This window comes from Nyctereutes procyonoides, unplaced genomic scaffold, assembly GCF_905146905.1.
Source record: "Nyctereutes procyonoides isolate TBG_1078 unplaced genomic scaffold, NYPRO_anot_genome, whole genome shotgun sequence".
NCBI classification, from domain to species: Eukaryota; Metazoa; Chordata; class Mammalia; order Carnivora; family Canidae; genus Nyctereutes; species Nyctereutes procyonoides.
The window spans coordinates 69,744,074-69,852,361 of record NW_026575146.1 but is presented as its reverse complement, the minus strand read 5'-3'; the positions used below and the strand labels follow the sequence as shown (position 1 = coordinate 69,852,361).

The 108,288-nt window shown below is 46.8% G+C and overlaps 5 protein-coding genes across 8 annotated transcripts; 3 read left to right on the top strand and 2 right to left on the bottom strand.

Moving 5' to 3' along the window:
* Positions 1-10,772: 10,772 nt before the first annotated feature.
* On the top strand, positions 10,773-23,488 carry CACNG8 (calcium voltage-gated channel auxiliary subunit gamma 8). Its single transcript, XM_055311478.1, is given in 5 exon segments — positions 10,773-10,965; positions 19,292-19,375; positions 20,430-20,570; positions 22,711-23,252; positions 23,255-23,488. Coding segments are annotated over 5 exon segments (1,179 nt in total). The 5' UTR covers positions 10,773-10,787.
* A 5,718-nt stretch (positions 23,489-29,206) lies between these two features.
* Positions 29,207-45,740, top strand: CACNG6 (calcium voltage-gated channel auxiliary subunit gamma 6). Its single transcript, XM_055311013.1, has 4 exons — positions 29,207-30,700; positions 35,222-35,296; positions 37,902-38,039; positions 45,261-45,740. Exons 1-4 carry the CDS (start codon positions 30,373-30,375, stop codon positions 45,497-45,499), a joined length of 780 nt encoding a protein of 259 aa, XP_055166988.1. The 5' UTR covers positions 29,207-30,372; the 3' UTR covers positions 45,500-45,740.
* An 8,084-nt stretch (positions 45,741-53,824) lies between these two features.
* LOC129500718 (V-set and transmembrane domain-containing protein 1-like) lies at positions 53,825-75,840 on the bottom strand. 3 transcript variants are annotated; one of them, XR_008662592.1, is made up of 8 exons: positions 75,716-75,840; positions 70,030-70,065; positions 69,618-69,902; positions 65,847-65,885; positions 62,166-62,258; positions 61,776-61,803; positions 59,091-59,287; positions 53,825-53,932 (listed from the first exon to the last, which is right to left on the bottom strand). XR_008662592.1 is itself a non-coding variant. In XM_055311418.1 (8 exons), the coding sequence occupies exons 1-8, from the start codon at positions 75,747-75,749 to the stop codon at positions 61,454-61,456; spliced, it is 588 nt and encodes a 195-aa protein (XP_055167393.1). In that variant the 5' UTR covers positions 75,750-75,840; the 3' UTR covers positions 61,373-61,453. The 3 variants fall into 3 exon arrangements, 2 of the variants coding, with proteins under 2 accessions (XP_055167394.1, XP_055167393.1); XM_055311418.1 differs by lacking the exons at positions 53,825-53,932; positions 59,091-59,287 and adding exons at positions 61,373-61,488; positions 61,593-61,630; XM_055311419.1 differs by lacking the exon at positions 53,825-53,932 and having other exon boundaries at positions 58,926-59,287.
* A 7,264-nt stretch (positions 75,841-83,104) lies between these two features.
* LOC129500533 (60S ribosomal protein L29) lies at positions 83,105-83,761 on the bottom strand. Its single transcript, XM_055311074.1, has one exon. The coding sequence runs from the start codon at positions 83,722-83,724 to the stop codon at positions 83,212-83,214; it is 513 nt and encodes a 170-aa protein (XP_055167049.1). The 5' UTR covers positions 83,725-83,761; the 3' UTR covers positions 83,105-83,211.
* A 2,131-nt stretch (positions 83,762-85,892) lies between these two features.
* On the top strand, positions 85,893-91,055 carry LOC129500772 (T-cell-interacting, activating receptor on myeloid cells protein 1-like). Of its 2 annotated transcripts, none has more exons than XM_055311547.1 (5): positions 85,893-85,964; positions 88,322-88,357; positions 88,485-88,775; positions 89,049-89,345; positions 90,800-91,055. In XM_055311547.1, exons 1-5 carry the CDS (start codon positions 85,931-85,933, stop codon positions 90,997-90,999), a joined length of 858 nt encoding a protein of 285 aa, XP_055167522.1. In that variant the 5' UTR covers positions 85,893-85,930; the 3' UTR covers positions 91,000-91,055. The 2 variants fall into 2 exon arrangements, with proteins under 2 accessions (XP_055167522.1, XP_055167524.1); XM_055311549.1 differs by having other exon boundaries at positions 89,049-89,338; positions 90,800-90,980.
* Positions 91,056-108,288: the final 17,233 nt, after the last annotated feature.

Genomic DNA, 108,288 nt, shown 5'->3' with positions numbered 1-108,288 from the left:
TTGAATTTTGAGTATGTTACATATCAAGAGATGTAACACAAATAAACAAACACCATTGGGATCCCTTGCAAATTTTTAAGCATATAGAGGGGTCCTGAGACCAGACATGTCCTTTTGTTTTTGTTTTTCTTTTTTGCGACCAGACATGTTAAGCATTGCTGCTGTTTGTCACGGAGGCAGCAGCACATCAGATAAAGAGACTCAACTCATTTTTTCCTTAGCTGTGTGTATGCCTTGAATGGAGCAACAAACCCATTTTTATTACAAATTTAATACCTGGGGATTCCTGGGTGGCTCAGCGGTTTGGTGCCTGCCTTTGGCCTGGGGCGCGATACTGGAGTTCCGGGATCGAGTCCTGCATCGGGCTCCCGGCATGGAGCCTGCTTCTTTCTCTGCCTGTGTCTCTGCCTCTCTCTGTGTGTCTATCATGAATAAATAAATAAAATCTTAAAAAAAAATTTAATACCTAACCTTAAATTTCAAAATAAGCAGCAGAGAAGGATGGAAAGAAAAAAAATGCCTTTCATCTTCTCAAGGATCCCAACCCCAGCCTCATTTTCCAGACAGAGTGATTGTTCTCAGTTTCTTCTAGATCAGTGGTTCTTCATGGGGGTGATTACGTCCCCAGGGGGATGGGGGAGGAACATCGGGCAATGTCTCTCTGTTGGGGACACTTTTGGGCATCACAGTTGGGGAGGGGGTGCTGTTGGCCTCTGGTGGGTAGAGGACAGGGATGCTGCTCTGTCCTCCAAGATGTATAACTGGTGCTCAGGTTGAGGAAATCTGCCTTAGACAATATCTATGCAATCACACACTCTCTCTGGCATTTTGTTTGTTTGTTTTTTAAAATTTTTTAAAAATTTATTTATGATAATCACAGAGAGAGAGAGAGAGAGAGAGGCAGAGACACAGGCAGAGGGAGAAGCAGGCTCCATGCAGGGTGCCCGATGTGGGACTCGATCTCGGGTCTCCAGGATCACGCCCCGGGCTGAAGGCAGCCCTAAGCCGCTGAGCCACCTGGGCTGCCCAGGATGTATGATTCTGAATCATAATCCCAGGACATCCCATCTGGAGTGAGATCACTACCCATACCCCATCCCCATCCCCATCCCCATCCCCTTTACAGACAACAGGACAAAGTGCCCAGAGCACAGGGGTTTTTTGGTTCTGGATCCCTTAGGGAGGCAAGGAAAAACAAGGATTGGAACTCAGACCACCTGATTTCTCAGCACTGGAATATTTCCACTTCACCCTGAATGAGGACATTTTAGAAACGCTGATCTTCTCTTCCTGGTACAGCGGGAAAACACGCCGCCACCACTCTGTTCCTCTTGAGAAAACACAAAGGCCCCAGCTGTTGTTGATGAGATACACTCAAGCACCTGGGAGAACGCACACTCAGGATATGAGGCGGGAGAGGATGGACAGGGATGGGAGGTTGTCATTGGCTGCCAAAGGACTCTAGAATATGTATCCACTTGCTCCCTGAATCTTTCAATGTTTTCTCCATCCATCTCCATCCATCCATTCAGCACCTGCAGACTGAGGCTTCTTATCTACCAAAACTGGGCACTAGAGGATATGGAAGCGAACCAGCCCTGTGCCTGTCTCAAACAGCCCCCACTCTGCTGGAGGAGACAGACTGACATGCAATCACTATGCAGGCTATTTACCCTGCTCTGACAGGGGCATGACAATTACAGCTCTAGCCCCTGATGCAGCCTTGGGAGGTCAGGGAAGCCTTCCCAGAGGAAGGAGCATTCTAGTTGAGTCTTTATGTGAAAGATAGAAGAAGATCCCAAGAGACAGAAGAGGTGGAAGGTGATTCCAGGTGAGGGAGCCACACCCAGGAGCCTCAGAAGTGCAAAGGAGCTGAGCAGAGTGGGGAAAACCACTCCAGTCTGCAGGAGGCAGCAGTGGGGATGGCATAGGACAAGACTGGTACTCTTGGCAAAGAACAGGGGTGAAGAGCTTATATTTTCTCCTGAAGGCAATAGGGAGCCATAGGAGAATTTTGAGGACAGGGAAAGGTCAGTTCTGAATGTTAGAGTGTCTTTAGAGGCTGAGGGAAATCAGGCTGGAGGGAGACCAGTGACATTGTCTGGTGGCATAGTCCCGGCAAGAGGAGGACAGAAGGAAGGAGATGGATATGAAAGGGATCCAAGAGGGAGAAGAGAGGAACCCGCACATAAGAACGCTAGTGGTGGGAGTGAGAGAGGGGGAGACACAGAGAGGGGGCATTAATGCAACACTGGCTGAGCAGCACCTGTGTGACCTTCACAGTGCAATGTGATGTACAGAGTCTATCAGTTATCTGCTGCTGTGTAACAAAGTACCACAGATGCCATGGCTTAAAGCAGCATGTACTTATTATCTCACATTTTCCATGACTCAGGAACCCAATAAAGTGCCCTGGGATCCAGGGTTTCCCAAGGATGCAGTCAAGATGCTGGCAGGCCGCATTCTCATCTGGAAGTTTGATTAGGGAGAGATCCACTGTCAGGAGACAGAGATTATTTCCCTGTGATTGCACAACTGACATTCCCATGTTCTTGCTAGCAGATGCCATCCTCCGGTCTTCACCACATGGCCTTCTCTGTAACAGGGCAGTTTGCTTCTGTAGGACAGCAGGAGAATCACTTGCTCTGAATCTCTGCCACTTCTTGACGCTTTTCAAAGATATTGTCTGATTAGGTTAGGCTCATCCAGGATAACCTTCCTTTTGATTAACTACAAGTCAGTTGATTAGGGATCTTAGTTACTTATGCAAAATCTCTTCATCTTGCCATATAATATAATCTACTCAGGGGGATTACACCTTACCCTATTCACAAGTTTGCCCATACTCAAGAGGAGGGGATTCAATGGGTGTGTACAAGGTGGGGGGAAGATTTGGGGAGTCATTTTAGAGTTCTTTTTTTTTTTTTTTAATTTTTTATTTATTTATGATAGTCACAGAGAGAGAGAGAGAGAGAGAGAGAGAGAGAGAGAGAGGCAGAGACACAGGCAGAGGGAGAAGCAGGCTCCATGCACCGGGAGCCCGACGTGGGATTCGATCCCGGGTCTCCAGGATCGCGCCCTGGGCCAAAGGCAGGCGCCAAACCGCTGCGCCACCCAGGGATCCCTCATTTTAGAGTTCTGCTAACCACATGGGACCAGGAGAAGTAAGGGTGGAGGGCCTCCTCAAGCATAGGAGCTTAGCAGACTTATCTGAGTCTGCAGCCTCTAGGTCAAATCCATGGGAGACTTTGGATAATGTGACATGAATTCATGAGCAAATCTAGGAATGAGATCTGAAAGGGGTCATCACCTATATCTTCTGTGACATCCCTTCTGAAGGTACTTCTATGAACTGAAGGGTTGATCAGTGGGTCTAACATTTCTGTCTTACAACACAAAGTCCAGAGGTGCTATCTCATTTCGCAAAAGGATAAATATAGGATCCAGAAATTCCACTCCTAGGTGGAAAGAGATGTGAAAACATATGTCCGAGGTGCCTGGCTGACTCAGTTGGTAGAACGAACATGTGACATCTTGATCCCAAGGTTGTGAGTTTGAGCCCCAAGCTGGGTATAGAGATTGCTTAACAATGTATAACCTTTAGGGGCACCTGGGTGGCTCAGTCAGTTAAGCACCTGCCTTCAGTTCAGGTCATGATCTTGGGGTCTTGGGATCAAGCTCCATGTCAGTCTTCCTGCTCAGTGGGGAATCTGCTTCTCCCTGTCCCTCTGCATGCCCCCACCCAGTTCATGTTCTTTCTCTCTCTCAAATAAATAAATAGGATCTTTTTTAAAAATACAAATAAATCCTTTAAAAAATAAAATATTAAAAAATATTAAGAAAACCCAAACATATGCCCACGTAAAAACTTAAACACAGGGATCCCTGGGTCGCGCAGCGGTTTGGCGCCTGCCTTTGGCCCAGGGCGCGATCCTGGAGACCCGGGATCGAATCCCACGTCAGGCTCCCGGTGCATGGAGCCTGCTTCTCCCTTTGCCTATGTCTCTGCCTCTCTCTCTCTCTCTCTCTCTGTGTGTGACGATCATAAATTAAAAAAAAAATCCATTGAAAAAACTTAAACACAGATGTTCATGGCAGCATTATGTACAATAGCCCAAATGGGGAAATGATCCAAATATACAACAGATAAGTAAAACGTAATATTTTCATACAATGGGATGATATTCGTCAATAAAAGGAAATGAAGTACTGATACATATTACATGGATGAACCTTGAAGATTTTATGCTTAGTAAAAGAAGCTAGATACAAATAAACTATGATTCCACTTGTATGAAATGGAATAGTCAAATCTATAGATTTGTGACTGGCCTAGGGCTTAGTTCAGTGGTGGGGGATGATGGCCAGCTAAGGGGTGTGTGGTATCCCCTTCAGGCTAACAAGAATGCTCTGAAATGGATCTAAACTCGATGGGTCCCCCATTCTGTGATTATAGCTAAAAGCCACTGAGTGATACACTTTACATGGGTGAATTGTATGGTATGTGGATCCTATTGCAATAAAGCTACTAAAAAGAAACCAGATATATGCCCTCTGAAACAAGCAATCATGATGTAAAGTCTATCACTTACTGCCACAAAATTAACTGATAGAAGAACTAAAAATATTTATATGGGGAGACAGGGAGGGAAAAGTGAGGTCTACATGAGCTAAATCCTTATCTCGCTGAGAAAAAGAATCTATAATGTGTAATGCTGACACATCCAGAAAATAATTATTATTTAGGGACGGAAAGGCAAGTAAGAGAATAAACAGCTAAACACAAACGTTAAGAGGCTTTTCCAAAAAGGAAAAAGATTTGAGGGGTGCCTGGGTGGATCAGTTGATTAAGCATCTGTCTTTGGCTTAGATCATGATCCCAGGGTCCTAGGATCCAGTCCCTATTCAGCAGGGAGCCTGCTTCTCCCTCTCCCTCTGCCCCCCACTTGTGCTTGCTCTGTCCAGTGCTCTCTATCAAATAATAAATAAATAAAATCTTTAAAAAAGAAAAGGAACAGGATTTGAGATAGGACAGACTGAATTCTTATTATAACCCCCTCCTACTATCATCTGGTGGGTAGAGTCCACTGATGCTGCTGGACACCCCAAAGTGAATGCCAGATGACCCCCACCACAGAGAATTACCGAGAGAGTGTCACTAGTTCCCAAGTTTAGAAACCCTGGCTTGTTTTATTATCTTCTGAGTTTTGTTTTCACCCTTTGAAAGTTTCCGGTTTTGTTGTTTATTTTTAGCAGAGGAAACAGCACAGGCTCTGGGATCCGAAGCCTAGGCTCTGTTTGCCAATGTAATCACCTCCTACCTTGGTGATGTGCTTACCTCTCTCTGCCTCAGTCTACACACAAATGACTTGGAGTCTGTACTGTTCAGCGCTCAATGTATATCGGTTACCGCGCCTGTTCGCAGCTGTGTCCCTCTCCCTGGCAAAAGAGCGGAGGCGGAACAAATAGTTCTCAAATGAATGAATTCCAGGCCCCTTCTCTTGAGGCTGGTGCTTCTTTGCTTTCAAACAAGGGGTGTCAGAATGCTTCTCTAAACGTCCCCCCTGCCATGCTGGGGGCCATGGTGAGAATTAAGTAAACTGATCTCTAGAAACTCCAGTGGAAATGTGAGATGCTGGCTACAGAAGGATGTGGCCCCTCCAGAAGGAGGGGATTGGGTGTGTGGGGAAAATAGGTCTTCTCTGTCTCTGCCTGTCCCCCAAAGGAAGGAGCTGGCCCCAAAATGGCATGTTAAGTGGCTCTGAAGTTCATTTATTGCTGACCGTCCCATCAAGCCCCACCAAGAAGCTGCTTCATCTCCAATTCTGCCTTTTAGTCTCTGAGCAATTTGAGCAAATCGCGATACTGCTCCAAACCTCAGTTTGCTCATCTGTAATATGGGAACTTCAGTGCCCACATTACAAGGATTCTGCAAGAATTTGACCAGTCGTTGAAACATATAAACTACCTAGCCCAAGTCTGTGGTCATGGCTAGCTTTTAGTTTCGGAAGGCATTTGCAGGAGGACAGGGTCCTGAAATAACTGCCTGCCTAGAGCAGTGTTCTAGGCCTTTTCTCATCAGTGTTCTTGATTCATTGGAGGCAGTTTATTTCCCATGATAAATGACTGACTCTAGAAAGGAGGAAAGGTTTTGCTCAAGGTCACACACTGGCTACAGGCATCTCTAAGATTTGAATCCAAGACCAAACTTCTGACTCTCATCTCAGATTTTCCACTTCAAGTTGTTCCACCCCCTGCCCATTGGCGAGTTCTGGAACTCCAACAGTCATTAGTCTTAAAACTTTCAGAGCTGTCCTGCCCAGCCCTAGACAGATTTCTTTAAGACTTATTGCTACCCAAGCCTCTAACCTCCGGTTTATGTGCCCCCCACCCCCACCCCGTCCCCGTCTCGGGGTGGAATCTAACTCCTGGAGTGAGGGGGGAGAGGAAATGTTGGTAAACTAAGAGTTTGTATCCTCCTAACTTGAATAGAAGAGAATTTCATTTTCAGGGGCTCTTTGCCCTTGGCAGTGGTGGAGGGGGTGGGGGGGAAGGCCCGGGGAGGTGGGGCTATCCCTTGGATTTGGGGAAAGGGGACAGCTCCTGGGGTCCGTTTGGAAAGGCCCTCCCCTCATTTCCGGCGCTGCTGCCAGCCTTGGCTGGGCGCCTGGATCCTGTTGCTATGACGACAGGAAGAGGCGGTGGCGGCGGCAGGCGATGCTGTGGAGAGATGGAGGCTAGTGGGGGTGGGGTGGTGGCTTTGAAATGAGGATGGGGGCAGGGAGCAGGGGCGCGGGCTGTGGTGGGGGAGAGGGTGCGGGTGTCCTAGATCTCTGACCTTCTTCGTCCATCGCAGCCTGGCCCCTCTTTCTTCTGATGCCTCCTCAGTGTGTCTCTGTGTCTCGTTCTCAGGGTCTCTCCCAGTCAGGCGCTCTCCACCTATCTCTCTCTGGGTCTCTGCCTCTCTCCTTCTGCACCTGCTTTTCCATGTCCAGCCACCTTCTACCCATCAGAGCCGTCTCCCCGAAATCCTCTTGTTATTTCCTCTCGTCCATTCTCTCTCTCTCCATCTTTTTCTCTCTCTAGAGCATCCTTCTCTTTATTAAGACCTTGCCCTCACCCCCCCATTTCTATCTTCCTTTCTCTCCCCCCTCCCCAGTCTCTGTCTCTTCCCATCTGTCTCTCCTCCTCCTCTCTGGATGACTCTGTCCCTGTCTCTTCTTGCCTTCTGTTATCCCATTCTGACCCCCCATCCGCTCCCATACCCCATCCCCCATCAGTCCCCCAGCCTCTGGGTTTCTCTCTTTGTGACTCTGTCTCTGTCCCCTTCCCTCTCTGGTTATTTCTCTGTGTGTGTCTCTCTCTCCAACTTCCTTCTGCCACCAGCCGCTGCCTCCCCCAAATTTCTCCCTCCCCCATTTCTGTTTCACAGTCTCTGGGCTTCTCTTTTTCCACTTCTCCTTGTCTCTCCCTGTCTCTCTCCCTCCCTCTCTGGGTCTCTCTCTCTTTTTCCTCAGCTTCCTTCTGCCACCCAGACCCTGCCCCCCAATCCTTTCCCTCCCCCCACCTCCTCTCCGTGGCTCCCCCATCCTCAGCGGCTCCCCTCCCCCTCCTTCCCTCCTCCCTCCCTCTCCCGTCCTCCAGCTCCGCACTTTACCCAGCGACACGAGAACCAAATTGTCTCCTCACCTTTTTTTTCCCATCCCGACCCCCACTCCCTTGGGGCGCGAGCTCAGAGCTGCCCCTCAGCCCCCCTCCCACCTCAGCACCCTCATTCCCCATACGCCTCCTCATCTCCACCCCCCAACCAGGTCGGACGCCTGGGTCCCTCGCTGCTGGGGGAGGGGGAGCAGTGAGAACTGGGAGCCACAAGGGTTTTCCTGGGGGGGTGCAGACAGGGGGGCTCATCGTCCCCTCCCCAGTGCATCGGAGAGTTGACCTATCGTTAACAGAGGTGAGACAGATCTTTTTATTAATCGGAGGTGGGTGGATGTAGAAGGAAGGTTCTGTGACCCCCCTAATTCTGGAGGAAGGAGCCAGCCCCTTCAGAGAGAGAAGGGCTGGTGAACCCTCTCAAATTCGGAAGCTTTAGAATTGGGGGTCCCCTGCTCCCTCCTCCTTTGCTGCCGCTGACAGATGGACTAAAAGAAGAGTCCCTAAAACCAAACAGATTGCCCCTCAAATCGACAAAATGAAAAGATCTCCAAATCTTTTTTTTGATGGGAGAATTTCCCTCACTCATCATCCGTTTCTCTCCCCTGCTTATCCTGGGTCGTGGGGGGCCCATCAGGGGGAGGGGTGCACCTCGGGGTCATGGGCTCAGTCCCTGGGTGGAAGCAGAGGTTTGCTAGGACAGTGGAGGCGGTTGTGCCGGTGGCAAGGGGCACAGATGGGGGAGAAGAAGCCAGCAGAGGAGGAGAGGAGAGTCTGGAGAGGAAGGGGCCAGACCCGGGGATGGGGTTGGGGGATGTCAGGGTCCAGCGGGCTGATGAATGGGGCCGTGTTGGGGCGCATGTGGGCAGGCTAGTGGAGGTGGGGGAGGGAACACTTGTGTGGGGCACTAGGCCCAGTTGCCATGGAGACACCCCCCATAGACAACCTTTCTCAGCTACCCCTCATAGGAGCAGACCCAGGCTGGGCCAGCTGATGAGGGTGGAGAAGGCCAAGGTCACCCTGGTACTAGGACCCAGTTGGGGGGTGGTTTCCTGTTGTCTTCCAGGCTCTGAACTGTAACAGGGGGCTTGGGGCAGAAGTCTAGGAAACAGTGAGTGGTGGAAGCTGTTAAGGGTCGAGTGCCTGGAAGGAGGAGGGTTGGGGTGGAGACGGCAGGGCTGGGGGTGTGGTGGTGGGGATTCTGGGGAGGGAATGAACAGACATGGGGGTTGCAGAGGGGGAATTATTCCTAACTAATAAGAGAGTTTGTAGCCTCATGGATGAAAATTTTCTGAGGAGCACTGTCTATGATGGGGGGCTTCATTCACATTGGGAAGAAAGTAGGGCTGCAGAGCATGCTCCTGCACAGGTGAAAGAGTAAGGGGAGTTGGGTGGGTTCCCAAGAAGAGTAGCTGGAGGGGAGGCTCCTGAAGGGAATCTTCATGAGTAGAGGTTGGTGGAGGAAGGGGATTCTTGCTGACAAAAGGGAAGCCAGGAAAGGGGGTAGGGGGAAGTTCTTGTAAGTCAAAGAGAGTAGGAGGTCCAAGTGAGTTGGGGAGATCTAGTGTTGGGGGGGGTTCATCGGTGTGATAGAGATAACAGAACCAGGGCTACGATTGTGATTGCGGGGTTTGTAGGCATTGGGAGAAAGTGGAAGGGCAGAGGAGTGGGATGCGGGAGATGCTGGGCAGAGTGGGGGGTTTCCCTGGTCACACATCAGATTTCTCAATGGGGAAGAACTAAGGGTCTGGGGAAAGGAATTCCTGGGAGTAGCTCCTCTGTGGAGCTCATGGAGGAAATTTTTCTTAATGGAGGAGGAGAAAGTGATGGCTATGACGAGTTTGCCTAAGTTGTAGAGACAGTGGGGGCCAGATTTCGGAAGACTTCTTTAAGCAAAGCAGAGGGTGGGGATTTTGCTTGAGTCCAAGATGTAGTAGGGGATGGGGGTTGGTCCAAGGGAGACAGTTGGAAGCTGTAGAGTGGGTATGAGGGAGATGGGGGCATTCTTTTGAAACCAGACGTGGTGGTTGCCCATTAGAACCACCCCCCAGGGAACTTTCAAAAACCTGAATGCTGGGGGTCACACCCCAGACCATTGAGATCAGAATTTCTCAGGTAGGGCTCAGGGGGGGTGTTCTGAAGATCAGGTATCCTGATCTTTAAGATCTTTTGGTGATTTCAAGATGTGTTTTAGGTTGAGACAGAGGTGTCTGAGTGGGGAAGGGGGTTCCTTTGTAGACGAGACTGGGGGGGCCGTGGGGATGGTAGTGGTGGTAACCATGTGGTTCTTAGTTCTGCAAACAGTAAGGATTCTATGGGAAGACTTTTTTTTTTTTTTTCTTAGCTGAGGAGAGGTTGAGAAATTTTTCTTGAGTAGAGGACACAGTAGGTGAGGAGGGGAAACTTGCAGGGGACATGGGAGCCAGCAGAACTGTAAGAGATGAGAATGGTGATGGGGGTCTTACAGGTTAGAGGTCTTGTAGGACCGAGGGGGAGGACAAGGCTCCAGAAGGAGGAAGCCCTGGGGCTGGAAGTGGGGGGGGGGGATGGCCTTCCCTGTGGGGAGGACGTGAGGACCAGGGGGAGGAGCGGGAGGGCACAGGAGGAGTGTCTACAGTGTCAGGCACGGTGGTGGGAGGGGGGGGTGGATCTCTCCCAGTGGGATTTAGTGGGAAGACTGCCCTGGGCAGAGGGAGACTTTTTCAGAGCAAGGGAGGCCGGGAGAGCCGGAGTGGAAGGAGTTTCTTCAGCCCAGGAGATAGTGGGGATCTCCGTGAGTTGGGGGCGGTGGGGGAGGCACCGTCTTTCTTGACTTCCTTTATCTGCTCCCCGCCCCCACCAGCCGGCGACCATGGCCGCCCTCTGACCCCCGCCCGGGCCGCGCCTCCTCCTCCTCCTCGCCGCCCCCCGCCCAGCCCGGCAGGCCCCGGGCCCCTACTTCTGCCTGCGGTGTGCCCCCCCCAGCCGCCGGCACGGCCCCGCCCCCGCTGCCCCGGTGGTGGCCCACGGCCCCCCGGCTGCCCGTGGTCAAGCTGGAGTCGCTGAAACGCTGGAACGAAGAGCGAGGCCTCTGGTGCGAGAAGGGGGTGCAGGTGCTGCTGACCACGGTGGGCGCCTTCGCGGCCTTCGGCCTCATGACCATCGCCATCAGCACCGACTACTGGCTGTACACGCGCGCCTTCATCTGCAACACCACCAACCTCACCGCCAGCGACGACGCGCCGCCCCACCGCGGGGGCAGCGGCTCCTCGGAGAAGAAGGACCCGGGCGGCCTCACGCACTCGGGGCTCTGGAGGATCTGCTGCCTGGAAGGTAGGGTGCGGGGGGCCCCTGCCTCGCGCCCCTCCTCCCCTGCGGACCCCGCGGCCTGGTGGTCCTCTCTGCTCGCTGCTCGCCCTCCCCTCCCCTCACGTCGGGTCCCGGCCCGCTGAGTCCCCCCCTCGCCCTGCACATCTGCCCTCTGCCCTTGCCTCCGCAGCCCAGTCCGCAGCCCAGTCCGGCCTCCTGGGGGCACCCCCCTCTGCCCCTTCCCACCCCTCCCTCTACCTCCTCCTCCTCCCCCTCCTACCTGCTTCCCTCCCCTTCCCTGTCCCCTCTTATCTGACCCCCCCAACCCCCTCGCCCCGCCCCATACACTCCGGGCCCAGTCCGCCTGGGCGCCTCCTGCCCCTTAAACCTCTCCCTCTAACTCCTCCCCCTCCCCTTCCCCTCTCGTCGGATCCCGATCCCCGCTGCATCCCCCTTGCCCCTGCACACTGCCCTGGCCTCTGCACGCCCTGGCCCTGGCCCTCCGGCCTCCGCCGCCCCGTGGGTCCGGCCTCCTGGGCTCCCCCTGCTCTTCCACCCCTCCCTCTGCCTCCTCCTTCCTCCACGGAGCCTTCTGCATTCGTCTTCCTTCCCTCTCACCGTTTCTGGAGACCCCCCTCCTCTCCTGGGCAGTCTCTCCTCCTTCAGGTCCCCTCTCACCTTCTCTCCACCGACACCCTACCCTAGTCCCCTAGTCCCCTCGCTCCCCTGCCCCTTCTTCCTCCTCTTTGGGGTTTTATCCCCCAGACGTCATGATGGTGCCTTGTCTGGTCAGAGCTCCTGACGCTGTCCTGTTTTCCTTCCTTCAGACGCCAGTCATGTTTGCTTCTCCCCCTCTCTCAGTTAGGATGTTAGGATGTCCTCCAGCCTCCACTGCCAGCCCTAGGCCTCCTCTGTTCTTTGGACGGCTTTACTTCATCTTCCCTCACTCACACCTCCTTCCGCCTCTCCCTCCTCCTCCAACACCTCCCTCCCGGACCCTAAGGCCACTGCCTCTTGCAGCCTCCATCCCTGCACTGTCCTTGGGTCCTGCTGTCCATCTTGCAGCCCCCCTTCTGGCTCCAGTTCTCTGCCCCCGCCCTGTGCTCACCTGCCCACTGCTGCCCTCTCCCTCCCCAGCTCCTCCTCCCTCCCACTCATCTTTGCTGCGTCTTTGCACAGCCCTGGGCATCTGAGCTGGAGGCAGGAAACCTGGGTCCCAGGCCCACCTGGGGTCTGTCCCCTGTGTGATGGCTATCTGTTACTTCCCACACAGAGCCTCACAGCTCTCATCTGCAACAACGCAATCCCAGATCTTTCCTCCAGCATCAAAAAGATCGAGATCCCTCCACTTCCTCTCCATCCAGTCTCTCCCATCCTTTCCTCCTCTTTTGCTGAGCACTCCTGGTGAGTGAGGAGTGCAATTGTCTCCTTTAATCCTGTGAGGCCAGGCATGCCCTCCTGGTGGGGATGAGGAAACCAAGTCTCAGAGAGGTTAAGCCACTTGCCCAAGGTCACCCAGCTGTGGCTGGGGCAGAGCCAAAAACTCAGGTCTGAAGGATGGGATGTGCAGATACACTTTGTCTGGTGTTCCAAGTGTTTAAAACTGAAACCAAAATCTGAATCCGTTGCCAACATTTAAAAATAGGGAGACTTCACATTGAAAATCTGATTTCTGGCTTCTTTTGAACTAGTGGAAGATCTGACAACGCAGGTCCTCATTCTACAGGGTCTACGATTGGCCAGTCCAAGCAGCAGCTGCTCCTTCAGATCAGGCATGCAGTCTCCATGTCCACCACAGTCACCTCTGCTCCCTATCGCCTCCTATCTGTCCACTCTTTCATTATGGTACTTCCTTCCTCCTGCGGGCATTCGAGTTCATGTCCATTCACTGATCTGACCAACACCAGGCACCAGCCGCATGTGGGGGCTTGCATCCTGAGACCCCTAGCGTATGGCATTTAATAAGAATGCCATTCATTCATTCATTCATCCATCCATCCATCCATCCATCCATCCTTCCATATGCCCAACATTTATTGACTTTATACTATATGCCAGGACTGTTTTTGATTGCAGCGCTACGGCAGTGAAAAACAAAAGATCCCTGTTTTTGTGTGTGTTATATTCAAGAGGGAGAGACAAATAATAGGAAAGATAAGTAAATAAAACCTTCAGGGTGTTAGCTGGCACTAGGTGCTAAGAAGGACAGGGGAGAAGATGGAATGTGTTAGGACACATGTGTGAAGTTGCAGGTGAGGAGACTAGGTTGGGTTTCATTGGGCCGGTGACCTCAGAGTGGAGGTCTGAAGGAAGTGAGAGAGGGAGCCATGTGGCTCCCTGGAGGAAAGTCACAGCTACCATGAAGGCCCTGAGGTGGGAGCCCGTGTGTCTGGCCACTGGCAGAATGAGCGAGGGGGACGTGGTGGGAAGTGTAATCTGAGAGAGAACAGGCCCTGATTTCACACATTCTAGGTGATGGAGCTGGATTGCAACTCTCCTGCCCAGAGTTCCTGAGCTGAGCCGAGGTGTAGAAAGAGCTGACTTGCATTGCGGACAGGAGTGCTCTCATTCTGTGGATAGGACTAAAGCGACAGGCAAGAGGGACAATAGGCCGTGGCCAGTCTGCGGTTGGGAGCAGGAGAGCTGGAGAAGTGACTTGAATTCAGGGTGTGTCCCAAAGCTACAGTGGCAGTGGGGATTGCTGGTATTGCTGGCAGGGTGGCTATGGGATGTGAGAGAGATTGGAGTCAGGGTGTCTCTAAAACAGCATCTTTCAACCTCAGTGCTGTTGACATGGCACGGATAGTTCTGTGCTGTGGGGGCCAGCCTGAGCGTCGTACGGTGCCTGGCAGCATCCTGGCCTCCATGCCAGGAGCAGTCCCCAAGTCGTGACAACCAAAATTGTGAAGTGTCTCTAGTCTGGGAATAAATTTGCCCCCCTCTGGTTGAGAGTCACTTCTCCTCCCAAGGCTGTGGCCTGAGTGCCTGAGAATGGCAGGGGTGAGGATGCAGGGGGCATCCGGAGGATGGCACGGCGGGCTTTTTATTTTATTTTCCTTGGTCTAATTTATTGTGAGGAGAAGTATCATGAGCTCAGTTTTGGACACGTTAAATTCAGGATGCCTATTAGGGATATCACCTAGGACATAGAAAAGTGCCATGCAGTCAATATTTTAGGCTTTGTGGACCTGTCCCTGTCACAGTCACTCCTGAAAACAACCAAAGACAACACATGAGTGAATGAGCGTGGCTGTGTTCCAGTTAAACTCGTGTTCAGACACCGATATTTGAATTCTGTATCTTTCTCATGTGCCATGAAATACTCTCATTTGATATTTTTTTCAATCACTTAGGAAATGTAAAACCCATTCTTCACTGGATTTGGCAGGCTGGGTCTGGCCCACGGGTTGTAGTTTGCTGGCCCCTGATCTAGGCTGTGAGCGATATGATGTATGAGGCCAGAGTTCAGGGACAGTCTGGGCTGCAGATACAAATTGGGGGGGGTGTCATTGCATATGGATGAATGAGGTCACCTAGAGAAAGCAAAGAGAGAAACATACCAAACAATTAGTTGAACAACCTTAGCTAGTCCATTATTAAAAGAAAGATGAGAGAACCCACCAAAAAGAGCTCAGAAAGCAGAAGCCATGAGAGTTAGGGAAAATGAGGTAAGTGGGTGTCCTGGAAGCCAAAGGAAATGTTCTCAGGAGGGTGGAAATGAAGGCCGGCTTCCTGATTATTGTAATTGTCCTGTATGTGCTGCAGAATGTGCACAGTGGCCTTGTGTAATATGCACCACTATTATCTCCTCCTTCTAGAGATGGAAGCAAAGGCTCAGACAAAGTGAAGTGACTTTCCCAAGGTCACACAACTAATAGGTAGTAGAGTCTGGATTTGAATCCAGGTCTGTTTTATTTCCTAGGAGAATAAAGCAATGTATCCACCTGCCTGCAGCCCATAAGGGATGCAGGAATGTAGAAACTGAGAACCCTGAGCCATTGCCTCCTGAAGGGCACTGTGTCCCTGCGGTTTTCAGGTTCCATCCCCATGTCCCTGTGAGTTGCCCCAACAGATGCAGTAGATGGAGTGACTGAGACACAGACTTTGGGACAAGACCCATTGGAATTGGGTTTACCTCCTGCACACCCGGGTGACCTCGGGCCACACATTTAAGCTTTCTGTGCCTCGTTTCCATTATCCGAGGATTGGGGATGGCAATAGCCCCTAACCCGCAGGGATTGTGTGTGGATTCAATGAGCTGCAACTGTAAGGCATTTAAAAGACTAATGGGCACAGAGCGAGAGCTAGATTATGTCATTTCTATTTTTTTGTTGTTGTTCTAATTATTCAGAATTCAGGTGACTGCTCTGAGCTCCCCCTTCCTCGAGAGCCCAGAAATCCCAGCCTCCTACCCAGCACTGCCCAAAAGAAACATCACACAAACCACATGTATGATTTAAATTTTTCCAGTAGCTACATTCAAACAAGGAAAAAGGAGAAGGTTCATCGAATATAGTTTAATACATAGAATTTATACAATATAAAAAATCAATGTAAAGGCTAATAATATCTTTTATTTAACCAAGCATAGCCAAAATATTATCATTTTAATATGTAATCAATATAAAAATTATTGATGGAATAGTATGCATTTTTTCGTACTATGTCTGAAATTCAGTGCGTATCTTACGCTTATACCTCATCTCAATTGTCACGTTTCAAGTGCCCAAGAGCCACCTGGGGCTGGTGGCATCCATGTGGGTATAGCCCCCTCCTCAGGAATCAAGACCCTGGACTCACAGCTCCATTTAGTCAAGCCGGTTATCTAAAGCCTCTGTGCTCAGGACTTTTGCATTCTTTTTTTCTTAAAGATTTTATTCATCTATTCATGAGAGATAACACAGAGAGAGGCAGACACATAGGCAGAGGGAGAAGCAGGCTCCCTGCAGAGACCCCAATGCGGGACCACGTCCCAGGACCCCGGAATCATGACCTGAGCCGAAGGCAGAAGGCAGATGCTCAACCATTGAGCCACCCAGGTGCCCCAGGATTTTGCACGTCTTATCTCACCAAATCCTCCCAATTGTCCTCCCAATTGTGCTGGGTGAAGGAGCGGTTTGAGAGGGAAGCTGATGGCCAGAAAAGAAAGGGAGTCAGCCACATGGCCAGCCAGCATGTGAGGAGCAGGGTGGGCTGGAATTCATTTCCACGTGCACCCTCACTGCTGCACACACTTCCCTCCACTCCCACTTACTCAGGTCTGTGCTAGGCAGGCTCTGGGGAGACCCAGGGACACATCACTGCTATCCCTGGACATAATAAGCTCCTGGCTCAGCCTGACTAGGTCAGATAATACACAGAAGCATGTTGCATAGTCCCCTTGTATTCTGCACTGGTCTCTGTTTCATTGAACTCTTATCAGACCCTATGAGGTCATATTGTCCTCAGTTGCCAAATGAGGAAGCTGAGGCTCGGGAGCATTCAAGTCCCCAAAGCCACACAGCTGGGAAGCGGCAGTCCTGGCATGTGAGTCCAGAGAATTTGATTCCAGGGACCATGCTCATGGCTACCATAGCCACCTTACTCCACTCCCTTAAATATGCTCACCTCCGAAGCCCAGCTACACTGAATCTACTCCCTATGACTTGCCATCTACATGGGCCTGAGTGTTTTCCAACTCTACGCTCAGTTTTCTCATTTTTGTCCAGTATCCCTAAGTTTGCCATAGTTACCCAGTGCATTAACACCTGTCAAATGCTCGGAGGGGTGCCTGGTGTGTGATTAGTGTTCAGGAGGTGTTAGTTATCATGACTGCTATCATCACTAATCTGTTGAGGGGGGTCTATGTGCCTTGCGCTTTATATGCTCAATCTCATTTAATTATGGTTAATGTTTTGAGAGAAGTACTGTGATCCCATTCAATAAAGGAGAGAACTTGAACCCACAGTCTTACCGACCACACCGTAAAGGATGTGCTGATGGATAAGAGTTTGCCCTTGAGAGGTGTATAATCATTCATTCATTCATTTTAAAAAATGCCAGAATTCCCTTACTTTTTTAAGGCTGAACAATATTCCATTGTATGTATAGACCACATTCTGTTTATCTGTTCATTCACTAACAGACACTTGGGTTGTTTTCGGCTGTTGTGAAAAATTCTGCTATGAAAATGAGTGTGCATGTGTTTCATAGAGAACTTGCTTTGGATTCTCTTGAGTGTATACCCAGAAGTGGAATTGCTGGGTCATCTAGTAACATTTTTTATTTTAAAACTTTTTAAAAAATTAATTAATTTTTAGAATGGTAAGAGCTGCACCATTTTACAACCCCACCAACAGCGCACAAGGGTTCCAGTTTCTCCACAATTGTCAAATGCTTGTTATTTTCTGTTTTTCTTTCTTTTTATGGTAGCCATCCTACTGGGTGTGAGGTGGTATCTCATTGCGGTTTTCATTTGGATTTCCCTAATGGCTAGAGATGTCTTGCATCTTTTCATGTGCTTGACTCATTCAATCATGCTCTCATAAAAATATTTATTAAGCACTTACTAAGTGCTAGACATTGTTCTACATGCTTGGAATACAGTGGTGAACAGCCCATAATCTTATATTCCAATAGGGCAAACTGCTGTGTATTTTATTTCTGCTTCCACCACACATTAGCTGTGCATTGATTAATCCCTTCTGTGCCTCTGCTTTCTCATCTGGACAATGGGTAGCTCCACTGATATCAGTTGAGCACTTCATTATGTTCTAGGCAAAGTGCTAAATCTCTTTACCTGGAATCAATCCTCACAACAACCCCATGACGTAGGTCCTACTGTCCACTTTCTATAGGTTAAAGGACTGAAGCAAATTGGCCTAAGTAACACCAACAAGGTCACAGAATCAGGACATGATGGAGTTGGGTTTTATTATCAAGCAGTGTGAGTCTAATTCCCAACGCTTGGCCACTGCACAACACCAATAACATTATCTATTTCATGGGACTCTTGGGAGCTCTGGATGAGTTAATCCACCTAGGAAGCACTTAGCAAGTGTTAGCTGTTAGTGGAATCACTCACTGCCTTATATTCCTTCTTCCCAATCCTTTCCTTTATCCCTATTATTTTCCCTGTCATCTTCTGCCTCCAGTCTCCCCTTCTGCTATCCCTCTATTCATTCCTAATTTCATTCATTCGTTCAACATCCATTTCTGAAGGCCTCCTTTGTGCCAGGCAATGCTAGGGACATACAGAGGAATCAGACTCCATGCCTTCCCGCGGCAGGAACTCCCAGCTTGCTGAGGAAGAAGAAACTCCTAAAGCAACCTTATGCACTCCCCCCGCCCCCAACACACAAAGGGTAGGGGTTACCGCAGGTTGCTGTTCCACTCTGGAGGGGGAAACTGACCCAGCTTTGGTGGGAGGTGTGTGCACGTGGGCGCACAGGGAAAGCTTCCTCAAGCAGGTACCCTGTGAGCTGCCCACTTGCAGGGTAAGTTTTTCATCAGTGAAGAATGTGAACGGAATCCACAGCATGGGCAAAACCCTGCAGGTTGGAAGGAGCCTGGAGAATCGAGGAAGCTAAATGTATTTATATTTATACTTATTTACATCTCAATCTCCAGTTATATGGTAGAGATAGTAGAATAGGAACTGTCCCCAAAAGTGAGAAGATGGGTTCCCCAAAGGGTGTGAGAATGTGAGGATTCTGGGATGGAAGAAGGGGGTAAGACTGCATGACGCCTAGAGGTATACCTCCTCGCATGCCTCTACTTGCTCCAGCCACTCCATCTCCTTCCAGAGAATTCCAGGTAAGAGACTGGGAATCCCTCTTCCTATAGGCAGAACTGAAAAAACTACAACTCCCATGGTCCACTCGGGCTGCACTCACAATTGAACTCAACAAGTCATGGGCCTCATGGGAAATGTAGTCCTCGCCTTCTGTGCGCGCCTTCGTTTCCCACGCATTTTCAGACCGGTTGACGAGTTCAGAGTTGCAGAGCGCCCTGACATTGCTGAAACCAGCGCCTTTTTTTTTCTTTCTTATAGCGGGGGAAACAAAGCCAGAGATGTGGAGTATCCTAGCCCGGGTTACAGGGCAAAGGCCTTTGTGGCCTTTTAGTGACTATTGCATGGGTTTTTGTTTTTGTTTTCTTTTCCTTTTTCCTTTCTTTTTTTTAACTTGGGAAAACCGAGGCCAGAGAAGCTTAAAGTTTGTCCCAGATGTTGACAGGCTCAGGAGTCAGGATTTCCCACCTCCCAATAGGCCCCAAAAGAGGAGAGGTTTGGGTAAGGGGGGGTCTTCTCTCATTGGGGGTTCCCCCAACTCTTAAGTCCCCCCCCACCATCCCCCCCATCCCCCTCCAGGGTTGAAAAGAGGCGTCTGCGTGAAGATCAACCATTTCCCGGAGGACACGGACTATGACCATGACAGCGCGGAGTATCTGCTCCGTACGTGGGGGTCTGAGTCAGAGTGGGGTGGGGGAGACTGCTGGGCCCAGGGCGGGTGGCCGGGGCGCGGACAGTGGAGAGAGGCACTTAGATGGACGCTCAGGGATGCACTTGCCAGCAAATCCACATCCAGATGCTGAGATCCTCTGGACCCCAATTGGTTCGGTGATCCCTCACCCGCCCCCTCCTCTCACCTTGGGGCGGGTTGAGGTTGGGCGGGTATCCCGGGAGGTGGTTGGGCGCCTTGCTGCCCGGGCTCGCAGAGTCACCGCTCCGTGACTGGTTGTCGGTTTCTGGGCTGTGATTGGCCACTGCGCCTGGGCTGTGAGGCAACCTGCTGCGCGGACTGGGCACTCTCTGGAGCTGGCTGGGGAAGCCGGCGGTGCGATTGGTAGCCATCCCGAGAACGCGGCAAATCCTGAATGCTGATTGGCTGCGGCCTCAGCGGGGCTCAGAAATCGCAAAATCCGTTTGCTGGGGTCTGGACGGTGGGTGGCAGGGTTTGCAGAGGGAAAGACGGACAGACAGACAGCCACACTCACGTTAGCTAAGCCCAGAGCAATAGATGGAGCCAGGCAGAAGGATAGGGGGTGGGGCGCAGACAGCTAGATGAAGCGAGGCAGAAAGGGGGTGAGTGAGATCTTGGGAGACTTGATACATGTAGAGGGAGGAACAAAATACGGAGAGGAGAAGGAAAAAGAGAAAAAGAGGGAGGGCCCACTGAAGTTCAGGGAAAAAGAGTGATTTTAAGAAATAAAAAGGAAAAGTGTGCCAGGAGAGAGAAAAAAATAAGCTGAGGGAGAAGAAAGAGGAAGAAGAAAAAGGCGGGAGAGGAGAGGAGATCAGACAGAAAAATAGAGACGTTTTAAAGAGGGGAGAGAAGGAAACAAAAAATGAAATGGGCCGAACACAGGCAGAGCGGGGGAACTGGAGGATTCTAGGGAGAGGAGCGGAGACGAAAGCGGGCAGAGGTGCAGCGCGCGAGGGTCGGAAAGGGCCGCACCTGACGCCCTGGCTCCCACCCTTCCTTCCCTCCTCCTCCTCTCCCTCGCAGGAGTGGTCCGGGCCTCCAGCATCTTCCCCATCCTCAGCGCCATCCTGCTGCTGCTCGGGGGTGTGTGCGTGGCCGCCTCCCGGGTCTATAAGTCCAAAAGGAACATCATTCTGGGAGCAGGGATCCTGTTCGTGGCAGCAGGTGAGAGGCAGAGGGAGGGGGCGGCCTTCTGGGGCGGCCCACCTACGCCGGCGCACGTGTGTGTGTGTGTGTGTGTGTGTGTGTGTGTGGCGTGTGCGCGCGCGCTCGTGCCTGCGCGTTTGCAGAGCCATCCTGCCCCAGGCGCCTGCTGGGGTCTGGAGCCTTCCCGGGCTCTTGCTAAGCTCCATCGCCACCCTCTGGGCAAGGTAGGTGACGCCTTCGCGCGGTCTTCGGGGGGATCTAAACGAGCCCTGACAGGTGTGTAGCGCGCTCTCCGGGACGCGGGAGCTTAGGTTCCAAAGCCCGCGGTTCCGCAGACTGGAAGAGCGGGGCTTGGGAGGGGTCGGGCCTCGAGACAATTGAGGTCTTGAAGATAGAAGAGGGAGAAAGTGATTTGGCCGCAGAAGGAGGGAGGAACTTGTTTTAGGGGGCGGGGCCTCGTGAACCCCTGTCGTTCCAAGAGGAGGCTGGTGCTGGGAAACCATCCAGACCAACTTCAAGTGAGGTTTCCCCACCGTGCCCTCCCCCGCACCCCTCTTCCCTGCTTTTCTACAAGAAATGAGTAGTGCTGGGAAATTCCAGGGGGCGGAGTCCGGAGAAGGAGGAGGATTTAGCATAAAGAGCAATGGGTGCTCTGGGGATGGGTTTGAGCCATCCCCAGACTCAAAGGCGGGGGAACAAGCAGGGAAGCCGCGTCCGGACCGACAGGGAGGTGGGGTTAGGGTACAAGGGGGACCCCATCTAGTGAGGGCAAATTTTAGACCAGCAGGGGTGGGCCTAGACTAGATGACCAGTCTGGATTGATGTCATGAAAGAAGAGGGTTTTTTTTTTTTTTTTTAATTTTTGGGTTTTTAAAAAGATTTTATTTATTTATTCATGAGAGACACAGAGAGACAGAGACATAGGCAGAGGGAGAAGCAGGCTCCCTGAGGTGAGCCTGATGCTGGACTCCATCCCAGGACCCGGGATCATGACCTGCACCAAAGGCAGATGATCAACCACTGAGCCACCCAGGTGCCCGAAGGAACAGTTTAGATCAGCAAGGGACCCAGCCTGGAGAATCAGAGCGACATTTCCACATTAATAGGGTTGAAACGAGTGTGGGACCCGGGAGAAAGCCCAGGTTTATAACGTCAAGGATTGAGTTAGACTAGTCAGGGTAGGGCTTGGAAACCCAGGCGGGGATCACTCATCACGGTCAGGGTTTAGACCATACCGATCAGGATCTGGACCAGCGGGGTCCGGGTATAGACCAGACTGGTGGAGGTGGGGCCTTGGCTCGCTGGGAGTGGGACTTCGGCCATTTAGGAGGGGGCCTAGATCAACTGGGAAGGACTTTAGGCTGTCCATGACAAGGTCTGGGCCAGCTAGGGCCTGGACCATGAGGGGGGCGGGTAGTCCCGACTATGCTATCTTGGGGCAGGGCTGGATTAGCCACGGAGGAGTTTAGAACACCTGGTACGAGACAAGGACCACCCAGGCCAGGACAAGGAGCATTAGGAGGGGGCTAGACCACACGTGGGTGGAGCTTAGACCAACATGGGGCGGGGCCTGAGCCAGCTGGGGAGGAGTTTAGATCACCTGAGGTGGGATGGGGGGCACTTGGGGCGGGGCTTACACCACCCAGGGGTGGAGCTTAGACTAGTGTGAGGTGCGGTCTAGGCCAGCTGGTGAGGAGTTTAGAGCACCTAGGACGTATGGGGGTGCAAGGATCACTTGGGGGCGGGGCTTTCACCACCCTGGGTTGAAGCTCAGACCCGAGTGGGGCGGGACCTGGGCCAGCTGTAGAGTTTAGACCGTCTCGGGTGGGACGTGGACCATTCAGGGCGGGACAGGGAGCATTTGGGGCGTGGCCTATGCCACCTATAGCTGGAGCTTAGGCCCGCTTGGGGCTCAGACTGGATCGGCTAGGGAGGAGTTTGGAGTGCCTGGGACGTGGCGGGAGGCGTTGGTGGGGCTTCCACCACCCGGGGGTGGAGCCTAGACTACCCTTTCGGGCACGGCCTGGGCCGGCTGCGGAGGTGTTTAGAGCCCCCGGGCCCCAGCTCTGACCCGCGGGGCGGGACCGCGGGGCGGGCGGGGCGGGCGGGGCGGGGCCGGGGGTGGCCTCCAGGCTCCCGTCTGACCGTCCCCGCCCAGGCCTGAGCAACATCATCGGCGTGATCGTGTACATCTCGGCCAACGCGGGCGAGCCGGGCCCGAAGCGGGACGAGGAGAAGAAGAACCACTACTCGTACGGCTGGTCCTTCTACTTCGGCGGGCTGTCGTTCATCCTGGCCGAGGTGATCGGCGTGCTGGCCGTCAACATCTACATCGAGCGCAGCCGCGAGGCGCACTGCCAGTCTCGCTCGGACCTGCTCAAGGCCGGCGGGGGCGCGGGCGGCAGTGGCGGGAGCGGCCCCTCGGCCATCCTCCGTCTGCCCAGTTACCGCTTCCGCTACCGCCGCCGCTCCCGCTCTAGCTCCCGCTCCAGCGAGCCGTCGCCGTCGCGGGACGCATCTCCCGGCGGCGCCGGGGGCCCGGGCTTCGCCTCCACGGACATCTCCATGTACACGCTCAGCCGCGACCCGTCCAAGGGCAGCGTGGCTGCGGGGCTGGCGGGGGCCGGCGGCGGCGGCGGCGGCGGCGGCGGCGGCGGCGGCGGCGGGGCGGCGGCGGCGTACGGAGGCGCGGGCGCGGGCGCGGCGGCGGCGGGGCGGGCGCCGAGCGGGACCGCGGGGGGGCGCCCGGCTTCCTCACGCTGCACAACGCCTTCCCCAAGGAGGCGGGCGGCGGCGTCACGGTCACGGTCACCGGGCCGCCCGCCGCGCCCGCGCCCGCCCCGCCCGCGCCCGCCGCGCCGGCCCCCGGGACCCTGGCCAAGGAGGCCGCCGCCTCCAACACCAACACGCTCAACAGGAAAACCACGCCGGTGTAGGGGCGCGTCGTGGGGCGCCGAGGGGGCGTGTCCGGGGCGCGTGCGCGGGCGCGCGTGCAACGAGGCTGCCGGGAGGGGGGGCGGGGGCGCCCCTCCCTCCCCGCGAGCGCGCTGGAGACTGCTTAGCCTTCCCCCGCGCCCCGCGCTCGGCTCGGGGACCCCCCCCAGGGAGGGGGCCGTTGGGAGGGGGCGTCGTGTTTTACTTTTTTTGTGGGATGGGGGGAGGGGAGGGCTGTGGAGTTTTTTTGCAGTTTTGAGATGTTTTCTTTTTAATGTTTTGCTGTGTGCATGTGGGGGCGGGGCGGGGGGAGGGAGGGACTCCCAGCCCAGCCCAACTCCTGGAGAGGGGCGCTTAACACACGAATATATAGTTCTACCTACAAACTATATATATGCCCTCTGTAAAGAGGCGGAAAGGTAAACAGAAGGCTTGCGGAAAGGCAAAGTAACAAGGAATGGACGTGGGCATTCATTCATTTTCATTCATTATTCCACAAGGGTTTATTAAGTGCCTGTTGTGTACCAGGAAGGCCCCAGGGAGGGAACATCACGGGCATTGAGTGTGACTCGTTCATTCATTATTTGAAATGTATTTGTGTACATAAGCACTAGGCATTGTGCTGGATCCCGAGCCTACAGAAGGGAGCCTGCAGACGGGGTCCTCAATGTCCTCATAGAGTTTGCAACTTGTGCAGGAGACAGACATTAATCAAACAGCAACTAGTATATACAAACAGCAAGTAACAGTTCGGACACAAGAGAAATCCAAAATGCTCTGTCAGGGAGGTGTAACCCAGTTTAAAAGGAAGGAATATTTTAGCTGACATTGAAAGGATGACCAGACATCAGCCAAGTGAAACTGGGGGAAGTGTCTCAGCCAGAGAACAGCATATGCAAAGGCCCTGGGGCAGGAAGAGCTTCCAGGGAGGGCTAAAGTGTAGTGAGGCAGGTGCAGATGGGACAATACAAAGCTGGAGATGTAGACAGAGCCAGACTGCCCAGGGACTTGTAGGTTAGGTCAGGAGTTTGGATTTCATTCCGAGGGCAGCAGGGAGCCACAGAATGGCTTTACACAGAAGCATAATGTGAATAGGGTACAAAAGGGAGGCAGGAAATCAAAGATGAGAGAGGCTGAAAGGCAGAGACAGGCTGAAATTCAGCATCAAATACAGGCGCACTGGCCCTTGAAACCCACATTCCCCGGGAGGAAGCAGATAATCACATAAAACACTGAAGCACAGGCCCAGTGTCTGATGTGCAAGAGAAGCTCTGTGGGACTTAGGCATTTGTGTTCATTCATTCATTCAGCCGTTCACTCATTGACGTTTTTGTGCCTCTGGCACCATATCAGGCAGCGTGTTGGAATCAGGATCCCCAGGGATGAAACAGACCTTACCCCTGCTCTCGAGGAGGAAGAGTCAAAAACTGCAATCCAGGCAGGGCTACTGGTGCTTGACAGGGACCATGATGGACACCTTGACCAGAGAACAGAGTAACTAAGCTCCAGGAGTGGGCTGTACTCAGGGAAACTTTCTGGAGAAAAATGCCCTGCCAAGGTTTAAAAAGAATGCATAGGAATCTGCTGAGTGATGAAGGGGGTGACTCAGGCAAAGGCCAGGGGGAGTGGCATAGCGTGCTGTATTTGGGACAGGCTTCACAGTTCTGGGACCCCAGAGGACAGGGTGAGGGTGGGAGGTTTGGGCAGAACCTAACCTAGTTGAAAGGTGCTGGAGTTCTGGGCTCAGGAGTTTGGGCTTTGTTCTGAGGCTAGTGAGGAGAGACAGGAGAGTTTTGAGAAGTGCAGGACCCGATGTGGGTGTTAGAAGGAGCCACTTGGGAAAGTGGTGAACGGGGCTGATGCTGTGGGATAGGGGAGAAGGTTGTAGGTGACCAAAGCAAGGGCTGTGGGGGTGGTGGGGGATGGTTTTGAAGGCCAGTGAAGATTCAGAAGGGGCGGTGCATAGTGGCCGTCCCTTCATTTGCTCAGTGAATATTCCCCAAGGTCTCCTGTGTGCCAGGCCCTGTGCCTGGTGATGCTGGGGGTTGGAGATGCCTCAGACCCTGACCTGCCCTCTAGGGCCCCCAGTCTGGTGGGGAGACAGTTGCAGACACAGATGGGAAGGAAGGTGGTACAGGGGCTTTGGTAGCCTCTGCCCTAGTGACGTGAGGCAGCAGAAAGGGGCAGAGCAGAGGGGGGATGGGATTTGACTGGGTGTTGGGAGGTCCCCTCAGGGGGCCTGTGGGTGGACAAGAAATGGGGAGAGCCTGGAGGGCAAGGGACCAGGGAGGAATCCCCAGGGGGCAGTTTCAGGGAGCGTGGGTAGAAAATGTGGGGGAAGGAATACAAGACAGTAGTGTTGAGTGTAGGGATGCTAAATGGAGAGACAGGACGGCAGGACGAAGAGAGGCAGGGCCAGAAGAGACAAGTTGGGTAGGAGGGGAGATTCTTTGGTGGAGGAGGGGGTAGAACTGGTGTGGGGAGTGGATTCTAGAGTCCAAAGGCCAGAGAGCAAGAAAGAGGTGGAGGATGGGTACAAGGCAGGGGGAGTTGGGGAGGAGGGGCAATGGGAAGAGGGAGCTGGGGGAGGAAAGGGAGGGGAAGAAGGATGAGGACATAAGAGACCAAAACTGGGAGACTTACAAAAATAGGAAAAGTTGAAGACACTGCGGGTGACCCAGAGAGGACAAGAAGAGGGGCAGAGAGGGAGCAGAGGTGCACAAATCAGAGGAGAGATGTCTCAGAGACACACAAACTGCATAGTGTCGGAGAGGCAGAAATGGAGAAAGATTCAGAGATCTGCCCAGAGGGAACCCTGGAGACTCGGAAGCAAGCACAACGGACAGGATAAGAACGACCCACTTCTTTTGTTTGCTTTCAGTATTAGTATTCGAGAAGTATTTATTGAGTGCCAACCTGGTCTGGACCCAGGCCGGGCCTCGAACATGGCGGTGGGCAGACGGTCACGGTCCTGCTCTTCTCGAAGCCCAGGACAGACAAATAGGAAACATTTCAGTTACTGAGAAGTGCTTTAGCACTAGGCAGGATGTGGTGACGGTGAACAGTGATGGGGCAGAGATGGCTTTAGATGAGGTGTCCCGAGAAGACCTCCCCACAGTGGCAACGTTTGAACAGATATGGGACTTGTGACAAGGAAAGAAGGGACAGGACAAGCACTCAGGCCACCAAAGGCAGTATAAAAGCTCTTTGGGAGTCACGGGTTTGGGAGGAGCCCCGGTTGCAGACACAATAATGGGGTGAGCAAACCTGGGTGAGGACAGAGTGTAGGCTGAGTGCCCATTGGGGGGTCCTGGTAAGAAATTTACATTTTTCTAGATCTCATGTGAAGCCTCCAGAGGGTTTTGAGCACAGGCATGACGTCATATTTTTATTTTTAACAACAACAACAAAATAACAGCACTGTATAGTTGTGCTGAGACTACATTATGAGGAAAAAATGGAAATAAAGAGTTAGGGGCTGGTGTCCTTGTCCTCTCCGGGCTGATGGTGGCCTGGACCAAAGTGGAGTTGGTGAGGATGGAGAGAAATGGAGGAACAGGTCTGGGGGCTTGGGGGCTGAACCCACAGCAGGGGTAAGTGGAGCGCAGGCAGCAGGACATGAAGTGAGACGCCAGAGTGACGGAAAGAGGAACTCTTAGTCAGGCTTGCACAGCACCAAGCTGCAGTGTGTTGCCTGGAAGGGCACCCGGAGCAAGGGATCAGGATTTGGGCGGGAGGGACCAAGTCCTCCTTTGGACACGTCAAGTTGTAGATGCCTGCCAGAAAGCAAGGCGGGGTATCCGGTAACTAGGCGGATATGTGAGCTTCGGGGAGAAGCCATGGCTGGAAATGTAAGTTTTGGAAACATCAGCATATAGGAGAATTGAAAGCCATGGGGCTGGATGAGGTGACCTAGGAGGAGAATGCTGACAGGGAAGTGACCCTGGCAGGAGCCTCCCCCACATCCGTGGTGGAGGAGAAGAGGATGTATCAGAGGGAGTCACAGGGGATGACCACGAGGTAGGCAGAGGCCAGGAGGAAGTAGCCAGAGGTGCTGAGAACTGGACAGAGAGCCCAAGAGCCAGAGGACAGCAAGGTTTGACCTGGTGAGAGGTCATTTCAGTGCAATGGTAGGGACCAGAGCCCTGCTTGTGTGGAAGGAGAAAGAAAAAGGTGCGAGCCATGTTTTTGGCATGAAAATAACAAGAGCTTTCATTCCAAAGAAAGTTCATACCCTTTCTGGGAAAAGAGAGCAACAGGATGGAAGATAATCCTGCATCTCAGTGCAGGTGGGCAAGCCGGGTGAGGAGGGGAAGAAGGATTCAGGAGACAGGCAGTGTACTGCATGGATCCTTGTCTTCTCAGAACACTCTGGTGCCCCTTTAGGTCCCGTTAAGGTTGGGGAAGTCCCAGTGGGGGAAGGAAGGAACAGGTGTCACTCTTTCCAGGAGCCTGGCCATATAATCTCACAGCTGCTGGTCAGGAGACAGGTAGTGAGGCCAGGTAGGATGTACAAGGAGGCGCGCTCTGAAGGGAGCACCTTCCCCAGCGTGGGGGGACGTGTCTGTGTATCACATCCCATTTCATCCATCTGTCCACTCTTTTAAGTCACCTGATGCACATCTCCCAAGGCTCTTGTGTACCCAGTCCTGGGCTGGGCAATGTTGAGGACACAGATGAGTTCCTCTGATACCCCGGCCCTGCCCCAGGCTGGTGGGAGAGCTGCACACACAGTCACATTCCAGGGCAACTCATGCTCCAATGCAAGCCACACAGGGCACCATGCGCGTCCAGAGCAGGGTGGACAGGGCCAGGGTGCAGCAGAGCAGCTGACCACAGACGAAGGTGGTGGAAGGTGGGTCCCACCTGGCCCGTCTGCACAAGGGCTGAGGGAGGGGGTGAAGGGGGGGAAGGTCAGGCCCTGCTGCCATTCCACATGGCTGTCCCCGTCCCTGCCCCCGGGGAGGCTGAAACTGCATGGAAGGTCCCCCGGGGGTGCCCTGTCTAATAAACTCGATGACGAGGACTGTGACTCTGGTTCCAGTACCCCTGACGCCTGCCCTTTTCACCTCTGGGGTGCTGAAGACACCAAACCAGAATCAGTTCTGCCAGTCATCAAGACCCAGGGATCTGGGCCCCAGTCTTCTGCCCCAGGGCTTGGGCTTCTAGCCCCTCCTCCCTCAGACCAAGGGTTCAGGCCCCCAGCCTCCTTCCTCAGACCAGGAGTCTGTGGGCCCCCAGCTCCTCCTCCCTCAGACTCAGGGATTTGGGCCCCCAGCACCAAATCCCTCAGACCAGGAGTCCTGAACCCCAGCCCCTCCTCCTTCAGACTCAGGAGTCCAGGCCCCAGCCCCTCCTCCCTCAGACCCAGCAATTCAGGCGTCCAGCCAGGCCTGCTCCGGACCGAAACTCCAGGTGCCCTGCCCTGCCCCGTCTCCTGCCACCCTGGAGATGGGACCCTCGGCTCCCGCTTGCCCCTTAAGGAAATAAGAGTGCGCTCAGGCTCTAGTCGGGTCAGGATCCCGCCCTCAGGCCCTCCTCCCGGGACAGCCTCCCTCCTCCGCCCGCGTCCCCTTAAAATACCCGAGGTCCCTATGGCAACAGGCGCTGGGCGACAGGTGCGGGTGTTATTTACGGGTCAAGCCTGAAATAGCCGGGGAGGGCAGGGGGTGGGCGGGAGAGGCGAGCAGAGGGGCCGAGCGGCGGTCCGGGCCGAGCAGGCGGCTGCGTGCAGGACCCGGCGGCTCGGAGGCGTCGCGGAGCTGGAGCCGGGGCGGCGCGGAGGCAGGGGAGCCAGAGGGGGCCCTGCCCAGGAGCCCGAGGTGGGCGGCCTGCGGGAGGCGGCGGGCCTGGGGCTGAGCCTGGAGCGGTCCCGGCCCCGCAGGCCCTGGGAGCCCGGGGGAGGGGAGCCGAAGAACCCCCAAGGGACGGACGCAGAGTCCCTTCCGGGGTCCTGGTTGTCCTGTGAATCCTGGGGGGGCCTTGCCCCTGTTTCCTGAACCTCAGTGGGGACCACAGCCCCTCCCGCTGACCCCGCAAGGACTCCAGGTCCCCCTCCTGAGCCGGGGGCATCCCCCCAGCGCCCTTCTCTGGACCCCACTCTCTCTGAGCCACTAGTCCCTTCTCTGGGACCCAGGAGACTTTCTCTGATCTCCTCTGAATGGCCAGGGAGACACCCACCCCCTTTTCCTGAAGCCAAGCCAGGACTTTGCTGTCCCCTTCCGTGATTGTGGGGGGTTCCACTGCCTTTTTGAGGCTCCAAAGGAGTTCTGATCTCCTCTTCTGTACCCCAGAGGGGACCCACCTTCTCCCTCCCGACACTCTGAGCCCAAAAGGAAGCCGGAGGCATCTCCTCTCAAACACTCAGAGGACTTCAGCAACCTTCCCTGGGTACCCCAAACTCTAAGCCTTTGTGGGGTCCTCAGATCCCTTTCCCAGGACACCCAGCTTCCCTCTGGTGATTCCTCCCAGTGGCGGCCCAAGTAGGGGGTGACTCAGCTAGTGCCCAGGCCTCCTTCCTCTGGAGCCTTCATGTCCCCCTCCTAGATACCCAGCTTCTAGCTCTGGGCCTTTGGGGTACCTTGCTTTTCCTCTGGGTCCCACCTTCCTTGCTGAGTTTCTGTGGCCTCCCAGGCCCTCCACTGATTTAGAGGCTTTCCCGGCCAGAGGCTCTGTTTTTTCCTCTTCTAAGCTGCAGAGGCACCTAGACTCCCCCGCTGGAGGTTCCAGGGAAGATTCAGATCTTCCTTTCTTGGAATCCATTGGAAACTGAGCCTTTCATCTCCTTCAGGACCCCAGCCTGTCCCCACTCCCCACCTTAGGGCCCCTCCTCAGCTCTGCCTCCTTTGCACCTGTTCTGAGCCCCACCGGGGCCACAGCCTCTGGGATGATGATGTGGTCCAACTTTTTCATGCAAGAGGACCGGCGGCGGCGGGAGGCTGCGGGCCGGCGGAGGGCTCAAGGGCAGCATCAGCTGACCCCCGAGCGGGAGGGGAAGATCAAGCTGGGGCTCCTGCTGAGCGCCATGGGCGCCACGCTGGCTGTGCTGGCCGTGGGCACCGAGTTCTGGGTGGAGCTCAACACGTACAAGACCAATGGCAGCGCCGTCTGCGAGGCTGCCCACCTGGGGCTGTGGAAGATGTGCACCAAGCGGCTGTGGCAGGCCGACGTGCCTGAGGGCAGAGATACCTGCGGCCCTGCAGAGCTGCCTGGAGGTGAGAGGCCACGCCCCCAGCCCGGGAGTTGTGCCCCAAGATAGCGAGAGTGGTGGGGGTAGGAGAAACCCATACCCCAGAGAGAGCCTGAGCCCCAGGAAGAGAGCTTGGACCCTTAGAGCCTCCCCCCCCCCCCATACCCACATCAACCCATGCTCCCTGTAATATCCTTTGCCCCAGGCACAAGCTGTGTGTGTTGGCTGGGGGGTGGGGCGGTAGAAGGTAGGAAGGAGAGAGAGGAGAGTCTGTACTTCCAGACTAGTCTGTACTGACCATCCTGTAGCCCCCACAAGTGGCCTGTTCCAGCTACATCCTGTGCCTCAACCTGCCTGTACCCCCAGACTAGTCAGTACCCTAAAGCTAGCCCACCCTTAAATCAGCCTGCATCCCCAGACAGGCCTCTGCCTCCAGTCAGTAACCCTCAGACCAGCCTGTATCCTCAGACCAGCTTGTACCCCCAGAATAGCCTGTAGCCCCAGACCTGCCTGTACCCCTACACCAGCCTGTATCCCGAGATCTGCCTGTATCCCTAGACCTGCCTGTACCCTAGACTGGCTTGTAGCTGGAGGCCAGCCTGTGCTCTAGACCTGCCTGTGCCCCTAGACCAGCCTGTGCCCCACACCAGCCTGTATCCCTAGACCTGCCTGTACCCCTAGACCTGTCCGTACCCTAGGCTCACTTGTAGCTGGAAGCCAGCCTGTGCCCTAGACCCGCCTGTGTCCCTAGACCAGCCTTACCCCTAGGCCAGCCTGTGCTCCAAACCATGCTCTGACCTCCAAAGCTCCTGTACCTCTAGCACAGCATGTGATCCTAGTCATTTCTGTGTCTCCAGACCAGCCTGTATCCCGAGAGAGCCCGTGTTCCCTAGAGAAATCTTGTACCTCTGCATGCAGCCTGTGTCCTGAGACCCAGCCTGTCCTCCACACTCAGCTGGTGCCCTCAGTCTGCATTCCCTAAAAGCATCCGCACTTATTGAGACAGCCTGTGCCCCGAGAGAGAGCGTTTGGATTCCTGGGGTCAGCTTGCTTCTCCCACCCTGGAGGCAGGCCACACTCCCATCCTGTGGGCCCTGGGGAGACAGACCATTTTGATGCCTTCCCCAAAATGGAATCTGTGCCTGTTCCCCACTATTGATTCCACCAAACAGACCTCTTGCCAACCACCCCTCAACATCCCACCAGAGACCTTGTGCTTCTAAGAAATGTGCTGCTTCATTTCCTGCCCCGTCACCTCTGAATGCCCAGACTGAACCCTTGAGTCTTCCTTATTTTCTCCTCCAGATACCCCACACCGGTCACTGTTGTGCAGAATGGACTTTCACCCCTGGCTATGCCAGAGAGCTATCCCATACCTCTCACTCTCCCTGACAGGACATGCCATGCCCTCTACGTACACCAGTGGGAATCCTATACCCCTTGGGAATGGGAATGGGCTCTTGCTCCACATCTACTGACCCAAGGAAACTAACACCCCTCATGGTCCATCCAGGATGTCACAGGCTTGGTCACGCAGATGAAATCTCCAACACTCTGCTCTCCAAACAACATCCCATAACCTCAGTGTCCCTCAAAGAAGATCTTCTATCCCTGGGCTGTGGATGGGATTTCCCTCCTCAATTATCCAGATGTGACATCTTACATCCATAGGATCCCCAATAGGATGTCCCAAATCCTTAATAGCAAAGTGGGATGTCCCTGTAGTGTGAGGCATCTACCCACTCAGCATCCAGATTAAATACCACTTCTACAGACGGGCTAATTTTTTGTTCCTCAGAGCCTCAAGCAGGAAGTTCCCAAACTTTTGCAAAATGGGATGCCCTGGTCATCATATGCTTGTGTAATTTGCTGAGATGCTTCTGTAGTGCCTAGGTTCTGTTCAAAGTATTTCATATGCATTAACTCATTAATCCTCATAGCAACCTTATCAATAGTCACTAATTATCATTCCTATTTTAACAGAAGTGAGAAATGAGGAGTGAGGAATGTTTAGTGGCTTAATCTATGCTCCCAGACCAGTCATCTGGGATTTGAACCCTGATTGTCTCTGTTCTTAACAACTATACTGCTTTGCATCTCACAAGTCCATAAAGATGTCCCAAAGGTCCTTGCTGCCCTGGAGAGGCTGCCCCCATCCCAACCTCACCGCATAAGGCAGGACTCCTCACATTCCTTGTTAGCCTCCTATGGGTCTTCAGAGGACCATCTCCATCATCCCACACTCCTGACCCTGCTGCCAAGGGACCCCAAAGGACCCTCAGAAGCTCATCACCACTTCCATTATCTCAGAAATACCCCACACTTTGCTCTGCCTCAAAGGACATCCCATACCACCCTGGGCTGCAAGGACAGGGGAAGGGAGGGTGTGTGTGACCCATTCTACTCTTTTCCGAATGGGATATGCCATCTGGAGTCAGAGACGAGATTTCCTAAATCATTTGTAGCCAAAATGGGAGGCCAGACAGCCCACACTCTCTCAGAAAGATGTACCACACCTTCTTACTCTCTAGATGGGACTTCACATTTCCCTCATGGATGAAGACCATGTGTCCCCCACTGACTGCTACCAATAGCATCCTCACCCTTTGCTCTTCTGCATGAAGCATCCTTTACTTCTTGCTGCTGCAGGATTGCTGTTGCAGGGTAAGGATTCCCGTCCCACTGCTTTTGATGGGACCCCTCACGTCCTTTGCCTTCCCTTGGGCCATGGCTGCAGCATCCCACCACCTCCCCTGACTCAGCACTTTATTTCTCACCCCTCCACATCCTCCTTCAATGTGGAAAGTTCCTTTCTCCTTCTCCAGACACACCACCCGGTCCCTCTTCTGCTTCTTGTACCCATCTTATTGTTGACCTCTCTCCTCCACCCCTCTAATGCCTCAGTTTCCCCATCTGTAGAAGGAGAGAGAGTATTGGGCTAGGTGAATTTTTTGGAAGTTCTGGTTGCAGGGATCCCTGGGTGGCTCAGCGGTTTGGCACCTGCCTTTGGCCCAGGGCGCGATCCTGGAGTCCCGGGATCGAGTCCCACGTCGGGCTCCCGGCATGGAGCCTGCTTCTCCCTCCTCCTGTGTCTCGCCTCTTTCTCTCTCTCTCTCTCTGTGTCTATCATAAATAAAAATAAATAAATAAATCTTAAAAAAAAGGAAGTTCTGGTTGCAAAACGAGGTTTAGGACGTGGCCTCGTCTTTATAAGATTTAGGTATCCTTAGACTTCACATTCACAAAATTGGACAACTCTTACTCTTCTTTGGTTTCCATCATAATTGTCACCGGCCTTTCCAAGAGCCTTCTCATGAGTTATTTTACATGATATTCTCCCCCCCGCCCCACACCTTCCTTTCTAACTCGGCTCTTTACTTGTGTCTGATATGCATCCACGAATATATATTTTAACTTGGAAATTATGTAGCGTTATTTTATATCTGTCTGTGTTTTAATTTACATAAATGATATCATGCTGTGGATTTTTTCCCCTGTTTTACGATTTTTTCCCCCTCAACACTTTTTCAGATCTCCGCATACTGCTTTCTGTTATTCTAGTTCATGGCTACCACATGCTGCAGAGATTTGCACCAGAGGGCATCCATCCCATCGACTTGATTCCCCTAGAGATGGATCCTTGGGTTGATTGACTTCCTGTTATTTACAAACAGTGTTGCAGCAAATATCCACATATATGTTCCTGTGTGTAGTTTTTGCCTGGATGCATACCCAGAGATGAAATTGTTGGGTTATCGGGTATATACATACTTTATTTCGTAAAGTACATCAGAGCACTTTCCAAAAAGACTAGTACCAGTTTATGCTTCCAGCTGTTTCTTATCCTTCCCGTGCTTGATATTATCCTTTTAACATTTGCCAATCTAATTGATCTAAAGTGGCTCTTCCCTGCTGATTTAAGTTGCTTTTCTGTGATCCCTGGTGAGGTGGAGCATCTCTTCACATACTTGTAAGTCATTCAGGCTACTTCTTCTGTGAATTGACTATTGCCATCCTTTGCCCATTTTTTTTTTCCCAATTGGTTTCCCTCTCTTTTCTTGCTGACCTGCAGAAGCTCTTTGTGTCTTCTAGTTCGGAATTCTCTCTGAGATGACAATCTCTTCTGAGTTTGGTAGCCTTCTGTTCCCTGTATTTTGGTGTCCTTTGTTGAATAAAGAGGATCATCGTTTCTAATCCCACTTGACCCTTGGCAAACCCATATGATGGAGCCAGGAAAGAGACTCTTATCTCATTTTATAGAGAGAGTCAGAGGCACCAGAGATCAATAGCCCTCACAAGGCTGCAGATCTGGACCTCAAAGCTCCAGACTGGAATCCTAACTCCTGTATAACTGGGTGACGGCAGATGGTTTTTGCTTCTCTGAGCATCATTTTTCTGCTGTGTTTGTCAGGGATGTGGATGTCCTATTTTTAGGCTGTTAAGTGTTAGTGACTGTTAAATGAGTATGAGTATGTTAAATGTCCAGTCCCAAGCTTACACTAGCAACTTCCATGTCATAACCTCTTTCTCTCTACTACTCCCATAGAAGCAAACTGTACCTATTTTAAATTCTTTACCACGGGGGAGAATGCACGCATCTTCCGGAGAACCACAAAGAAAGGTGAGAACTCTACGCTGCAGTGGGGTGGCAGGGGGGGTATGCTGACTGTATCAGTGGAGTTCTTAATGGCTTTTGTTTCTCTGTTTTGCCTGGGGAGGTCCCATCTTTGGGGGCAGGTGGTTCCCAAGAGCTCCATGCCTGATGCTCTTGCCCCAGCTCTACCTTTGCCACATGCTATGTGGCTTTGGACAAGTCACAGCCCCGCTTTCTGTAGATAGCACTTTAACATCCTAAGCATGTGCATCTGCCACAGACTAGGCATAGGGCTGCCTGTTTCATTTATAAGAACTCCAGTCCTTTGCATGACCCTACAGGGCAGGGGCTTTATTTTCATCTCCCATGTGAGAAAACGGAAGCCCAGAAATGGTTACATTTACTTTTCCCAGGAAGTGGCAGAGGCAGAATTCAAACCCAAATAATCCTGCCTCTAAAGCAATGCTCTCCTATAGAATCTTCTGTGAAATGGAAATGCTCCATTTCTGTGCTGACCAATATGGTAGCCACTGGCCTAGTGTGGCTGCTGAGTGCTTGGAATGTGGTTGGTGTGATGGAAAAACTGTTTTTTAAATTTGGGGTTTTTGTTTGTTCTGTCCAGCATGGAGCCCAACATGGGGCTTGAACTCAAGACCCTGAGATCAAGACCTGAGCTGAGATCAAGAGTCAGATGCTCAATTCACTGAGCCATACAGGCTCTCCTAAATTTTGTGTTTTTTAAAAATATATTTTATTTATTCATGAGAGAGAGAGTCAGAGACATAGGCAGAGGGAGAAGCAGGCTCCCTGTGGGGAGCCCAATGTGGGACTCAATCTCAGGACCCCAGGATCACTCCCTAAGCCAAAGGTAGATGCTCAACCACTGAACCACCCAGCCATCCTGCCCCTAAATTTTGTTTTTGTTTTTTTTGTTTTTAATTTTTTTTATTTATTTATGATAGTCACGGGGAGAGAGAGAGAGGCAGAGACACAGGCAGAGGGAGAAGCAGGCTCCATGCACCGGGAGCCCCGACGTGGGATTCGATCCCGGGTCTCCAGGATCGTGCCCTGAGCCAAAGGCAGGCGCCAAACCGCTGCGCCACCCAGGGATCCCCTAAATTTTGTTTTAATTTAAATCCATTTATTTATTTATTATATATTTTTAAGTTGTAGTTCGATTTGTCAACATATAGTATAACACCCAGTGCTCATCCTGTCAAGTGCCTGTCACCCAGTCACCCCATCCCCCCACCCGCCTCCCCTTCCACTACCCCTTGTTCGTTTCCCAGAGTTAGGAGTCTCTCATGTTCTTTCATCCTCTCTGATGTTTCCCACTCATTTTCTCTCCTTTCCCCTTTAATCCCTTTCCCTATTTTTTATATTCTCCGTATGAGTGAACCCATATAATGTTAGTCTTTCTCAGATTGACTTACTTCACTCAGCATAATAACTTCCAGTTCCATCCACGTTGAAGCAAATGGTGGGTATTTGTCGTTTCTAATGGCTGAGGAATATTCCATTGTATACATGGACCACAGCCTCTTTATCCATTCATCTTTCGATGGACACTGAGGCTCCTTCTACAGTTTGGCTATTGTGGACATTGCTGCTATAAACATTGGGGTGCAGGTGTCCTGGCGTTACACTGCATCAGTATCTTTGGGGTGACTCCCCAGCAGTGCAATTGCTGGGTCGTACGGCAGGTCTATTTTTAACTCTTTGAGGAACCTCCACGCAGTTTTCAAGAGTGGCTGCACCAGTTCACATTCCCACCAACAGTGCAAGAGTGTTCCCCTTTCTCCACATCCTCTCCAACACTTGTTGTTTTGTTAATTTTCACAGTTCTTACTGGTGTGATGTGAGGTGGTAATCCATTTAAAATTAAAAGACCACATGTGGCTAGTGATAGTGCAACTCTTAAGACTTTACCCTTAAAAAAAAAAAAAAAAAGAAAAGAAAATACTTTACCCTTTCTGCTATAACCACAGCCTCTCCATCACCCCAGGACCTTAGGATCCCTCCCCACCAGTAAAGGTATTGTGATCATGTCATGACTTTTATCTGGTCTTTGTAAGGAATTGATGAGATGATGTAGCTAAAACAGACTGTGTGATGCCTAGCACATAGTAGGCCCTTAATAAACAGTGGTTCCCACCCTTTCCACTCCTTTCTCTCTTTCTTTGTGCTCAGTGAGCTTGGTCAAGTCACCGTGCCTTTATGGGAGAGTAAATAATCACAATGCACCTGTTCGGCACATCTGCTGTGTGCTAAATGCTGCACTGGGCACTTCATATAAGTGATTTCTAACATACCTCCTTTTCTGTTGTCACCCACACACCTGCTGCCTCATCTGCTTCACCTGTAAGCAAATAGGGACTGGATCATAAGTAATGATGGGCAGTTTCCATTACCTTCTAATCCTGGCTGTGTCTCCTCTTTGCTCTGTGGCCTCAGGCAAAGCACTGGCCCTCTCTGAGTCTTAGTTCTTTCATCAGTGTAAGCAAAATTGGACTGGATGATCTACCTGAAAATTCTTGTCCAGTTCTGAATCTTCCATCTTCCTGGTTCTGGGTCCCTACAGGAGAGTTCTCCCCACTTCCTACATCCCATGTTCTCTGTTTCTTCCTTCCAGAGGTGAATCTGGCAGCTGCGGTGATAGCAGTGCTAGGCTTGGCAGTCATGGCCCTGGGGTGCCTTTGTATCATCATGGTGCTCAGCAAAGGCTCAGAGTTCCTACTCCGAGTTGGAGCTGTCTGCTTTGGCCTCTCAGGTGAGGGTTGGGAGCCTGGAGACTGAGGGAATTACATGCTGGGAGGTAAGGTGTCCAGGTACTTTTGCATGCTGGGAGGTTAGATCTCCAGGCACTGTTGCATGCTGGGAGATTGAATCTCCAGGTACTGTTGCATGCTGGGAGGTAAGATGTCCAGGCACCGTTGCATGCTGAGAGCTGAGGGAAACCCATGGGCTATAATAGGCTCAAAAATGGGAGAATTCCAAGCTTTGTTGTTGCCTAGAGATTAAAGTATCTCCAAACACTATTTTAAATTTGGACCAAGGGTCTCCAAGGATTGTTGCATGCTGGGTTGTATGCTGGTGGTTGGAGGAAGCTCAAGGGTTATACAGGTCTCAAATATAGGAGAATTCTGAGCCCTGTTGTTGGTTGGGAATTGGGGGTTTCCAGTTTGAACCTGGGATCTTGAAGCACTGTTGCATGCTGGGAAGCTGAAGGACATCACCAACCACTGTTGCATACTGGAAAGCACAAGGGCTGTAGTAGGTTCAATGTGGGGGTTCTAAGGCCTGTTATTAGCTGGGAATTGGAAGGTCTCCAAATGCTCTTAGATTTGGAACTGAGGTCTTCTTTTTCTTTTCTTTTCTTTTCTTTTCTTTTTTCTTTCTTTCTTTTTTTCTTTCTTTCTTTCTTTTCTTTTCTTTTCTTTTTTTTTGGAACTGAGGTCTTCAAGGACTGTTGCATTCTTGGAGTTAGTGGTCCACAAATATAGGACATCTTGTTAATGTAGTCCTCATTGGATCAATGTTTTCTAAGGTAGATAGAAAGGTCATTAACTATATAAGCTTTCTTTATTTATCCTTTGTGTATTTACTGAGCACCTACTATGTTCCATGCCCTGTGCTAAGGGCTGGAGATATAAGACTAACAACAAGACAATAGTGTCTGCCCTCACAGAGCCTAGATTCTGGCAGAACTAGACAGTAACCAGTAATTACACGTACAATAATTCAACTGTAATTGTGGTGAGAGTTATGATAAAGCATATTAAGGGTATGCATTGCAGTGAAGGTGTGTCAGAGAAACTCAGGGAAGGTGATATTTAAGCTGGTAATTGAAGAATGAATAGGAATCATCCAATCAAAGTGTGGTGGTGACAGTGGAGGTGGCAGTATTGGTGATATTTGTTGTGGTGGCAGCGATGGTGGTGGTGATGGTGACAATGATGGTAGTGATAGTAGTGATGATGGTGATGATGATGGAATAGGATGTATAGAGGCTGTAAAAGACTTGACACATTTGAGGAACAGAATGAAAATCACAGCATAAAGCAGGCCAAATCTTGTACAAATGTAGATCATAGTCTTAACTAACAAGTGAGATAGAGCCTGATGCAAGATAAGAGAGACATAATGAGTCTTCAAGAGCATGAACATATGAATGGAAAACAATAATGGCCAAGTCTTATTATTTTGTTGCTTTAGAGATCTTCCTAAATAAGGGAAAAAATTCAGTCATTTCCTTCCCTTTCTCTCATTAATTCACGTGGTCATTTTATTCATTGATACACAGACACATTATACACAACATATTTGTACATATATGTATATGTAATATCACCTGAGTGTATAAGATAGAAAAGTGCTTTCCCTTATGGAGATTATCATCTGTTTAAGGACACAGAAATATCACAGATCATCCAACAATTACAAACTTCTAGGTAATATAAAGGAAAAAGAAAAGTAGATTTCTGTGAGAGTGCATAATGAAAGCACTTGATTTAGAGCAGAGAGCTAGAGAAGGTGTCCATGAGTTACCAAGTTAGATAGAGTTTGGTGAATTTAAGGTCTTGAAAGAAAGCCAGAGTGGCTGGAGCATGGAGAGTAAGGAGGATACTGGTATAAAACATGGAACAGAGGGGTGCCTGGGTGGCTCAGTTGGTTAAGTGTCTGCCTTTGGCTCAGATCACAATCTCCAGGTCCTGGGATCAAGCCCCACATCAGGCTCCTTGCTCAGTGGGAAGTCTGATTCTCTTTCTCTCTTTCTCTCTGACCCTCTTCCCTGCTCATTCTCTCTCTCTCTCTCTCTCTCTCTCTCTCTCAAATAAATAAATAAAATCTTTTAAAAAAGATGGATCAGGGAATCAACAGGGAATCAAAAGATCTATGTTGAAATCCCAACTTCTGAAGAGTTATGTGATCTTAGGCAAAAAAATTTTTAATCTCTGAACTCAAGTATTCTTATGTCCATGAACTCACTCATCCAAGTATCCATTTGTCAGGTATCCATCCCATCCATCCATCCACTGATTCATTAATTCCCTCCCACTGCCTTCTCTTCTTCCTTTTCCATTCTCCTTCCTTTTCTCCCTCTCTCCCTCCATCTGTTTTCCATCTGTTCATCCATCTAATCATTCAACAAGTATATTTTTATATCTAGTAAATGCTAGATGCTGTGCTAGGTACCACTGGGGATAAAATGATGAATAATAAGAGTAAGATGGTCTCTGTTCTTGTGGAATTTATAGTTTGGTAGGAATTTGGTGCTGCTGTTATTATTGAACTCATACTTGGGTTATTCCAGGGGGTACCATGAAGGTGTGGATATAAAAGTGTTTTATAGAAGTCTCAGGCATGAAGTTTTTCTGCAAATTGTGCAACCAAATGAAAGTGAGAGAGTGGATTTGATGCTGTAAGTACCTTGGTTATATTGGGTATCAAGGATTGGGCAGATTGTGTTTTTTAAGTTATCCTTAGATAAAGGGACAAGTTTGGGTTATATTGTTTCTCTCCATAAAATAAATACATCAGACATTGTTCATGTTTTAGAGATATGAGATAGACAAGCTTCCTGCCCTTGTGGATTTGTAGTTTAGTGAGGGAGACAGAAATTGGACAAACAGGCAATACTAATATATAAATTAATATATATTAATAATTATCAACTGTGATAAAAGCTACAAATGAAGAGTATGAGGGAAATGTATAATTGGGAGATCTGATATTGACTTCAGTGGCAGCACTCAGGGAAGGCTTCTCAGAGGAAGTGTAACATAAATAGGGATGCATAAAGGTCTCTAGGCTTGAAAGAATTTGGTGCATTTAAAGACTGAAGGAAGTTCCACTCCCTACTATTATAGGGTGGGAAGAGCAGCCAAGAGGAGGATAAAGAAGTAGTCAGGGGCCAGATCACGTGGGCCCTTCTAGGTCATACAAATGATGTCAGGCTTGATCAGGGAGGAGGTATAGTGACATACCTAATGGAATAGTCTATGGAGTAGACCAGGCTGTGCTCAAACCCAAGCTCCACTTCTCCAGTCTTTAATGTTCCCATCTACAAAGTGGGAATGATGATAATACATACCTCACAAGGTCTGGTGGGAAGAGATGAGAAGTGAGAGCATCTAGTTAGATTCTTGGCGCAAAGCTAGTGTGTCAAGGCCAGGGGTCCTCAGACTACAGCCCATGGCCAGATCCTACCTTTCTATGCTTTGGGGTTAGTCATCTTTTTAAACCACAAATCATATTGTGGTTCCTACTTGGTTCAAAGGCCAAGGGCAGCTTGGGTGGCTCGGCGGTTTAGTGCCGCCTTCAGCCCAGGGTGTGATCCTGGAGACCCGGGATCGAGTCTCACGTTGGGCTCCCTGCATGGAGCCTGCTTCTCCCTCTGCCTGTGTCTCTGCCACTCTCTCTCTCTGTGTGTGTGTGTCTCCCATGAGTAAATAAATAAAATCTTTAAAAAAAAGGCCAATAAATTAACAATAAATTACTACCACTAGAATAAGATGACTCCAAGGTCTTATGTGGCCTGGTTCCTGGCTACATGGGACTTCATCTCTTACCACTTGTTCCCTCTGTTCTGGCCACATTGGTTTCTCTGCTATTCCTTAGACACTCCAAGCTCATTTCCTCCTCAGGGCATTTTGCACTGCTTCCCACGTTTTATTTCTTCATATCATTTAAGTCTCTGATCAAATATTACCTCCTCAGAGAGACCACTGTTGACCACCTGTCTAGAATAGGTCCAGTACCTGCTGTGTCCCTACCTTGCCTTTTTTTTTTTCGTATAGAATCAATCACTACCCCAAAGTACATATTTATATGTGTATTCATTTGCTCAGGCTGCCACAGACTGGGGGCTTAAAGATGAGAAATGTATTTTTTCCACAGTTCTGAAGGCTGGAAGTCTGAGATCCAGGTTAGGGCAGGGCCGTTTTCCCCCCAAGGCCTCTCTCCTTGGCTTGTAGATGACCATCGTCTCCCCTCCTCAAGTGGTCATCACTCTGGGTGTCTGTGTCATGATCACCTCTTCTTGTAAGGACACCAGCCATATTGCCCTACATATTGGGTTAGAGCCCTATTGACTTCATTTACATTTAATTCTTGCTTTAAAGACTCTATCTTCAAATATGGTTGCATTCTGAGAAACTACAGGGTCAGGATGTCAATGTATGAACTTTTGGGGGCACAATTCAGCCCACAGCAATACATTTACCTGATTATTGTCCAATTCTCTTTCTGGGATGAAGCTCCAGAAGGACAGGGCTTTGTTGGTCTTATTTATGTATTTTATAATGAGAGCTCAATTGAGATCTGTTGAATGAATCAAAGATGCATGAATTAGCAAAGGAATAAAGGAGACTGGAGAGTATCTCCTCCTTGTCAGGATGCTCTTCACCTCCAGTGTCCTAAGCTGAGCTGCATGGGGCCAAGGAGTCCTCAGAGGGAGCCACTGACTCACAGGACACAGACTCCTGGCTGCATTCTCCAGGCCCCTGATTAAAAACTGCATAGGGAAGTGGACTGCTGGGAGGAAGGAGAGTCTAGAACTTAGGTTGGGGCCGGACTCCAGGGTCTGAGAGACGAGGCATATAGGACTCATGACTCATGGATGACCATCAGATGGTCCTATGTGATCTGTCCCCAAACTGTCTTTGTATTTCTGTTATCCACTACTCTCCCCTTCCCATCCTCTGCTCTAGGTGCACTGACCTTCTTTTTTTCCCCCAAACACACTATACTTATTCTACCATAGGGCCTTTGCACCAGGCGTTCCCTCTGCTTGAAACAGCCATCACTTAGTTTTGTGCATGGCTGGCTTCTTTTCATCATCTGGGTCGTAGCTTAAATGGTGTTTCCTGATGACATCATCTTAAAGTCCCTGCCCCCCCCCCCTGGATGTCATTCCCCTTCCCATCACCCTGTTTTTATCTCCTTTCCCGGCACACATCACTCTCTGAAATTATCTTGTCCTCTCATGTGTTTATTTGGAAGTTACAACCTGGCAGCCCATAACCACCAGTGACCCACAAATGCACTTTGGTGGACAGTGCAAAAAGAGTTCTCTGAGCGAATATTTAAAGGTTGGGTAAATTTCTATAAAATACTAATCATTAAAAAAAATTCCAGCTATCCTTGAAAAATCAGAAGGTTTGGCAATTGAAGCCCCCATTTCATTTCTGAAAGCTGTCAGCCAAAGCTGAGTTTTGGCTACTCCTTGTCATGTTTTCCACCATGCTCACCTGCCTCGTTGATTTATGCTTTCTCATAGTCTCCTGCATGGAATTTGAGTTTTACAAGCCTTGGTTTATTTGCTTCCCACCTGTCTCCTCCAAGTAGAATATAAGCTCTGTGAGGTTAGGGTCTTTGTCTGTCTTGTTCTTTCCTCTTTTCTTGCTGTTGTTGTTTTTAATCAAACTGCACGACAACTTGACTGCTTTTCTTTTTGTTTTGTGATCCCTCATCTTTATTGGGGTATGACTAATAGGCTTTACTGGGGTGTGATTGATGAGTGGAAATTGTAGATCTTTGAGTGGACAATCTGAAGTGTTGATTTACATGCATGTTGTGAAATGATCACCACAGTCAGCTTAGCTAACACCATCTATCCATCACCCCACATGGCTGTTTTTGTGTGTGTGATGGGAACTCTGAGATCCAGTCTGTAACAGATTTTGAGTGTGCAATACAGTGTTGCTAACTATAGTCACCTTGTTGTACATCAGATCCCCTCAACTCATTCACCTTGCATAGTTGAATTCTGTGCCCTTTGCCCTACATCTCCCTGTTTCTTCTCCCTCTAGCCCTTGGCAATCACTCCCTCTGTGCTTCCATGAATTTGACTATTTCAGATTCCACCATCACTCTTTTTTTTTTTATTTATTTATGATAGTCACAGAGAGAGAGAGAGAGGCAGAGACACAGGCAGAGGGAGAAGCAGGCCCCATGCACCGGGAGCCCGACGTGGGATTCGATCCCGGGTCTCCAGGATCACGCCCTGGGCCAAAGGCAGGCGCCAAACCACTGCGCCACCCAGGGATCCCCAGTAGGCTCTACTTCTAATGTAGAGCTTGAAATCATGACCCTGAGATTGAGTCACATGCTCTACTGACTGAGTCAGCCGGGCACCCCTTTTATTTATTTATTTTTTTAACATTTTTTAAATGGAGTCTTTAATTGATTTTTGCTATTCTTGATTCCAGGGTATGTATGTATGTATGTATGTATTTGCGGTGGGAAGGGACAGAGGGAGAGAGAATCTTAAGCAGATTCCATGCCTTATGGAGCCCAAAATAGGGGTCCATCCCCATAACCCTGAGATCAAGACCTGAGCTTAAATCAAGCTGGACACTTGACCAACTGAGCCACCCAGGCGCCCCTGCTTTTTTTTTTTTTTTTAAGATTTTATTTATTTACTCATGATAGTCACAGAGAGAGAGAGAGAGGCCGAGACACAGGCAGAGCGAGAAGCAGGCTCCATGCAGGGAGCCCGACGTGGGATTCGATCCTGGGTCTCCCTGGGCCAAAGGCAGGCGCCAAACCGCTGCGCCACCCAGGGATCCCTTTTTTTTTTTAAGCGATAGACACATAACATGAAATTTACCATTATAGCCATTTTTGTGCTTGGTTCTGTGGCATTTGGCGCGTCCACACTGTAGTGCAGCCATCCCCACCACCCATCTCCATGACTCTGATTTCTCTGTTTCCCCAGCTGAAACTCAGCCTCCGTTCCCCTGGCCCGTCCACCCCTGGTGGCCACCATCCTCCTTCCGTCTCTAACATTTGTGCTGGGTTCCCTTATTTACCTCCTGCTTCCCAAACCGTGCTTGTTATACAGTAGGTGTTTCATAAGAAGCTGTTAAATGAATGAGGTGGGGGCAGTCCTGGGGTGACCCCCGGGTTCCTGTTCGAGCAAGCACAAGATGGGGTGTGTCAGGGATCCTGGGGGCCCCTGAGCACCGTGTCCATCCTCTCCCCACAGGCCTGCTGCTCCTGGTCAGCCTGGAGGTATTTCGGCATGCCGTGCAAGCCCTGCTGCAGAGAGTCAGCGACGAGAACCCCCCAGCCCCTGCCCTGACCTATGAGTACTCCTGGTCCCTGGGCTGTGGCGTGGGGGCCAGCCTCGTTCTGCTGCTGGGAGCTGGCTGCTTTTTCCTGCTCACCTTGCCGACCTGGCCCTGGGGTTCACTCTGTCCTAAGCAGGGGCCCCGGGACACCTAGAGCAACCACTGTGCCTTCTCAAAGCTCCTTCTAAACTCTTCCTTTTCTCCATTTTATCCCTCAACCCCCACCCCCTGGAAAAACTGTGTTCTCCTTGTTGTGGGGCTCACGTGGTTTGCACAAACCTGCCTCTTCTGCCTCATTGTTTCCCTTTGTGAATATGTTCTTTACTATAGCTGAATTGGGATGCTCCGGGGTAGGATGGGGAGAGGCTTTTTGCAAATGAGGGTCCCCAGGGAAGGCTGGGAGGGGACTGATGGGGTACCTAGGGGGTGGGGTGGAGGGATGAGGTCGGGGGTCTTGGGAGGGAGTTGGACCGATTCATTTCCCAGATCTGGATGTATTCACTTGTGGGAGAGACTTCTTCCAACTGATTTGAATCTTGGGGATATGGGGGAGGGGGAGGAGGGGAGACCTTTGGGTCTGACCTTGCTACAGTCGGTGTGGGATTAAAGATTTGGAAATTTAACAGCTTTGATCTGGAGTCTGTTTGGATGTGATTGTGCTCCCTGAGGTAGAGAGAAAAGTGACTGCCTCATGCTCTCTAAAAAACCTGTGGCAGGCTACTTAAGCAGCCCCAAAGTCACATATCAACAAACCCACAGAAGGTGACAGGAAAACATAGCAGTTTTGAACACAAACATTGTGGGTCGAACCACATCCCTCCCAAATGTCTGTGTCGGAATCCTAATCCCCAGGACCTCAGTGTGAGACCTGATTGGGAGAGAGAGTCTGTATGGAGGTAGTGAAGTGGAAATGAGGTCATCTGGGTGGGCCCTCATTCAGTGACTGGTATCCTTAGAGGATGGGGGATGAGGACACAGGCAAGCATGAAGGAGGAGACAGGGAGACAGTGGCCAGTAACCTGTTAGCCCAGGAGAGAGCCTGGCGCAGATTTTCCCTCTCAGTCCTTGGAAGGAAACAGTTCTGAGACACCTGACCCTGCACTTCCCGCCTCCAGAACCCTCAGAGTGCGGTGTGTGGTGCTTTGTTAGGGCAGCCAGCAGACTAGCACAGAGCGCAGGACCTGGGAACAGGTGCTGTTGGAGCATGCTCCTAAAGAAGAGCATGTGGCTCTGGGGCAGGGGGTCAGGGAGAGGCTAAGGACTTCCCAGGTTCACGCCTGGAAAAGCCTCCATTGCCTCCAGGAGACCGTGGGAGGGGATGTGCACCCTGAGGGTTCCAGAAGGAGGCCAGAGACCAGTTGGAAAGCCCCTGTCCTCTCACTGTAAACAGAATGCTGGTAGGAGCTGGAGAACAGCAGCAGATGACACCTGGGGAGTGAAGACCTGGGTGGAGGGCTCTCATCCCCTGGGCCAAAGGGCTGGCCTTGTGCCTCCTAAAGACCCAAGTACTTACTTCAACCTCAAAATCACAACTTGAGTGCATTCTTCAGGTATGTAGGAAAAGCTGAACCCTATCTGTTACTTCTCAAAGGCCAGTCTCTTAAACATTTAAAAATGCTCAAAGTTAGGGGTCCCTGGCTGGCTCAATGGGTAGAGCATGTGACTCTAGATCTTGGGAGTTGTGAGTTAAGCTCCACATTGGGTGTAGAGATTACTTAAAAATAAAATCTCAAAAAAAAATTTTTAAATGGGGACTTTGTGCTGGCTTATGAATATAAATGTGTTAATATTCTGAGTTTGATTCTCTTAAATGTTGCTATATTTAATTATAAATTATAAATGTAATTACAAATATAATATTATATATTATACCAGCATTATATATAGCATATGGTTCTTTTATAATCAATTGGTTATTATATTAAAAACTTATAATTTAAAGATTTTATTTATTCATGAGAGACACAAAGAGAGGCAGAGACATAGGCAGAGGGAGAAGCAGGCTTCCTGTGGGGAGCCTGATGTGGAACTCAATCCCAGGATCCCAGGATCATGACCTAAGCCAAAGGCAGATGCTCAACAACTGAGCCACCCAGACACCCCTATATTAATAATATTATTTCAATAATTATTATTTATTATTTTAAATTATTTCAATTTAATGTTATTAAAATAAATATATTTAACACTTTAATATATTCTCCTAAACATTTCTATATTTTATTATACATTTCTGTATTTCATCATACATTACAAATGATTATATATTATGGGCAGCCCCGGTGGCGCAGCGGTTTAGCGCCGCCTGCAGCCCGGGGTGTGATACTGGAGACCCGGGATAGAGTCCCACATCGGGCTCCCTGCATGGAGCCTGCTTCTCCCTCTGCCTGTGTCTCTGCCTTTCTCTCGCTCTCTCTGAATGAATAAATAAATAAATCATTAAAAAAAAACCCACAAATGATTATATATTATATAACTATCTAATAAAAAACTATATAACATTATACATTATAGTAATCTTTATATAAAGATAGCTTATCATGTTATATAAATATAGCATTCATAATATTTTATGTAGAACATAATATATAATGTAGCATATTGTAGTTTATAAATACCATAATATTTATAATATAATGTGTAACATATTTATATAACACGACATGTTATAGGACATAAACAATTATGTATACATAATTACAAATTGTCCCAGGGCTCCCAGCAGCCTTGTCACTGGAGAGATAGTTTTGTCACCCAGGAAATGTGGGGTGTCCTGTGGATTCGCTGAGACTGCACTCCATCTCAGAGTGGGGGCCCTTTTTGGCAGGACATTCTCTTCATTTCTTTATGTACTAAAGTCAGCATCGGGCTGAGGATGAGGAGTTCCTGTCTCCTTGAACAAGTAGGGAGGCTTGGGGCAGGCACTGGGGAAACCCTAACTCTGCTTTCCTCAGCCCAAGCAACTTGCTGGACCTCTGATCTCTACTTCTTCATCCCTTAAGAGAGTTCCTCTCGGTGCTTCACTCCTGGAGCTATTGCCGGAGTAATGCCATCCTCATTCTTGCAGAGCCCTGGAACGCGGGCATGCCTACATCAGCCCTGCTGCTCTTATTATTTATGGAGTGGCACTTTGGGCCTGGCATACAGTAGAGCGCAAAAAGGGACCCCTGAAGAGCTGATAGTCTGGCGATGGAAACAGATATTAATCACATAATCAACTAATGAACATGTAATTATAAACTCAGACAAGAGCCAGAGAAAGGGATCAGCAACATTTTTTTTCCCTACTTGACTTGGTACACAGCTGGCTCCATGAGGCCCTGAGAGATGTCAGAGATGTCTGCTTCAGGGGAAGAGTCCTCTGGTCTTGGGAATGGCTCTTTGTGTGAGGGGCCTGCACTCTGCACCTCTTTCCTACTCAGGGTCTGAGTGGACTTCTCAGAGATGGGGGAAGGGAATAGAGACCCACCAAAGACCAGTAACTGGAACCTCATCACGCTGCGGGATAATTTGCTGAAACATTAACTTGCGTCTCTTCACCGTATACTTTTTGCAGTAAAGGAAAATAGCAGCTTCTTGAAATCTGTGATTCTGTCCTTTTTAAATACATCTTAAGACTTTTTGAGCATAATTTCAAAGTTATAGAGAAGTTGCAAGAACTCCACAGAACGCACAGAAGACCCATACACTCTTCATGCAGGTTTCCCGTTGCTAACATTTTACCCTACATCCAAATGAGTCTTTTTGAAATTCGGCAAATGTTTATTTTTAAATGTGGGATGCATCATATATGCAAGAGCGTGTGTAAGAACCCAACATCCCATTTAAAGAATCAGAATAAAAAACGTTCACTTTCTCAGAACCCTGGCTAAGAAAAAGAACCCAAATCTTGGAAGCTGCTGTTAACCATTCCTCACTGAGCTCATCCCCACCTCAATTCCCAGCTCTGAGATTACCAACCACAACCAACCACAATTATTTTGAACAAATCCTTCCCTTTTCCTTGTAATTTTGCAAACTATAATTCTACTCTTTAAAGAAAGCGCTGTTTCATTTTGCTTATGTATGAACTTCGTGTAAACGGAATCTAACCATGTCTATTTTCCTGTGTCAAGTTTATTTAGTTATTTAGTTATTTATTTAAAAAGCCTGAAGAAGATTCAAACTCATGGCGAGAGGGACAGATAAGACCCACAGACGTATTTATTTCACCTTCGCAATGTTCACAAAGTTATTTACTTATTTAATCGGAGGGAAATTCATACAACATAAAATTAACCATTAACCATTTTTTAAGGAATGTACTAAGTGCATTCTCAGTGTTGTTCTGAGACATTTTATGCTCCAAATGGAAACCCTGTCTGCACCAAACAACTATTCTCATCTCCCCCGTCCTCCTAGTCCCTACAGCCACTAATCTATTCTGTCTCTGTGGATTGACCAATTCTGTGTGTGTGTGTGTGTGTTTTAAGATTTTCTTTATTTAGTCATGAGAGACACACAGAGAGAGGCAGAGACACAGGCAGAGCGAGAAGCAGGCTCCCTGTGGGGAGCCGGATGCAGGACTCCATCCCAAGACCCTGGGATCATGACCAGAGCTGAAGGCAGATGCCCAACCACTGAGCCACCCAGGTGCCCCGGGACTGGTGTCTTTATAGAAGAGACACTAGAGCTCCCTCGTTCTTTCTCTTTCCCCTCATACAGAGAAAAGGCCACATGAGGACACAGTTGAGAAAGTAGTCATCTGCAAGCCAGAAAGAGAGATACCACCAGAAACCAGCCCTGCTGGCACCTTGATCTGAGATTTTTAGCCTCCTGACCAAGGAGAAAATAAGTTTCTGTTGCTTAAGCCACCCAGCTATGATACTCTATGGCAGTCTGAGCTGTTTAACACATATGTATATGCCACATTTTGTTTATCTATTTGTCCATTGATGGATTGCCTCTACCTTTCTGTTATCCTGAATAATGCTGCTGTGAACACGGATGTGCAAATATCTGATACAAATATACACATTTGAATCCCCTGCTTCTGATTCTTTTGGGCCTAAGCCTAGAAGCAGAAAGGCTGAAGCGAACAGCAATTCTGTTTTATGAGTTGGAATCTGATGGTCTGAATTTTTGTTGTGTCAGTGAGGACTCACAGTGAGAGAAGCTCAGTGGGGGATGGCTTTTAGGAGAGTGATGTCGCAATAAACTATATCTCATTTCCTGAAGGGTCAGCAAAAGACCAACTATGGGGTAGAAGACAGAGCAGGGGAGAGAGTGTGGCCTCCCCAGCTTTGCTCCCTTTCTCAAGCTGCAGAACTAAACGGGGTGGTGGTGGTGGTGGTGGTGGTGGCATGGGGGGGTGTTTCTGGAACAGGACAAAAGGGCTCCCCCAAGTGTGGCTCTTGCTCCGCTTTGGGAAGTCTCCTGAGACTGGGCAAATAGCTTGAGGCTGAAAATGAGGGTATTGGTGTGGAGACATGCAGGATGGGATTGGGTTTCTGTAAGGAAATCACCATTACAGTTCCAAGTGATGTCGTGTTGGACATTAGACTTCAGGCGAGAGCTACGAGTGCCTTGCTGCTTCTCCATCTTCCTTTGGCTGGAGACAATCATTGGCCGCCACCTAGCTGCAAAAACTGGAATCAACAACCTAGACATGGAGCCTGAGCCAAGGGAATGAAGGCTTTCACCACCTCATCTCTTTAAAGGACATAGTTGCCTGCTCCCAGGGCTGATTCTCTGTTCAGGTTAGCCATTGATTTGTACCCAGCCATCCCAAACTTAGTGACATAAAACCACCGTCATTAGATTGTAAGGTTGGGAATTTGTGTAGGGCACAGTGGGAATGATGGTATCTGCTCCTCAACATCCCAGCCTCAGCTGGGAGGACCTGAATGGCAGAGAGAGAAGTGTCAGGGTACAGGCATGGGGCAGCATCATCCTCAACCTGCTCCCAGGCCCTGCACCCATGGTGCTTTCTCTCACCCTCTAACAAGTAAACTTTTAATTTAGTTTTAATTTGGGGGGATCACTTTTAATTTTAGATGGTTTTAGATTTTTAAACATTGCAAAGAGAGTACACAGATGCCCATTTATTCTATGACCTGTTACCAATATTCTACATTGTACGGTCCATTTGTCATAATGAACCAACACTGATACATTACTGTTAACTAGAGTCCATGCTTTGTTCAGATGTCCTTAGTTTTTACTTAATGCCCTTTGTTCTGTTACAGGATACATGCCACTGATACATCAGGCCTCTTCTTGACTGCAACAGTTTTCAGACCTCCCTTGTTTTGAGTGACTCTGATGATTTTTGAGGAGTGCTGGTCAGGTGCCAGGGTTGGGGTTCACATTCACCTGAAGGTTCAGAAAAGTGGTATTGGAATTAGAAGAGTTGTTTAGTTTTTGCGTGTTTGCTTCTAAGAGCTGTTGTTGTGCCATGAGTCCCCACATAGTTGGGTAGCAAGCATGCCAGTTTCTCAGTTCAAGCTTCAAGATGGGGAAAGCTTCCACTGGATCACTCAGAGCACTTGGTTGGGGTCAGGGAGGTTCAGAGAGGAATGGGATCCAGCTCATGTTTGAAACATCTCAAGGGCTCAAGATTGTGGCGGACAGCTCTACAGACATTTAGGACAGAATGAATGAATCAGGTCTTTCTTGCTTTCCACCAGCGCCACCTGGAGGTGGAAGGTGAGCCCCGCAGAGAGGCTGGAACTGTACAGATGGACCCCACAGACAGAGCAAGCCAACCTTCCAGCTGTGCAGCTGGAGGAGGGACTGCAGGTGAGAACTGTGGGGGAGGGGAGAAGGAGAAGGGTGGAGTCCAGGGGGACTGCAGGTGAGAACTGTGGCCTGGGGATGGCAGGGGAGGAGCAGAAGTTCCAAGTGGGAGGAAATAAAGAAAAAGCTGACCATGCTCACTGCAGCTGCAGGCAACCTGCCAAAAGCATTTCAATTACTGAACTATTTTTCCCTTGCATGTGACTAATTGGACACCTTTATTACCTAAGATGACTATGAAGGGCATGAGGCTTGCCTTAGATGTTCCCCAGGGGCACAGGTAAAGAATGAGACCTGTGAGGCAAGTGTGGGAGGGTAAGGGGGGGTGCGGGAGGAAAAAGCCAACGTACTTATCACCTCCCTCTACATCTCCTACGCTTACAATGAAGATGACAAACAAACTCACTCATTCCTGTTTGCCCAAGGCTTTCTCAATTTTAGCTCCCACATGGAGGGGCAGCCCCCGCCTCAGTCCCAGTCCTGGGAAAATGGGGATGGGGGGGTCCTACTGCTGGCAACAACCCCATCAGATATCTGTTTCTCTTTATGGTGATGACACGGAGTCCTGGCAATTTTAAGAAATCTTCCTTAGGTTCACGTAACCTGGACGTATTTCCAGTGCCATCTGAAAACAAAGGACACCCCCTTTCCACAGCTTGCCCCACATGGAAGACATAAGTTAGGAAAACAGCCATGGGAGACCCTCGCTACTGCATTTGGAAATTAGAAAATAAGCCAAGTCGGGAATCATTTCATGGCAATGAAAGATGTACTGTAGTGATTTAGGGTGAATACTGGAGTGGATGTCCACAAATGATATCTGTTAGGGCCGTTGATTTTAACAAGATTTGTCCAGACTCTGCTCAACACAAAATCTTTTCTTAGACAAGCACTGACTTAAAAAACTTTTTTGGGTGTCATTTAATTTAATTTAATTTAATTTATTTTTTTTTCTCTCAGAGGTTTCCAAGAATGATTGAACAAGAAAGCTGCATGGAGAGAGGGGGATGCTGAGTTTTGGAAGCAGTCAGAAGCAAGAAAACAAAAGCTGCAGGCACTCCGTCTCCTCCGCGGATGCTCTGAGTCATCTTCTGGTTTCTTGTTAAAGACCTGCTTCCTCCACATGGTGAGACAGATGGCCACCAAGAGCTCCCAAGTTTTAAAGAGAATGATTTCCCCAACGAGGGAACAGAGGCACTGCTCCCCCATCCAGCTACTCCCTCCAGCACCTTGTCAGCCAGGGGGTGTGCAGGGAGTGGAGGGGGTGCTCCTCAGACGCAATGGTCCTGAGAGCTGCTGGCTGGAGCCAGGGTGCCAGCTTGGCCAGCTCTAAGGGCATGTAGGGCATGCAACCAGCAGGGCTTCACATTCTGCAGGGACCCTGTTCTTGGGGTTTCATGCTCAGCACTCACCATCTTAAAGTTCTTAACCATTTATCTTGGGAGCTTTGTGTTTGCTAATGAATTCCTAAGGGACAGTGTAGCATATGTCAGGGTGCTTACCTCCTGCTAGCTGGCCTCCTGCTACCTCCCTAGTAACCCTATAACAAAGCAGCAGAGACTAGGGGGGTGGGAAGGAGGGTTTAAACAACAGAAATCTATTATCTCATGGCTCCGGTTCTGGAGGACAGAAGTCCAGAATCAAGGTCAGAAGGGTTGGTTCCTTCTGTCTCAGGCCTCTCTCCTGGCTTCTGGTGGTTCGCTGGCAATCTTTGGTGCTTCTCAGCTGGTAGATACATCACCTCGATCTCTGCTTTCATGTGCAGTTGGTGTTTCCCCTGTGTGCATCTCTGTGCCCCAACTTCCCTTTCCTATAAGAACAGAGTCATATTGGATGAAGGGCCTGCCCTATTCCAGTACGACCTCAGCTTTTAAATTAGGTCTGCAGTGACCTCTCCAGATAAGGCCACATTCTGAAATACAGGAGGTTTAGGCCTTAAACATGAATTTTGGGGGTAGGCAAAGTTGAAGCCACAAGAGTGTGAGTTGGTATGTGTGACGTGCATGTGTAGAGGGTCTGTGTGACTCTCTGTGGGTGTCTGCATAGAATAGTATGTGTTATGGACTGAATATTTGGGAGTTTTTTTTTTTTTTTGTGTGTGTTTTAAGATTTTATTTATTTGACACAGAGAGAACACAAGCAGGGAGAGTGGCAGAGGGAGAGGGTGAGAGAGACTCTCTGCTGAGCAGGGAGGCCGACGCAGGACTCAATCCCAGGATCCTGAGATCATGATCTGAGCTGAAGGCAGACACCCAACCGACTGAGCTATCCAGGTGCCCCTGGACTGAATATTTGTGTTTCTCCAAAACTCATCATGTTGCAGCCCTAAACTCCAGTGTGGCTGTATTTGGAGATGGGACCTCTAAGGAAGTAATTAAAGTTTAAATAAGGTCATAAGAGTAGGGCCCCGATCTGATAGTGTTAGTGTCCTTATGAGAAGAGCTACCAGGGCGTTTGCTCTGTCTCTTTCCACCCACTGAATGAGCACAGAGGGAAGGTCACGTAAAGATACAGTGAGAAGGTGGCCATCTGCAGCCAGGAAGAGAACTCTAATCAGAAACTGAGTTGGCCCGCACCCCATCCTGGGCTTCCAGCCTCCAGAACTAAGGAAGTAAATGCCTTTTGTTTAATTACCCAATCTATGGTATGTTAATGTTGCAGCTGGAGGTGTGTGTGTGTGTGTGTGTGTGTGTGTGTGTGTGTGAGAGAGAGAGAGAGAGAGAGAGAGAGACAGAGAGAGAGACAGAGAGAGAGAGAGACTCTTTGTAGAGTCTATACATGCATCCTGTGTGCCTTTCATGGAAATCCAGACTATTTCTTCTCTTTCCCTTCCTCCAACCTTACTGACCACTCACTCTCCTCTGCTTACTTTCCTCACCCCCACAATGCCCCCCTCAACCCACACAGAGGGAGCAGAGAGATGACACACCCAAAGGAGGTGTGAAAATCTGGGACAGGCCAGGGCCCCAAGATTCAAGAGGCCTCTCTGCCCTTGGACTGCTTCACTCCCTTCCCAACCCAGTTACCTTGACTGTACTTTACAGACTAACTCAGATCTATAAGGCAAAGCCACAAGCTTCAAAGTTCCTGGGAAATGAGCCCCATCCAAGTTGCAGGGTCTCTTCACAAAGAGATGTTGATTGGGCACCCCCTTAGGCAAGACCACAACTGTGGTAGGATGGATGACCCCAAAGGTTTAGCACATCAAGACAGAGAGGAACCCAGAAACCATCCTATCCTGCTCATTTCTCACTTTTACAGATCTGAAAACTGAGGAAGGGGCAAAAAAGTCTTCTATTGCATCTTAGAACACATATTCCCTGGCTTAATTCAATTCTTACTCTGGTGATTCATTCAGATTTCAAAAAGCATTGGTCTAGGACAGGTGTTGGCAACAGGCCCATCACTTATGTTTGTAAATAAAGTTTTTTAGAACAGAGATGCTATGGTCCACAGAGGCTGAAAATACTACCCTCTGGTTCTTTTCAGAAAAAGTTTGCTGACCTCTGGTCTAGGACTTGGCAGGCGTGGGTTTTCTATCTACTGTGTAGATATGTGGATGAAAGATGCTAAACTATATTCTCTGTTATTATTCCTGATAAGGTGGGCGTGCATCAGCTGAAGATAAGACCTTGAGGTTTTCTTCTTTATGTATTAGTTTAGTAATGTGTCAGTAGAAGCTTGGCCTTCTCAACTCTGTGGTTGTGCTGAGGCGTAGGTTATAAATGAAAGGCAAGATAAATGCTTGATTTCTTTCCCCTGTGCTTAAAACTTTTGTGAGTGGGTTTCTAGAATGTTCCAAAGGTAGCCGGTAATATCTTGTTCTAAATTGATTCAGTAAGTGAAAACCCCCCTTACCTCTTTAGCTAAAAGTCTGCGAGTCTGTGAGCCTAGAATTGTCACTGTCAGTCCCAGACTCCTCAGGACATCTGGTCTGAATAATAATGATAACACAGAAATAGAAATAGGGATGAAAGATACAGAGAGGAAAAGTCTAAATGATATTTGAGCCTGTGGATGCAATTGTCTGAGATACCTCTAGCTCTGTATTTTCCTTAGTTAGGTTATATGACTCAATTTCTTTTTTCCTTTCCTCCTTTCCTTCTTCTTCTTTTTTAAAATGTGATCTCTAGGGGCATCTGGGTGGCTCAGTGGTTGAGCGTCTGCCTTCAGCTAAGGTCATGACTCTGGGGTCCTCGGTTGGAATCCCACATCAGTCTCCCCTCAGGGAGCCTGCTTCTCCCTCTGCCTCTGTCTCTGCCTCTCTCTCTGTGTTTCTCATGAATAAATAAAATCTTTTTTAAAAATAAATAAATCTTTTAAAAAATGTAATCTATAGGGGCCCCTGGTATCTCAGTTGGTTAAGCATCTGACTCTTAGTTTCAGCTCAGGTTGTGATCTTAGAGTCATGAGATTGAGACTCTATGCTCCTTAGGGAGTCTACTTGAGATTCTCTCTCTTTCCCTCTCCATCTGCCCCTCCCCACCCACATGCATGTGTGTGCTTGCTCTCTCTCTCAAATAAATAAATAAATCTTAAAAAAAATGTAATCTCTACAACCAAGGTAGGGCTCGAACTCATGACCCCAGGAACGAGAGTCACATGTTCTATCAGCTAAGCCAGCCAGGCATCCCACCTTTTTCTTTATTGTTTTTGAGTGTTTTCTTTTTTTGTTTGTTTGTTTTTGAGTGTTTTCAAATTAGATTTCTCCTTTTGTTGTTTCCAACCAAGAGTTTGAACTATGCTAATTAATAATGGAAGGCAGTGTAGATGAAATAGAAGTGAGCCTGTTTCATCATATTGAAGAAACATTTTTAAAAAAGATTATTTATTTATTTATTTATTTTTTAATTTATTTATTCATGAGAGACACAGAGAGAGAGAGAGAGAGAGGCAGAGACACAGGCAGAGGGAGAAGCAGGCCCCACGCAGGTAACCCCATGTGGGACTTGATCCCCATCTCCGGGATCACACCCTGGGCCGAAGGTGGCACTAAACTGTTGAGCCACCCGGGCTGCCCCATTGAAGACACATTTTGAGTGAATATGAATGGGTCTTTCAATAAAGGGTACTAGAGTAATTGGTTATCCGAGTGGAAAAATTAGATCCTTACCTCACACCTTAGACAAAAATTAATATCAGATGCATTAAATATGAAAAACAAAATTAAAACAATTTTTAATTTATAACATATAGGAGAGTATATTCATACATAAAGCTAGTCAAGACGTGGAGAAGTCCCTCAACATATAAATTAAAAGATGAATTACTTTGAGTAGCTAGCAGTAAGAGATACAGAAGGAATGAAAACATGTCATAGGCTTCTAAGAGATGTTTGCAGTGTACAGATTATGAAGGGAAGGTGCACCTGCTATTTGTATAAAAATCAGAAAGGAAAAGACCAACAGTTCAGCAGAAAAGTGAACAATGGATAGAAATCATCAATTTAAAAAAAAAGAAATCATCAATTTACAGAAAAGAAACCCCAAATGGCCAATATAATATGCCTCACTCATAATCAGAAAATGCAAATTAAAGCAGCAATGAGATATCTTTATATAGGCAGCTTAAAGTGGGTTATGAGTTCATCTATTTTAATCAGCAAAAGTTATCAAGTTTAATATATTTCTGAATTGGCAAGGACGTGGGGAACTGGGAACTTATACATCCCTGGTGGAAGTATAAATAGGTAAAACTACCTTAGTTTTCAGTTTGGCTCTCCTAGTGGTATTAAAAGTGTGGACATCACAGAAGACAGATTTTTACTTCTTACTATGCCACCAATAGATCACACTTATCAACAGGAAAGCAGGTGTAAGATGTCTGTTGTGGTATTTTGCTGATAGCAGAGCCCTGAAAACAGCCCAAACATCTAGCCATTAGGAAAGAAGAAAGAGAAGCTATGGTTTGTGCATACAACCAAGTTCTTTTAAAATTTTTGTTTTATTGAGCTATAACTCATATTCCATAAAATCTATGCTTCTTTTTATTTTTTTATTTTTTATATTTTTTAAATATTTTATTTATTTACTCATGAGAGACACACACAGAGAGAGAGGCAGAGACACAGGCAGAGGGAGAAGCAGGCTCCATGCGGGGAGCCTGACGTGGGACTCGATCCTGAGTCTCCAGGATCATATCCTGGGCCAAAGGCAGCACTAAACCGCTGGGCCACTGGAGCTGCCCTGCTTCTTTTTTTAAAAGATTTTATTTATTTATTCATGAGAGACACACAGAGAGAGGCAGAGACATAGGCAGAGGGAGAAGCAGGCTCACTGCAGGGAGCCTGATGTGGGACGATCCCAGCACTCCAGGATCAGGCCCTGAGCCAAAGGCAGGTGCCCAATTGCTGAGCCACCCAGGCGTCCCAAAATCTATGCTTCTAAAGTGTACAATTCAGTGGGTAATTTTTATTTTTTTAGAAAGATTTTTATTTATTTATTCGAGAGAGAGAGAAAGCATGAGCAAGGGGAGAGGCAGAGAGAGGAGAAAAAGGCTCCTCGCTGAGCAGGGAGCCCAATTTGGGGCTTGATCCCAGGACCCTGAGATCATGACCTGAACTGAAGGCAGATGCTTAACTGACTGAGCCATCTAGGCACCCCTCAGTATATTTTTAAAAGTATATTCACAAGGTTATGCAATCATCACCAGTTTCTTCTTTTTTTTTCTTTTTTTCTTTTTATTGGAGTTCAGTTTGCCAACATATAGCATAACACCCAGTGCTCATCCCATCAAGTGCCCCCCTCAGTACCCGTCACCCAGTCACCCCAACCCCTGCCCACTTCCCCATTCCACTACTGCTTGTTCATTTCCCACAGTTAAGTCATCACCAGTTTCTAATTCCACATTTCCATCATCCCAAAAAGAAACCCCATAGTTGTTCTCCTTTCCCTCAGCCCCTTGGCATGCCTGATTCATGCATAAACTTAATTTTATTACTATGGATTATGAGCTAAGGACACAGTGACCTGGTTTCCATGTGTCCAGTCATCTCCAGCATGTTAACCCATGTTCTCCTTCTCCAGGGGTCTGGCTGTTCTTCCTTCACCTGCCGCACTGCACATTCACAAGATCCTGGGGACTCCTCGGTGGGGCACAGAAGCTGCCTTAGGTGGTGCCTTGGGGTTTAGATCAGCATGGCTCACTCCCTGGGGGGTCTTTCAGTCTTTGAGGAAGAGAGACGGGATTTAGAGCTCAGTTGTCCAATATGGTACCTACAACCCACATATGGCTATTTACATGTAAGCAAATTAAAATTACATTTATTTTAAAGCTCAGGTCCTCAGTCACAGCAGGTACAGTTAGTGTGTGCAATAGTCACGTATAGCCAGGGGCTGTTGTATCAGACAGTGTAGCTGTAGGACACATCCATCATTGTGGTAAGGCCTTCTGGACATGCCATAATACGAATGGCTGTGTCTCAGGAGGATGAAGGTTTTGGCTCTAGTTTTATAATACATACTAATAACTATGATTGGTATTAATAACAATCATTGCACATGTTTGAGAATGAGAACTACCATCCTGTAAGAATTCTATTATTTATGTAATATTATGCTATTTTAAAAACAATTTTATTGAGATATAACTTACATATCATGAAATTCCCCTAATATAGGTATGCGATTTGATGATATTTAGTGAATTTGTAGAATGATGTAGCCCTTGTCACAATAAATTTTAGAACATTTATCACTAAAAATTCCCTTGTGCCTGAGTGCAATGATAACTGTTCTCCCCACTCCAGCCATAGGTGGCTATTGATTTGCTTTTTCTGGAAATTTCACATAAACGGAGCAGTACCATAGGCAGTCTTCTGTATCTGGCTTTTTTTTTTTCACTTAACAAAATGTTTTTGCAGTGCATCTATTCACCACATGTATCTACCACTAGTTTATTTATTTATTTATTTATTTATTTATTTATTTATTTATTTATTTTCTTCCTTTTTTTATTGCTGAATAGAATTCATTGTATGGAGATACCACATCATAATATCATGTTATTATATTATTATTATTAACAATTTGCTAATCCATGTCATTTATCCAACATTTAAAATAGACCAGATTTGTTCATTGATGGTTCATTTGTGTACCTGTGAACTATATGTTTCCATACCTTTAAAAGATATATGTATCTAAGTGAATGCCATGTGCATAAATATTTTTTAAATATGACAGTGAACAATTAGCATCTTTTGCTAATGCCACTTTTTGCTTGCTTTGGCATAAAGAATAAGCCAATGAACCTTTGTGTCCTATGGAAAAATACATAAATGTCACCTGGTAATTGCTCTTAGAGGTAATACTAATTAATGTTGACTCACAAGTAAGCAGTATTTTAAATAGAAAAAAATGATTAATGTACATTGATTAACATTTGTTAATTGTTGCTTTCATGTCATCCATCCAACATTTAAAATTTGCCAGAAATTCCAGCAAACCCTTTATGGTTAGCCCATCACTGGATTCACACAGGCCTTTTCATGGGGGATTTTGATCCCCATTAGATATGGGAAGGAATGAAGAGTCCAAATCACAGGGGTTTTGTGAGTTGTCTCAGATCATACTAGCCATAAATAGCAGCCATGGGGAGTTGGAACCCAGTTACTCTGGAATTCAAAGCACATGTTTCTTTGTTGATTTATTGAGATATATTAACATATGACATTGTATGAGTTTAAGGTGTGCCACATTTTGACTTGATACATTTATATGTTGCAACATGATTACCACAATAGTGTTAGCTAACACCTCCAACCCACCACATAATTATCTCTTTTTTGCAGTAAGAACAATTAAGATCTAGTCTCTAAGCAACTCTGAAGTTTATCGTATGGCAATTGTGAACTATAATCGCGATGCTGTGCATTACATCTCCAGGCCTTACTTATCTACTGGTTGCAAGTCTATACCCTTTGACCAACATCTCCCCAGTTCTCCCACTCGCTGGAAACCACTATTCTACTCTGTTTTTATGAATTTGGTCAAAGCACATGCTTTTTTTTTTTTTTTAAGATTTTATTTATTCATGAGAGACACAGAGATAAAGAGAGAGAGGCAGAGACACAGGCAAAGGGAGAAGCAGGGTCCATGCAGGGAGCCCGATGCGGGACTCGATCCCGGGACTCCAGGATCACGCCCTGGGCCTAAGGGAGGTGCTAAACTGCTGAGCCACTCAGGGATCCCAAAGCACATGTTTTTAGACACAATGTTATTGGCCTCCTGTCAGTTGTATGAGCTGGGGATATACTTGTAACTAGAGTATGGGCTGAACTGGGAGGCAGACAAGGTCAGCATATGGTGATAAGTGACTTTGTGGGGAGAACTCATGAGACACGAATCCTTTCCAGGTTGGATAAATCTGCATGTGAGTAAAAGGGGGAAAAATCAGCTCTCAGATTGCAGGAGTGAGACTTATTTTTTCTATCCCGTTGTTCCCCTGTGGTTTCTTCCCTTACCACTCACCTGCAGCCTCCTCCTTGGGAAATTTGGAATGTCTGGTTCTGAGAGACAGAAACACATTAAAGCATGGGATCTAAAGGCTGGGGAGGAAGGCAGGGCTTTGGAGACTAGAGGCATGGGAATCATAGATGTGCAATCAGGGTCTCTGAGGAAGGGAGAGGCACGAGATACATCAAGTATATCTACCTTTTGGTGGATTCTTCATGTGATGAACCTACAAAACAAAAAAAGAAGGGAGGAATTTATATTTAAAACATTTTTTTTAATTTAAATTCAATTTCCTGACATAAAGTATAATACCCAGTGCTCATCTCATCATGTGCCCTCAGGGAGAAATTTATCTAATAAGAAAATCTTTCATTTCATCCCCCTTCCCTAGCGTTTAAAAACTGTGCTTTCCTAGGGTGCTTGGGTGGCTCAGTTGGTTAAGCTTCTGACAGTTGATCTCAGCTCAGGTCTTGATCTCAGGGTGGTGAGTTCAAGCCCTGCATTGGGCTCCACGTTGGGCTCCATGCTGAGGTCCATGCTGGGCATGGAGCCAACTTAATAAACAAATCAGTCCTTCCCCAAACTTACCATGCTGGGTGCATATGTTGATGAAGAAGATGGAGAGGAAGAGGAGCAAAATGGAAAGGCAGGTGAACGTAGCAGCAAAGATGAATCTGGTGGCTAGTGGGAGAGGAACAGGAAGGAGAATCAGTTTGGTTCCTGAGACACCCTGATCAAGCTTAGCAGACAGGTGCCAAGAACCAGATAACCTGGTTTCCAAAACTTTGCAGCTGCCACCTCTGAGCTGGAACTTCCAATTACTGCGGGAATTTCCTTCACCTCCCTGACCTTTGGTTTCCCTGTTCAAAGTGATGACAAGAACAGTAGCTGCTGGACTGGATGGAGCTGGGGTTAACTGGGTGGGTCCTGGCAGAGAAGGTCTCACACAAGGGAAATCCCCAATAAGTGTTTTAGCCATAGTAATAATTCCTATTATTTATCGTGAGCCGCCCTGTGCTAGGCGCTTCACACATGTTCTTCTCATCCTGACAGAGGCCCATGAGATAGCTTTACTGTTCCATTTCATTCCACCATGAATGAAGTATCCAGAAGTTAAGGGGATGGCCTGGAGTCACACAGCTGGGATGGGCTTTGTGTCCTGGTAAGTGTAACATTTTACCGCCAGCCACAGGTCAGGCTAGCTTTGCGCTGGCCTCTGGGTATGGAAACACCAGAGAACTGAGCTCACAATCTGGGAGATGCACATTTACCCGAATAACTGATGCTGCAGAGGAAGCACTAAGTCCCATCTCAGATGAATGAAAATTCAAACTCTCTCCCAGTCCAAGAGTCATTTGAATGGCATGTATACTCACATATTATTCAGCCATAAAAAAGTAGAAAACATTGCCATCTGCGACAACACAGATGAACACAGAGGGCATTATGTTAAGTGAGACGAGCCAGACAAAGACAAACACTACATGATTAGATTTCACTTATACATGGAATGTGAAACAAAACAAAATTAAAAACTGAACTTATAGAAGCAGAGAGCAGAGTGGTGGTGGCCAGGGGCCAAGGACAGGGGAGGTTGGGAGAGGCTGGTAAAAGGCTACCGGCTTCCAGTGAACCGATGAATTCTGGAGATCTGATGGATGGCATAGTGACAACAGTTGACAACACTGAAATTTGCTATGAGTAGATCTTAAGCATTCTCACACAAAAAACAAAGGCAAATATGCAAAGGGAGGATGTATTCATTAACTTGGTCCTTCTACGGTGTACACGTGCATCAAACTACCACATTGTATGCTTTTGTCAATTCTACCTCCAGAAGGTGTGGTACAAAGGAGAGGGGCGGATGAGAATCCCTAACTTGAAGAGCTGGGTAATGATGGAAGGCACTGGCTTCAAAGCACAGAGCCTGGATCTGACTCATGATGTAGGATAATGAGATTGCAGTGATAACGATTATTCTCTCTCCCGATATCCCACCCACACCTGTTTCCCTCTGTAACAGACTATGCCAGTGCTCCACACTGCTTGCCCAGATCCCTTTGCCATTTTAATGCGCTCTGGATCATGGTTTATTTCACCTTCCAATGCGGACACTTGTTTCTCTTTGTGGGGGACTGCCAGGAAGGACCCAAAATGCCTCGGGATCTATGTATTCCAGGGACATCTCTTTACCATGACTGCCATTTGTGGAAGCATGAATGCCCTAGTTCTGTTGGTCACCAGTTGCCAGGGTGTGTGACCTTCTATGTCTCCTCTACTTTCCCAGCACCATGCAAAAGATGCGGTGAAGGGATGATTGCTCAGTCCTTTACTTCTCAGCCCTCTTTCCCCTGTACCCCCTACAATGTTACATTCACATTAATACTTATTTGAGTCTTCTGGTGGCACTGAATCCAGGAGACCCTCAAAAGCAGCAAACTCTCTGCACATCTCCAGGGACATAAGGAAACAGGATGGGAGCAGCTGTTCCCAGACTAGTAGGACCCTCAATGGGAAGCAGAGAAACATTAGCCTCTGGCTTCTTCCACAGTGACTCACTAGAAAAGAGAAGTAGACTATTACAAGACTTTTCCGCCTTCATACGGCCCCACAACCTGCTGATCTGAGTTCACCCTGAGATGTCCACATTTCCTGGCCAAATTTCATATCACTCTTTACAAACTGCCAGAATAAATTACAAAGTCTCAGGTGTTGATGTAAAGGAATCAGGCTGAGCAGTGGGACACAGCTTGACACGAGGTGTAAATGAAGTCACTGTCACTAGAGAGGAGGCCTGGCCTTGTGTGCACGGATACATCCGGATATGGGCCGGGGACATCATATCTGGGCTGAAAGACTTTATTCCATTCAGAATTGCTGCAGTATAAATTTGAACTCAGAAGGTACATCTTCAGAAATTATATACACACCCACTAGGATGTCTATAATAAAAGAAAAGGGAAATAAGTGTTGGCAAGGACATGGAGATATTGGAACCCGCATGTATTACTGGTGGGAATGTAAAATGTTGGGGCCACATTGGAAAAACAATTTGGCAGTTTCTCAAAAAGTTAAACATAGAGTTACCATATGTCTCAGCAATTCTACTTCTAGGTAGATATCCAAGAAAACTGGAAGCAGGGACTCAAACAGGTACTTGCACACTGATGCTCAGAGCACTATTACTTGCCCTACCTGAAAGGTATGAACACCCTAGATGTTGTCATGGGTATGGGAATGGGGAGAAACTGCTTACAGGGTAGGAGATTTCATTTGGGGGTGATAAAAGTGTTCTGGAATTACACAGTGGTGACAGTTGCATAACCTTGTTATATACTAAATGCCACTGAATTGTACACTTATTTAAAAGGGTAAATTTATGGAATGTGAATTATGGGTCAATAAAAAAGAAAGAAAATAAATAATACAAGAGCTAAAAACATGAATGCACCTCTTCCTCTTCCCTGTCTCACACAGCACTAGACTTCCTGCCTTATTTCAGATACTTCCATGCTCCTTGACTCTGTCAGATTTCAGGTCTCTCCAAGAAAACATTCCTGGTGTGAATTATGTTCATAAAGCTGAAGTAGAAATCATTTCCCAAGTCTGCTAATACTGAATAAAAACATTTTCAAAGGCTATTACTTATTTTGCAAGGACATTTTGGGAGATACCTTTGAAAAGAACTGGTTATGACAGCCTTGAACAATTTTGGCTCTTTGGAGTGGATTACAGGGAGGTTATGAGTTGCAGAAATTAAGGATGAGTAAGCAACTAGATGCCAACTTATGTTATATATTTGGCCATTAAAATCTGGATGAGCTCCCATTTTCATCCAAAGATGCCAAAAGCTCTAAATTTTACAAGCATCTCCCAGGATAGAATCTTAGTCAATTCCTCATTGAAAAGCAACACCAGAGAAAATAACTTAATATTCACCAGTTTTTTAGAACTTTAAAGTTTTAGCAAATCCTTGGTCAGACACATTCCCAAAGCACCTGGGCTCCATGGTTCCCTATTCTGCTGCCCAAACCAGACAACACAATCTCATCCCCATTCTTCACAAAACTCCACCATTGTTTTTCATTATGTAAAATGATAAATGACGCATCTGTAGCTGTTTTACTCATCAGCTTTTCCTGAACCCAGGAGGAGCTTAGCGGTCATCTGCCAGAAAGGTAGTCATTCTCCCAATCACATTGAAAAAGCGGGCATCAAGATTCCTTCTGTGCCTTTTAATCACAGGGGACTGCACTCAAATTATCTTACATTTTTTTGCTGCAGGAGCTCCACGTCCATCGTTGTTATCTAGGAAACAGGATGCAAGAAAAAATAATCACAATGATTGATTGAGTGGAGAACCTTGGACACTTAGGTCCTCATGTTCTTCTTATGGACTTTAGCCCCTCTTTGGGAACTGAAGAATGTCTTTTCTACTCTTGGGATGTTCACTGGGTCCCCAAATCAGGGCCAGAACATCAGATAGCTTTTTAAAAAATATTTTATTTGTTTGTTTGTTTATTTATTTGAGAGGGGAGAGGCAGAGGGAGAGAATTTCAAGCAGACTCCATGCTGAGCAGAGAGCCTGACACCAGGCTTGATCTCATGACCTCGAGATCATTTTTTTAAGATTTATTTATTTATTTATGATAGACAGAGAGAGAGAGAAAGAGAGAGGCAGAGACACAGGAGGAGGGAGAAGCAGGCTCCATGCCAGGGAACCTGACGTGGGACTCGATCCTGGGACCCCAGGATCGCGCCCTGGGCCAAAGGCAGGCGCCAAACCACTGAGCCACCCAGGGATCCCACGACCTCGAGATCATGACCTGATCAAGAGGTCAAATGCTCACCTGACTGAGCCAGCCAGGTGCCCCCACATGACTCTTTTAATACCTCTGGGGTTTGACATTATTTTTAATAACAAAAATATTTATAAATGACCCAGCTAATTTCCCCCCTTCCATTCCTATTCCTTGTCAATCTTCCTGTTCCACCATTTTGCAAATATTTTCTCCCATTTGGTAGGTTGTCTTCTTATCTTACTGTTTCTTTTGCTGTGCAGAAGTTTTTAGCTTGATGCAATCCCACTTATTTATTTTTGCATTTGCTTCTTATGCTTTATGTGTCATCTCAAAAAAAAAAAAGTCATTGCCAAGATCATGCAAAGGAGGTTTTCACCTCTTTTCTTCCAGGAGTCTTATGGCTTGGGGTCCTACATTTAAGTCTTTAATGTATTTTGAGTTAATTTTTGTGAATGGCGTGAGAAAGGGATCCAATTTCATTCTTCTGCATGTGGTTATCCAAATTTTCCAAAATCATTTATTGAAGAGATTGTTCTCTCCCATTGAATATTTTTGGCTTTCCTGCCAAACAGTTGATCATGTATGTGAGGGTTTAATTCTGGGCTCTTGATTCTGTTCCATTGATTATGTGTTTATTTTTATGCCAGTACCATGCTATTTGGATTACTATAGCTTTGTAGTATAGTTTGAAATCAGAATTTGTGACACCCCCCAGCTTTGTTCTTCTTTCTCAGTATTGCTTTGGCTATTCAGGATCTATCAGTTTTTTGGTTGAGTCTTTAGGATTTTCCATATATAAGATTATCTGTAAATAAAGACAGTAGTACTATGTTGAATAGGAGTGGTGAGAGTGGATCTCCTTGTCTTGTTTCTGATCTCAGAGGAAAGCATTTGACTCTTCACCTTTCTTTCTTTCTTTTTTTTTTTTTTTTTGAGAGAGATAGATAGAGATATATATAGAGAGAATGAGCGGGGGAAGGGCAGAGAGAGAGAGAGAGAGAGAGAGAGAGAGGGAGTAGACGACTCTCTGCTGAGCAGGGAGCCCCTTGAGAGGCTTGATCCCAGGACTCTGGGATCATGACCTGAGCTGAAGGCAGACACTTGACTAAGCCACCCAGGTGCCCCTGACCTTTCATCTTTGAGTATGGTGCTAGCTGTGGGCTTGTTGTGTACGTCCTCTGTTATGTTGATGAATTCCTTCCATAGCTTATTTGTGGAGAGTTTTTAATCTTGAAAGGGCATTGTATTTTGTCAAATGCTTTTTCTGCATCTATTGAGATGATAATATGATTTTTGTCTTTCTTTCATTAGTGTGGTTTATCATATTTATTGATTGTGTATGTTGAGCCATCTTTGCACCCCAGGGATAAATCCCATTTATCCATAGCATATGATCTTAATGTGCTGTTGGATTTGGTTGCTAACATTTTGTTGAGGATTTTTGCATCTGTGTTTATCAAGGATATTGCTTTGTAGATTTCTCTTAGTGTCACTATCTGGCCTTGTTATCAGGGTAATGCTGGCCTATGAAACGAGTGTAGGAGTGTTCCCTAGTCTTCAATTTTTTTAAAGTAAGCTTCATGCCCATCGTGGGGCTTGAACTTGTGACCCTGAGATCAAAAGTCACATGATCTACAACTGAGCCAGCCAGGCACCCTCAGGTCTTCAATTTTTTGTGAGGGTTTGAGAAGGATTGGCATTATTCTTTAAATATGTGGTGGAAATCTCCAGTGAAGCCATTTGGTCCTGGGCTTTTCTTCAATAGGAGATTTTTTATTATTGAGGCAATCTCCTTATCTGTTATTGATCTGTTCAGATTTTCTATTTCTTCATGATTCAGTCTTGGTTTATAGACTTCCACACAGATTTTCTTGTCATTGGTGATTGCCCAAGTCTCCAGGTGCTTCCAGACCACGGCCAACAGGGCCTAGAACTAATTTACAGTCTCCTGCAGGTTCCACAGCTGGCACTGAGATCTGTCTGCCTATTACTCAATGCACAGGCGAGTGAGACTCCTCTTACGTCTCTTGCTGTACGGTGCCAGATCCCACACTTTTACAAAGGCACTTTTGTTTGTGGGTGTATGTCAAATTTCTGTTGTTGAAGTGGGGAAGGCAAAAATGAGGGATGTCTTATGGATTTTTCTTATTTTCTCAAATTGTAGTGGTTCTGGAATCCCTGTTTTCAGCAGAGCAAGAGCAATATATTTGCGTCTATTGTATGGAATCAGACATCAGAGTCTCATACTGTGACCCGGAGTCATCTCGGGGTCTATATTGAGTAAGAGGGAAGGTTTTTGGAGGGATTCTGAAGAGGAAAAAGCCACAGGGGTGAAGAGAAGTACCAAGGCTTCCACATTTCCAATGCACCTGGGGTCATTCTTACCCATCTCTATATTAACCACATCTTTTATTTTCTGTATTCAACACTTTGATATCTTGGGACCTTGCTGACCCTAGAGATATCCCCTCTCAAGGTATCTACTTCCTAGAGAAAGGAAACAACTTTCCCTCAAGCACCCTTCTTTTTTTTTAAGTTTTTTTTTTTTCCCAAAGATTTTATTTATTTATTCATGAGAGACACACAGAGAGAGGCAGAGACAAGCAGAGGGAGAAGTGAGCTCCCCAACCATGCAAGGAGCCAGATTCAAGCACCCTTCTTAAGTGCAAAACAACCAATCCAGAGCTCATACTTCCAACCACCTCCTCTATGGCTCTCACACTCTGGGCCAGGGTTCCCCTGCCCTAATCACTCCAGGGCCAGATACCAGACAGTCAGGGACAGCATCTATACCCAATAGCCAATCCTAAGCCTGTTCCTTCTAACAGAAACCACAGTAAAGGCTCTTGCCTAGTCTTATCCCTCCCTCTGCTTCCTCACTGACTCTGATACTTCTCTATATGGCCCTGTATGGCATGGCATACCCCTCTTCTTGGGAAGTCTAACAAACTATCTTTTTTTCAATGACAGTCATCTCTTCATCTTTGACCATACTGTACCTCAAATTTTCTATTGGCATCTATATTCTAAAACACTCTCCCACATCCACCTCATTGATACATACTCATAATCTTTGATGAGAGCCTCTCCCCACACTCACTTCCCATTTCTCCCATACTTTACACCCAAGTGGTCACACCTGTCTTTTTGTTTCCTGGATTCTTCTTTCACCAACCAGGCTCCATCACAAGAAAAGGACTATATGCCTCAAGAATAAACCTGAAGCTGCCTTTCTCACCTTTGACCTGCAGCCACAGGTGTTCACTCTCCTCTGACCACTCCTGGGAGACCATTGTCTTGTAGGCACAAAAGTACATCCCAGCATCCTTCGGCTCCAGGTGAGTGAGGAGGAATTCAGCCTCATGTCCTGTGGATCTCTGCTCCTTCCTGTACCCAGAGTCCTGCAGCTTCCCCAGCATGAATGTCACATTCTGGAAGTGAGACTGGCACCTGAGGCTCACGTTGCCTCTGTGTTCAACCATGTTGCTGGGCAAGGCACTGAGCGTGGGTTTGGGAAACATTTCTGGCAAAGAATTCAGAGTTAGTCTGACTCTTCATCATGACATCCACCAATGCCCTCCTAGAATTCAGAGGATTAAAGAGAAAATATAGGATGCAGGAACAGATAGAGTTTATACGAGAAAACTCACCATTCTTTTTCTCGTCTTCAAAGCCCAGGGAAAGCCCTGGAAGAGAAACCCTTATGAGACATAAATTACATACTCGTGTTTGAGTACATATCAGGCAGAGAGTGCATGACTAATTTGTTAAAGATCCATCTTATTCTTTTTTCTTTTAAAGATTTTATTTATTTATTCATGAAAGACACACACCGAGAGAGGCAGAGACACACAGAGAAGCAGGCTCCATGCAGGGAGCCCGATGCAGGACTTGATCCTGGGACCACAGGATCACACCCCAGGCGGAAGGCAGGCACTTAGCACCTGAGCCACCTAGGTGCTCCATCCATCTTATTTCTTGAAGGCACTTCTTTGGGTTGATTTTTTTAACCTGTTACTTATGTCCCATTGTTTCTCATTTTGTATATTCATTTATATACAAAATTCCAGCAACCTTTTCTGATCTATCATGTTGCTTTCACGATCAGTCTTTCACCATCTAAATATCATCACATATTTACTTGTATTTTCCTCTCCTGCTTTCTATGACTGAACTTTTCACCCTTGTCACTTAGATAATGCAATGGTTATTTATTTTACTGTGGAGTGTGAGCAGAGGGTTTCCTCTCTGATTCAAATGGGGAGAAACCACTCTCTCTGCCCAGGTTCTTCTTTTCAAGAAGAATTTGAGACATTCATGGTCCTAAATGCCTTTTCCATGTGGCTTTGATCTATATAAATGTTAGACCCTACTTCTCCTGTGTTCTGTTCTATGTATTTCATTCTGGAATAGAAAGGTCATCTCATGAATGGAAATATGGGAAACTAGTCTTGGGGTATGTCAAGAGGTGATGTTAGAATTTCTCTAGATGTGAGAGTGTCTCAGGATATCTGGCCTTTCTTTAAACTCAGGAGTAAACTCACAACATGGACCCTCAAACTTCACCAAGAAGGAAGGAGATGGTGGCCTGATGATGCACTGAGTCTGAGCTTGCAGTAATAATGGTGGGAATTTGTAGGAGGAAATCTTCCTCTGGGTGGTCAGGGGGTCGTAGGTCTCATGGTCCCTTTTTATTTTAATTTTTAAAAGATTTTATTTATTTGTTCATGAGAGACAGGAGAGGCAGAGACATAGGCAGAGGGAGAAGCAGGCTCCCTATAGGGAGCCTGATGCAGGACTTGATCCCAGGACCCTGAGATCACCACCTAGGTGTCCCTCATGGTCATTTTTTAGTTCTTTCCTCAGAAACCTGCTTTTAGACTCATGTTGCCTCAGCTCTGGTATTAGCCAATATTCTGCACAGTGATTCTCTTAAAAAAAAAAAAAGCACACAGGTGCCTTGAGTTCATTTTGCATTGTGAAACCCTACTGGAGAATAGGTTGTGAAAGTGAGGGAGGAGTTCTCTTTCTTTGATAAATAAAACTGTATATATTTAAGTTACACAACAGGATATATAGAGAATATGATATATAGAGAAAATGATTACCACGATTAAGCCAGTTAACACACTCATCGGCTCATAGTTACCTCTGTGTGTGTGTGTGTGTGTGTGTGTGTGTGTGATGAGAACATGGAATTATTAACTACAATCTCCATGCCGTGCATTGGATTCCTTAGAACTCATTCCTCTTTCCCAAAAAGGGACCACATTGGATATAGACAAGGAGGGCTAGCTGCACAGAGGAAACTTTAAGGGGAAGGCAGGATAACTTGAAAAAAGCACTTCTCAGGAAAGAAGTACAATAAAAACCCACCAATTGGGGCACCTGGGTGGCTCAGTCAGTTAAGTGTCTGCCTTTGGCTCGGGTCATGATCTCAGGGCTCTGAGACTGAGCCCCGCATTGGGTTCCCTGCTCAGCAAGGAGCCTGCTTCTCCCTCTCACTCTGCCTGTTGCTCCCCCTGCTTGTGCTCTCTAACCCGCTCTCTCTCTCAAATAAATAAATAAAATCTTTAAAAAAAACCCCACCAATTATCAAGAATCTGTCACTTGGCTAACTCTTTACAGACACTGGCCACTTACATGTTTAGTAGATCCTTGGCAGACAGCTGTCATCTGCCCTACAGCTACAATGTTTGCCTGCTCTGCCAGATATCCTACATTTAACATTCAGAACAGTCTCACATGCATCAAACAGAGAGCCGGACAATGTCCAGCCTCATTAGGTGCTAGCACCTTCCACAGAGATAGGAAGGAGTGGGGACACTCGAAACCACAGCTCCCTAAAAACGAATGTGATACTGTGATTTATGATAAGAAATATACATTTGATCTTGTCCTGGTTCCTGGCACACAGCTCCTAAAACCCTTGGAATTTTCTTAACCACGTTTTAAAAGTCTATTTATTTATTTATTTATTTATTTATTTATTTATTTATTTATTTTAGTAGTTTCTACATCCAACATGGGGCTTGAACTCATGTCCCTGAGATGAAGAGTCCCATGCTCTTCTAAGTGACCCAACCGGGCACCCCCCTCTCGGAATTTTTCTAGGCATTGAATGCAATAAAAGTCTTTCATTATGTTAATGAAGTGACATTTGGACCACACTTAAGGATGAGGGCTGGTTGCCAGGGGAACCAACCATATGGTGACAAGGTTGGAACTTTCATTTCCATCTCCTTGACTTTTGGAGAGGGGAGAAAGGCTGAAGATGGAATTAATTGCCAATGGCCAATGGTATAATCAATGGTACCTATGTAATGAAGCCTCTATAAAAGCTCAAAAGGATGGGTTCACAGAGCTTCCAGTTTAGTGAACATATGGAGGCACAGGGAGAGTGGTGTGCCTGGAGAGGACATGGAAGCTCCCTGCCCTTTCCCCATACCTAGCCCTCCACATCTTTTCCATCTGGTTGTTCCTGAGTTATATCCTTTTAGAATATACTGATGATCTAGTAAGTTAAATATTTCTGTGAGTTCTGTGAGCCTCTCTAGCAAATTAATCAAACCCAAAGATGGGGTAATGGGAACTCCTAATATATAGCCAGTTGATCAGGTGACAATACGGACTTGCCATTGGCATCTAAAATGGAGTGGGGGTAGTCTTGTGCGACTGAGCCCTTACCTACAGGATCTGATGGTAACTCCAGGTAAATAGTGTCAGAATTAGTTAAGTTACAGAACACCCAACTGATGTTCAAGAATTGCTTGGTGGTGTCAGGGCCCCACGCTCACACATTGGAATTGGGTGCCAGAACTGGACTTCCAGATTACTGTTAAATTACAATTTAACAAGGGGCGCCTGGGTGGCTCAGTGGTTGAGTGCCTTTTGCTCAGGTTGTGATCCTGGGGTCCTGGGATAAAGTCCTGCATCAGGCTCTCCACAGAAAGTCTGGTGCTCCCTCTGCCTGTGTCTCTGCCTCTCTCTCTCTCTGTCTCTCATGAATAAATAAATAAAATCTTTAAAAAATATTATAATTTAACAGATCTTTTGAGCTCATCATCTGGAGAACTTAAAAATTTTACATAAAATATTAAGATTATATTGTATTATACAAAATATTATCCTATTCTGTTGTAGAAAGAAACATTGCAGTGATACATCATGGATGGACCTTAAAAATATCATTCCAAGAAAAAGAAGCCAGATATGAAAGGTCACATGTTGCATGATTCCATTTTCATGATATACCCAGAATAACTAAATGTAGAGACAGAAAGTAGATTGGTGGCTGCCACGATCTGTGGGAAAGGGGATGGTGAGTGACTGCTTCATAGGTACAGCATTTCCTTTATGGGTGATGAAAACGTTTTATGGTGGTTATACAACACCATGAATGTTTAAAATGCTAATAGATTGTATACTTTACAGTGTTTGCTCTTATGTGAATTGGACCTCAATACAATTTTAAAATCTTATGTGAGTTAGGTATGTTTACCTTCTGTACTAAAGATATATAAAGATTCAAATATTAAAAGTCTACCCAAAATAAGATTAAGTGGAAATGACTAGTTGTATTCGTTTAGGGAAGCAACCTCTGTTAAGTGCAATGGTGGTTCTGGCTTCCAGAGCAGCCTGACCCAGGGATTTAGTGCTGTTAGGGTCTTTTTTCTTAGCTGCCATGTGTCATTCCCTCTGAATGTTGTCAGGACAGGACCAGGAGCCTGGAAGCAGAGCTGTAGGCAGCTAAAGATGGGCATCTCTGGGAGGTTACACTTATAGAGGATCAAAATTTATCTGTATCCCAATACCAGTAGAGAAATTTCTTGATAGAGCTGGACTGGCTTGCTCTGCAACATAGATCCATCCCTGGAATGATGATTATGGCCAGAGGGGAGGGCGATCATATGGGTTGATTTGTGTCCCCAGAAAGATATGTTCAAGTCCTAACCCCAAATACCTGTGAATGTGTGAACTTATTTGGAAATAGTATTATTTCAGAGTAGGCTGGTCCCATAATTCAGGATGGCTGGCATCCCCATTAGAAGTGGAGAGACATAGGGGACCCCTGGGTGGCTCGGTGGTTTAGTGCCTGCCTTAGGCCCAGGGCGTGATCCTGGAGTCCTGGGATCGAGTCCCACATCAGGCTCCCTGCATGGAGCCTGCTTCTCTCTTTGCCTTTGTCTCTGCCTCTCTCTCTCTCTGTGTCTCTCATGAATAAATAAATAAAATCTTAAAAAAATAATTTAGAAGTGGAGAGACGTGGGGACAGACACAGAGGGAAGATGGCCACGTGAAGGCATGAGGGATTGCAGCAAAGTGTTTGCAAACAAGGAACCCAGCCCTGCCAGCTGTCCCCAGAAGTGAGGGGAGCTTGGAATGAATTCTCCCTTGGAGCCTCAGAGCACTCAAGAGGAATTAACTCTGCTGGCACCTTGATCTTGGACCTCTGGCCTCCAGAACTGTGGGAGAGTACATTTATGTTGTGTTAAGCCACTTGGTTTGTGACACTTTGTCACAGCAGCCCTGGAAATGAATACGGGCAGAGTGAGGTGGTCTCTCAACTGCCCAGCTTATTCTGCTCTGTAGCTGGAGAGCTGGAGGTTTGGTGCATAGTGACTGACAGCCACCCCTAAAGCTCAAATGTGTGTGTGGGAGGAGCATTACCCCAAAAGAAGGGCTGTATTGCAGAAGGAGGAAGGAACTAGGGCAAATGACAAGTCCTGATAGCCTCTACACAACCCCTCACCCCCAACTCACGAAAGAAGAACCAGAGTCTTGGTCAGTGGAGCTGCTGGTTCGTAGTCTAGGGCTCCTATGATATCAAGCCAAGGTCATAATCCCAGGTCTTCATTTACAGGCTGAGGTCCCTTTGATTACATCATGTTCAAGTTAAGAACAGTTAAAAACCAATCTGAAGATAAGGCTGGTCAGAAAATTTTCTTTTCATTCATTGTCCCCAGACATAGCCCTTTTCTGTAGTCTTGGTCTGTACCCAAACCTACAGCTCCACACCCTATGTGCCCTGCCCTCCTATATGCCAACAAACACTCATGGCAAGACTGATATTTGGACAAATAAAGTTTGGAGAACTCATGGGAGTTCTGCATTTCTCAGCTGAGTAAACAAGGGTGTCACCCCACGTCTCTGAACCTCACTTCCCCCATCTCTGTGTGCGAGTACCAGAACAGAGGCATGTCATACTACAGCCCACAAAACTCTGACAGGTAGCATGTGTCCAGTACACAGAAGACATCATTTCACATCAACCCCCGCTTCACCGTGAATTTTCTCACCCACCCAAACCCATCTGTCCCAGTCCTGGAGACTCACCAAGGCAAAGCAGGGACAGGAATTCTGTGAGCATAGTGTCCCTTCCACCCAGAACAAGATCCCGTCTTCAGTTTTATTGTTCAAAGGAAGAAGGGGGACTGGGCCATCGAGGCTCCCTCCTGCCCACCTTATCTTCAAGATGTGTGGGTAAAGGTTTTACCCTGACACTTGGTTCTCCACTGCCTGGTGTACAGTTTCCTTTTCACAATCAAGTCAGGAAACCATCAGTGACAACATATCCCTCATAAATCCGGTGTGTATGGCTCCAGCTCCACCCACCCGGAGACCTGTCCTATCTCATTTGAAGTCTTGACCAAGACATTTTCTTTAAAAAAAAGATAATAACTGTTTTTGGAAAAAGTCTTAGAGTTGCAAAAGAATAGTACAGAGTTGCCACATACCCATCAAGCATCTTTCCCTCATGTTAATAGAACTACAGTACATTATCAAAAGCAGAAAATTCACATCAGTGCAATATGATGGCTGGGTGAGTGCAGGTAGCATCTAAAATATAGGAGTCTCGGGCAGCCCAGGTGGCTCAGCGGTTTAGCGCTGCCTTCAGCCCAGGGCGTGATCCTGGAGACCTGGGATGGAGTCCCATGTCGGGCTCCCTGCATAGAAGCAGGCTTCTCCCTCCGCCTGTGTCTTTGCCTCTCTCTCTCCCCTCTCTGTGTTTCTCATGAATAAATAAATAAAATCTTAAAAAAAAAAGGAGTCTCTAGTACAAGCTGAGGACCCACTGCTCCTGAGAGCAGGGTGCTCAACAAGAAAAAAGAAATGGATGTCTGTCTTTGAGGCTGAGTAAGCTTCTCTTTTAGTAAACCTTGACAAATGGGTCACACAACATCAGATTTTTTTTGCTGTGCTTTCTTTTACAGAAGAGAAAGTAATCAAGGAATCTTGATTGTAATCTCTCTTAGAAGAGAAAGTAATCAAGTAATCAAGGAAAGTTTCTATTCAAATTTTTTCTCAAACGGGAAGAGTGTAATCCCATTTTCCAGGAATGAAGGAGGAAATATTGATGAATTAAGGGAACAAATTCCTCTCTAGAAGTACAACAACAATCTTTCCTTCCCAGCTACTCATTGCTCTCTGAGTCATTTAAGAACTCTTGTTGATTAATGATTATTTCATATAACTGAAAACACTAGGGTTGTGATGAGTTCAAGGCATGAGGGGATCCAAATACTGAAATAATGGTACTGGGAATCTGTCTTTCTCCAAGTCTAAGTGCCACTTTCCATTGTGTAGACCTCACTCTCAGGCTGATTTTTTCATGTGCTGGGAAGATATCCACCAGCATCTCTAGGCAGAAATAATGTGCTTGCACTAACACTTGCAAGAAACTCATAAGGCGGACTCAACATTGCTTGATCTTGGTTTACATGTCCATTCCTGAGTTGATTGATGTAGCCAAGGTGATGGATTGCACTAATTGGCCTTTCTGAGACATATGAGCACACCTGTAGCTAGAAAGCTAGATCAGTCTCATTTAACCAGAGAGTAAGTGATAGTTGGCCAATGTCCCAGTCAAGATAGTCATACTAGGATGTACTAGATATGAATATTGGACATGCAAAAAGTAAATACTGTTCACTATGTGTCTTCATCCACCTATGTCAGGCAAGATTTTGTCTCCATCTAAGAACTAATCTATGATTCTTCTTTCTCTTAACCACAAGTCTTTAACCATGAGATTGCTGAAATCATGTGCAGATGCCATAATGTTATAATAACTATACATCAGTTTTCTAGAACTATTTTTTTAAGATTTTATTTATTTATTCATGAGAGACATACACACACACAGAGGCAGAGACACAAGCAGAGGGAGAAGCATGTTCCATGCAAGGAGCCTGACGTGGGACTCGATCCCGGGTCTCCAGGATTAGGCCCTGGGCTGAAGGCAGCGCTAAGCCGCTGAGCCACCTGGGCTGCCCAGTTTTCTAGAACTATTAAATCCCCTGTCTGGAGGTATGAGAGGTGGGAGGAAACATGGTTATCTGCTGATACACAATGTTACAAGGGTTTAAAAATCGTATACTGCATCTCAAAACAGATGCCAGCACTTCAGATACACAATACCCTAGCAGAGGTAACACACAGCTGAGCAAGAAACTGAAAGTAGATTCTCACACATTCTCTGAGAAGGCAAGATAGATCAAGTACCTCAGGTGGGATTAAAATAATTGGAGATATTAGGACTGGAAGGGAAGACAGAGTAAGTGGGGAAAAGCTTCAACTCTGGACCTCTACATGTCTATTAAAGACACTTTGTTTGAAGCTCATATAGGCTCATCACCTTGTGATTCAACCTCAACCTTTTCCTGCAATTATTTTTTAAGCACAACTTTTCAGAAGTTAAGTTTCCAACAGAACACCAATGGGAAGTGAGTCCTGATTTTTATTAAAGTTTGAAATCACTAAGATTCAACCCTAGCTAGTAATAGGAATGTGTGTGAATGCACATTGTGCACACATGCTCTCCATATCTCTCAGATCCACTTATTTATTTTTTAAAAATAAATTTATCTTTTATTGGTGTTCAATTTGCCAACATATAGAATAACACCCAGTGCTCATCCCATCAAGTGCCCCCCTCAGGGCCCGTCACCCAGTCCCCCCCACCCCCCGTCTACCTCCCTTTCTACCCACCCCTAGTTCGTTTTCCAGAGTTAGGAGTCTCTCACGTTCTGTTTCCCTTTCTGATATTTCCCACTCATTTTTTCTCCTTTCCCCTTTATTCCCTTTCACTATTTTTTATATTCCCCAAATGAATGAGACCATATAATGTTTGTCCTTCTCTGATCCACTTATTTCTATCCAGTATTTTCTGCATTAAGATGGGGTAACGTGGCTCCAGTTCACATGTCCTTCATCTTCCCCCTGAGAACAACGTGCTAGCCCTCACATATTCTTTTCATGGAAAATGAAAGATGCATAGGGGCTAAATCAAAATATGCCATGCCCCCTGAAGACCTGGGCTGGAGTTAAAATATTACCACTCGCACCTTATCCTGTTGACCAAAGCAAGTAACATGGCTGAATCTATAGTCAAAGAGCTATTAATGATCTATTGCATTACAACTTCTTGGCCACAGTATTCATATCCATCCCATGAACTAAATATGCTCATTCCCATCCCAGGATCTGCCCCCTCAAATTTCCATCCAATAACGGCCCCAGGTTTTAAATCTAGATCTAGTGATCATTATCAAGTCTATAGGTGGCTCCTTTTGACCCAGGACTCATGAACTAAAAAACAAAGTAGCTGCCCCATACATCTATGATGACAAAAGAGAAGTGTGATAACCACAATACTCTCACTTGAAAAAGTTTCTTCTCTGTGTGTGTAGGAGATGTACAGCAGTTACTGGTTTACAGCAACTTCAAAATCACTCTGGGAAAATGCTGCTAGAAGCCACAATTCTGAGAGTGGAAATGTTCCTTCATAAAGTTTCAGTTCTGTTCTCTATGAGGGGCTTCCCAGCCCACTGTCCTGTGAGGTCTTTTTTTTTTTTTAAGATTTTATTCTTTTTTTTTTAAAGATTTTATTTATTTATTCATGAGAGGCAGAGAGAGAGAGAGAGTGAGAGAGAGAGAGAGAATGGCAGAGACACAGGCAGAGGGAAAAGCAGGTTCCATGCAGGGAGCCCAACATGGGACTCAATCCCGGGATTCCAGGATCATGCCCCGGGCCAAAGGCAGGCACCAAATCGCTGAGCCACCCAGGGATCCCCTGTCCTCTGAGGTCTTGCTTCCTCCCTGTGAGATGTCTTTCATCAGCTTTCTTGTCCACATCTGAAGAGGACCTTGGAGAATATGACCCTGCTGGTTGGATGGCCCAGTTTCTCAGCTTGCTTTCTGTACATAGAAAGTTGAATCTTCAAGTCTTTGTATAATTTCTTTCTTTAAAAAAAAGACTTTATTTACTTATTTGACAGGGAGGCAGGGAGAGTGCAAGCTGCAGGGAGGAGCAGAGAGAGAGAGAGGGAGAAGCAGACTCCCCACTGAGCAGGGAGCCCAATGTGGGGCTCAGTCCCAGGACCCCAGGATCATGACCTGAACTAAAGGCAAACCCTTAACCTACTGAGCCACCCAGGCTCCCCTTTATAATTTCTTTAAGCTCATGCTGGCAGCAATTTTGCCAGCGTAGCTCTCAAAACCATTGTGGCTTTTGGGACATCTGGGTGGCTCAGTTGGTTAAGCCTCGGAATCTTGATTTCGGCTCAAGTCACGACCTCAGGGTTTCTGGAGCAGAATTCAGAGATCTCTTACATACAACACCTAGTGCTCATCACAAGTGCCCTCCTTAATCTCTATCACCCATCCAGCCCATCCTCCACCCCCTTCCCTCCATCAACCCTGTTTGTTCTCTATCATTAAGAGTCTCTTATGATTTGCTTCCTGCTCTCCTTTTTTTCTTTTCCCCATTCGCATATGTTCATCTGCCTTGTTTCTTAAATTCCTCACATGAGTGAGATCAAACGATATTTTCCTTTCTCTGACTTATTTCGCTTAGCCTAATACACTCTAGTTCCATCCATTGCAGATGGCAAGATTTCATATATATATCTCCAGGTGCCCTATTTTTAACTTCTTGAGGAACCTCCAAACTTGTCTTTGGAGTGGCCATACCAGTTTAAATTCCCACGGACAGGGGATCCCTGGGTGGCTCAGTGGTTTGGCACCTGCCTTTGGCCCATAGTGTGATCCTGGAGTCCCGGGATTGAGTCCCACATCGGGCTCCTGGCATGGAGCCTGCTTCTCCTTCCTCCTGTGTCTCTGCCTCTCTCTCTCTCTCTGTCTATCATAAATAAATAAATAAATAAATAAATAAATAAATAAATAAATAAATCTATCTTAAAAAAAAATTCCCACCAACAGTGCATGAGGGTTCCCCTTTCTCCACATTCTTGCCAACATCTGTTGTTTCTTGTGTTAATTTTAGCCATTCTGGCAGGTGTGAGGTGGTATCTCGTTGTTTTGATTTGTATTTCCTGATGATGAGTGATGTTGAGCATATTTTAATGGGTCTATTAAACATCTGTATGTCTTCTTTGAGAAAATGTCTATTCGTGCCTTTTGCCCATTTCTTAACTGTATTATTTGTTTTTTGGATTTTGAGTTTGACAAGTTTTTTTTAAATTTTTATTTATTTATGATAGTCACACACACAGAGAGAGAGGCAGAGACACAGGCAGAGGGAGAAGCAGGCTCCATGCACCAGGAGCCCGACGTGGGATTCGATCCCGGGTCTCCAGGATCGTGCCCCGGGCCAAAGGCAGGCGCCAAACCGCTGCGCCACCCAGGGATCCCGACAAGTTCTTTATAGATTTTGGATACTAACCCTTTATCATATATGTCATTTCAAATATTTTCTCCCATTCTGTAAGCTGTCTTTTAGTTTTGTTGACTATTTCCTTCACTGTGCAAAGCTTTTTATCTTGATCAAGTCCCAAGAGTTCATTTTTGCTTTTGTTTCCTTTGCCTCTGGTGACATGTCTAATAAAAATTTATACAACGGGAGGTCAAAGAGGTTGCCGCCTGTGTTCTCCTCTAAGATTTTGGTAGTCTTCTGTCTTACATTTAGGTCTTTCATCCATTTTGAATTTATTTTTGTGTATGGTATAAGAAAGTGGTCCAGGTTCATTCTTCTGCATGTGGCTGCCCACTTTTCCCAACACCATTTATTGAAGAGACTGTCTTCTTTCCATTGGATATTCTTTCCTGCTTTGTCAAAGATTAGTTGACCAGATACTTATGGGTCCATTTCTAGGTTCTCTATTCTGTTCTGTTGATCTATGTACCTGTTTTTGCCAGTACCATACTGTCCTGATGGTTATAGCTTTGTAATACAGCTTGAAGTGATGCCACCAGTTTTGTTTTTCTTCTTCAGAATGGCTTTGGCCAGTCAGGGTCTTTTGTGGTTCCCTACAAATTTTAGGATTGTTCTAGCTCTGTGAAAAATGCTAGTGGTAGAGATTGCATTAGATTGCCTTGGGTAGTACAGACAATTTAACAATATTTCTTCTTCCAATCCTTCCGGATCTTTTACCTCTTTAGTTGACTTATTCCTAGGTATCTTATTGCTTTTGGTGCAATTGCAAATGGGATTGATTCCTTGATTTCTTTTTCTGCTGCCTCATTGTTGTATAGAAATACAACAGATTTCTGCACATTGATTTTTTATCCTGTGACTTTGCTGAATTCATGCATTAGTTCTAACAATTTTTTGCTTGAGTTTTTTTTTTATTTCTACATAGAGTATCATGTCTTTTGCAAATAGTGAAACTTTGACTTCTTCCTTGCCAATTTGGATGCTTTTCTATTTCATTATGTGGTCTGATTGCTGAGGCTAGGACTTCCAGTACCATGTTAACTAGTAAGGGGATATCCCTGTCTTGTTCCTGACCATAGGGGAAATGCTCTCAATTTTTCCCCATTGTGGAGGATATTACCTGTGGGCCTTCCATATATGGCCTTTATGATGTTGAGGCATGTTCCATCTATCCCTACTTTATTGAATGTTTTTATCAAGAAAGGATGCTATATTTTGTCAAATGCTTTTTCTGCATCTTTTGAGATGATCATATGGTTCTTATCCTTTCTTTTTATTAATGTAAAGCTCATCTCCTTTAGGAATGTTTGGGGTGATATATAAGAAAAATTTCTGATATATGTATATAATATATGTATATACATATATATGTATATAGCTCCTATACTGTTATCTTCTTTTGTCACAAACCAATACATTTTATTTTATTTTTTTAAAGATGTGTTATTTATTCATGAGAGACACAGACTGAGAGAGAGAGGCAGAGACATAGGCAGAGGGAGAAGCAGGCCTCCTACAGGGAGCCCAGTGTGGGACTCGATCCCAGATCCCAGGATCACGGCCCAAGCTGAAGGCAGGCGCCCAACTGCTGAGCCACCCAAGTGTCCCACAAACTAATACATTTTAAAGAGTTCCATGCCAATGAGTACTTTCTCACAACATGGTTGTAAATTGCTTCCACAGTGTGATTTATTTTTAAACTTTAAAAAAAATGTTGAGGCTCTTTTCTTTATATTTGTATTTGTGTATATACACACACACACACACATACACATATATAATCACATCTTTTTAGAAAATTGATATTTTATTTTTAAGCTCCATAATGTGATTTAAATTGATGCATAGGTTTCCCCTCTAGGGAAGTAAGAACTTGTAACTAACCAGTCCTACTTCTGCACATTTATATTGCTCCCAACTCACTTGCTGATATAAACATAATTAAAATTAACAACCTGTAAATCTTTTGGATAACATTAATTATTCCTCATTAAACTACTGAGATTTATTTTTTTTTTATTTTTATTTATTTATTTTTTTTGATCCTGCCGCAGGTTTATTTGTACAAATAGCACAGGAGGACACCAGGCCCATGCAGACAGAAGCCCAGGGGTCATACCAGTCCTTCCGTCCTCACACTGGCAGGCAGAAGCCTCTACACTGGAGCCTTTGTGGGGGCCTGGGCACCTTTGGGAGCCTGCGCTGCAGGAGTAGAAGCAGGAGCAGGAGCTGGAGCTGGAGCCGGAGCCGGAGCCGGGGTCGCAGCTGCAGCCTGGGCCTTGGTTTGAGCCTTGGCCTTGGCCTTTGGCCGGCAGAGCCTGAGACCTTTGGCAATGCGGGCACGAGCACGTTTCCCGAGCTTGGGGTGAGCGATGTAGGCAAGTCGATTGAGCTTGCGGCTGCCGCCCTTTGGGATCTTGGGCTTAACCTCCTTGGGCTTGACAAGAGCCTTGATAGCCTCAGCACGCGCAGCCATGGCCTTGGCATTGTTGGCCTGCATCTTCTTCAGGCCCTTCTTGTTGTGCTTCTTGGCAAAGCGCATGTTCCTCAGGAACTTGGGGTCTACCCCCTTAAGAGATTCGTATCTTTGTGACCGGGGTTTCTTGATGCCATTTCTGTGCCATTTTCGTGATTGGTTGTGCGTGGTGTGGTTCTTGGACTTGGCCATGTCTGCACCAAAGCCCGCGGCTCCCCGAGCGCCTCGGACCGGACAAACTACTGAGATTTAAACTTCCAGATGGAAGGCTATAAGTGTGGCGGGGGGCCGGGGCGGGGGGGGGGGGAGGCAGATTAGCTTCATAACCTAGTTGCCATTTAGTAAAGAATATTGATTTATCATTCTAAAAACTGATTATGCATATGAAGTTTTCCCAGATTCTAATCAACATTACATGTTAGCATTAAAACCTTTTTGTAAAATAAAGAGTGAAATGGCATCTTTTATGGTTCCTGGGTTTGATTGCTTGGAAGAGTGAAAGTCTTTCTTTCCTTTCTTTGTTTTGACTTGTATTTTTTTTTTCATGTGGAATGCAGTCACTGAGAAAGATCTGTTAAAAGGTAAAATGTGATTATAGGTTTATTTAAATCTAATAGTGTCAACAATTGTTTTATGGATTTTTTTGTATCTGTTAGTAGATGCATACAAAGTTAGGATTATTATGTATTTCCCTTGCATTGACTATTTTATCATTAGGAAGTATTCCTGTGGGCCCAGGAAATTGAACAAAATCCCCTACCCCTGGACAAGCAGAGCAGGACTGACTCTATTTTGGGCTGCACCCGCCTTGCGCTGACCTGCTTATTACCTAGGGCACTGCCCCGCCCTAATCAAAGACCAGGACACACCCTAATCCGAAATCCGGCTCAGGGATACTGCCCTGCCCTAGTCAATGACCAGGGCACACCCTAACCGGAAATTCGGCTCAGTGGACCAGCATGTCTGTGCAACTTTCTGCGATCCCATTGGCCACTGGCCCCTATAAAGTTGCTAAGCCTCTTAGTTTCGGGGTCCAAGTCCTTGCTCCACTGCGTCGGATATACTTGGTCCCAGGCTCGAGCTTGTAAATAAACCCTTGTGTGATTGCATGGGTGTCGGCTCCTTGGCGGTTTCTGGGATTCGCGATCTTGGGCACAACATTCCTCTTCATATCTAATGCCATTTCTTGCTTTAGAATCTACTTTATGTGATACTAATATAGGCCATATCACCTTTTCTGTTGCTGGTGTTTGCATGTTATATCTTTTTTTTTTTTAAAGACTTTATTTATTCATGAGAGACATAGAGAGAAAGAGAGGCAGAGACTTGGGCAGAGGGAGAAGCAGGCTCCATGCAGGGAGCCTGATGTGGGCCTTGATCCCTGGACCCCTGATCACACCCTGAGCTGAAGGCAGACGCTCAAACCTCTGAGCCACCCAAGTATCCCTGCATGTTATATCTTTGTATTTTTTTTTGCTTTCAACTCATCTATGCATGTATCTAAAGTGTTTCCCTTTATTTTTAAAAAGTGTTTATCTTTAAAAAACAGTATATATTTAGCTCTTATAAACACCCAGTCTAATAGTATTTTCAATGATTTTGAACCCATTTATATTTCATGCAATTACTTATTTGTAGGATGTACATTTATCATCTAGCTAATCCTTGTATTTGTGCATCTTTTTTTTAAGATTTTATTTATTTATTAATGAGAGACACACAGAGAGAGAGAGTGAGGCAGAGACACAGGCAGGGGAGAAGCAGGCTCTATGCAGGGAGCCCAACATGGGACTTGATCCCAGGTCTCCAGGATCAGGCCCTGGGCTGAAGGCGGCGCTAAACTGCTGAGCCACCAGAGCTGCCCATGCATCTCTTTTATGTTTCCTCATTTCCAATCTTTTTTTTTTTTTTTTTTGAGGGAGAGAGAGTGCACGTGCGTGTGAGTGGGGTGGCAGAGAGTGGCAGAGGGAGAGGGGGAGAGAGAGAGAATCTTAAGTAGGCTTAGTGTGGAGCCTAACTCAAAAGTAGTCACTAACACTGACTCTTTCGTTCAGTTCCAAAGTCCAGTGTCTTTCCTATAGGCCAGAGAATCTCTAGTAGTCTCTGCACCAACCTGTTTCCATCTCCTCAGTGGAGTCATTTCTAGCATGTCTGGCTCTTCTAGGTGGGTTAGAGTTTGAGCCCTGAATTCACTCTGTTTGCAGTGTTTTAATTAAGACCTGGTGGAGCATTCTATTCTTTCTTGTTTCCTGAATGTGGTTGGAACACAAAAACCTGTGGGTTACATGAGAGGAAGGAAGGGAAGGGTTGGCCAAAGATGCCACCGCCCACATCCAGCTTCCCTCCCTGTTGTGGATGAAACCAAAGAGGGGCCCATAAAGCAGGCTGCAGGACCAATATGATCCTTGAATTCCTTTGCCTCCTCTGCTTTGGTAAGTTTCTTAGGCTCATATAGTGGGTTTAGAGGTGAAGGTGGGTGGAGAAAGACTGACCACTAGAATTGGAAAGAGAAGTAATAATATCTGCTTGTCTTTATTGATCTGCTTCATGTGTGTCTGGAACCTTGGGAGGCTTTGAATACATCTTACCCATCAAATGTTTTCCAGTATGCAAACACTTACATTCTATGCTCATGATCTGTCCTGTATGCTTATATCATCCCTACTTATTTGAAATTTTACTGACTCAATAGCCTTATTTTATCTTTATTTATTTTTTCAATATCTTTGTTTTATTTTTATTAATGTATTTTAAAATATTTTTTTATTCACTTGAGAGAGAGCGAGAGAGAGAGAGAGAGAGAGGAAGAGAAATAGTGAGAGAGAGCATAAGTGGAGGGTGGAGAGAGAGAATGTGTCATTTGATCCCAGGACCCCCGGATCATGACCTGAGCCAAAGGCAGACAACTAACTGAGCCACCCAGGCGCTCCGATATCTTTATTTTAAACAAGCACATTCATTTGAAGATGGAAACTTTATGTCAAAAGCTTAAGTAAAAAGCAAAAATTTAAAAGAAAAGCCAGGGTCACTTACCAAAAATAGAAGATCATCATAAATACATACACAATGTAAAGGAAGACATTAGGACGTTGTATCTGGGATGTTGGCCATCACATTTCTGAGCCCATGACCAGCTACTTCCTTATTTTTATTTATTTATTTTTTAAACATTTTGTCTATTTACTTGAGAGAGAGAGAGAAAGAATAAGCAGGGAGAAAGAGACTCCCTGCTGAGCAGGGAGCCCAATGTGGGGCTCAATCCCAGGACCCTGGGATCATGACCTGAGCCAAAGGCAGATGTTCAACCGACAACCACTCAGGAGCACCAGCTACTTCCTTATTACAAAGGGCAGTTGGCCAGAGACAGTTGTATAAGGAGGCTGATCTTTAGCTCAAGAAATTCTTTGTTGTGATTAAAGGAGTAGAAGTGATTTGAAAGGGTAATGCCTTTCTGATGTTCTGATCAATGCTATCGAATACTATGTCACAGCAAAAACCATCTGTAGAGCCCCGCGGTTTGTATCCCATTATGTGAGAAATACTGCTCTGACCCTTGCTAACAGTACTGCATGATGGAGACACACTCAGGGACTGACAGTTCAGGGATCTTGCTCAGGGCCATACAGTGAGTGAGCAGAAACCTCAATATTCAAACCCAGGCCTGTCTGGCTCCAAAGTCACAAATGCTTTCACTTGGTCATATGGAATATGAAGAGTGAGGCGTGGAATCTTCATAATGGTAAAGTTCTTGAGGTGTGTGAGCAAATGCCAGGTTGGGATCATTGAGGCCTGAATTCAAAGAGATGAAGGAGATGAAAGAAGAGTGCTTTGGAGTGTCCAGGGACATAGAGCTGGGGGCATCTCAGGACAGCCATTTGCTGGTGCTAAGAAAGCCTGATTTCCACAAATAGGGACAGTATGGGTCTTAGCTTGATTGGGTCCCAGTGATGTGATTGGTCTTCACAATAGTCTCTGATCCCTAGATTCTAGGGTAATCCATGGGCTTTCATTGCCTTTGGGCTGGTCTATCTGGTGAAATGAGGAAAATATGTTACTATGACTTTGAATTTTTCTATCATCCTTGAAATATCTGAGCCACGCTTAAATTGGGGCATCTCTTCAGTTGGCCAATGTGCCAATGTGCATTTGTTTATTCTTAACTAGGTTCCAGGATTGTGTAGACACTGCAGATACTAAGGTGAACAGTACAGAGTAGCTACCCGCCCCCCCCCCCGGGTGTTGATAGGACAGTAACACCTTGTGTCTCCCATAGGGTGACTACATAAGCTCTCTTAAGAATTACAGGGTTTGGGATCCCTGGGTGGCGCAGCGGCTTAGCGCCTGCCTGCCTTTGGCCCAGGGCGCAATCCTGGAGACCCGGGATCGAATCCCACGTCGGGCTCCCAGTGCATGGAGCCTGCTTCTCCCTCTGCCTGTGTCTCTGCCTCTCTCTCTCTCTCTCTCTCTCTGTGACTATCATAAATAAAAATTTAAAAAATAAAAAATAAAAAAATAGAAATTAAAAAAAAAAGAATTACAGGGTTTGTGGAACATCTGTGGAACCAGGACCAGTCCTGGGGCCACGTGAGGTGAGAGCCACACAGGAGACCTTCCTGGAGAAATGGGGCAGGAGCTGAGAGCACAGCTGCAGCCACAGTCCAGTGAGGGGAAGTGAGAACCCAGGTGCATGATCTCCAGGGTCCGTTCTCAGCAGCAGCCCCCGCCCAGGAGACCCCTCGGGACGGGCCTCCAGCCGGGTGCTCGTGTCTCATGGACGGTTCTCTCACAGGGCTGTGTGTTGGCCAAAGTAGCTGGATGACTGATGGTGAGTTCCTTCAGTTAGACCCTCTCTCTCCTTCACTCCAAACTCCCCATGTCCCTTCTCTTTCCTTAAAGGGACTTGAGAGCAGCTCAGGGCACCAAATCCCATCCCCAAATCTGCTTCCTTCCAGAGACCCTTCCCAAGCCCTCCCTCAGTGCCTGGCCCAGCTGGATAATGCCTCCCAAGAGCAATGTGACACTGCAATGCCAGACTTCCACCAAGAACGTCAACTTTGTTCTCAGAAAGGGAAGAAATATCTTAGAGTCCTTGCAATCACTGGCTTCCACAGAGGGCGTGGCTGAATTTCACCTCAATGACCTAAAAACCCGTAACGCTGGACCGTACACCTGTGAATACTATAGACGAGAGCTCCCACAAATAAGTTCACAGCCCAGTGACATCCTCCTCCTGCTGGTGACAGGTGAGGAGGGTGCTTCGGAGTAACAGGGACAGGTGTGGGGGAGGAACCCCAGGGAGGCGGGGGGGGGGGCGGGGGGGCGGCAAGGGGAGACGGAGAAACACAGCAGCAGAACGACTTGGCTGGGCTTCACCCAGGGCTTGTAGTCAGAGTCAGAAGAGGGTGAGACCAGGGATCTGTCATCTCTCCTGCTTGGTGGGACCCCTGCCAGGAGAACAGGGTGGGTGGGGGATCTCAGGCTTCTCCCCGTAACCTTGGAGCCCTCTTCTCTTCCAGGAGAGTTCCCTAAACCTTCCCTCCAAGCCCACCAAAGAGGTGTGGTGACCGCAGGAGAAACCGTGACCCTGCAGTGTCAGAGGCCAGACAATATTTTCATGCCTATAAAGTTCGCTCTGCTGAAGGCGGGAGCAGCGGAGCCCATACAGGTCCAGGATCCAGCAGGGAAGGAGACAGACTTCTCCCTCAGGAGTGTGACAGTCAGTGATGCCGGGAACTACAGCTGCGTGTACTTCCAGATAGGGGCCCCTTTCTTGACCTCACAGCCTAGCAATTGTCTGGAGATACAGGTGAGAGGTAGGTTTTGCATGATTCTTAGGACATTTTAAAGTTTTAATTAATTGATTAGTTTCTTTTTATTTTGGCTATTTTATTTGTTTTCTCTGGTTCTGTTGACCTATATTGACTCATCACATTGTATCCGTTTCAGGTGTGCAACATATATATATTTGTTAACTGGAGAGCATTTCTTCTGTTATTTTCCAATTTCTGTTTCTCCTTTGTTTTCACCGTCATTTCCTTTTTAAGTCTCTCCTTTCCTACTTTCTAGTCTTCAGCCTTTGTTGTTTTGCCTTCTTGGATAACATCTCAAGTCGTTCCTCCAAATGATCCATCCCGCCACCACCAGGGCCCCTTCTGCCACCTGTGTGTCATCCCGGTGATGGCCACATCATGGCAGTACCCTTCTCATTCTTAGAACGTGGTGCTTCCCCACTCGCCTGCTTTTGTGGCACAGATGTGGTGTCTTCTAAACTGATCTTCTGGGCTCCCTGGGTGGCGCAGCGGTTTGGCGCCTGCCTTTTGGCCCAGGGTGCGATCCTGGAGACCCGGGATCGAATCCCACATCGGGCTCCCGGTGCATGGAGCCTGCTTCTCCTTCTGCCTGAGTCTCTGCCTCTCTCTCTCTCTCTCTCTCTCTCTCTGTGACTATCATAAATGAATAAAAAAATAATAATAAACTGATCTTCTGTGTTTGGCAGAACGTTACTTCGTTGGAGGCCATGCCATGCTTCCTGGGTGTTTTAAGTGTTTGTGTGTGTGCCATGGTCTGCAAACATCCTGTAGTTAACAAGCAAGGTCTGGGTGGGCAGCCCTGAGAGGTGCAGAGGGCATCACGGGGGTCTCCCCACAGACTCTGCCTCCAGGGAACATTGCTGCTGATGGTCTCGGACAGGAGCTCTGCACTCATGGCACGTGTGGGTTGCAAGATGCAAATGCAAATGCGGGTCCTCTCTAGGAACCAGGGCCAATGCCGAGCCCTGGCTCTTCTTGGGTGAAGCTGAAATGAAATGCATGGTGGTCCTGATGCTCAGCCTCTAAGCTGAGTCTCCTTGAGCTCCCTGGCTGCAGTAAGTCTTGGCAGGAGGAGGGGAGCAGACGCAGCCACTGAGGTACTTCAGCGCTCTGTGCAGCAACTTGGGTTGTGGGGGTTCCTCCTAAGCCTGATTCCTACCACAAGGAGGGAGAAGGGGAAAAGGCAGTGTGGGAGGGTGGAAATGAGATGAAGAGCAAAGAAACACAAGAAGAGAGGTAAAGCAGAGAGAACACAGAGGGAAGAAGGCAAAGGAAGACCCCACTACAACTCTGCTGAAACCCCACGTTGTGTTTTCAGTGATCCCGATGTCAGGGAAGGTACAGCTGACCACTGGCCACGAAATACAAGCAGGTGCAGAGAGTCACACTGGGCAGATCCACTTGAGAAGGAAGGATGCTCCTCTCCTGGCTGGTGCTCATCCTCTTCTCTCTTCCAGCTCCTCCAGGTGCCACATCGGGGGATTACACCACGTCGGGGGATTACACCACGTCGGGGGATTACACCAGGTCGTCGGGGGATTACACCACGGACAACCTCATCCGCCTGGGTCTGGCTGCCATAATTGTGGTGATTATGGGGGCTTTCCTGGTGGAAGCCTGGTGCAGCCGGAAGGAGCCTCCACGTGGATCCGTGTAGAACAGCTGAGTGCTTCTCTTGTTCATGGGTGGTATAGTGGCACGGAGTTCTCGAAACACGAAACTCTACTGGGGGGACTTCTTGTGTTTCTCAACATGGATACAAATGGCATTTTTGGTGGGATATTTCTTCACCATATGGGACTGTCCTGTTCATTGTGGGAACATTTAGCAGGCTTTCTCTTTCCCATGAAGAAACCCCAATTAGTGCAGGAGAAGATAACAAGCAAGGACTACTGTACTTTTTCCAACACCCCTAGATGTGGAGGATGGGAGTGGGGTGATGTTCCCCAGCGGAGAACCTGTGTTGGGAGGCCAGGAGAAATATTCCTTCTCTTTTACCTTTTTCTGATCTCAGGGTTGTCCTTCCATGCATAGGCTCCACAGCTGTCCAGGTGGAATGATGAGTCCTTGATCAAGTTAACAGCTTATGAGATCTTCTGGTTCTCCTCCTCCCTGGGACAGAAGGCACACCAAGGAGGGGGTTTGGGAAGCTTGCAGATGAGATGTGATCTCACTTATTTCCTGACATTACCTAAGTCGCAAAGTGGTCCTTGCATCTTCTGAGAGTATCATCTGGGAGAGAGTGACCGGGAACTGTGCTCCATATTAATGGCTTCTTGGTCCTCAGGATGACATAAATAAGATAGAATCACTTGGTTGTAAAATTTTTTTTCTGTGTCAAATTCAAAATTAATAAAGCATATGGCACCAGGTTCCTTTTTACTGGTACTAGGATATGGAAAAGGTGGAATTTAAATTTCACAATAGTTAAGTGTGATATAGCATTCCACAGTGTTTTAGTAAAAGTAATACAGCATGACTTCTAGGTGTTCCATGACCTGATAAACTTGAAAATAACTATCTTTTGCTTAACTGTGATCTTAGTTTCTGAAATCAAAAGCTAAGAACAAATGTCCTGGAAAAGAACTTTCTGAACTGTGGGTTTATGTCTAAGTCATTGAAAGCCATCAAAACCATTCTCATAAATCATCTGTTGCTCTCGAGACCAAACCCCAAAGCATCAACATACTCCCTTTAGGTCAAGAAAGATTTGGGTCCTCTTCCCTTGAGACTTCTGGTATACAGAAATTGAATAAATGCCAAAATAATTTACAAAAATAGTATCATTTTGAAAGTTTATATCTAGCACACACATATCTCAGTCTAATTTTGGTACTCACTAATGATAAGATTTATACCAAAGTGTATCGATTTTTAAAAAGATTTTATTTAGGGATCCCTGGGTGGCGCAGCGGTTTGGCGCCTGCCTTTGGCCCAGGGCACGATCCTGGAGACCCGGAATCGAATCCCACATCAGGCTCCCGGTGGATGGAGCCTGCCTCTCCCTCTGCCTGTGTCTCTGCCTCTCTTTCTCTCTCTCTCTCTCTCTCTCTCTCTCTCTCTGTGACTATCATAAATAAATAAAGAAAAAAAATATTAAAAAAATAAAAAGATTTTATTTATGTATTTGAGAGAGAAAGTGAGAGAGAGAGCACGAATGGGGTGGAAGGAGGGAGAAACAGACTCCCTGCTGAGCAGGGAGCCAGATGTGGGGCTTAATCTCAGGACCCTGGGATCATGATCTGAGCTGAAGGCAGATGCTTAAGTCACTGAGCCACCCAGGCGCCCCCAAAGTGTATCCATTCTTAGAGCAACAGGCCATGAGGTCCAGAAATTGCAAACCAGCCGTGAGATGTTTCCTTTTATTGAAGCCTGAAGATGCATCTCCCTGCTGTGGAGGGAAATTCGAAGCAGAGGACACTTCTGAAAGTGAGGCCCAAAGGCACTGGTGACCACTTCCCCACCTGGTTTGCTCCCTGCTCTCTGACATAAACCTTTCACTACAGCCAGACCACACTCCTTTATACTCCCTGCCACCTCTGCCTCATCCAGAACATTCAATTTTTCAAAACGTGATTGGAATCCCACATCCTCTGGAAAGTCCTCCCCCTCCCCTGCCTTCTCTGCCCTTGTGTGACCTCCAACGGCACTTCCAATTTGTGGGTTTTGTTCCTTACGTTCTTCCTTGCAAGGTCATCCTTCTGCTTAAGCTAAAGTGGGCGAATGTCGGGCTCCCTGCATGGAGCCTGCTTCTCCCTCTGCTTATGCCTCTGCCTCTCTCTCTGTCTCTGAGTGTCTCTCATGAATAAATAAATAAAATATAAAAAAAAATACAGTGGTTGAGCTCACCTACTCGCCACCAGTCCCAGCAAGGTGTTCAGCATACCGCATGCACTCAGTAAGACACATGCACCCAGATCGGATGCAAATGAAGCACTGCTCTCCAACGCTGTGAAACAGAGTGATCCCCAACCCTACTGATTCCCAGAGGGGGTGACTGATGCGTCGGCCCCGCCCTGGGGAGTACAAGTTCCAGCGGCCCGCGCGGGCCTGGCTCTGTTCGCGGGGGTGGAGAGTAGGGGGCGCAGGTTTTTCCCACTGAGCAGACCTCCAGCTGGACTAAGTACTGGGGCCTCTCACAGGGCGGGGTCGGTGAGGGGCAGTTCGACATTCCCCTGAAGGCGCTGGTACTGTTGCTGAGTCTGGGCAGGGGACGCGACCGGGAGAGGCACCTGCGGCCCAACCCGCGCACCGCCCTCCGCGCGCGCGCGCGCGCCCGCCCTCCCTCCGCAGGACCGCAGGGGTGGGGGCTGGCCCCGGTGCCCCTCCGCGCGCAGCCCCAGCGTGCGCGCCGCGTGCGCCTTGGGGAAGCTTCGGTGCGCTCCACCTGCGCCAGGAGAGGCCTGACCGCGGCCGTCCCGCCGGCGTTCCGGTGCCGTGGAGCGGGTTGCGGGCCGCGCCCCGGGAGGACGAGCGGTGTTCCCAGCAGGTGAGTACGGGCCGCGAGCTCCTTGGCGTCGCCAGGTGGACGCTCCCGAGCCGGCCCTAAAGAGCGCTCCCCGCGCCCTGCGGTGCGCCCCTACACCCGGGGTCCTCCGCGGGGCCCTCCTGCGCTAGCACCCCACCCCACCGCCGCCGCCTCGTAGCAGAGGAAGGAGGGTTCCTGGATTTCAGGCGCTGTGGGTGTGGCATCTCAAAGAGTGCCCTAAATATGCAAGGGGGTCTTTTTCTCTCCAGGGCTTTCCATTAGTGTAACCAACTTAATACTTTGAAGTCTTAAAATAGGGCATGCCAGACATTTTTGTATTCTTACTGAATACGTTTGACATGTAACATTGTGCAAAATTAGGGTGCACGGCTGTTAGTTTGATACATTGATATGTTGTGCCATGATTGTCGCAGCGACATTTGTCACGTTGTATACTTATGATATTGTCTATATTCATTATGCTGTGCATTGGATCTCTGTGGTTTATTTACTACTCCTTACAGGTTTGTACCCTGAAAAATCTTAGTCTAATCCCTGCATCCTCTGCTAATCACCACCTACTCTCTGTTTTACAGATTTGACATTTTTAGATTTCACATATAAGTGATACCATACATTACCTGTCTTTACATTTGACTTATCTCACTTAGTATAACGTGCCCAGGGTCCATCCATGCTGTTGTAAATGGCAGGGTATCTTTTTTTAACATTAGTTGTGTATATGTATTCCTTTTTTTTTTTTAAGATTTTATTTTCAAGTAATCTCTTCACCCAACAAGGGGGTTGAACCCACAATCTGGAGATCAAGAGTCACATGTCCAGGGACAGCCAGCCAGGCTCCTCTGTACTACATCTTTTTATCCATTCATCAGTTGATGGGTATTTGGGTTGGAAATATCTTGGCTGTCATGAATAATGCTTCAATAAGCACGGGTGTGCAGAGATCTCATTGAAATCCTGTTTCTATTTCATTTGAGTATATTCCCAGAAGTGGAATTGCTAGATCATTTTATAGTTCTATCTTTAATTTTTTGAGGACTCTCCATATTGTTTTCCATAGTGTTTGGACCAATTTACATTCCCATTACAGCAAACAAGTGTTTGTTTTTTGGTTTTATTTTTTTTTTTCACCACATCCTTGCCAGCATTGTCATCTCTTGTATTTTTGACGACAGTCATTCTGACAGTATGAGATGACATCTCATTGTGGTTTTGATTTTCCTTTTCCTGATGATGAGTGTTGAGCATCTTTTCATGTATATGTTGACCATCTGGATGTCTTCTTTGGAAAAATGTCTACTTTTGCCCATGTTTTGGGGTAAATCGGGTTGTTTTTGTTTTGTTGTTGTTGTTACCAAGTTGTGTGAGTTCTTTATCTACTTTGGATATTAATCCCTTGTCTGATAATTTGCAAAAATTGTCTCCCATTCTGTAGGTTGCCTTTTCATTTTGTTGATTGTTTCTTTTGCTTTGCAAAAAAGCGTTTGAGTTTGATGTAGTCCTGTTTGTTGATTTTTGCTGAGAATTTTTGCGTCTGTATTCATCCGGGATATTGGTCTGTGGTTTTCTTGTGGTATCCTTTTTTTTTTTAATTTTTATTTATTTATGATAGTCACACAGTGAGAGAGAGAGAGGCAGAGACACAGGCAGAGGGAGAAGCAGGCTCCATGCACCGGGAGCCCGACGTGGGATTCGATCCCGGGTCTCCAGGATCGCGCCCTGGGCCAAAGGCAGGCGCCAAACCGCTGCGCCACCCAGGGATCCCTCTTGTGGTATCCTTATCTGGTTTTGGTATCAAGGTAATGCTGGCTTCATAGAGTGAGTTTTGAAGTATTCTGTGCTCCTCAGTATTTTGGAAGACTTTGAGGAGGGTTGGCATTAATTCTTCTCTAAATATTTGGTAGAATTCACCAGTGAAACCATCTGGTCTGTATTGAGAATTTTGTTTTTTGTTTTGGGGGTGTTTTTTTTAATTACTGATTCGATCTTTTTACTCATTATGGGTCTGTTCAGATTTCCTGCTTTTTCCTGATTCAGTCTCTGCAGGTTGTGTGTTTCTACGAATATATTAATTTCTTTAAAGTTATATAATTTCTTGGTGTATAATTACTTATAGTAGTCTATGATTCTGTGTATTTCTGTGGTATCAATTGTAATGTCTCCACTTTCATTTCTGATTTTGAGTCTTCTCTCTGTTTTTCTCTGTGTAGCTAATGGTTTGCCAATTTTGTTTATCTTTTTAAAAGAACCCAGTCTTAGTTTTATTGCTTTTCTGGTCTCTATTTCATTTTTATTTATTATTATTATTATTATTATTATTATTGGTCTCTATTTCATTTACTTCTGTCCTGATCTTTATTAATTTCTTTCTTCTGTTCTCTGTGGCTTAATCTGTTTTTTTCTAGTTCCTTCAAGTGTAAAGTTAACCTGATTATTTGAGATCCTTCTAATGTCTGAATATATGCATTTATTGCTATAACTTTCTTCTCAGAACTGGTTTTGCTGCATCCCACAAGATTTGATATGTTGTATTTCCATTTTCATTTGTTTCAAGCTAATTTTTAATTTTCTCTTGATTTCTTCTTTGACCCATTGTTTAGAAGTGGGTTGTTTAGTTTCCACACATTTGTAGATCTTCTCGCTTTCTTCCTGTTGATTTCTGTTTTATAATCACTCTAGTCAGGAAAGATAGTTGGTGTGGTTTCGATCTTCCTAAATTTGCCGAGGTTTATTTTGTGGCCTATCACATGATCTGTCCTGGAGAATGTTCCACGTGCACTTGAGAAGAGTGTATTGTGCTGTTGTTGGACAGAATGTTCTGTAAATGTCTGTAAAGTTCATTTGTTCTAAAGTGTGGTTCAATTACACCATTTCCCTGTTGATTTCCTGTCTGGATGATCTATTCATTGCTGATGGAGGGTACTGAATCCCCTTGTTATAATTGTACATGGTCTATTTCTCCCTTAAAATCCATTAATATTTGGGGCACCTGGGTGGCTCAGCCAGTTAAGCATCTTCCTTTGGCTCAAGTCACCACCTGGGATCAAGCCCACATCATGCTCTTTGCTCAGCAAGGAGCCTGCTTCTCCCTCTCCCTCTGCCCGCTGTTCCTCCTGCTTGTGTGCTCAAGCACACACTATCAAATAAATAATATCTTTTAAAAAAGATGTTAATAGGGCAGCCTGGGTGGCTCAGCGGTTTAGCGCTGCCTTCAGCCCAGGGCCTGATCCTGGAGTTCTGGGATCAAGTCCCACATCAGGCTCCCTGCATGGAGCCTGCTTCTCCCTCTGCCTGTGTCTCTGCCTCTCTCTCTCTGTGTCTCTCATGAATAAATAAATAATCTTAAAAAATAAAAAAGATGTTAATATATGCTTAATGTATTTTGGTGTTTGGGTGTTGGGAGCATATATATTTATGAGCATCTATCTTCTTGATGTACTGACCTCTATCATTATATAATGATCTTCTTTGTCTGTTGCTAACTTTTTTGGCTTGAATTCTGTTTTGTCTGACATTAGTATGGTTTTGCCTGCCATCTTTTGGTTTCTGTTTGCTTGGAATAGCTCTTTCATCCTTTCACCTTGAGCCTGTCTGTGTCTTTAGAGCAGCAATGAGTCTCCTGAAGACAGCACAGTGTTGAGTGGATTTTGTTTTGTTTTGTTTTAAATTTAAATTTTTTTAAAAAAATTTTTATTTATGATAGTCAGAGAGAGAGAGAGAGAGAGAGAGAGAGAGAGAGAGAGAGAGGCAGAGACACAGGCAGAGGGAGAAGCAGGCTCCGTGGCTCCATGCACCGGGAGCCCGACGTGGGATTCGATCCCGGGTCTCCAGGATCGCGCCCTGGGCTGAAGGCAGGCGCCAAACCACTGCACCACCCAGGGATCCCTGTTTTGTTTTGTTTTAATCCAGCCAGCTGGTCTGTGCCTTTTGATTACGAGTTCAATTGATTTACATTTAGAGTGATTACTGCAATGTAAGGACTCACTACTCTCCCTTTATCTTTTACCTTCTGGTTATGTTGTCTCTGTTATTTCTTTTCCCTTTGTCTACCTTTGTAAGTTGGTGGCTTTCCATCATGATTTGCTCAGTCTGTGCATTTTTTCCACATGTCATGTCTTTGCTCTAGATTTTTGCTGTCTGGTTACTGTGAGGTTTACATCAAACAGCTCATAGATAAAATAGTCCCCTTTAGACTGATAGCATATTATCTTCCTTTGCTTGTAAAAGTCCCATCCTTTTACTCCTCCTCTTGTATATTTTTGATGCCACAATGATCTCTTCTTATGCCGTGATTTCATTACCAAACTGCACTGGCTATGTTTTTTTTTTTAAGATTTTATTTATTTAATCATGACACACACACACACACACACACACACAGACATAGGCAGAGGGAGAAGCAGGCACCCTGCAGGTAACCTGATGTGGGACTTGATCCCAAGACGTTGGGATCATGGCCTGAGCCAAAGGCAGACACTCAATTGCTGAGTCACCAGGTGCCCATGGTTATGGCTATTTTTAATGCTCTTTTTCTGTAACCTTCATGCTATATGTAAATTTTAAGTATACTATTCTGAAAAAGTTATACTTTTCTAATGCTGACTGTTTACCACCTTAATCAGAATTTTGTGTATTTATGTCTGTGGTGCAGCTTGAAGAACTCCCTTCAGCATTTCTGGTAAGGCACATCTAGTGGCAACAACTCCTTCAGTTTTTGTTTGCCTGAGAAAGTCTTTACTCTCCTTCATATCTGAAGAGTCGTCTTGGCTGGCAGTTTTTGTCTCTTGATATTTTGAATGTGTCATTCTACTCTCTCCTGATCTATAGACTTTCTTTAAGAAATCTGCTTATAACCTCAGGGAGGTTCCTTTATAGGTTACTACCTTTCCCCTCCTGGCTGCCTTTACAGTTCTGTCTTTATTACTGTCTTTTGACACATTGTTGTAGTGTGTCTTGGAGAAGGTCTTTTTGTTTTGAGGTAATAAGGTGTTCTGTTAGCGTTGTGGACGTTTATGTCTAGTTTCTTCCCGGGGTTTGGGGAGGTCTTAGCTTTTGTTTCTTTTTTTTTTTTATTGCTTTTGTTTCTTTAAATACACTCTGTACTCCCCTTTCCCTCTCTTCTCCTTCTGATATACCCGTTAATCTTGTGCTGTTTCCTCAAATGGAGTCTGGTCATTCTTGTAGGGTTTCGTTTTTTTAAGATTTTATTTTTTTTAAGTAATTTCTACACCCAACGTGGGGCTCAAACCCACAATCTCCAAGATCAAGAGTTGCACACTTCACCAACTGAGCCAGCTAGGTGCCCCTCTTGTAGGGTTTATTTGCTTTAAAAATCTTAGTTCCGGGATCCCTGGGTGGCGCAGCAGTTTAGCGCCTGCCTTTGGCCCAGGGCACGATCCTGGAGACCCGGGATCGAATCCCACGTCGGGCTCCCGGTGCATGGAGCCTGCTTCTCCCTCTGCCTGTGTCTCTGCCTCTCTCTCTCATTCTGTGTGACTATCATAAATAAATAAAAATTAAAAAAAATCTTAGTTCCCTCTCATTTTCCACCTGAATCATTTCTAGATCCCTTTATTCAGGTTCCCCTGTTCTTTCTCCTAGGTGATCTGCTCTATTCCAGTGCTTTCTAATGTGTTTTCCATCTTATTTATTGAGTTCTTCAGCTCCAGAATTTCCATTTTGCCTTTTTTTAGAATTTCAGTCTCTTTGGTAAGATACTCCTATTCATTAATTTTATTCCTGAGACCGTGGTACTGACTTTCTGAGTTTTCTTGTAGTTCATTGAATTTCTTCATAGTAATTCTTTTGAATTCTTTTTTTTTAAGATTTTATTTCTAAGTTGACTACACGTCTAACTTGGGGCTCGAACACACAACCCCAAGATCAAGAGTTGCATACTTAATCTACTGAGCCAGCCAGGTGCCCCAGCATTTTGTTTGTTTGTTTAGGAGAGAGAGAGAGAGAGAGAGAGAGAGAGAGAGAGAGAGAGAGAGAGAGAGAGAGAGAAAGTGGGCAGGTGGGGTGGTGGGGGTGGGAAGGAAAGGGGCAGAGGGAGAGAGAATTTTAACCAGGCTCCATGCCCAGAATGTAGCTGGATGCAGGGCTCCTTCTCAAGACCCTGAGATCATGACCAGAGCTGAAACAGAGAGTTGGACACTTAACCCACCCAGCCAGCCAGGCCCCCTGCCCCAACTCTTAAATTCTTTATCAGATCTCAATATTGTGTCTTTGAGTTTGGTTGGTTGCTGGAAAGTTGTTATTTGATTTTTATGATGCCATACTGTTGTGATTTTTCATAGTGTTTGATGAGAAGTATCCGTGCCCCGGCACTTGAAGTAGCGAGTGCCTACTGATTTGGGTTAAGTTCTGTTCACTTTGATTCTAATCTGTTGGTTCAACAGGTGAGTCAGTAGGAGCTTTTCTTTTATTTTCCAGAAGGTGGCGCTAGGGCACAATCTTGGTTTCCCTTGCTCGCGATGTCTCCCAGCTCGCCAAGCTTCCCACGTAAATTCGATTATGCACGTTGGGGGAGAAGGTGGGGCCGGGTGGTGGTGGTGGTGGTGGTGGTGGGGAGCTATGCGCTTAGCACTGCTGCTTCGGGTCTATCTCTGCTGGAGGGAGTCCTTGAATGGGGGGGGGGGTGTCCCAGAGCTGCTCCTGGGCAGACAGGGAGATTGTTCCTTCAGCTCTGCCTTCAGTCTTGGAGTTCTCTTCCTCCAAAATAGGGGTGTTGCTGAAGAGCGGGGGAAGGGGGCGTCCCCCAGCTGCAGTCAGGCATGCAGACTTTCGCACCCGCCTTACACTGTCCCCCACCTCCACTGTCAACCCTGTAGTGCTGTAGCTGCCTGCGGGTCCCAGCCACCTACCTTCCACACACAGAAGGATGGCTCCCTGGTGTCCTGTGGGGCTGTTCAGAGGTGTTTTTGTTCGGGCACAGGCGTGGATTTGTTGTGTTTGAAAGGCGATAAGAAAAGGAATGACACTTGTCACCATGATGCTAATATCACTCTGGTATAAGATCTCAAACAAGTTTATAACAGTGCATGTACTTCATGCCACGGGAGACCAGATGTCACTCGCCCCAAAAGCACCTGGGCATCCCTCTGTGTACACAGGTCCTGGCACATGGTTGTGCCTCAACAAATGCACAGTGGCTCACTGACAAGATGCCCAGTGTAAGCACGACTCACAAAGATTTTTTTCAAGGATGTGAAAAGATGCAAACTCACCATAACTCACTGTCTTCTTCCCACCCAGTGAATGCCACTTCCAGCATCACACCGTGGTCACCCATAGCCACCTGATGGGATAAGAGCTGGCTCAGAGATGGAGAAAACCTTTTCATTGCAGAGACCTACATGTGACAGCCTTAGCTCTAGCATTGAAAGTTTTTGAACCAGTTTTTGCCATCGTCTCTTTTCATTCCTTGATACTCCAAACAGGACGAGGTTGTAAAACAAACCTCAAAATTCAAGTGGATATGCCAGAAGAGGGAAGGCGTTCCTCCCCTGAACCAGTTACTGGTGAATTTGGAGGTGTCGTTGTTAGCTCAAGCTGCTCTAACAGAACACCATAGACTGGGTGGCTCAACCAGCAAGTGTTTTTATTTCCCACAGTTCTGGAGGCCGGAAATCTCAGTTTGGATTCTAAGCGAGGGCATTTTTCCCGGTTTACAGACTGCTGCCTTTTCCCCTGGATCCTCACATTGTGAAGAGAGATCATCTTTCTTGTGTATTTTATAAGAAGAGGCTAATCCCATTCATGAAGACTTAATCCCTTATGACCTAGTTATCTTCCAAAGGCTGCACCTTTGAACACCATCACATTAGGGATGCAAACTTTTGGGGAACACAAGTATTCAGTCCATAGAAGGAAGATATTCCAACTCAAGTGTTCTTATTCTTGGCTCCTCACTGGCTCCCGTGGAATTAAAAATAGTTCAGAATTCTAGTATGCAGAACTGACAACTCTGGCCCTGAGGATTTTTCTTTCATTTTCTTTTTTTCCAAAAGATTTTATTTTTATTCATGAGAGACAGAGACATAGGCAGAGGGAGGAGGAGCAGGTTCCATGCAGGGAGCCCGACACAGGACTTGATCCCAGAACTTCAGGACCACGTCCCGAGCTGAAGGTGGATGCTCAACTGCTGAGCTACCCAGGCGTCCCACTGAGGATTTCTTTTTTAGAATCTTTTAAAACTACAAATTCAATTTTTAGATAGAGTTACAGAACTAGTCAGGTTGTTTCATACTGGATGAATCTTGGTGGTGGGCTTCAAGGAAATAGTCCACTTTATGTATTCCCTTGTTACCCATTGCATGGCTGCAGGATTTGTAGTGATAGTCTCTGTTTCATGCTGAGTTTTGTCAGTTTGTGTCTTCTTTCTGTTTACCTTCCTTTGTATTGCTAGAGGTTTGTCAATTCTCTTGATCTTTTCAAAGAATCGGTTTTTAGTTTCACTGAATTTTGCTATTTTTTCCAACTCTATTGACTTATTATGCTTCTTTTTTTGACTTATTATGGTTCTATGTTTATAATTTTTCTTCCATTTTTGTTTTAGATTTTTTCTTAAGGTGTGAGCTTAGACCATCCTTTCTAACATGAGCAGTGAATATTCAGCACTGATTTCTCTGTATCCCATTGTTTTATGTTGTATGTTTATTTTAATTCTTTTCATTGCATTTTAAAGATTTTTTTGAGACCCCCCCCCTTGACCCATGGATTATATAGAAGTATGTTGGTTTAGTATGCATGTTTTGAGATTTTCTTGTTGCTTCCTGTTACTGATTTCTGGTTTGATTCCATGGCAGTCCGAGAACATCCCCAATGTTGTGTCTGTTTTGTGACTCAGGGTACAGTCCATCTTGGGGAGGACCTCAGGGCACTTGAAAAGAAAGTGCATCCAAATGCTGTAGCAGGTGTTCTACATGATATCAGTCAGCCTATTGGTGGATAGTGTCATTCAGTTCTCATATGTTTGCTCATTCTCTGCCTGGTAGTTCTATCCAGTATGGAGAGAAGTATGTTGAAGTCCCCAAATACAATTGTGGATTTGTTGAATTCCTCCTGAAGTTCTTTTTTTCTTTCTTCAGGTATTTTGAAACTCTGTTATTTGGCATATCCACACTGAGGATTGCTCTATCTTCTTGGTGGATTGACCTCTTATCATTATGTAATGTCCTTGGTTATTTTCCTTGCTCTGATACCAAAAGATACTTTACCTGAAAGCAGTGTAGCCACTTCTCCTTTTTCTTTCTTCTTTCTTTCTTTCTTTTTTTCTTTCTTTCTTTCTTTTGAATCATATTTATTGAAAACACTGTAAGGGAGCCGCAGGTAAGACAGCAAAGGAGAGACATTTTTCTGATATATCTTTCAAAAATGAGGGCAAGGTATCTTCTCAGAAAACTGAGATTTCCTACTCATGGGTGGAAGATCTGCACTGGGGGCGCCTAGCTGGCTCAGTCAGTGGAGAATGTGACTCTTGATCTTGGGTTCCAGCCCCACATTGGGCATAGAGGTTACTCAAAAAAATAAAATCTTATAACACAGTTTCAAGTTTATAAAATGGAAAAAAAGAAAAATAAAAACTTACAGTCAATACAGCATGCTGTAGATGAAAGGATAGACAGGTCAGTAAAATAGCATAGAGTCCAAAAATCACCTGTTAGCCTATGCTAAGTTGATAGTTATTTATTTTATTTTTAAAGAATATTTTTTTTTATTTTTAGAAAGAGAACAGAGAGAGGAGCAGAGGGAGAGGGAAAGAATCTCAAATCTCAAGCAAACTCCTTGCTGAGCACAGAGCCTGCTGCAGGGCTCAATCCTACGACCCTGAGATCGTGACCTGAGCCAAAAGTGAGAGTCAGATGGTTAACCAACTGAGCCTCAGATGCCCCTAAATTGATTGATTTTCTTTAAAAAATGCCAAGATATTTCAATGAGGGAAAGAATAATTTTTTCAAGATATGGCGCTGGAACAATTGGGTATCTGTCTATCGTTAAAAATGAACAATGGGTGGCTGGTGGCTGAGCCTGGGTGGCTCAGTTAGTTGTCTGACTCTTGATTTCAGCTTAGGTCATGATCTCAGGGTCGTGAGATGGAGCCTCCATGTTGGGCTTCATGTTGGGCATGAAGCTTGCTTAAGATTCTCTCTCTGCTTCTCCTGTGCCCCTCCCTCTCTCACATGCCCACATGCTCTCTCTCCTTCAACCTCCCACAACATGAACCCTGACCATGATTACGTTGAAGTAGATTAAGACCTAAATGTAAAATCTAAAACTATAATAGTTATATAAGAAAATGCAGAGAAAAGATCTTTGTGACCTTGAGTAAAGCAGATTCCTTAGGACACAAAAGCTCGATCTGTAAAAGAAAAAAATAATTCAGGGACTCCTGGGTGGCTCCTGAGATTGAGTCCTGCATCGGGCTCCCTGCATGGAGCCTGCTTCTCCCTCTCCCTGTGTCTCTGCCTCTCTGTGTCTCTCATGAATAAATAAATAAAATCTTTTTAAAAAGAAAAAAAAAGAAAAAAACGTATTTGGTTAACTTAAGCAAAGTTTACAACTTTTGCTCTTTAAGAAAGGTTTAAAAATAAAAGTCACAGACTGTAAGAAAAATACCTGTAAAGGAGATATTTGTTAACAGACTTGTGTCCAGAATATGTATATATTCTTACAGTTCATTATTAAAAAGATAATCCAATTAAAAGCAGGCAAATATTTAATCAGATACTTTATCAGGAATTAAAATAAATGTTGTATAGCGACAGATGGTGACTGTGTATCATGGTGTGTATCCCGTAATGGACAGAACCATTGAATCAATATGTTGTGTGCCTAAAACTAATACAACATGCTTCTCTGATTGTGTTTTGATAAAAAATCTCAAAAAGACCAATAGCACATGAGAAGGTGCTCAGCACCATGAGCCTATCAGAAAAATACCAAATCAAGACACATCAAATAACTACAAGAAACAGGTACATTCATACATACATTTATGGAAATTCGGGGTATGACCCAAGTGACATGTTGTATCGGTGTAACAAAATACAGACTGTTCAGCATTGCATAAAGTAATAATTTGTTGGATAAATTTTTATGCCTTATCCTGTCCTCTGCCCCAGGTGAGGAGTACAGAAGAGGAAACCATCATCTTGTCCTGAGTGGTTCTCAACAGAGGTGAGAACGCACATTCCACTGGAAACCATTCCAGGTCAGTGGGTTCAGTGTCTTCAACACCCGTCATTCCCCTCAGCAACTGTGAGACCTGTAGGTGGAGACGGATAGAGAAAGGTCAGAGGAGGGAGGAAGAAAAGGTTATTTCTCCTGGTCTCCAAACATAGGTTCTCCATCAGGGGAAGTCTACCCGCTTCTCCTTCTCCATATCTAGGGGTGTTTGAGAGAGTGTGGAAGTGTTAGTTTGTTTACATGATGATTGGGGGGATCCCTGGGTGGCGCAGTGGTTTGGCGCCTGCCTTTGTCCCAGGGCGCGATCCTGGAGACCCCGGATCGAATCCCACATCGGGCTCCCGGTGCATGGAGCCTGCTTCTCCCTCTGCCTATGTCTCTGCGCCTCTCTCTCTCTCTCTCTCTGACTATCATAAATAAATAAAAATTAAAAAAAAGAACTTGCTACATGATGATTGGGGCTTCAGCTGACTTAGTGAGAGATGAAAGAGATGCTGAATGTTCTTGCAATGAACCAGACAGTCCTACATGATAAAGAAATATCCCACTGGAAATTCCAGTCAAGCCACTGTTGAGAAACATAGGAGGTGGGGCACTTGGTGCCTCAGTGGTTGTGTGTCTGCCTTTGGCTCAGGTCCTGATCTCAGGGTCCTGGGATGAGTCCCACCTCAGGCTCTCTGCAGGGAGCTTGCTTCTCCCTCTGCCTGTGTCTCTGCCTCTTTCTCTGTATCTCTCATGAATAAATAAATGAATCTTAAAAATAAAAAAAGGAAAGAAAAGAAACACTGGAGGTCCCCAGAAAGAAAGTTTGGTATTTACAGTGCCCCCATACTAGGACAGCCCATGAAAAAGAGATGTGTTTGGTTGTTTTACTTGGCTCCACTTAGAGACTCGTTGTGGCTATGCCAGGTTTTAGGCAGGACACCCACCATAATAACCAGAAACGGGGCTGCCAGACCCAGTCAGATGAGGTTAACCTTGGTGCCATATCTGAGGAACCTGCAAGAGACAAGTGCTCAGCGCTGGCCACAGAGCACCCTCACTCCTCGTAGTCTGACTGTCGTGAAGTCAAGGCCTGCTTGTGTCTCCCAGTCAGTGGATAGCCGAAACTCCCAAGCTCAGTAATCAGAGAACAGACACAGAAGCACCTGGACGCAGATTACACTGTGTCCCATTGTCTCTGGGGCGACGGTTCCTTAAAATTCCTAATCAGGGCAGCCCTGGTGGCGCAGCGGTTTAGCACCCCCTGCAGCCCAGGGTGTGATCCTAGAGACCCCAGATCGAGTCCCATGTCGGGCTCCCTGCAGGGAGCCTGCTTCTCTCTCTGCCTGTGTCTCTGCTTCTCTCTCTCTCTGTCGCTCATGAATAAATAAATAAAATTAAAAAAAAATTCCTAATCAGTTGACAAAATATAAACGCACATTAGTGGGGGCCAGGGGAGAAACCTACACGTGTGATGCGTCATGACAAAGAAGAAATAATGCGAAGAGGAGAATGGATGGGGAGGGAGGGGAAATCTTAAAACCCCCAAAGACAGAGATCGCTGCTAGTCACAGGTTAGGTCACGTGGGGGAGAAAGCCACTGTTCTGCCTCCCAGTCTGTGCACAAGTGTTCCTTGTGATGTGATTCTCTGCTCTTGCCAGCTCCCAGGGCCTCAGTTCTGTCACTGTGACATCGAGAACGGCAACTCTGTAGAGAGAGTTGCACACATGGGCGAGCACTCTGATGCTGCAGTCCCTGGTCCCTGTGTAAGGCCAGGTCCCTGCTACAAAGATTTCCCCAGATCAAAATGACAAAGTTCTTGGCTTCTGGTTTCCGATGGGGTGTGTGAGAAGATCGGGAAGTCCCCAATCTACAATAACAGTGAGTAAAAGTCCTGTAATTCTTGTTAGATTTGCGATGGAAATGAGGTCACAGAGCAGCCCTCTATCCCCCAAACTGGAGAGGCCAACCCATGAATGCAGAGAATCACAGCTTCCCGGAGTAGAAACCCACAAGCCAAAACCTCCATGGGAATTGGTGCTGAGTGGGCATGTGGGGTTTGGACAAGTCTGAGAGCTAGAAACTATGGGGAGCTGATTATGGGGGCCTGGTCATGGGATCTGAGAGTTTCACCTCCAGGATCTCCTTGTGAATAGCCAAGAAAAATCCCCTCCTGCTTCTGGCAGGGGAAGAGGAAAGGAAATATACCAGAGCGCTGTGTTCTTCTTAACAAGGCTAGAGGAAACTAGTTAACTGAGCCTGACCTGCTGGGGTTTTTTCAGAGCCTAACTGACCTATAGAAAGAGAAACACCCAACCCCAGCCAGCTCTGACCACCCTTCCCACCACGGGAGGGGGGCTGAGAAACCCTGTGAGGGTCACACCCTGGGGGCACAGGCTCCCTACAAGCTGGAGCCCTAATCCTAGGACCATAGGAGGCTCCCACCCCTTCACTACCAAGTCACTACAGGCCATTCCTTTGCCCAGCACATCGTGGCTGGTCATCAAGCACAAAGTACTGGGTGTGCCAAAAGCCAGAAAAACCCAACAAGCAAAAAACAACAACAAAAACCACCAGTTTGAAGAGACAACAGCAGCAAAATCAAATGTAGAGATGGCAGAAATGTTGGAACGATCAGCTCAGGAATTTAAAACAACTGTGATTCACATGCTGAGGCTCTTGCAGCGAGCAAGAACAGATGGCAATGTAAGCAGGAAGATGGAAATCCTACAAATGACTCAAGAAGAAGCTCTAGAGACTGAAAACACTGTGGCAGAAATGAAGAATGCCCTTCAATGGGCTTGTTGGTGGCCTGGACATGCCGAGGGGAGAGCCTCTGTGCCTGAGGATTTGCCCACGGAAGCCTCCAAAACCATATAGCAAACAGAAAACAAGACTGGAAGAACACAGAACAGGGTATCCAAGGGTTGGGGACAGAGGTGTAACCTGTGTGTAATGGGATTAACAGGAGGAGACAGAGAGAAACAAAAGAAATTTAAGAAATAACAACTGAGATTTTTCTCCAAATGAGCATCAGACATAAAACCACAGATCCAGGAAACTCCGAGAAGAACAAGCAGGATAAACATCAGAAACAAGACAAAAACTACCCCTATGCGTGTCATTTTCAAACTAAAAAGTCAAAGATTCAGAAAATCCTGAAGGAAGCCAGAGGAGAGAGCACCTCACCTGTAGAGGAGCACCAGTAGGAATCCTATCCGACTTCTTGGAAACCACTTGGGCAGGAAGAGAGTGAGCGAGATGTTAAAGCATTAAGAGAAGAA

Coding starts and splice junctions, on each gene's coding strand:
- CACNG6 (XM_055311013.1), top strand. CDS start 30,373: ATGATGATGTGGTCCAACTTTTTCATGCAAGAGGACCGGCGGCGGCGG. Junction 30,701..35,221: donor CCCTGCAGAGCTGCCTGGAG/GTGAGAGGCCAC, acceptor CTACTCCCATAG/AAGCAAACTGTACCTATTTT. Junction 38,040..45,260: donor TGTCTGCTTTGGCCTCTCAG/GTGAGGGTTGGG, acceptor CTCTCCCCACAG/GCCTGCTGCTCCTGGTCAGC.
- LOC129500718 (XM_055311418.1), bottom strand. CDS start 75,749: ATGCTCACAGAATTCCTGTCCCTGCTTTGCCTTG. Junction 69,903..70,029: donor TGAAGACGAGAAAAAGAATG/GTGAGTTTTCTC, acceptor ATTCTTTGCCAG/AAATGTTTCCCAAACCCACG. Junction 65,886..69,617: donor CCTGTGGCTGCAGGTCAAAG/GTGAGAAAGGCA, acceptor CCTGTTTCCTAG/ATAACAACGATGGACGTGGA.
- LOC129500533 (XM_055311074.1), bottom strand. CDS start 83,724: ATGGCCAAGTCCAAGAACCACACCACGCACAACCAATCACGAAAATGG.
- LOC129500772 (XM_055311547.1), top strand. CDS start 85,931: ATGATCCTTGAATTCCTTTGCCTCCTCTGCTTTG. Junction 88,776..89,048: donor CCTCCTCCTGCTGGTGACAG/GTGAGGAGGGTG, acceptor CTTCTCTTCCAG/GAGAGTTCCCTAAACCTTCC. Junction 89,346..90,799: donor TCTGGAGATACAGGTGAGAG/GTAGGTTTTGCA, acceptor TCTCTCTTCCAG/CTCCTCCAGGTGCCACATCG.